This window comes from Corapipo altera, unplaced genomic scaffold, assembly GCF_003945725.1.
Source record: "Corapipo altera isolate COAL_440 unplaced genomic scaffold, ASM394572v1 0, whole genome shotgun sequence".
Taxonomy (NCBI): Eukaryota; Metazoa; Chordata; class Aves; order Passeriformes; family Pipridae; genus Corapipo; species Corapipo altera.
In genome coordinates, this window is record NW_020884872.1 from 40,498,175 (window position 1) to 40,642,353 (window position 144,179).

Genomic DNA, 144,179 nt, shown 5'->3' on the forward strand with positions numbered 1-144,179 from the left:
CTGGAGTGAGGGACTGCTCCCTGCAACGGAGCAGCTTTTGGCACCAAAGCTCTGGCCACAGACTGTCCATGAGGACATGTGTGGCAGGGGTACAACCAAAGGTTTCAGAAGGCTTTTCTCTAGAAGTATCTTGCTTCATTTTGGAAACCCTGACATTATCTGAAGGGGGTATGCCCTGCACATGAAGAGGTACAGACTTTGCGGGTTTGGTGTGGCTCCTGAAAGCTCATGGCTCCCATGAGCACTTCTCCACTGCCAAAGAAGTGCCAAAGTTGACAAGAAACAAAACAGCTTTTAGACAAGAAAACTGACATGTCCTGACCCTTCTTGGCAGCTGACAACTGTCCAGGGTGGGGTTTAACACAAGAAAGCATGAATAGACAGGCTTCCCGATCCTGAGTCATTAGGAGTTGAATTTTAATCATTTGCTGCTTCTACTCTACAATGCCCTTGGAGCCTTCTAATGCTCCAGTCCCTCCTTGTCCCTGCAAGTCATCCTGTTTCTCCTCTCCATCCCACACGCTCGTTCTCAGCAGGCTTCTGGCTCAGTACGTCTGTGATACATCCAAACAAACGGGTTGACCTGGTGGTTTTCCACATCACTTGTGACCTTGGACTCCTTTCCAACCAGTCTCATGCTTATGAAATGTAGGTAACTTTATGACACAAACTCTTCTTGATTCTGTTGAATTGTATTTCCTTTCTTTAAAGCATTTAAAAAAATACACAAGAGAAGGCAGTGTAAAGAAACCACAGAGCTGCAAGCCAGAGGTTTTAATCCCTCTGTCAGTAGCTTGCCATGTGATCTCTGCTCTTGGGCACACAATTCCTCTGTGATGCTGCTCTCTCCTGAGGAACTAGCAGGTAACAGGGGATTATTTGTTGGTGTAATACTCTCCAAGATGTAGGAAAGAAGATGCAGAGGACATGGCGCAAAAAAAATCCCCCAGTAGTGGGGGGCAAGTGTGAGCCACACGGGTGAGATAACCACTGCCTGCCTGCACCCCAGCACTAGCCCGTGGGCAGAAAGAGCACAAAACGACTGTCTGAGGCTGAAGCATGGCATCCTTGGCACACCATCTCTGGCAGGATAAGGGTATATGCTTCTTCATGCAGCATCTGCATGTGTCCTCAACCCAGGGACTACACTTAAGGATTTGTTACTTGAACATGCTATTAGGGAAAAACTAAAATACAATAGAATAAAATAAAAAGTATATACTTTTGTAAAAACTCCGCTTTCTTTTGGCTGTTTTTTGTTACCCCAGGCGCCTCTTCCCAGAGCCACACCACAAGAAAGGACTGCCCTGGCTCCGCTCTCATTTTAAAATGCTTCTTTTTATTTCAGTGGTTGTACATTGGGTGAATGAATTTAACGTCACAACAGAAATAAAATGGCTATTTAACAGACCACTAGTAATTATATATGCTGAAAAAGAGCGAATGAAGGGGTTTCTTTTAACTATTATCGAAATATTCATTGTACATGTCATCAATTATGCCGGATGAGAGAGGCAAACAAAAAGGTATTTTGGTGAGGTGTTGTATCCTTTGAAGAAAATAAATACTGAGACATCTCAAGTTACTTGAAACCATGTCTCAGCTACAGTATTCACTGTCTCCGTGTTGGCCCATCTCATGGTTCTTTTAGGGGGTTATATTTGTTGTATTTTTTTTTAATTAAACAAAGCATTTAAAATTTAATAATTTTCATTAGACTTTTTTTTTAAAATATAAACAAAGTTTTGGCAAATAATATTTATACAGAAAAATAGTTTTAGATCTTCCCAAATTTTGAAATAGTCTATAAAATTACTTTATAAATAAATAAAATGCAGAATCTGTTGTACACGTATTTGCACATCTCTGTAATTGCCTCCTTACTGTTAGCATAGGTTTGTACTTGTACAGTTTTCAGGAATATTACAAAGTCATAAAGTCAGAAAGTGGATCTCTTATTAAAAATACATTTTCTCTTTTGTCTGTCAGTTTATCTGGATGAAAGACCTGATGTATTTGAAGCTTCGTCATCCATGGGCAAAAAATATTGGATTAATTGTAAAAAACATAGATTAACAGTTATTTTGAAACATAAAAAGTTCACACAAAATGATGTCTTGAAGAGTTATCTACATAAAATATTTAAACAACATGGATAATTTACCATTTAGTATTATACAATAAGCTACCCAAATGCCTAAATTAACTATTATAAAAAAATAAAAACAACTTTGACAGATATAGGCAAGTTGCAGTGTCAACTACCTAGTTATAAGGACTGAGAAAGTCTACAAATATTAGTGTTTTAATAGTATATAATGGTGATACCTTAACTGCTAAAGTAACAAGTTAAGATACATTATTTTTCCACAAATTAAAACTAACGCAACGTTACAAGCACTATGTTAATTTTACAACCGAATTGTGATTATTTTTTTTCTTTCGGATGATCAAATCTCCAGCTTTATATATAAATAGATAGTAATTAGACATCGGACAAACAAGATTTAGCCTGGAAAATAATTTCCTAGACAAATAATAATATGGTTAGTGCCTTCAGTCTTTCAGAACAGGCAGTGCTGCCAAAGTTTAAAATAGTTTACAATCAATCTGAAGAGGTTAAGTTAAAATACTGCAATCACTAATAATGTCCACATAGAAAACTTATGCTGCAAACAATTATACATAATATCCACTTATAACAGCTGTCTTGTTTTTTAAACAATAATTTAAAAACTATGTCATTTATGTGATACATGTGCAACATATAAAATGTGAAATATGAAATATTTGGTACAATAGTGCTTGAAACAAATCTCAAATCAAACAAATGAAAGTTTAATTATACATATATAATTACCTTGTAAATCAACAAAGTATTTAAAAAAGTAAACAACATTAAAATCTGCTTCATCCATATATAGGTATGTATGTATATATAACATGTATATAATTGTATTAAAGATATCTTCATACTTTTGTGACATAAAATATGTTTTTAAAGAAAAACAATTAGAAGAACTATTTTTCTCCACTCTAATCTGGTTACAATCTTATAATCCAATTAAAAAAATGCAAATACAGTAATGATTTATTAAACTGAATCTCATTCTACATTCTTAGTGTTCAGTTAATAGCCTAGATTAAAGTCACCTATGAAGTTTCAGTGACTCAACTGAATTTTAATTAAATTAGAGTATCATACAATCTCATCTACAGCCTTCTTTTTCACCTTTTCTTTTGTTAGTTTGGTCTTGTTTTGTTTTGCTTGATTTTACACTTCTAGAAGTTACTTCTTAACAGCTTGGATCTTTTTGGTAACCTGACTATGAGTTTCAAAGATTATTCATGTCCAGTGAGATTTGACCGTTGGCATCAGGCTCACTTTCATCAAGTCTGATGTGACAAAATTTAGGCACTTCTGCAAAGTCTCTTTTAAAAACATTATAAATATACTTGTAAAATAATATTCTCAAGACTTTGTTCTTTTGGGGATTGAAAGGGGTATGAAGGTTCATACTGTGCAAAATTTTTTAAATTTTCTTCTGCTATTCTGCTATGATTCAAATGCAACTTCTCCATACAAGTCAAACACCAACCATGTGCATCTAAAGAATTTGTGCTTTCCTTTGGACTTCTTGCTAAAAATATCAGATTGACAGGATGATGTGCAGGACACTGGGCTGCGTTTCACTTCCTCTGTCTTGGAATCAACTCACCAGGGGAGCAAAACCAAGATTTTTTTTTTAACCGAGACGAAAACCCCCAATCAGAGTTTGGGTGAAAATTAAACCTGCAACTGGGATAAGTTTTTAGCCAATAGAACTCAATTATTGCTGAGCTCAAAAGATTCATAAGCATTGAATCTCATGAGACGAACTTATCTGGACCATTTCCGTTAGTTGTAGTTATGGAGAAAAGACAATATTTGCAAGAATTAAACTATGCTTAGAAAACCTTTAAAACTAAATGTTACCCTTTATGTCTTGAAACATCACAGCTGGTATCAGGTAGTTAACTATTTTAGGTTGGAGTATAGTAAGCATACCATATTTAATATTCATATATGACATAGCAGCACTAGCTTTTTTGAGTTTTTGATTTGTCCATAAGAACAAATTCTTGACTTAGCATGCAGTTTGTGGCAACTCTAGAGAGGAGGAGACAGGGTAGTATGTACAGTAGCCGTGCTTGGCCGTCCGCAGGGAGGCTTCGTGACACTCTGTTCCGCTCCTGCTGGCTATTTCAGGATTATCTGTTAAGAGAAAGGAAAGCGTGATCGCGCTTTTAGGGGACACGGGGAGTGCAGTTTGCCCAGATGGCCAGCATTGGACTAACTAAGCTCAGGTGCAGCTCACACAGGACAGCATCCTCTATTCTCATGCTGCCTGGGAGGCGCTTGCATTTCACAAACCTAGTCATCTTCCCCTGCACATTGGTCCGCACGTGCGTAAGAACATGCAGAGGGGGCATTTTATGTGTCAAAATACTGGAGGTAGTGCTGAAGCCACAAAAGAAGGGCCTGGCCATAGGCAAGGTGTGCATCATCAGCGTCCTGGCTATCAGTGGAGGTGGAAGCAGCCCTGTGCCTCCCAAAGAAGCTCAGAAGGGCACCATTGCCTGGGGCAATTCTCCAACTCCTACCATGCTCCTAGAAAGACAGAAAATGACTGGCAAAACAGTGGAGGCAGGGCCCCTCACCACTAACAAGCAAAAAGATCTCAGAATCATAGAATCAACCAGGTTGGAAAAGACCTCTGAGATCATCGAGTCCAACCCTTGATCCAACACCACCCTGTCAACTAGATCATGGCACTAAGTGCCACATCTCTTCTTTAATACTTCCACGGACGGTGGCTCCACCACCTCCCTGGGCAGCCCATTCCAATGTCTAGATGTACTAGGCTGGGTGTTTTCACAAAGCTAAAGTGTCTTTTCAATGCATTTTTAGCAGCTGCTTATTTCCTAAAAAAATTATCTTCAGATCAGAGAACTTGAGAGGTTTTCTCACACTTCCTTATGCCAGGGAATCCAGGGGATGACCATAATGGTACTTCTATGCACCTAACTAGTCACTAACCTTGCTGTGTTACCTCCACAGTGTCACAAACAGAGGGTGGAGCAACCCTTTTACAGGTGTAAATTCTTGTGTTTCCAACACTGTGAAGGTTCAATGCAGGATGGGCCCAGCAACAAACTCCACTTGCTCACAGTATTGGAAAATCATCCAAATTTCCATCACCTGCCTGGAATGTCTGTCAGTGAAAGTGATATCAAAAGCCAGTGGTGTGATATTTTATCACACTGTTGCTAACTTTTGCTCCAGACTTAAGCACAAGTCAAGAAATTAAGAGTGTATTGCCTGTTCTTACTGTTTAATTTGGCACTCGATGCATTTTTAAGCTGTATTTGTAGGTGGTATGCAAAGCAGTCATGACAGTACTTTGACCTACTTGTGCATTACAAAGCTAGATCACTGCTTAATGAAATATTTATATTAAAAGGGGGGAAAATAAAAAGGTGTTTTGAAAGTAACTTCAGCAACATACTACCTCTGACATACAGACCTCCAAAAAGAAACAGGCTTGCCTCTGTGCAAGGCACTTGTTCTAGTCCCCTGCCCAGTCAACCTCCCTACACCTCACAACTCCACTGCCTTGCTCTCTGTACACAACTACTGTCTCCCTGACCCTGCTGAACTTGCCAGCATGCCAAAAAGCCATCTTTGATTACCATCAGCACTGAAAATCTGGTGACACGCGAGGACCCATTGTAATGACGCGGTACAAACACCTGCTGCTCCAAAGGGCTTAACATCTAAATACATCATACACACAACAAGGACATATATTTTTAATGAACTTCCACCCATTGTGAGCTTGTTAGCTTATCGCCTATCTTCTGTTTCCTATTGAAATAACAAAGAAATACCTTTGCTCAAATAATAAAGCCCTGCCTGTGGTAACTCTCGTCCAGCTCCAGCACGGTGGTTTGACAGTACGTACAAAGAACGCAGCCGTGCTGAAAATAAGAAGTGACCAAGATTTTCAGGACTGATATTTTTAGCATGTTACAACCCAACATGTCAATGTAATTAATAAAGCAGCTTTAGCTATACTGGGTTAGCCATAATCACACAAGTGTATTTAAAGGTTCCTAAGGTCTCATTTAATGGGACATAACCTGAAACCTACTCAGTGTAAAAAGCCCCAGAATTTCAGACACTGCAGCTGACTACACTGTCTGCCAACTTTTGAGGGGATAAACTTGCATTTTCCTATAGTTTTTCTTCTCCCTATACAGGGAGACAGATAACTGCCCCTTATGCCGAGACTTCTTTGGTCAAATAGTCCCACAAGACTGATGTTCCCAATTCCCCCAAAATCTGTGACAGAGAATGCAGAGGGCCTAATCTCAGGCTGTGTCATGGGAAAATGGCAGGACTATTCCTGGCACTGTGATTAACCCAAGTGCCACTCACCCTGCTGTATGCAAGGCAGGACAGAGGGGTCCTGGGCAGTGTGAAAGAGCAGGGATCCCTCCTCTTCCCTGCCCTGGTGAGTGGCAGTGGCAAAGCCCGGGATAAGGACTTCACTGCTGTGTCCCTATTCCTGCTGTTTCTCTTCTCCTGTCAAAACTCAGGAAACAGCAAAGATGATGTAAACACTTTCCTTTTGTGTGCGAGCATGTCCTGTTTACAGGTTGTGGGTGCCAGAGAAGCAGCTGGAGCCCTCACTGCCATGCTTCTCCCACTGCCAGTGGCTACAGATCTGGCTTGTTCCCACCACATAGTCCTCGACAGGGGATGTAACTAGGGCATGTTGCACCCGACTATTTCTAGTACACGTAGGAGTCCTCCTAGGAAAAAAGCCTCAAGCCTCTCCTTCAGAACAAGCTTCTCCAGTGCAGTCACAGAACTGAGGAGCTACATTACTTTTTTAACCTTAGCCACAAAGTGTAAAACATCTCCCATAGTCTTTAATTATATGTTCACACCCTACTTCTTAAAAGATATCACAACTCTGCCATAGCTACATACACAGGCATCAGCTTCTGCAACTGTTTTTTTTTTTCACTGTGTCTGACAGAGAAACATAAAATGCTAAACTGCTTTACATGGAAAACACGTTGTGAACCTCTTCTGTTTAATTTACAAACAAAGTAATAAATGTGATGGAAGACAGAGGCTATCTAAGTCTGCATTGCTGCTAATTGCTCCATCACTTGCATGCTGAAAAAGAAGAAGCTGTAAAGAATTATACCGGTGAAGGAACGTGCCTGCAAACACTTACTCCAGAGTCTGCATTCCCTCGTTACTTGTAAGTAGGTTCAACCATCTTCATGTTCACTATGCTTTGAAGAATTACATCTCAAATGTATGTATATATGACTCGTCATATTTGCCATACTATTTTATCATTATACTCCACAGCAACGGGATATAATGTATTGACACTTTTACCATAGTATATATAAGCATAAAACCCTAAGAAACAAGACTATAAAATGAGTGTGCATTGTTCCATGTACAAAGGTCTACAGGTCAAGCATGGGAAAGCATTTTCTCATGCTCTGTAAGATCCACAGGTGTGGATACAGACGTGCCAGAAAACATACCTTCTGCTGCTGCACTGAGAGATCTAATAAGAACTCTATTTCCAGCATAAGCAGAATGGCCTGGCTCTTACAGTCTGCAGCAGTAATGCACAGAAGATTTAATAACAGGAAATGGTATTTTTCAGAGGTAATCACAGATATAGGGTACCTTCTCCGTTGCCTTCTTGCTTGGTACCTGTTTAAAGTGGCAGAAAGCTGGCTACCCTTTAGACTAAAATTACTAAAATTGTGCCAATGATAGTTACCAGACCTCACTGAAACTAGCAACACACAGAGTGAACCTAAATTTCTGCAAGCTGCTTTCTAGCCACCAAGAAGCATTTGCTCTTCCAAATTTTCCATCTCTTTAGAGGTGGCATTTTCAGCTCCTAAATGCCAAGACTTTCTTTCTTTCTTTCTTGTCTACCGGAGCACGGCTCTTTTAAACCTTTACCTTCAGGATGTCTGAGGGATCACACTGGTCATTAAGTCCCCTGTGCAACACAGAAAATCCCTAAATCCAGACAGGATTGCTCCTAAGGATGGTAACAATTCTGCAGTGTCATCCAGGGGAATGACAAGATGTTACTGCCAATGGTTTCAGCTTCTCACTGACTACCAGCACATGGTAGTCAGCAGACAAATCTGTGTCAGCTTGGGATTTCCTCAGATGCACCAAAGGTGGCCGTGATCAGTCACTGACTCAAGACTTAAAAAGTAAAATTGAGAGTCTGTTAAATTAAGGTGGAAATTCCACCTTTGTGAACTCTTTTTGATGTCCAGGTTACTGCTTTATTTGATAACAGTTCATTGAATTAACCAAATTACTGAGAATCATGACTAGGTACTAGGAATTTCAAGAACACTGTTTGGCTTGAGATTTTCTGCTTTGAAGCTACAATTCACAAAGCTTTATTCTCTCTGAGTTAAATTCATTTTCCAGTTCCAGATTTATTATACAACGATGAATACAGAAAATTTACCATTCTGCATGAATCATTGTGCATGAACTCTTGTTCAACTAAAGATCTGTCACAGTGGATCAGCCAGAAAACATGACTTTGCATCTACCTCTGACACATTTCTCTTTCAGAAGTTTTGAAATTATTACTCTAAATCCCACTGTGCTCTATAGGCCTTAATATATTTTAAGGGGCATTAAGATTGTATTTGACCTCTGCATTGCAAAGCACTTATCCCTCCAAAAATACATAGTAAACATTTTGGACTGCTCAGCCTTCCATTTTAAAAGCAGTGTAGTAGTAATAGGAATTTCTTGTAGACAAGATTCATCTCAGATGATTTCAGACATGAATGCCTCAGCTGGTCACCCATTTTACATCTTCCTAGCCTACCTCAGCCAATTGATTTTAGCACGAGACAGATTATCAGCTCATGATGCCATTTTGCCCTGCGCCAAATGTAAGAGTTTGTGGTGAACAGTTCACACTGAGTTATTTAACTTTTGGACACCTGCACTGGGACAGATGAATCCTTCCACAGTGATATTTTCTGTTCTCATGTTTTTTCACACAAGTAGCAGACTGGTCAGATATATCTGGGGTATACATTAAAAACAACAGATATTTTCAGACAGCCGGCTCATATCAGGCTGCCTCATAACTTCTCCTGCTTTCTAAAAATAAATCTAACACCAAGTATTTCTTCCCTGTGACATGGAACCGAAGACTATTTATATTTCCCCATGCCTTTGGGAAATGCTTCCAGCTCTTTATTTTTCATTTACTCCTAGATGTTCTTTTGTGGTATGTGCCCTGTTTCTTCAAAATAAATCAGGGTGGTTTGGTTTTTTGTTTTGTTTTGTTTTTTAAATTAGAAGTGAAAAAAGATGAGTAAATGTACAGAGACTTACTGAGAGTAATCTCTATACTTAGCTTTACAGATGGCCTTTATCAGCCCTTTTTCTCATAGCTTCCACAGCAGCATCTCCATGGAGCACCATCCCAAATGTTCCAATCCCTCACCTCAGGACTCCCACTGACACTCTCCCAAAGGATAGGTTTTGTCCCTGTCCTCGACTGGCTAACAGCTGAGCTGGCTCCAACTCTCACTCGCATTAAATGCAGTCTGGCTTCTTTCCTTTGCTCTTGATGGCCATAAACTTCATTTTTATTTCCAGCATATTATCATTTAATGTATATATGCTTTGTTTCTCTCACTAACCATGGTCCTCTACCCATCCAGGGGTGAAGGAGGTTTTATCTTATTGTTTCTCAGTTAAACCAATGCAACCCCAATATATTGGTCTACTTTGCTCATCAATAAGGTGACCTCTGATTTGTATATAAAGGGCAAGATGCCTCGACCACAGATGACCTCTTTGGTTGCCTGCCCATACAGTGCCTAACATGGGGGGCATCAGGTGTTTCTTGAGGGTTGAAGGTCCTATGTGTTTGGCTTTCTCATAGCCCATACCCTCACATGGTAATTCTGGTGTCCTGCTCCATCCTCTTTTTTTCTTCCCTAAATCTGAGAATGCCCAGTTCTGCCTGTCTCATATGCTGATAATAAGCCACTGGAAAAGGCTGAGGGTCAGATGTCCACGCTGAAGTGGACACATCTGCTAGCACATTTTCATTCCATCAGGTACAAGCTGTTTGCCATCAGGGTGTCATAAAACTGACAAAGACCTTGTCTGAATCCCAACTCTTCATGATGATCTAAAAAAAAGATCAAGGCAATTATGGGGATTCCAAAGAGCTCAAGGGTTCAGCAGCATCATTCTCATTTATTATTCACGAAGTCCTGAAAGAGAGTCTAAAGCCACTTGTGCTGCCAATCCCTTAGCTCACTTATGAGCTTCAGTAGGTATTTACTCAAGTAATAATGTATAATATTTAAGTTCAACTTAATACGTATTTACTCACTCTGGAGAAACAGGATTAGTTGTTTCAAAAATGAAAGCAATCTGGCTTTATTTATTCTTCTTTAAAGTAATAAATAATGCAGTGCTAAAAATTGATCATAACATACTCTAATATATTCTATCAAAATCTATTTTTAAATAATTGCACAGGCAGCAGATAGACTACATAGAAATGAGAAAATCACTGCTACATTATTTTGGGAGCATCCATACAGTGACTGTTTTGAACAGCTACTCAATTTTACCTTTCAGCAGGTCCAAGCTACTGCAATCATCTGTGTTTTGCACTTCCTACTTTTAGGTCATTTTCCTTCTCTTCTTGAATTTTAGAAACTTCCAGAAAAGGCTTATGCAGAGGAACTGAGAGCACAAATGAGTGAAAGACCAAGCACAAGTTGTGCATTATCTGTGAAAGTGCCCATATTCCTCTTGGAGGGGTGTTGCTTCTCTGACCCTGCATTTTCCTAGGCATCCTCACCTAGCTTTTTTTTCCTTTTAACGAAACCTGCTTTGCATTTTCCTCTTATACACCGTGCATGCCCAAATCATGCAAGATGAGGCTTCCACTACAGCATCCCTTTTAGGCAAATGTACCACTGCACACAGAGCGTGGGTAGCACTTCTGCAGGTTCCATTGCAGTTACCACCATCCTGAAAGTCCTCCTCTCCCAAAACCTGGAATACCAGTTCAGACTTCCTTCCAAGCAAGAGACAGGCCACTGCAACATCTTAACCCAAACACAGAAAAGTACCGAATTCATATTCATCAAGGTTACTCATCAGACACCCTGCTTATAACACTTGTGTTTGTTTTATAAAACTCACTATATTTATAACTTCTCCAAGGAAATCTCAACCTTCATGACTTTTGACTACTTATCACTTCCTTAATTTTCTTCTATCTGAATGCTCTCACATAAACAGATATACATGTTAGTGTGTGCCATGGAAGATAATACTGCATAAAAAATGAAGTCAGGTAAGTTAACAAATTTCTGCCTTCAGCTGAAAGTCACAACAGATACAACCAACCAACCAACAAATAAATAAATATATAGATGTTTCTACTGTGGTTACATGGGCAGCCTCCTGCACACTCAAAGCCAAAGACTGGCATTTCTGGTAGGAAATAAATCTTACACTGAGATAAAAATATGATCTTTGTTTGATTCAAGGGAAAATAACTGGAGAAACTAGAGATGTGCAGATGCAATTATTTCAGAGAACAGAATCCCAAACAAGTACATCTAGAGCTTTGCACTGCTCTGTGTTGTTAAAATTTTATGATGGAAAAACACAGACTCACATGAGCTGTGTGTATGCACCATGAAACAAACTCAAATGCCTACAAAACATAGAAAAATTTTTCTATGTTTAAATAATAAATATATGCCTCAAAAGACTTCTACTCCACTTGTCAAATTATCATTTATTGAATAATTGAAAGCAAGAAAACAAAAGGAAGTTATCATATCAATCATCAACACTTTTTTTTTTTTTAATTTCAATGATATGAAAACTAAAAGTCTATAACAGGAAAGGGAAATCTGTTTTGAATTTTTTTTATATGAAACGAAGAAGTGTTTGCTTTTGCTTACTGCTGATGTTGTGTGACACTGCCATCTAGCAGGCTATCAGAAGAAGTCAGGTCTTAATCCTACACTAGGGAGAGGGGTATGATGGGAGAATTTCTAAAAACAAATCAGATATTTTTCCATTTCTTCCAACTGGCTTCTTGCATATAAGCACGTGATCTAAAATTCTGTATGCAAGCCTCCAGAAGTCTGCAACATCTACAGAGAAACAATATACTATCAGAGACCAAAAACTATTATTAAAAGTAAAACAAAGACTTGGTTAAAGTTTGCATGAGACTAAAATACAGCTCCTTTGCATTTTCCAGGGTAATCTTTTGGCTTTGCTTCCTTTCTACCTTACAGTTTAAGAAAATAAAATTTTCTTGTGGGCTTTAAGATTGGAAACTCTCTCTTGAGTCTGCAAACTGTTAATTCTGCAAGTTATAGCTACTTACCCATAACTTGGTGTCAGACAAGATAACTTGATGGAATTGAGGCTTGTGATTCCTGGTTGTCTAGCATGAAAGAGGCAGCAAGCAGTTTAAGTTTGGTTTCTCCATCCTGGTACAGGTACAAGGTAAGATGTCCAGTACTGCATTCCACATGCCAAGGCACCATAGATGGGCTTCCTAGGCCCAATTCTGCCACAGGCTGGCTCCCTGCAAGCATTCCCTCAGAAAATGTGTCTCAGAAAGGACTTTTTGGACTTTTTAACGTCAGATTCAAATCACCCTTTCTGTTGTTTGAACAAAACTTTCTAAAGAAGTTCAAACCATGACAGAAGTATTTATCTTGAGATTTTATGGAATTTTTAGACCAAAACTTTCAGTCATGAAAAGACAAAAATTCTTTAGATTCTTTAGTATTCCCAGCAGAAGCGCTTTCCTACCTGTTGCCCCATTCTCTCAGAAATTGCAATTAAAGATTTTCAAACCACTAATAAGAATTTTGTATAGGCTCTTATTTGTAAAGGTCTTACATTTGTTTTCCTTTCCCACCTTCCTTTTCAAAAGCTTGCTTTTAAATGACAAAAAAAAGTCCATTTGCTACTATTTACCAGATTTTTCAATTCGTTTTCTCAGTATATTGCTACTCTTCTCTCCATTTACAAGTACAGCAGGTTTCCATGAGAAACAAAGAGAACAGTGAGTAAAAGCCTGTCAGCAGTACTATGGACAACCCTCTGCCCCGCCAAAAGGCCTCGCAGGGCTAGAGAGGTAGACTGGAGAGGAAGCCCTTTTGGGGAACACCAGGCAATATTTGCAAGAGGGAGCAACCGGCACTTCTGCTTTATGCAGAAGGAGAGATCCACTTGAGTAGGGGCCAACATTTCAGCCTAAGAAGAATCTGCCTCCCTTGGGAGTGGTGCTGCCTTTGCAGGCACCTTGGCAAGGAGAGATGTTCTGTTGCTGCACGTGCTGGCTCTGCTCCCTCCCAATGGAGTCACCCAAATACGGTACCTCAAATTGCAAAAATTTGGGATGTTTGTATTTTACAATATGTTAACTAGTTTTTGCTGGGGCAAATATTTTAATTTTCCTTTTCTCAAACATAACTATTTTTATTTTTGCTTCATTGTGTTCTAACAGATTTTGACAAAACTGAAGGCTACTGAATAATTTCATAATTAATATCTGCATAATTGCCACCTAATTCAGTGAGAATGCTGATGCATAATTTAAAACAGCTGTGCCAGATAATCACAAGCCTTAGCATGAGACAGCCTGTTGATCTTATATTTCTTTTCAAACACAGCTTATGAATGTTTCACTCTTCTATTGGATCTCTCCTTTAATTTTTCCTTCCTGGTAAAAGGTCATAATACCTGTTGTCACTAAATAACATCTAAGGAGCATAATCTGTAAAGCTATTTTAATGCTGTCAGTCTCTGGTCCATTTTCATTGCTACAGAATATAAAGCCATGTACTGTTCTGAACTGATGTAATGTTAGCGAGACTCACATCATTTGGAATCATTTGGAATTTTGTAATTATCATCTAATAACCAGGAACTAAGCAAGCACCAACTGAGCTTGAGGACACAGACTAGGACACAGAAACACTGCTGTCTTAACCCCCCGTGACACTCAGTGAGGTTATAAAACCTAGTCAGTAAGCCAACAAAGCCTGCAGATCCCTTCATGTGATCACCCAATGCACGCTCAGGTCATCTGCTCACCAGGGCCATTTTGGCTAAAGTCTCCTGCCTGTCATCCAGTTGCCATTTCAGAAGTAAGTGTGCATATTTGCCTGCAGGTCCTGTATTTAATCTGCCAAGCTTGTGAAAATGTCTTGGATAACCTAGACATCCAAGGTTATCTTAGGATAATCTTAAACGTCACTAGACACATGTTTAGGCAACTGAACCAAGCCCTGTGAGACTTCTGAAGGACAAGCCAGACTACTTTCTAGACTTCATCTGACTGGGCCAATAAACTTCACAGTCTACAATGGGTACTTAAACTTGTATCTTGCATGTAGACACCGACAGTCAGACACCAACACTTAAGTGTCTTAATTCTGGGCTAAGTCCTAACATTTTAATTCTTGTGGGACTCACCAAGGCATACATATAAATGAAACAGTAGTAAGGCTTTCTATGTAGAAATTTAAAGCCCTCCCAAGCAGGTGTTGCCATTATTTAAAATTGAACTTCAACCCCAAAATTCAGAATAACACCTCTCTCAAATAATGTTAGGATAAATCATCCTCTGTTAAACCATCTTTGGTGTGCAGGGTAGAGAAGTCACATCTTTCTGCATTTGCATTAACATGAACATCCCCTCCAAGTGGGCTATACTTAATCTTTCCCTAAGTTTCTAATCCTGTACTTGCTTACAAAGCAAATAGTAAAACAAGAAGAGAAACAAACTTCCAAATAATTTTCCTTAAGATCTATGTCTTTTCTATCATCCTGAAATTACAGCACTGTACATTCTTAGCCTAAAATCATCAATAAACACTACTTTTTCCCTCTACAACTACCTGAATGGAGGTTACAGTAAGGTGGTGGTTGGTCTCTTCTCCCAAGTAACAAGTGATAGGATGAGAGAAAATGGCCTCAAGTTGCACCAGGGAAGGCTTAGATTGGATATTAGACAGTTTCTTCATGGAAAGGGTTGTCAAAATACTGGAACAGGCTGTCCAAAGCAATGGTGGATTCACCATCCCTGGAGGTATTTAAAAATGTGCTGCACTTTGAGTCATGGTTTAGTGGTGGACTTGGCAGTCCTGGGTTAACAGTGGAATCTACGACCTTAGAGGTCTTTTCCAACATAAATGATTCTGTGACTCTACCTGTGAGAGAAGCTGAGCAGGTAACAGTATCCTTGCTTGCTGGAGTATTGCTAGTCCACTAGCTACAGAAGTAACAATTAAAAGCTTTGGTAAAGTTCTTTGAAGTATATATTTACACATAAAGACCATATTAATATTTAAATAAGACTTTCACATAACTCTGTCCACATGCATGCACTAGAGGGAGCTAGGACCAAACCCTCCATATACATGCCCTAACACTGCTTCTCATGATCATTTCACACTACTTGGAACTTTGCTCCCAGAAAATGCTGTCAGCATCCCAAAACACCTGAACATAAGGTCATTAAGGATCTACCTCTGAAGCGCATTTAAGCAGCTGAGGCTTCAAGCCCCATTCTGAAGGGAATGGCTGGAGCAACTGTGAAGGGGGGAAGAAGGAAAAGGGGAAGGACCTCTCACCTCTGACTAGACATGCTCCTGGACTCCTCACGTACCTTTGGAAGCCCACCTGCCTTTCACTGAAGAGCTGAAGTCCACCCCCTCCATATCCTCTCACCGCAGCCTGGCAGATAAGAGTAAGCGGGGACACTCCCTCAAGGGATGTCCTCACACAGTGAACAGCATGACCACCAGCGCCTATATTAACATAGTCAGTTTTTAATCAGGCTTCGTAAAACAGGGTTTGCAGCATTTTTGCTGCATCCTGTTTCCATTGCACTGAGCCAAAGCGATGCTCTTCCCCTCTGAAGTACACTGGAAGAAAATTATTTTGGTTTTAAAACCTACCCTCTGTAAGTCAGGAAAAGCAAGGGATTCTTCCCAGTTTTCCATGTATTCTTAACTGATGTCACCCTGTACAGATGTAGTACAGTATAGCCTTTAATCCTACACAGTCTCCTCACATGCCTTGTGCCATACATTGAACACACAATGCCCAGAGTTGCTGGCCAAGCACGACTGACTGTGCGTGTGTCGATGCAGATACATTTTGAGCTGCTACTTGTGTTATTTTCTGAAAGAAAGGATGTACAGAAGACATGAGACAGAGTTCTTTTTTTTTTCAAAATACAAGCTGACAGCACATACTAAATAATTTACTGGACCCAACAGGGTTTTTAGGCTTTTCCAGCCATTAGCTGACTCTAACTTTTGGGATGTCGACTTTTCCTTTCCACTGGTGCTTCAAGGACACCAGGGTCATCACACTCAATCCAAGGAAGACCAGACATTTTTTCCCATGTCAAAATACTAAGCCAAATTATACTAAGCTAAATGATTAAGCCCTGCTACAACCTTCTTTTCATGCCTAGCATTGTGAGTAGAAGTTGTGAGAGCTGAAATGGGACAGGCTGAAGTCTTCAGGTTGTAAAATGAAATACTTGGGAGTACCATACCAGAAGACACAAAGAACGTTATGATCACGAACAAAGTCATCTTAATTACCAAGTTAATAACCTGCTCCTGTTGTGTTTCTTGGGCTAAAAATATACTGAGAGTTAGGACCACAGAGTTACTGTGGGACCTTTCCTAGTGTTGTAGGTTTGTCTCCAATCTTAGGAGGTTGTAAATAAACAGAAAACTTGGGAGTTTTGTCTCTTATAAAGAAGAAATAACTACTAACTACTTACCCTAGTTTGAAATACATCATTTTTCTACAGTAGCTTTTAAATACTCGCAATGACTAACACAAAAACAAGAGTGAGAAAAAAAGACAGCGATGGCACGTGCTACAGATGCCAATGAGAACAGCTGCCAGAGTGGGACTCATCTCCTCCACAAGCAGCAGTGCAGAGCTTTGGTAACATACCCACACTCCTTCCACAGGCAAGAGAAAGAGGCAGGACCCTCCAGGGCAATTTTACCCTGCCCTCATACGGACTTCTAGAAAAGCAGATGAACTGAATGCTAAACTTCCAAATGGCTGAAGTTAAACAAGTGAAAACCCATCCTCCTGCGAAACCATCCATTAATTTCAGCATGGAGTTGTATGTATACACACACACAAATATATAGCACTAAATAAATAAAATCAGACAGTTTCTATAACTGCTGTTAAATTTAAAATGTTCTAATCCTCCAATGTAAACAAAATCTGCACTGGGAAAGGAGGGGCTCTGCCTGCCATCCTGCTAGATGAGAAATTGCATTAAGGCACACCTATGTCTTTGTGGTACTAGTTACTTGTGTGAAAGTGTTCCTATTAACTAAAAAAAAGACTGCTTACTGGTCCTTTTGTAGGCATACACACATTCTACCTTCAGCCACAGTTGGCCCCTCTGGCACTGGAGTACAGGTGGTGGACCTGCCCCAGCTGCATTTCTGTGCTGGAGAGGGTCCTAGCTGAAACCCTCCCCAAACCACCTCATTTACTCATAGTCCGTTGGCATCTTCAAGCCCCTTTGTCACCACTTTGGGACCACAAAACTACACTGGATACCACCGAAAACTGTTCTGCTGCAGACACTGTTCTGGAAAGGACCATGAAATACACCATTTGCCTGCTGCACTTTCAAGCATTTTCTACAAGCTAGCTCTCAGAAAAGTACGCACAAAACAACAACACTTTTGGTGAAAATGCTAGAAGCACAAATGCCACAATGTTGGCAAATGAACTTTAAAAAAAAAAAAAAAGAGAAAACGGACTGGTTTGTGTTTCTTCAAGGAAGTAGGGTGTATTTCAGAGGTAGTATATTTTTCATAAATTATTATAAATAAACTCTTGCAACAGCTTCTATTTTTCCATGGGATACTCAAATAGTTTTGGGAATGACAGTAAAAAAAAAATAAACCTGCTGGTATAACATTATTAAGCAAAACATTTTCACTGATTTCTTTCTAAGCCCTTGGCAAGTGGAGGGGAATGAATCAACAGGTGAGAATATTCACTGGGTCTGCAACAGCTTATTGCTCTGTCCAGGAGCAACACAAGGAAAGGTGATGGGGACACAGCCCTTTGTTTTCTCTTGGTGAGCAAATGTGCTTGCTTCCTCTTCAGTCTGACCTCTCAGAACCTGAGGGAAAACACCTCTCAGGTGGAAGTGCTGGAGTATGGTTCCAAAGCAACAGAAAAGCCAGAGTAACCCAACAGCTGTGCAAATCCTTCCCCTGAGAGATGGCAGGTCCATTAGGGTGGAAATCTCTACAGCCCCAACAGAGGAGTCAAAGCTACGCACTATGGGCTCCAATAGATATGTCTTTCGTGGGAATCAGGTCATACAGGAGGAGGGGGAAACCTTACCAAAATGAAAACTGTTATTAACATAAACTGCAGAAGAAGAGGAGAAAGTATCATCTTTCCTAGCCTGCCTCAGCCAATAACCCTCAGGGTTCTTTCTAATAACATCCTTCCTTGGGGAAATATAATTACCAGGTTAAAGATACACTTTCAAACAGAAAGAAGCATAGTCATAAATATCTTGAGTGCTGTTTAGATCACTAGCATTTATAGAAAACATTTGATTTTTCTCTTTTACTTTTTTTCCAGCTGCCTTGTCCTGTTTGTCATTTTTGACAGCGTCCATGCTTACAAATTAGTCACTTCCACACACCTCATGGAGAAGGCTACATGAACACACCTGAATGTTTGAAATCTGTGATGATCTTCCTTTTGAACTTAGGTGTTAATAATAAACTTTTGTAAGTAGTCCAGTACTACGGTGATTCTAACTCCAGCTGGGTTAATTACACAATAATTAGGTACAAACATCGCAACACAAAACACAGCTACATCATTATTTGCAACAAATGTTAACTCTAAATAAGTGCAACCTGTCCCACAAACACTTGCTATAAACGACTTAAAAATAAACGAAAATTTGATGGGGTAAACACAGAAATAAAAAAAAATTCTCCGGGAGAATTTTTTTTGTTAAAAAAAAAAATTAAAATAAAAATCTCAGCACTCATTTAGAGTTCAGGATCTTGTGAAAGAAAGCTTTAAAAGGAGCAAACCTGATTTGCTGTGGCTGTTGCGGCGAAGGGAACACTTGTTGCAGGAGTTGTTGCTGCAGAGACAGTGGCGGCCGTAGCGTTGTGCATCATGGGTACTTTCAGGAGGGGAACCATGGAAGCAATGAACAGGAGGGTGCAGCATTATGGTAAGAGAAGTGGTATTTTTGGCATGGTGAATATCAAGAGCGGCAAGCCATCATCATGGGTTAAACCGGCAGATGGCATGCAATCACAGTGCAAAGCGAGAAAGCGTGGCGGAGAAATAAAAAAAAGGGGAAAATAGCTTATTACAAGTACAATTAAAGGAAGGTTGTCAACACAATCAGCGATTCCCAGAAAAAAAGAGTAAAATGTGACTGTTGTCTCTAAGAAGAAGATTACTTGCACAAACAAGGTCTTTACCAAAATAGCCTGTTACCTGTGTATTGTTACATGGGTTATTTGTTTTCCCCCAGTACAGATATAAATCACTTAAAAATAAAATTCTACTAAAAAAAGGCACAGTGGTTTGAACTGGGACGAAAACTGATCAATGTTTATCTTAATTTTTAAACACAATTAAAAATTAATTATTTTCATGTAACTTCATTTTGAAGTAAGCCAGATACTCGCTGTCTTCCTTTATAATCCAATTTACGCATTTTTTCCTACTAGCACTGCGTAACTGTTTGACTTTATCAGAGTTAAATTACCATCTGCTTTGAGGCAAAAATCAGGAGAGGGATGATGATAATTTTCCTGATATAAATACTACTTTGTTTGCTCTAAAAAAGCAAGATTGATTTTGTGAAAGTCACTGCTTTTGCTCATTTTAAGAATGAATTTTAATCAGCATCTTTATGGGGGAATTATTAACTTGATGTTTTAAGGCTTGATATTTTAACCATTTTATCTGAGTAGGCCCAAAAAAACCCAAAAGTAAAATCACTGGGATAGGGCTATAGCCTCTTAGAGACTGTTGCATTGGACTTCACCCTTGCATGCCCAAAATGTTAATTTCAAGCTGCAAATATATTTAGAGGAGTAGTGAGATTCAGATCACGAGTTTCAACAGAACCTCTCTGGATCAAAGTAGGCATTTCTGGGAAACGCTGATAAAACTTTCTAACACACAGCAAAGGAGAAATAGGCACACCACTATGAAACTTTAAAACACTGATGAAAATTTGCTGGCTTTTTCCAGTATTTTATGATTTTATAGTACTAGCCAATATAAAATATAAAGAGAAATAAAACTTTGAAAACTGAAAAGCAGACTGGAATTCATGGTATTATGCTTTTGCAGTGTAGTTGTTATAGCAGGTGATATCGCGTCTAAACTGCAGCTTTCATCTACAAATCTAAACACTCTGCAAAGTCAACCAGAAGGACAAGCGAACCTTTAATTCTAGTCAGTGTCTAAATCTTGCCTAGGATTTTTGAAACAAGTGAATATACATCATATACAGCATAAAAAAAGAGATCAATAAAGAAATTTGGAACCTACCAATACTGGTAGCGGGTGTCATGCACAAAACTGACCCTGCGTGTCATGCAATGATAGGTGAAAAAAGTGGATAAAGGGAAGAAACAGGTTAGCCGTTTAGAGTTAACATTCAAACTGAGATTCAAGCATAACCACAGAGAAGTAAGTTAGTTAAATGAAACTGTAAGGTCATTCATAGGTTTGCTTTAACACAAAAAGGTGATTGTGTTCTTACTAAAATCCTAAATATACTGTGTGATTTTTGGCATATTTCTGTGCATATTCAGGATACTTCATAAACTTTTTTACTTATTAATTTTATCATTTCACATAGTATTTTCGTAGCAACAAGTTTTTGTTTATAGAAACAGCTTTGATTAAAGGTCACGGTATTTGGGAATTTTAGAACTCATTGCATAATTCAGACAGCTCAATATTGCGCAGATCAACATTCACCAACTTTCTGACATGCATCAGAGAAAGAAGTTAAAATGAAATTAAGACAATATTATTCTGCAGGGGCTTTGCCAAATTTGCGTTTGATGTTAATGTACCCATTCTTAACACAACTGGAGGTGGAGCGGTGCTTCTGAAGAAAATAAACACTACTTTGACAATTCCCCAAGCTAAAAGCCTCAAAGTATGTAACATTGCAGCAGAAGGCTCCCAGTGCACCTCAGAGCGTGGAAGCACTGCTTGCCTGGAATGCTTAACCTTTCTAGAAAAGACCAAATGGAAAAAAACATCAGCATATTTTCAGTACAGTACATACAGCAAGCTGGTGAAGGCACGCAGGGAAGGAGACTGGTCCCAGATACATGCATATTTGACACAAAGCCGAATATGCTTCCTGTATTCCTGCTTAATTACTACCACAGCACCTTAGAGGACTCTGCAGTACTGGTGTAACTATGAATGACCTTACCCAAGAACAGTTCCCAGAGAACACACAAAGTTCCTCCTCTAGAGGCTATAGAAACACTAACAAACAGCAATGGAAAGAGAGAAAAGATCTCTTGTTTTTAAGATCGTTCACCAAACAATAAAGAGAAAGTGACAAAGCAATCAAACTGATGTAAAACAAACAAAGTGCAGAATTTTGGAGGTAAGCCATGCTAAGTCAAGCCCCACACTTTTTGTTAAAGGAGCCAGTGGTTAAGAAAGCAGAGGAGTTATATAAAACAATTAAGTTTTATATATATTCCAGCAGCAAAACTTGTTTTAAAATTTAATACACATACACACACACACACACACACACACACACGCACACAAGGAATATGTTTGAAAATTATACCAGTTTAGAAAATACCACATAATCATTTAAAACGCAACAGATAATGTCATGCATTGCTCCTTAGACCTGGGTGGCATGACAGTCCTTACACCCGCCAAATCCAACCTTCCCAGGAAACGTGGGAATATCAATACAGCATCTTTAATGGAAAACTCATGACACCCACTCATATAGAGGGGGTTTCCCTTTCCTAACCTTGTCCCATACCCCACTTCTCCCTCTAATATCCTTTCTAGGTGCTGTTGGTGTTTGAGAAGACCAGGAGGTTCATCACTGAAAGGTTTTCTACTCTGGGGCTTGGGCTCCATCTGCCACATTACACTTCTCTTTCTTTTTTTTTTTCATGCACTTGTTTTGGGGCTTGCCAACAACCTGGCCTGTAAGGTTTACTTACAAGATCCACCCTTCTTACCATCAGAAATTTGTCAGACAAAACTATAATTACAACCATTAGCTGGAAAGAGGGACACACAATAAAAGTACAAAAAGTGAGCTACTTAAGGAGGCATGAACACTCCAAAAGTCTGGAAAATATCCAAATGCTCTTTCACTGAGAAAGGTTTAAACTACTGTATTTTCCATAGTTAATTTGAAGTCCTTGGCAATTGCAAATAATAGCAATAAGCCCCAAAAGGGAGTGCTTAAGAAGGAAAAACACCTATTGTGCTGCAAATTCTCAGGGTTTCAATGTAAAATAAATTTGTGGAAATTTCTGCATGTTTGTAAGCACAGGGCAGTCTTCCATTCATGTCCAAATAGGTAGTCTCATGTGTTTTTTTTTTTTTCCCCCAAACACTCCCATAAATGTCAATGTGTTTTCTGCCACAGATATTCTAGTGCACCAATGTGCTAAAAATACAGCATGCTATAACTGACTATTACAAATATGGGGGCAGGCTCCAAGGTTGTTACTGAGGCCTTATAGAAAAATTCCATGAAGTCAAAGCCATCTGTGTTTGCTTTTTATCTTTAAAAACATATGGGAATGCTGATAGATTGGGAAATCATCATGTGTTGTGTTTCATTCCTTGTTTTACCGACATTCTTTCTATAAACTAAAATAACATTGCTGAAATGTCAAACGCATTTGTAAACACGTAGTTTTAAATTAGTCTGGAAGTTCACACTGGATAACATTCTGATACTAAAATACATTATTAGTCAATTATGAATGAAATCGCAGAATTCCTTAGGCAGGATATTTACCTTCGGGAAGTTTGGAGTGGGGGTGACTGACATAATTTAAATGGTTATGTTGTTACTGTTTACACAAGCACCTAGCACATTCCTTTTCTCACAATGTTAAAGAGAAGCCCTGCCACCAACCACGGTGCTCTGATTTTTACAGAGTTATGAGCACTGAAATGTAAATTGCATTCACTCATCTTCAGATCATGCTTATGAGGAAGTGTAATCCCCGCTATGAGCTGCAAATGCTAGGAAAAGTTCTGGTGGTGTTCCAAAATGAGAACCACAAAAATGCATCTGATGCCTCAAAGCCCTTTAGTGCAGCTACAGGAAGCAATGTGTTTTGCCAGTATTGACTGGAAGGTTATGGCTGGTGTTCCCCTTCTCAGGGTGCTCGTGTGCAGCTGGGACAATCCCCACGGCTGCACAACAGCAGCCAAGGGAGCAGAAGGATGCTGTGGTATCTCTGGAGAGTGATGCTTTTCTCAGCGTTTTTGTTAGCGGAACTTTGCCCTCTTGTCATCTAGGTGAGTGCTGGCAGATACAAGTCAAAATCCAGCCAATTTAAGGTAGGCAAAAAAGGGGCAAACTCTGGACAATGATGAGCAAGGCTGTGAATGTACAAAAATGCAGCTTAATGGCATGCTGAAGTTTCTCCTTGAATTGTCATCCTGTGCAAGAGGAATTAAAATAACATGTAATCATCTGTGCAGACTTCACCTCAAGTGGGGCAGGGAGCAGTTAAGTGCAACTGCCTGACTTGGAGCTACCTAAGGAACACAATATTGGTTCAATGTGGGTACAACATACCTGTTGGGATAAACGCTGCATGTTGCTGCAACTGAGCATTGGCAAGAGCCTGTTGATAGTGCAAGACACTGGGATTGAAAACGGCACTGGCACCATTGCTTTTTTCAAGTGCTTGTCTCTTTGGTAAAGGGTGAAGAACACCAGGAGGAAAGGCCTGTAAATAAGAAAGTTAGTTAAAATGACGCCATTTTTAAGACGTTGTCTGTAACATATATACAAATATGAAAACTTAGTATTTTTTAAAGCGGCTAAAGATGCCTTGCCATGCATATTAACTCAAAGCACAGCAATGTAAAATGAGTGAAATTTTGTTATTGATAGCAAAAGCATGGTACTATTAACCTAAAACTGTAGCAGCACAACTACTGAAAAGAAACGTTTGCTTTAAAGCAACGAAAATGGCATTGCCTTTAAGTAGGTTTTCAAATATTACAGGGAGAAAAAACCACTTGTGTTTCATTGCCAAGTATTTTCTTTTTTTTTTTTTAATTTAAATATCATTTCCTATTATTATACAGATTAATGGATTACGTTACACGTTTTTAATTACAAAAGCAGTTTTATCTCAATTCAACTTTTCATGAGAGATTTAAAAAAGATGAAACTGTGTTAGGAACCAAACTAAATAGTCTGCGGTTTATTACGTATGAGAATGAGATGGATAAATAGAGCTTCCGGTAAATTAACGAGTATGTGAAATCATTTCCGGTTGATGTTTGAAAAGTAAAGCGATACAAATTTCATTAGTTGCTTCTCTGAAGGAAAAAAAAAACCAAACCCAAAAACAAAAACAAAAAGCTACATGCAAAGCAAAAGGTGAAAGGTCAAAGTACCAGGTCTACAGTTGCTTCGAGAGGTCGCTTCATTGCTTTGGCAGTCGACTGAGTCTTTTAATAACAGGCAGCGAGCACATGATGGCAGTGGGCCAATGGGAGTCAAGCGAATTAACATACAGGTAAACAGCAAGCAGAGGTGCATCATGGGAACGGCATTGCATTTGTGGATAGGTGAGAAGGAAAAAAATATTCTGAATGCAATATACAACATACAAAACACTAGGCATGCACAACAACAAAAATGTCTTCTAAAGAAATGAATATTACATTTTGAATTAGTACCGAAGCAAAAATGCATCTACTATACCTTAGTTAAAAGCATATAAGAGAGTAAAATATAGATGTTTGAAATTCAGGAAAGTTGAGTAAAACAGCAGCTTGCAGACACTATTAAGCATCATATAAACACTTCACAGAGATGCAAAAAGTTTTAAGGATACGCCTATAAGAATTCCTGATAAGTTAGTTAAGTCACATTTCAAAGTGGCAAAATCAATTTGGGAGGCTACATTTTTAAATGTAAAGCACTAGTGAAAGTTGTAATGCATTATGAATGCTATTAACATCAGTGCTTACAAGGCAAAGGTATTTTAATTTAGAGAAGTGAATCATTGAATGGATTTGGGATTCAAAATGAGAGAGACTCTCCTTTGCCAACGTCTAGTTACACTAACTTATCATTAATTCCTTTTTTTTCCTCCTACAGCTGGGTCATTTTTGTAGATTTTTTTTTCCTTGTAACTTACCACATTACATTGAAAGGGAAAAAAGGCTTTCAGAACTGAAAACATACTTGAAAACACACTTTCTAAATTTTGCTATAATCTTCAGTACTAGCTTCAGGTCAGGAGCAGTGAGTAAAAATAATGCTCCAACACTAACCTCAGAGTTACGATATTAGTTCAGCATTATTAATTTTTTAAAAGAAAGTATCTAGGTATAGTACATAGGCATATACATTTATGTATATTTTCATAATAAGATCAAACTTATGGCTGATATGATGGCATTCTGTAAAAATCTTTTTCATATAAAATATTACTTTCAAATTTTATAACGTAAACAATTCTTAAAAACATTTAGAAAGGAAAGAAAAATTTATTTAGAAATCAAAATTTTTGCTTTTGTTTTTTAAACACAGGCTGGTATTTAGCCCTTTTTAGAATATACGGATTATGTCAATCTTGAAATCAGTATGTGGAAATAGGGAACAAAAGTGGGGGGAAAAAAAAGGACAAGGCACAAAAGGCCTGCATAGAGCTTGTGGTCACAAGGTTAGCTAGTGTCAGCAGGGTATTTTGCAGAATAGTCCTCATTTTGCTTATTCCTTGTTCCTGTCTCTGTTGCATGAGTCTTCTCAACACCATCTGCATCACTCCTTTGGTACTTTTCTGGATTACATACCCTGATCTGTAGGATCTGCTCATCTGTCTGTGTCCAAGACCCAGACATAACAAGAAACACATGGTGCAAAATGAGGATCTGGACAGACTTCTGTCTAAGCAGGGCACCGTGCAGCCACGGTGTGATACCTGCCACAGGTACCACTGAGAGGGCACCACTCTGCCTGTATGGGGCACAGCCTCAGATCCACTCTGCCTTCAGCACAGACCCAAGTCTACACAAAGGTGAAGCAGTACAACTGAATTCAGCATTACGCAATGATGAAGTCCACAAGTTCAAATCAACATCACTAAGAGTAAAGCATTTTAGTTAATTACATTTATTATCCAAATGAATATTTTATCTAATCTCACTTGTGAACTTATTATCTGTTTATTATTGCCTTTCTCCAATTCTTCTCCATGTTCTTCTTAGCCTCATCTCCCTACTTTGAAGCTTTTTGCTGGCTCTCCCCTCAACTTCCACAGCAAGTTCAGTCTCAGTTTTCTCAACCCAAAGGCTTTAACTAGATCTGTTTCTAAGCCTACTCGTCAACCTCGTTTCCACATAGTCTCCCACTCTTTTCAGGCTTTCAAACTGCTCATTTTCCTCTCCTACAGTCATATTTTATTTTATTTTATCCTGATAGTAAAATTTCCTTTGCCTCTTTCTGTTCCATCAGGTTATCTCCTTCTTAACATTTGATCTCCTACATAACTAACAACCAAAAAAATCAATAGCTACAGGCTAGAGAGAAAAAGGCTACGGAAAGGAAATAAAGATAATAATAAAAATTATCAAAGATCCAAGGCATAGTATTTGTCTGCCATATGTCACGTTGGCAAATTATAATGTCTCCTGGAATACAAGTAAGATCCACACAGCAGTGGCCTCCATGGATATGCAAGGAGCTCCTGACTAAATTCAAACACAAGAAAGCAAGCACACAAGAGGTAGGAGCAGGGACAGATGGCTCAGGAGGAACTGGGACACAGCCTGAACGTGCAGGGATATGTCAGGAGAGTCAAAGATCACCTGGAGTTGAATCTGGCAAGAGATGTGAAAGCCAACAAGAAGGGCTTCTCCAAGTGCATCAGCAACAAAAGGAAGACTAGAGAAAATGTGTTTCCACTGCTGAATGGGGCAGGCAACCTGGTGACACAGGACACCTGGTGAGAAGGCTGAGGTTCTGACAATCCTTTCCACCTCAATCTTTACTGGCAAGACTCGCCTTCAGGACAGTGGGAGACCAGTAGGAAAGTCTAAAGTGATGATTTATCCTTGGAGGAGGATGATCAGGGTAGAGCACATATAAACAAGCCGGATGTACACAAATCCATAGGAACTAACAGAATGCACTAAAAGATGGGTGCTGAGGGAGTTGGCCAATGTCACTGCAAAGTTACTCCTAATTATCTTTGAAAGATCCCACCGACTGGGGGAAGTTCCCAAAGAGTTCAAGAAAGTAAATGGTACTCCTATCTTCAAAAAGAGCAGGAAGGAAGGTGTGAGGACTCACAGGTTGGTCAACCTCACCTCAGTCTCTGGGAAAGCAATCAAGCAAATCCTCCTGAAAACCATCTGCAAACATATGAAAGCCAAGATGGTGATGGGAAGTAGTCAGTATATATTTGTGAAAGGGAAATTGTGCTTAAAAGCCTTCTGTGATGAGACTGGCTTGGTGGGTGAAGTGAGATCAATGGATGTTCTTTCTCTTGACTTCGAAAAGGTTTTCAATACCACTTCATCCTCATAGACAGCCATATTTAGTATGGGCTAAATGGGAAACAGGTGGACTCCCAGTGCTCTAAAACTCGGAGGAGTGGTTGATACAGAAGATAGATGTGCTGCCACACAGAGGGACCTAGAAAGTCTGGAGAAATGGGCACAGAGGAACTTCACTAAGTTCAACAAAGAAAAGTACCAAGTCTCATACCTGGGGAGGAACAGCCCCAAGCACCAATACACACTGTTGGCCACCAAGGTTTGGTAGAAAAGACCCTCAAGACCTTGGTGGACACCAAGACAGCAATGTGCCCTCACAGCAAAGGCAGCTGACAGCATGCTGGGCTGCATTAGGAAAAGCATCACCAACAGGTGCAGAGAGGTGATCCTTCCCCTCTACTCAGCACTAGTGAGGCCACATATGGAGTGCTATGTCCAAGTCTGGGCACCCCAGCACAAGAAAGGTATGGACACACTAGAAAACAGTCCCATAAAGGGCCCAAAAAATGATGAAGGGACCTGGAGCACCTCTTACCTGGGGAAAGGCTGACAGAACAAAGACTTTTTAGCCTGGAGAAGAGAAGATACGGGGGGAAACCTCATCAATGTATACAAATACCTGACAGCAGGGTAAAGATGGGGCAGGGAACAAATGTCAATACAAGAAATTCCATTTAAATGTAAGATTTTATATAAAGGAAGTATTTCTTTTTACTGGTAGTATGGAGTGGGTTGTCAAGAGAAGTTGTGGAGTCTCCATCCTTGGAGGTTTTATTAAGCCAAACAGACACGTACTGGGCAATCTACTCTAGCTCACCCTGCTTGAGCAGGGGAAATGAGCTAGGTGATCTCCAGAGGTCCCTTCCAATACCAACAATGAATTCACATTTTCATTTAGGCTGTACAGTCTTCAGTGATGTGTTATGCTCTCTGAAGCACCATATGAATATTTGGAGTTCCACAAGCGCAGTGACAGGTAACACTCTCTTCTAACGCATTTTCACTTCTAACCTATATGTGTACCTCTTTTACGGTGGCTTCCTCCTTTCTTTTTACATGATTAGGTGACCTAGTATATCGGAGTACAAATTTCTAACCCTCAGTGTACAGAAACACAGATAGTGCACGTTCTGAAAAGTGGCAGAATGCAGAACTCATTGACCTCCAACAGTCTTACCAGCTCTGCCTACAGTGCTCCAGGCCTATGCACAATTCCCACCTATATAAGTACCTTGGGCTCCCCTGGGAAGGAAAACCTCTTGGACACAATTTCAACCTGTGAGCAACCTGCAAGTGAACCCTATAGGCAAGTATATATATTTTTCCCTTTTGCTCTCTAGATCCAACTGAGTATTCTTAGTCATTCTTGGGTGGCCTTGCAGTCATGTAAGGCCATGTCTACCACTTTTTTGTTGTTACTGGCATTCTGGTGATTTTTCATTCACTCTATCTGATTATTTCAAGTCTATATTAACCAAAAAATAGTTGAATTGCAAAGAATCTTGTCTGCTAGCCTAAATGTGCCATTAGAATATTTTGTACAAATTTTTCTGCAAAAAGTTACTCTGTTCTGCTGCCTTCTCCAGTGACATTAGACTGCTAATATTTCAATTCTGTGTTTCCAGTGATGCTTCATCTTGCTTTGAGGCTAATGCAACTCCAGTTAAGGCTTATTTAAAATCACAGAATATATATACAACCATTACTGAAGTGCAAAAAAACCCACATAATCCACTCATCTCTCTCCTTTCTTCTTTAGTACAGTGCCTAGAAATATTACACTCTCTAAATGAACAATAAATATTGCACAACAGAAGCTAATCAGAATACAAACCCAACCTTCTTTGCTTTAATTTCCAGATGGTATTCAATTTCTGCAAGCACAGGAAACTTTAACTAAAAATCATCCAATTTGAAACAGAGACTGTTAAGAGTATTAGAGAAAAAATATTAAAACTTAAGAAATATTATTTTGTTTGGTGGTTTATGTTCTTGCATAACTTACCCTTTGTCCCTCAAAAAAGTCTGGTCTTTGCTATTGGCTAAATACAATAGCTTGGGGTAGTTATATACTGTACTGTATTGTGTTTCTGGTAGGCTTTTTACCCAGAGAATAACTGTATTGTCTATAACTATTGTATGCACTGCCCACAAGTCCACAAACCACATCTGCTTAATTATTCGTCCACTGCCAGCAACAAGGACAATGATTCTTCGATTTGCTGCCAGCAGTTTTGTCTCCCAATTCAGATCTTGCATGCTTGATTTATTTAACTTTATCAATACCACTCTAAATTTATCAACTTTCCTGGTAGCAACTATAAGAGGGATCCAATACTGGTAAATGGATGGGTTGACTTGTCTGAACAGTTTTAAGTAAGAGGTTAAAATATCGGAAAATAAAAGCCCTCAATCTCTTTTCTTCTGACTGTAGCTACAATGTTTTTTCTTAATGATTTCCCTTTTAGTTTACTACTTTTAAACCCCATGATTCAAGTAACAGGCCCATGACAGTGGGAGAGGCAAGAAGTCTCCAGCCATGAGATTCATCTAACCAAAGTTCAAAAAGATACAGGCAACACTTTTTCATCTTTTGGAATAGTTTTGTATCTACAGAGGGCAGTTCTTTCTCATCCTCAGACAGGCACTAATGGTAGAACAGAGCAGTGTGCTGGTTTTTCTCCACTCCCAAACAGTGAGACCAGGGTGGCCAGCTATTTAATTGTCTGACTGCTGAGGTGGAGTGTGTTGAATCTCAGTGGAGGTTTCTGTTCTACTACTGATCTTCAAGGTAAATGCTCTCTCTTTCCTTTTCTTCCTTTTCTTCCAAATTTCCACATGTATATCTGTCATCAAAGAGCTAAAACAGCACATGTGTCCCTGTTCTCCTGGGAACACTGAACCTTATCATTTTTGTTTCTGTTTGGAGATACTAGGGGCAAATTTTATATATAATCAAGGCAGAGAACAGAAGTGGTATAGAGTGTCATTTGCTTCACTGTCTTGAATAGAAATACAGCATTAAATTAAGGGCATAAAGAAAAAAGGTGCTTCCTCCCATCAGGCAACAGTAATAGTTTTAAAAACTCGTATCTTTTACTAAAATAAAAAAAAAAAAAGAAAAATTTTACAAAAAGAGGCAAAAGAGAAAAGAAAGTATAAGCAAATAGCATCAAATTCAAGCAAAATAGGCATCAAAAAAAGGCAGCCATATATGCCAGCACTTACCATCACAGTCGCAGCTGCCGCAGCTGCCTGGGCTGCCACTGCAGCCTGGTTGGCTTGGTGTTGCGCCGCTTTGATTTTGGCCTGCAAATGTGCAGGAGGGTGAAAATACTTGCATTTCTCCCTCATGCAACGACCTTTTATGTAATCCATACACACGGTTACGGTGTTGTCGTTTGTGTCAATCATTGTGCTGTCTGCTGGATGCGCAAAGCGGCAATCAGTCTCTCCACGTGCACAGTTCCCCCGCTGGAACTCCCTGCACACCTACGTGCAAAACAACACATGTTGCAGGGGTAGAGCTCCGTGCAAGATGAAAGGGCAAGCAGAGCCCCCCAAAAGACAGATTTGCCGCTTCCCCCAGTTAGCTCAAGTTTTACAGAAAATTCAATTTATTAAACCCTTCATTTTTTGGTGGGAGAGGGAAATGCATCTATTTTACCCTTACGTTCTTGGCTCCTCGGGTAGCTCTGCAGTACAGCGGCTAAATGAACTTGACATGCAACAGAAGAATTCACAAGTGCCTTTCCTTTTTCCGGTTTAGAAAACAGCTGGAAAGGATACTTACTGAAGTAACTACCCTTGCAAAAGTAGCTGGGAATGGCAAAATATTTTGTCCCTTTCTAACTACACTTTATATTCTTGCAGGCTGACTGGTAGGGAAGGAGTTCCTCTTGCTGAAACTCAGGGAAGATACATGTCAGATGCACTGTGTTTTTTATGGAGTCCGCAAACAGAACTGAGAGCCTTCTTAAAAATAATTTTCAAATATGAGGAGAATGAACTTCTTTTCCTAGGAAGAAATGTGCTGTAGAGACTAGTGCTTAGGCTGCTGGGAAAGGACATTCATTTCTGCAAGTCATTTGGCCTTCTTATGCACTTGGATCTCACAGATTCCACTGAGTCCAGCCATGCAGAGATCCATCAACACCCCGGACGCTCTGCACATAACTGGGGTCTTGTCCCTTCCACCTGCTGCAAGGTTGGTAACATTCAACATGTCTATTTGCAGCTGAAGCATGAAGGGCTATACCACTCCTCTAATATTGATCCATAAGGCTACAAAATTCCCTTACTAGCAGTGCAGAAAAACCAAGACAGAATTAATACTGAAATAAAAAATATGCTTGTTAGATATTTCATCAAGGCATGTATACCTGAGGTATTTTGGAGGCAATGAACTTTAAAAAAGACGAAAATTCATGTTGATGTCTATTAAATTTAAGCAAATGTACTACCTTAAAAATAACAGTGTTTAATTACCACTGGCTGCAAGTGCAGAAATCGTGCCTGGTTACAAATTTTTTTACCTGTAGCAACTAAATTTAAGCCTAGATTTAAACCAACAGCTTTTCCCTCCAGGATCTTTCACACAGCCTAACAGAGGATGTATTTCTAGTCACAGTGGTGTCTACAGTACCTCCAGTTTATCAGTCCTGAGGAGCTTCTGGGTAGCAGTTGAACTGGGGACTGAAACCGGTGGACTTCCAGGAACAATGACAGGCGGTGTGGGTAGGATCTCAGTTGGGACTAAGCCAACTCCTGGTGTTACTGGCGTTAGGTAAGGAGCAAAGCTAATAGCCGTGTTCGTTCCTATTGTGGGACCCACTGGAAATGTGGGCTGCAAAAGGAAAACACAGACCAATATGAAAAAAAAGGCCCTTAATCAATAGCTTACTAGTTGTCTTTTGCTTGTTCTTTCTGGCACTGATTCATTTTCTTAATGAAGAAATTTCAAACAGCTGGCAAAACACACAGCATACTCTCTTCTTTTAATCATGTAACACACTGGAGCAGCACACGAAGAACTGCCTTTTTAACACTATTATTGGAAAAGAGTCTCCTGATGCAAAGGAAGCCATACTTTTAACCTGAATCTCCGTGGAGGTCCAGCTTACATTGCAGGCTTATTTACACATCTAAATGTAGGAATAACATAGACTTTATTGCTTTTTCTCAATACCTGTTTTCCTTGGGAAAACAGGCTATTTTTCAAAGTACCAGATTTCATAGGCGAAGTGTTATTAACTATATTAAAGTCATATTTCTAATAAGAGTATACACAATGAGGTCTTTGGCATGTAACTTCCATCTGTTTGCATACTGTATTTTGCCACCTCCTGCAATATGTTACTGTGGCTCATACATTTAAAAAACTCACCTTTGCAAATGTTTGTGTGTTCAGCTGTCACCAGTGGCAGGCAGAATAAATACTATAATCTCAGCTGGACACAATATTTAGAAAGGGATTATTCAGGCTTTGCTAGAGTTCATCATATGAAAAACTTTGATTGGAGGAAATTATATGGGTCTAAAAATCTTGTTTCATGCCTTCCTACAGTGAGTCAGTGAAGTCATGACTAGAAGAAAGAACACTTGTGTGATGCTAAAACGCAGCCCTGATGAGGCAGAATAGTGGGTTTGTTACCACCAGCTCCACAGGGGGTGGAGGCAGAACATCACCATGATTAGATCACACTCAGACCTGCAAAGTGCTTTAGTTCTGCAGAGCTAATGTTTACCCCAGAGAATGAAGGTATAATTATAAATGAGAAAAAACCATGCAGAAAAATAGGACACATCTCAGATTAGCTTTGTCAGAAATTAAGTTTCCAAATAAACCAGCAGCTAGAAACATAACAGCAGAATACTAAGACTTCAAAACAGTTTTTAACAAGGGAGGAATGCCTTCTCATTTAGGTGGCCTGCACGATATACAATATGTAAAAATATGCAAGAGATAGCAAAGGAGCTGGAAGGGTGGGGGTTTTTTCTGTTTTGTTTTGGGTTTCAGTTTGTTTGGGGTTTTTTTTTTCCTTTGGAACCAATTACTAAATTGTAAGTGAAGGTAACTTAGTACAAAGATGTTTTGAACATGCAGATTAGCCAGGATAAACAACTGTATGGAAATGGCATCTACCAGCCCTAGAAAGTTAAAAATGTATGACGCTCTGGTTTTATCAATGATCAAAACTGCTTGATATCAAGCAACCCAGTTTATATGTCAAATGTGAGCTAAATTCTTAAGAGCGTAATAATGAACATTTATATGAAATAATGGCTCAACTATGTTGAGGACAATATGTGTTATGTGAAATACAAATAACAGCTTTGTATCAGATATAATTTTAAGAATAAACCCACATGTCAAATGACTTCTATAGAATTTTCTTTCACTTTTTATCCATTTGGTCAAGGCTGAGTCATCTTAATCTGGCAATTTATGCAAGACAGAGAAATAAAACCTGGCATTTTTACCACAGCAGTCAGTACAGAAGACATTACGTCAATGAAATTGTAAAGTTCAAATGACGAAACGGGTAAGAAGAAAAAAGTATAATTTTCCACTTCAATTTTTCTCATAATACTAAGCAGTGGAATCTATTGCTTCACCAAAACTTTTTCGGATGAAAACTCAAGCAGTAAAAACCCACAAAATATCAAAACACATTAGGCAAATATAACCAAGATACAATTTGATGAACATGTGAAATTCAAGGAGTCCTGACACCCAATTCCCAATCGCACCTGACAGCAGATGTTTCAAGTACAAAAACACATTTGAAAAAGGCATCTGGGGTGAGCTTCCTGTGACCAAATACAGACATCTGTTTCTGAAATGCTTACACTTGACTTCTGCAGTAGCCCATGGAAAGACAAAGGCACTTAGAAAACCAAATGCAGATGTCTGAAAAAAGCCAAGCGAATGGTAATTAGGAGTGCCTATGTCTTTTGATAAAGTATAAATGGACCTTGCAAGTCCAATACAGAAGTTGATGCCAACACTCCAGATGCCTCAAGTTGGAAAAGAAATCCCACTCCAGTGGGATGCCTTACACCAGGCATTTAGATTGAAAAAACATCATCCGCAGCCATGTGTGCAAAGTTTAATTCAGATTATGTGCCAAACCATGCTTTAGAAGTCTGCTACAGTGAGAAGCCCAACTGCAAGGGCAGCCCAGAGCAACTGATGCTGCTCATGTATGCAAGACTCTAGTTCCATGCCACCTTCTGGATTAGAAGTGTCCCAAGCACCACAAGCATCATCTTGAGACAAAATCACTGAGTTTGTGATGTGCACACACCACCAATTCTCTATTTATCCTGGGACACTTCAGACTCCAACAGAGTAAGAAAATGCTATCCAGAATGACATTAACTTTGGTTCCTGGTATTGACACTAAATAATATTTAAAGCCATTCAAACCCATAGACTCCTGAGAAACCTGGCATTTCTACTCAAATGACTTACTAGCAAATTATTGTTGTTATTCAAATTTTCACCTCCAGAAAGATTATAGGGAAAAGCCTTGCAAACCTGTCACGAACTGAATGAAGGCGGAAAAGAGGAAAATATTGCAAATTGTTTTGGGATAAAAGAAATATAAATCAAATCTACAGCAACACTCCATTTTATCTTCAAATGCAAATATAAATGAACATATCTCTAGCATCTCGGCAATTCTTTAAGTCAACAGACAGGGACTATTTTTATTGCTACTAGTTTAGAGAACTTTCGCAGGTCAATATAGTCTTCACCTTTACTTACCATTAACACCATCAAAGAAATACACTTACCACTGGCTGTAGCGGTGTCCCTGGAAACATGAACTGCATTTGCTGGGCAAGCATTGCTGCTGCAGTTTTTTGCTGGATTAGGTTGTTCCTGCCATTGATTTCCAGTTGAGTTTTTAAATGTGTTGGTGGATGAAGGTACTTGCAGTTCTCCCTTGTACAACGACCCTGGAAAAAGAAGTCACATTAATCGGCCTGCTGCTTTTGATGATAGTTTAATGCCTGCGAGCAAAATATGATACTATAAACTAAGCAAGAACTAATGAAACACAGGGTGTGTCCCGTGAACTGTCCTGTAGCAGACTGGGAGGAGCGGATGGCCTTGAGCTCTGCCTCAGCCCACCACCTCTGATCGATCATTTAGGCTATTAGCCACAGGAAAAAAACCCAAACAAAACAGGAAGGCTTTGAATCAGCATTTTCATTGTTAAGTACAGATCACTGCCATACAATTAATACTCTGAGAATTATCCAGACTACCTGAACTGCCTTTCATAGCATCTTTGTTAGAGTACCTGGTGTTTTTGTGACATAAAAGTTTTTTTATAAATTACATTACATTATGAATAACAAATTGAAACCTTCTTTAAGAGTAATGCAGCTTTTAAGTACATCATATTAAAATAATTGTGTGTGTTCATGGCAGTAAGGATCTAAAGTGGCCACTCTGCTTGTCTTCTCTCATACGTTCACCCTTATTCCAGTTCACTGCCTTCTAGCCTCCTGTTTTTATTACATCAGCACAACTTTGAACTATTTCCATTCAAGTATAAAAGAGGTAAAGCTGGTACTTCTATAGACTAAATTTAGAAGCAGTGCATGGAGCTAAATCTGAAGGTACACAGTAAAAGGAAAGCTCCCAATCAACATGAAAGCAGGAATTTTTAGACAGTAATGAGGTAATAAGAGACAACAAAAATATAGGTGGGCTGCCATCTCTGAGGTGGCTTGTGTTGGAGGAGATGGACAGTTCTACAAGCTGCGTATGCTTGACCACAAATGCAGGTAGAGTGGCATAAGACGCACTGATACATTTTTCCCTCAGAAAAGTAAATTGTAGGGTGCATCAGGAGGTTTTGCAGCTGCAGGGCAGGACCTGCTGAGATCAGAAGCTCCTTGATGACAAGGCTCACAAACAATCAGAGAATTTTAAGAGCTGTAACCAGAGGACCTAGAGCGTTAGTCAAACTGCATTTGATACGCTCAACTTGTATAAGGTAAGTTTCCAAATTGAGATGTTTTTAAGAAATGCTTTTTAGACTTTCAATTCATTGGTATTAGGGCTTTACTATCCATAGCAAAGCAGGAATATCCTCCTATAGCCAAAAAAGCATCAAGATCCCTATACAAGAATATCACACAGTACAGACATACACTGGCTCTGTGTATGCATGCCCACACACATACAGCTACAGACCTTTCAGTAGGCTTTGAATGTCCCCAAACAAGTGTCACACTTTTTACTTAGACACCAAAACACTGCTGATTCTGCCTCTAATCTGCTATAAGGATGTAATAACTAGCTGTACAGGAATGAGTTAAACATGATCAGGAAGGTTCTCCTGCATTGAGGCTAACAGGAATGCAAACAGCTATTTCCACGCTATTTAACTATTGAGAACTGCCCTTTCCTGAACTGCCCTGGCCACTGCTTGGGAGTATACCAAACAGCAGAGGCCAGAAAACAACGAGAAAGCTAAAAATTTAAGAAAAAACAATGGTCTCAATGCTCAGGAACAATGGTATCAGTGCTGTTTTAACCTGCTAGTATAGATGCAGCCACTTTCAGGACATCACGCCTTTCCTTCTGTTGAGTAAATCACTAATGCTACCTGGTTTAATGAAGTCCACAAAAGGAATGTTATTTTTTCAGCTGGCATGAGCAGAACCAGAAATAGTCATGATTTGACGGACACAAAAGAAGGCTGGCTCTTTCATTTGGCAGGGACAAGGCCTTTGTCTTCATAATGTTAAACTGGGGAAGGCTCAGCCAAGGCAATGACCATATGCTTTTGTGTTGGCTGATGAGGCTAACTGATTTAGATATTTTTAACTGAGATCTATTCTACCTTAATCTATTTTGCATATGAATGGTTCATACAGCAAATCTAAAAATTAAAACAGCAAAATCACATCAAACCACCGTACCTGATGGAAATATCTACCTGTCAAAACTAAAATGCTCCTTAAATGAGGATTGAGAACAACTCTCCACCACAGTGGCTTCTGAAGTACCTCAAACCTGAAGAGTGCCTCTGAAAGGACACAACTACTGTATACCACCATTTCAAGATCTGCAAAGCAACTCACAGTGCACAAAAGATTGGTTATTTCTGAAAACTTTCTAAATAATCCAACCATACAAAAATGTAGTGTCCTCTCCAACCTAATTCAAGTCTGTGCCTCGTTTACTAGCTTTTTGAGCTCCCAGTTAGCAATGAACGTATGTACCATAAAAGAGCTGTGTGGTCCTGCTATGCTGCTATAGAAAGCCCTCTAAACAGATCAAGCCTTGTTGAAATTAAATGACCCAAAATAAACTGCAGTGGAATGAGCACTGAAAATAGTGAGGAGATTAATCCAGCCCTCACTATCAAAATTAAATAAATTCTGAGATCAGCTTTTACTTTTTGGACCTACAATGGTAGCAGGAAAACACCTATAAGCGTTTTCATTCCTTTTTTCCCAAATGCTTCATGTCCCAACTCCTAATCACTGCACAAGCAAAAATTCAAACTTGTAGTATCATTTCAATCAAATGGGATCCTGATTTTTTTTGTTTATTAAAAAGTCAAATATGAAGTCCAATGGACATGTCAGCACATATCAACCAAACAGCAGAACTGTACACAACACACAGGTATATTCAACACATTGGTTGGGTCAACATCAATAAGAGTCCACTTCGGATTATTGCAAAAAACTACTATGCTAGCAGGCCACATGATCACAGATACAGAGACAAAGCTGAGTACTTTAACTTTAGGGTGCATCAGTATCAAGTCTCTGGAGAGAGGTTCATCCCAGCTCTTAAAACTACTGCAGTTTAAGAGCTGCTCTGCAGACATTGAGTCCCTCTGGCGCACGATGGCACAAACTCAGCAGGACAGGGCAGGTGGCAGGGAAAAATAATTGCTTCTTACAACTTTTCACCTGCTCCCAGATCAAGTTAGAGTCCTGAAACTAAGGGTTTGAAACTGGGTCCCTAGAAACTCCTGTCATCCATGAAGTGAAGGTTATCAACAAGCACATCATAAGTGGTTGTGCACTTCCCATGGGAGTTCATGCGAAAAATTCACTTTCAGTGAGCTGCCTTCTTACCTGCAATGGATAGTAACAATGAACAGACATCAGATTAAATTCTGAGCAGTCTGTTACTCCCCTCATCCTGGAAGGATGGAACCTAACTCTGACCTTTCATTTCTCTGCCTTTGTTCTCTACAGCTAGCCTAATGCACAGCACCACATTTCATTTGGGTAATGGAAAGTTTTAGCAAAAAAATTACTTTTCTACTGCTAATTATCCAGACTGGGAACATGCCATGGCTCGTGTTGGGCTGTGCCACAGGCTTCATTCCAGTGAAGCAGTGGGAAAGGGAAAGGGTGCATCAAGGATCTGGGGACCCAAAGGACTTCAGTGCCCATTACTCGGGCATGGCAAGGAGAAGCTCTGCTTCTGGCAGGGCAATGGTCTTGGGAGCTCCTACCTGACTGGTTTAATTTCAAAAACACATCCCTTCACAAGCCATGTCACACCACTAACTTTTTTTTTTTTAAATCAATAAGTTTTTCTATTAAGAACAATAGGTAGTTTGTCTAAGATCAATCGCACAAGATAGCCCATAGACTAGAGTATATTAAAAAGCCAGGTATGCACTTTGAATTTTAAGATAAGCAAAATGAGGTAAGTTCAGAAGTAACACCCCATAACTTTGCAAATTAACATACTACGAACCCATTTCCTGTCTACAAGTTTTACAGCCACGTCTCTGTCTTGAATATTTTATAAATACACAGCTTTCTTCAGTATTTTACTATTGCTCTAATAGTAACAACAATAATAATAATTCATCCAGGCTTGGGAATTCCTTATGCCTAATAATGAGGTAGCTTTTACTTACCAAAATTACCTTTATCTTTCATAAAAATGTTTGAATAGAAAAAAAAAGGCAAAACAATGTTTCTTTTATTTCTTAAGCCAAGAATCAATTAAAGCATTCATAATGATTTCACTCAGGTACTGATTTCAGGCAATATATTGATGCTATTAGCGGGCAATAATACAGCATGCCTCCCCTACCTCACAGCATGACCTAACATCTGACACAGGACACCCCATCACCTTTAAAAGACAGGTTATCTGATGAGAAGCAGAAACAGGAAGGCCTGCTGCCTTGCAGACATTTGTCTCTTGTTCTGAACCTCGCTCCCCAGGGTGCTTCCAGCTCCCTCTACCCACCTCTGTTCTCCAAAAACTCCCAGCTTCCTACCGTACCCCACCTCCATCCTTCCTTCTCCCCCAGAACACCCTCCCACCCTTCCTAACTATAGACCAGGAAACAACTCATACGATAAATATAACTCGCTTGAGACTTGCATGTCCTGAAGAGCCAGCCAAGATGTGAATGTGGCTGGCAGACCACACTTGGGTGTGGCTTAGTGCCCACTCCAGCCTTTTCCTTAATAGGGTAGTACTTTGGATCTCTCTCTTGTACCCAGACACTGATTTCTGCATAACCAGTAAGAACTTTAAGATATGTCTTTGAGATGTCTGCTTACAGCAACTTTGCTTGAAATTGGTTAGGATGTTCAAAAGTTATTAGGGTGAGAGGATGATGCTGGCAAAAATATGGATAGTGCAACTATGCAAAACCTGTTTCCCTAAGAAAACAAGCTAAAATTAACAAATGTAGATGAAATTGTATGATCTCTCAGGCTTAAATATGCAGTCTAATGGGGGGGGGGGGGGGGGGAAGTATATGACTTCCAAGACATGAATGGTTTTAGAAGGCATCTGAGTAACCGGTTATACAAAGGAAAAAGGGTTTTCTGGTTTCCAGCTAGACACTCTAAGATCCAAAAATTTGCTGGAATTAGAAAAGACACACACATACACACACACAAATTTTTAAAAAGTAAAAATCACCTGATGCCACAACTACCTCTCCTACTGGAAAAAAATATTGCAATTTTCTGCATTATGCCACGTCAGTGAACTTGCACATGCCTGTAAAGATCAGAACACATTTTAATAAACTTGCAACTGTGGGCATGCTGCTTAGCTAGACATCACCTGCTTGGTGTTGATATTAGATACCTGAACATATTACATACTGTTCAAACCTCGGCAGAGCAAGAGCCAGCAAAGGCTGCTGTCCGGGGTGATGGCGGTATATGGCAAGAATAGCCACAGAGACAGCAATGTCAGCAGCTGTGGAGGTACCTAAGCTGTAAATACTTCTCTGGAAGAGTTTCTGACAAGAGCAAAAACTGTTTCTTTTCCTTTGGGATTCATCCGGAGCAGTCCCTCAGCAAACGCTGGTGGGCAACATGTGTGTAGCCTCACCCAATCGATTTAACAATTTCACCATTGCATAAATCAGGAACTTCTCAATTCCAATAATCCTGTGCTCCCTGAGGCTCAAAACAGACCCAGTCAATGGGATGGCAGGTATTTTGAGATACTTAAGCTTCTGTTCCTGTGCATTGACAGCCACACTAACCCTACCACCCCAAAACATCCCGTTCAAAAGTTATTTTTCAAATGCAGAAATACCAAAAAGGGGAAAAAAAAACCACTAAGGAAAACACTGACTGTGTATTTATATGCAGAGAGGGATGATTCCTCTTGTTCTACAGGACATGCATGTATACATTACCCTACATATTTTAGTACATGAGAGCTCAATCATTAACAGCACTTTCATGATTCACGGAAAACCCTAAGACTTCAGTTTGGACTGAGTTAAAAAGTATTTTCCATCTAACATCACAGTCCATGAATTCAGTTTTCCTATGCAGGTCAATCTGCTTCCTAACTTCTCTCAGAAAGCAAAAAACCAGGCATCACAGCTCCATTAAAGTATTCCCTTTGTACTTTCTGTGAATATGCACCATCTCACACAATCTGTAGGACTACACATGCTTCTAGAGTTATGCATACGTGCAAAGACTTAGGGGATTTAGTTAAGCCTTAAGAATGACTAGTCATAGATTTAAAAAAATGTAACTTAGCATTTTATTTCTTCCTTAAGGCATAACAAAAACTTTCAAATTTTTTTTAAATTGTGCATAATTTCACATCTAGAGTATGTTGACTTGCAAATAGGCATGCTTATGAAAACATAATTCCTCTAGACTAAGCAGAATTGTATCTAATTTTATAGAAAGAAACACAGATCAGAGTAAGACCTCTTATCCTGAAAATGAGACATGTTTGAACTATTTGTGAAATGTAAAAATAATTTCAAAAGGACCAAACTTTACTAGTAATAGAAACATCGAGCTTTTGATGGAGAGTTCGAATACCTCAGACTTCACTATTTGCCATACATCTTATAAACACAAAGACCTGAAGGAAAAAATGTACTTCATAAAAACACAAGCATCTCTTATATTACATTTGAAATAGTTCAGCTCTTGGATCTGTTTTCCTGGAAAAAGAAAAGACACAAACAAAAGTCACCAACAAAAACAACTTAAAAACTTTGCTGAGAACTTAGTTCTGCATTTCCAAGGCCACCTTGCAAGTCCACCCACTGAAGTTAGTGAGCTTGCATACATATTTATAGGCACCTACACACTTCCGTTTCAAGAAAAGTAGAAGGCAAATTCACTTGCTAAAGCAGAAATGAAAAAGAAGGCAAAAAACTCTCAGGTGACTTCAGTCCGATTCTGTTTCCAATAAGCTAAGAAAACCTATTAGCTACTCTTTTAATGACTTCAATTTTTTTTGCAAGAAACTAAAAGCTGGTAAAATAAAAATGAATCATTTTATTCATAAAGTTAGAGAACAAGAACTGCCTGTAACTGACAGAAAAAAATAGAAAAATATTGAACAAAAATGGAAGTCTTACAAAAAGATGGAATGTCTAAATGATATAAGAGTCTTACCACTAAAGACTTAATAGAAGATATTTATTTAAATGGAAAAAGACAAAATGTTCTACTGAAGAGCACATTTGCAATGCACAAAGAGCTGAGTCTCTCAAGATGCTCTTTCAAACAAATGTTGAGCATAGCTATAGAGAATGGTTTAATAATTTGCCTTGGAATATCAAGGGGAGTGTACTCAATATTAAATTGCTCAGAAGAGAAAGAACTCAAGCAGATATTGCAGATGCCAAAAAAAAAGACATTTATGAAATTGTAAGTCATTTGACGAACATCCTTGAGATTACCCTAACAAATAAGAAAATTCGGACAGAGAAACAACAGTTTAAACTAATATCAATTTATTTTATTTCTGTGTTTACTGCCTTGAAAATAATTTGAGAATAATAGGGCAATAAAGATTATTTCTTCCTCAATTATGTAGCTCCTTTTATTTTTCTTTTCCCATTTCCCCCACATACTGGCACTCAAAATCAACCAGTTATTTTTATCTTAGCTTCAAGTTTGTCTACCAGCATTGATCAGTAGTACATCACAAGCAACTATGGACAACCCTTGAAATAAATCTTTACTCTAATGCACACAGATAATTTTCATGGAACAAGAGGCAGCCGACACGTAGTATAGGGGAAAACCCCTATGGAATGAACGTAAATAAAGCAGAGGGAAACATGACTTTGTGTAGATAAAATTCCTGAAATGTCTGATTTCTATTACATGGCTGGTGAGACTCGTCGCAGGGTGTAGGGCTCCAGAAACACACAGCTCCTCCTGTGGGAGGACTAGATGCAGCCAACCATGGGACTCAAGATGGGTTTCAATAGCAGAACAGTGATCTAAGCCCTCCAACTCTGCCCAGTCAGAGAAGTCAACACATTCACGGATTCCCGCATTATAGAAAAAATGTCTAAAACCTTTACAGAGTCTCACAATACAGCATTATACACAGTTAACTGATGGCTGGGCAGCTTTAATGCATCTGCTCATCTCAAGGATTGAGTGTTTTTGTGGAAGACAGATGACAGCTGTGTAAAATTGCAGGTGGGACCACACTGTAAGTCAAGGTGACACAGATTTCTGCTGGTAAACAATGTACTCCACCATTAAATTTAACTGAACTATAAAAGAAGATAAGACCTTGGGAAGAGGCAATTTTCTTCAAATTTTCTCAATATCTCCAGAGCAGACAAAAATAACCATTCCAGAAGTAATGCCAGTAAAGTTGTTTGACTGCAGGTCAGCTGACAAGAGAAAAGGCAACAGCAGTGTAGCATAATGGCAAAAGACTGAACAAGAAAATGGGCATGGTGCGGCATCACTTCCTGACCTATCTCTTTCCTCATCTCCTTTACAATTCCCATAAAAAGCCATCAAGTATTCTGACTTTAATGCAAGCTTGCCCATATGAATAGGACTGAGATTAAACTCCCTTGGTTTGGAAACATCACTTTGCAGTGAAAAAGTAAGCAAAGATAACTTTAGAACTGACAGTCAAGCCCTGAGACACCTTATTTCTCTCTTAGTGGCCTGTAAAGGAAAATCACTGTGGTTCAGCACATAGAATATATGCTCTAATGTCCATACCACATGTTCTCTACCATGACCAGGTTAGAAAAGAAAGAGTGAATAATGAGAAGTCTTTGCTGCAGGAATGTCCATGAGCCCAAAGGGTGAACAGCCCAGCAAGGACCAGGCAACAGGCTGGTATGCTGGCAACGGTCCCCTCAATGACACACCAGAATGCTTCAGGAAAAGACATAACATCAGCTGTATGTCATCAAAAAAAGCAGGAGATATGCCTTAGCAGTGAGGAGCCTGGTTGACTGGATCAGAAAGAAAGCGAGAGGAGAGTGCTGTAAAACTGGCTACATAAGCTTCCTACTGAAATTCACCTGGCCAAGGGAGCCTTGAGAAGATGTTTCATTTGAGAGTTGCGGTGAATTAAAGGAGATTTGGAAAAGACCCATTATTTGGAAGAGTCCCACCATATGGAAAAGGTCATCAGCATGATGTAGCAAGTCCATTATGTACCATGGGACCCCACTGGTGTACTACGGATAAGGGCAGACCGAACACACCTTGAACAAGTCACCTTGGACACCAGTGTGTCACAGCCCCCAGGTCTTGAGCTGGATGTCCAGCAACTATGAACTGCAATGGGGGTGACCTGATGTGCCACTCAGAGTGCCTTTGCCGCTTCTCATGGGGATGCTTTCACCCTGGCCAGGCCACTCTGCACCCGTCTGTGTTCTGGGGCTCCCAGTCCAGCTGGGGCTTCCTGGGCCTCTTCCCTGTTGCAGATTTCACACTTTCTTGGTCAATCATCTTGCCAACAAAAGGAAAAAGGAAGGGCCAAGTTAAACACATAAATCATCGAGGACACCTTACATAACTGCAGAGGTGAAAAGTACACAATCTTGTCCCTCTGCAGAGGAGGAGTGTTTATCCACTCTCAGCAGCAGCGCTGGAACCGCAGCTGCGTTATTAATAAATCATCGGCTTTGCTCCCGGGACTAGCCAGCAAGGGCTGGAGTTTGACACCAGCTCTCAGCTGACTGGAAAGTTGCTGAAAACAAACAGAAACTTCTCGGTGTTTTAGAAACGCCATGTATTTGGAATTGCACTAAAAAGCAGGAATTACAGAAAAAACTCCTAAAAATTAATAGATATGCATTTTCAAGGAAGAATCACACAAAGAATCCCCCTTACTTTATATAACTCCTGAGAAGCAGCAAACAAATTACTGAGATGAAAAGACGCCGTATCACTATGGGGCTGCTTACAGAGAACAACCAACTGTGCCTGACCTGAAAAGCAAAGGGTAAACAGGCCACCTTTCCCCACCTTTTCTGTATCCAGAGCATGCTCCTCCTCTTCTGGGAATTGGTTTCTTAACATCAGTGAAAAATTTTAGTTTTTATCTTTTCTTGCAGAGTAACACACCTTGAATTTTCCTCTTCAGGGAACAGGGAAACCAGCACTATCAGTAAGAGGGGCAGTGAGACCCCTGCCCTAAAGCAGCAGGACATAAGAGTTACCAGTGACAAAAGAGTTACCAGTCACAAAATCAACAAACTAAGTCAGGTTAAAAAAAAAGGGAGGGAGAAGAGTGGAAAAGGTCCAGAAATTCAAGGAAGAGGAATGACTGAAGCCCTGGCATCCCAGTAAGCCAAAAAAACCCTTTTCTTTTTGCTGAAGGGTTATCTATCCCCTTCCACCTGGTATTAGGAAGCTTCCAGAAGATCTAGCAAAAATACAAGAAATATAATGCAGTTACATTTATCTCAAATGGTAGCTTACGGAATTAGGCAACTAAATCAGTTTATGAGAAAAGATAAGACACATTAGGACGTCTTATTACCTTCCCTAAATGATATATTCATTCCAAAACTAGAATATGGGATTGTGGTCTTGAGAGTGCTTATACTTTCTCAATACTGTGTTGAAGGAGCAGAAAATTATTAGCTTCCTTAAGACAGATTCTGTGCTGACTAAATAAAATTCTGGGTTAATTTTAAATTAAAATATTTCCTCTAGGTTTTCCAAGCCATATATCCACTTTTGGGGGAACTCACACACTAGACTCCCTACCATTTATTATACTGCAATGACATTGTCAGTGTATTCCAGTCCACGGTACCTGTCTTCATCACTGTCATGAGTAGATGCAGTGATACCAACCTCAATGATATGACCACTATCTACTATTTTTCTACTAATCTATTATTTTACACAGCCTTCTTTCCCAGACAGCAAATAGGCAGTCACATGCTATTTCTTTTAACCCTGACAGTCAGTTGGTAATAATACTCTAACACATGTTCATCTATCTCCTGGCCTGAATGCAAGCTACTCGCTCCCTTCTGGGCCTATGCATAGGGCTGGTTCTACAGGATCACATTACGAATGGCTCCGTTAAAATTATTAGTGGATTTATTAATGGATTTATTCTTGTGATACTAGACAGCATTATTCCCACTCTGCACAGAATAAAAGGAGAGCAAGTGTGGTTAAAGGAACCAGTTTTGTGACTTGTTCTTCCTTCCCCCTAAAGTTTCTACAGGAGACCGGCAGGCTCCCCTGCAACAGTGACAAACAGATAGCTTTGAGTGTCCGTCTCTTGGAAGTTTTTACAGGTTTGGCACCACACTCATCTGTTTCTCAGGAGAAACTAACTCAGGTCTGACATACTGTTCTCCAAACAGGAACCAAAGTACCACATAATTTATGACTTTCCTTTGTGGGTAAAGTGTTTTCACTGCCTGCACCTTATCTGAGCAGCAGTTACAAGACAGAGATTCCCATCAAACATCTTTTTGTCAAATGCTTCCTTTTGTTTGGGTGCCAAGGGGGAAGAAGCAGGATGCGGTCAGAAGCCAAACACACAGCCGAGGCTTCCATCGCTGCTTTTTATGCCAAATGGCAACAATGAGGCAGTGAGAAACTCTAGGAGAAAATTATACAACCTTCTCCTTTTCTGCTCCAGAGGACAAACGGAGAGTCCAGAAGTGCTGAGAACTTTCCTCTCTGGAGCAGGAAGGAGAAGAAGATCACAAAAAACAAGGCCTCTAAACTGCAGGCAGACTTGCAGAAAGTACCCAGCAAATCACTTGGCCTGGCAGCATGGCTGAACCATGCCTTTATCATTCCCAGGAGAACCATTCATCACAGCTACATTGCAGGACTTTGGTTTAAATATTCTTCATAAATGTCACAAGGTTGAAGAACATATTAAACTAAAACTCTACAAACCAAAACAAAGTTTTATGGAAGAAAAAAATGCATAATGATCTCATGCTTTTCACAAGAGTGATGCCAGGTATCAATTGCCGTGGCATGTCAAATTCAACTTAAAGGATATACAGGTTAAAATGCAGTATGCTCAGAAATGCTAATTGTAATTGAAACCATCTTGATTCAGATTTTTCAAAAAGCCTGGACAGTCTGGAAAAGAAGTATTTAAATGGTCAATTCAGTGTTTTTTTCCTCATCCTGCTGCATTTCAGTGAAGAAAATTTGTGATGCATGAGTACCATTCATCAAGAGAAACAGTCAAAATATGAGATCACTAACCAGAAACTAGACAAGGTTTAGTCAACTCCCTTGTTTAATCACTGGGGATTCAGAGTCTGGATGGAGAGAGGGCAGGAGGAAGTTCAGACAATTCTATGAATTTAACACTAACATATGAAAAACATTTTAAAACATGATAACCATTTTAATCAGCCTGTAGTAGCTAGCATAATTCATCATGGGTTTCAAGCACAGAATAAAGAGGGACTCTCAAATAAAAGTGACTGCATGAAGGCTGGCATATGTAGCACTAAAAGCTATATTGCCATTTCAGCAAGACAAAGACCAGAACTAGGTTTTCTTTGTTAAATTTAATCTAAAATCATGCCCAAGAGATACAGTTTCTGATTCTGTAGTATCATGTAAGTTATCATTAACCTCCTACTACCCATTCACAAGGCAACCTACAAAAGTATCACTCTTCAGGCTATTAAATCCCTATGCTATACTACTTATTAAATAAACAAAGCAATGAAAGCCAAAAAAAGATCTATTTTCAAAGATATTTTCATGTCTTCAGGCCAGTCTTGGGGCACATGAGCTGCTCTGTAGGGTAAGTATCAGCATACCAAAAAACACAGTATGGTAACATAAAACTCATTAGGGATCCTCTAGAAGGCCTGTGAGCCAGAGGGAGCATTTTCATACAAGGGCAAAGCTCTGACCCAAGGCACTGCTGAATAGAGTGCAAGTACACAGGCAAACGACACAGGAATCTGGAAGGGCTGTGCTTATTTCCCCTCATTGGTAGGCAAGCCACAACTACAGGATATACAGATTATATATACAGGCAGACCAACCACATAGAAACAGTTATATTTTTATAAAAGTACCTTTATACCTCTAAAAATAGGGCCTCTGACACAGAGATTGCTTTGGAAAGGAGTTAAACATGAATGCAACCCAAGCACATCATTATTAGCCTTACAATTATTGAGTTCCATTTGTTTTTGTAGATTTCTAGATACTTTAAAAGCAGACTGGTTAGAAGTATCCTGCCCTTCCACTGAAGATTTTGTGGAATACAGTAAATAATCTCAATCTTCTTTGACAAGTAACTTCTGTAGAAAGGAATAAACTGCCAATGGGGAAAATGTCTTTTAATTAATTTTAAACTGGCATTAAGATTACAGAAGCACTGTTAACATTTTTAAAGAAAATTTCTCCTCCAGTAGGTGTCACCAGGCTTTCTATTTATTTTACTTTACCATCCCACATTGAAAGCCCAATGTTTCATCAGCAAGTGTTTATCCAAACTCTTCTCAGCAATGGTAGTTCCAATCTTAAAGTTTCAGTGAATAGAAAATTACAAATTAGTTTTAAATGCCAACTCTGCTTTAAGAAGAAAAACCAGTGAATTTTAAAGGTATGAAGGCCTCAATAAAGGGTTCATCATATGTACAGGCATCCACCATACTGCAGATCATACTTTATTAGTTTTCCCATGCTCTAATCCTGAGAACAATGAAATAGAGAAACAGCTAAGAACGGGGACACATGACTGAAGGACTCCCTTGGTTGGCTGTATTTAACAAATAAAATGTTCAGTTTAAACTAGCAAAAGAACATTTGATTAGCATATCATAGAAACTAAAGAAAAGGTAAGAGCTATGAAAAACCTTTTCAAACATCAAAGAGAAATGAAACAAGCTTATAAATAGAGTTGCCTGCAAGCAAACAATTTCTGGAATGTACTGGGGAAAGCAAGGGAGAATCCCACAACAAAGGAGATTGCAAAAGCCAACCCAGTTTAACAAGTGGAATTACCAGTTAGGAGACTACAGCAAAACAATGCAAAAACATCAGCAAGTCTGATACAAAGAACTTTTCTCAGCATTTAATAAAAATGCCAACATAAAGGCCAATCACTAGGTAATTAAATATGGCTCTTTGGAAATGCAAAGCCTTACACAAACTTGTTAACTTCTCATGGAATACTAGAATTAATGAGGAACAGAAGCTTTCCTGGAGTAAAGCTGAACAATTTCAGACACATCTGATCACGCTGGAAAATGTTAAGCTATTTGAGTACTAGACAACAATTTATATATCATCAAACAGCTGTCTGCCAATTTATCATGTACTTCTTGCAGACACACAAAGACTTGATAACCTATAAAGATCTCAAAAACATGAGTCTAATGCTTAAATCTACCTTTTATGCATGTTATTAAAAACAAACTCACACATACACACTAGACCCTACATGTACAAGTGAAGTATTTTTCAGATTTCTGACTGCAGCTAAGCGGACAATGACAACACTACTATGGTAGAAACATGTTAGTTACCACTGCTCTCCAACACCCTTAGAAACCCCACAAACCCCCTAAGGTTGTAGAAGAGTACAGGTAATTGAGCATTTGACAGTCTGGGAATGAGATTTAGTGAAATTTCTCCATGGCCCAAGCAGGCTTGATCCAAGCAGCAAGTTGGTAGAATCCCTCAGCTGTTTGACACCACACAGATATTCAATGCCCCTAGCTCCCACTCCCTCTTCCCACAAGACAGAGGGATTATCCGGGATGGCTCTGAGTAGCTGTACCTGGAGGTGTGGGCTAGCTGGTGCTGTCTGCAAACTAATGCCTATCTCTGAGGAACCAGCAAAAAAGCTAGCAAAGAACCCTATCCAACCTAACCCAACCTCCCTCACCTTAGCACTGGCAGATCCCACAAGACACAGGGTGAGCCAGCCTGAACTTGTGTGTGCAGATAATTAGCTACATGTAAGCACCTATTTAACGGTCTTCAGATAAACATCATCTTCTGTTTAGAAAGGTAATTTACATACAAAACAAACTGCATCCGGTCTTGTCTTCTTATCATGTTCACGAACAGATCAAGGGCTAACACTGATATTCCTATGTCTCCTTATCTGCCCTATAGTTCAGAAAAAATAAATTCATAATCCAGAAGTTTAATTTTTTCTTTGTTTAAACCTAAAATAAAAATACATGTAGGCGTTCCTTAAAATGAAAGTGCTTCAAGGACAGTAGAGTCAGATAAAAATATATTGCCTGTTGGCTAGTTCACCATCACCGGAGAAGTGAAAACTGCTATTCCAAGTACCACAGCCAGGAAGTATTTAGGACAGACATTCAGCCAACTTCAACTAACTCCTGAGCAACAAGTCAACAAAGCCCAGTATCTGTAAATGCTCTGACAATTTATAACATTAAAAAAGGGTGAAGGTTTACAAAACTTCTAGCTCCTTTCAAAAAAATATAAAAGAACTTAGAGGTAGAAGGTGAATGCATCAAACAATAAAACTTCAGTAAGTGAAAAACTAACCTTGTGGGAAATAATTAAATCAGATGATAATGTACTCCAATACAAAATCAATTATGATGATAAAATGGGTAAAACTACAGTGAAAATAAAGTAAACATCTAACTTTGATGTCCAAATGTAGAAATTGGTTGAAAATCTATGAACACAAATCCTCATACCAAGAAAACTTTCATATTTACATATGGCCACGTAAATAGGTAAAATTAATAGCTAGGAATCGTAAAAGATTCCTAAGTTTCTCAAGCTATCATTATAAGACCATTCTCATCAGTTCAGTGTCACTAATAACAGTATTTCTATGATTCTCTGCCACATTTGGGCTCTCTGCAGCATACCACAACCTGTTATTGAGTTCAGTGGTATATGAATTTGGAATACCAAAAGAATGAACACTACAAGGCAACAAAGCTCACATTTCTCTGTCTACTTCTTAAGAACCAAACAACAATAAAAACACCCACTAATTTTTTATTATATTTCAGGATCGAAATTAATATTAAAACAGAAGTTTCAAAAAGAAGATGTGAAAGGTTCTAGCCGCGGGACCTTAATTTTTTGTTAAACTATTTAATAAAACATTTACCACCTACAATTTTGATATGGTATTATGGAATCTGGACACCTCCCCACGCTCAGTTCTCTTGTATTCCCCTTCCTGAGCAGTGGCAACAACAGCTATCAAGGCTGTGCAGATTTTGTTCCCCTCTGGGACCCTTTATTTCCCTCCAGAATGCAATCTGGGGTAGCTCCTCTCTTTCCCTGCTGTTGTGGTCTCCAGCTCTTCTCAAACATCCATACTTTCTGCAAGTTGCACACTTCATTGCAACACATGCTCATTGCTTCTGTACTCAACAGAAGGTTACAATTAGGAACACTTCAGTAATTACTTAGATGAGCTGTTGTACACCTCTGAATTTGTCTTCATATTCTCAAGAGCAAACCACAGACTCTGCTTCTCAAGAGCCACTGCAGCTGCATACAAGTAAATAAATAAAAGTCACTTTTTTTGATGAATGATTCAGCGTTTAAGAAAATAAAACAGTTGTACTGTGTTAGAGCAAGGTCCATCTAGCCCAGTATCCTGTTTCCAAAAGCAGTCAGCAGTAGATGCCTAGGGAGTAGTATAAGAACAAGAAAACTATTTAATGGTATATATTGAAAATATTTTTCACATATCCTTGACGGAAAACAGAGATGGAATTTTGACAGAAGAGAGGAAAAAAGCAAAAGAAAACAGAGTCCAACACACACACACATTACAAAAGCATGAAACATTCCTTTCAAAATAAAAAGAGAAACGAGAGGAAGATAAATCATATGGATTTCCATTTTTCTTTCTTTTTTTCTAAAGAAGCCCTCAGGAGTAAGAAAAAACCCAGAAACTCACTTGCTGTTCACTGAAACAGTGTAAGTGCATACTGATGCACACCACTGGTCAGATAATTTTGAAGAACACTTGACTATGAGTGTCAATGGCTTTTCTCCTGTGAAAGGGTCCTTAAAGAAATGTACAGGTAGGAATTCATGTTGTGATATCATAGCTGAGAGCTCATAAAGTAGTTAAATTAATGGATTTATAAATACAGCTTCAAAAAGTATATACCTCAGTCAGAGGGAAAGCCTGTTGCACTTTAATTTCCCAGGTAGGGGAAATACCATTGAGGCACTGTACTGGAAACAGGCAAAACAGACTGCACTTAGAAAAGTACAGAAAGTGTGGGAACAGTGAAGTGCTCCATGAAATCAGCTGAAGGTTTACGATTAGTTGGATATGGGATCAGATGCAGGAAAAGTCATCCATTGGGACATCAGCTCAGATGTCACAGGTGCAGAAACAACTGCTTTGATTACACTGTTAAGCTTCATATCTCTGGGACACCAAATCCGTGTTTTTTAGATCTGTGTTTTTCAGAAGCTCCAGATGAGCTAATGAAAAGTGGTGATGACTCTTGCTTACTTGGGAATGGGAAGAGAGAAGCATTGGGGTATGACAGCAGATCATGAACTGGAAATTGGAGAATGAAAACTATCGTGAAAGAACAGAATATTTCTAGCCAGTGACATGAACCCCATACATCAGTGCAGATACAGATCAGAAGGTGTTCGGCTATAACCTGGAGATGGAACTGGCCACGTCAGAAGAGAACATCATGGATGCTTTATCAACTACTGACTGACAGTGGAGATACAGGTGTGACAAAACCATGGAAAAGGCAATTACAGCCTTAAGTATGTATCAAATAAGGATTGCCTACTAAAGGCAAGGTGCCGTGGTAAGGCCTCTTCCTCTCCTGTGGTAACTCGCTACTTGCAATGCTACACGTGTTTCTGGTCACCAGTGTCCAAATAAGTTGGATCTGACCAGAAGCAGGCATGGGCGAGGGCTGCCAAGGTGACACAAGGAGAGGAAAGCTTGTCTAACAAAAAGAGAAACTGAGCATGGAGGGCTTTTTTGACTGAGTAAAACAAAGGCTAAGGAGGAGTATGTGAATGTCCCAGAAGAAGCTGTCATTGCAGGAGCGGGTGATGGGAAGCAGGAACGTGGTTGTTTCAGCTGCAGAATAACAGTCACATTCAGCTGAATGGAGGTGAACTGGCAGTGAACAAGTCCACACTGGAAATGAGAAGAATGCACATGAGAAGAGACACTACAGTAAAGTCTTCTGATGGAAGTAAAAAAATCCTCACAAAAACCCCCACATGTTTAGTATGGAGATTAGTAAATAACTTTAGCAAGGAGGTTACATGATTGCCTATGATAAAAATTGGTACGGAAATCCCTCAAACCTATCTTCTATTTCATAAATAAAATAGGCATAGATAAAACAGAATCACACAATGATAGAACTGTGTTTGAAGGGAATTGGGTTTGGGTTGGAAGGGAACTCAAAGATCACCTAGTTCCAACACCCCTGTCATGGGCAGGGACACCTTCCACTAGACTAGGTTGCTCTAAGCCCCATCCAACCCAGCCTTGAACTCTTCCAGGAACGGGGTATCAACAGCTTCTTTGGGCCACCTGTTCCAGTGTCTCACTACCCTCAGAGTAAAGAATTTCTTCCTAATATCTGATCTAAATCTGCCCTCTTTCAGTTTGAAGCCATTACCCCTTGTCCTATCACTACAGGTCCTTGTAAATAGTCTCTCTTCCAGCTTTCTTTTAGGCTCCCTTTAGGCCACTCTAAGGTCTCCTTTGAGCCTTTTCTTTTCCAGGCTGAACAATCCCAACTCTCTCAGCCTGTCTTAGGAGAGGCTCTTTGTGGCTCTCCTCTGGACTCACTCCAACAGGTTCATGTCTTTTTTATCTTGGGAAACCCAGAGTTGGAACCAGTACTCCAGGTAGGGTTTCATGGTTGGCTTTCTGGGCTGCAAGCAAGTATTGCTGGGTCATGTTGAGCTTCTCATCAACCAACACCCTCAAGTCCTTCTCCTCAGGGCTGCTCTCAATCCATTTGCTGCCCAGCTTGTATCTGTGTGTGGCATTGCCCCAACTCAGGGGTAGGACCTTGCACTTGGCCTTGTTGAACTTCATGAGGTTCACACAGACCCACCTCTCAAGCCTGTCAAGGTCCCTCTGGATGGCATCTCTTCCCTCCAGTGTGTTCTGCACACACAGCTTGGTGTCACCTGCAAACTTGCTGAAGGGTGCACTCGATCCCACTGTCCATGTCACCAACAAAGATGTTAAACAGCACCGATCACAATACCAACCCCTGAGGAATTCTATTTGTCCCCACTTGGACACTGAGCCATTGACTGCAAATCTTTTAGTGCAACCATCTAGCCAATTTCTTATTTACTAAGTAGTCCATCCATCAAATTCATGTCTCTCCAGTTTAGAGACAAGGATGCCATGCAGAACAGTGTCAAATGCTTTGCACGAGTCCAGGTAGATGACATCAACTGCTCTTCCCTTATCCACCAATGCTGTAACTCCATGGCAGAAGGTCACAAGATTCGTCAGTCATGATTTGCCTTTAGCGAAGCCAGACTGGCTTTCACCAATCACCTCCTTATTTTCCACTCATAGTTTCCAGGAGGTTCTGCTCCATGACCCTGCTGGACACAGAAGTGAGACTGACTGGACTGTATTTCCCTGGGTCTTCTCTTCCTTTTTTCCCTTTTTAAAAATGGGGGTTATGGTTCCCATTTTCCAGTCAGTGGTATCTTCACCAGACTGCCACTACTTCTCAAAAATGATGGACAGTGGCTTACAAACTTGCCTGCCAGCTCCCTCAGGACCCACAGATGCATCTCATCAGGTTCACGGACTTATACATCTCATCAGGTTCCTTATATAGTCTTGAACCTGAGCTTCCGCATCAGTGAGCAGTTCTTTATTCTCCCAGTCCCTGCCTTTGCCTTCTGAGACTCTGGTGGTGTGGCTGGAGCACTCACCGGTGAAGACTGAGGCAAAAAAGTAACTGAAAGTCTTGCTCAATAGAGCACTAATAAGCAAAGCATTCAAGTGGGCTCAGGTACCTCCAGTCTCAGTAAAGTGTAAAACAATGCAGAGCAATGCTTAAAGGAAAACCTTTGCTGAGCAACACATATATATATAAATAGATATGATATATATATCATATATATGTCATAATTACTTAAAAAAATAAAAAAAAATCAACCTCACTGGATTTTTGAGTCTCCAAGCTCACACTGAAGAGCTGCATTACAGGTAAAAATTAAAAAAGGTGAGGAAAAAGTGTATTCACATGTTGCCTTATATCTTTCAAGAGTCAGTTTTGATGACTAGAGAAAACCTCAACAGAAGAGCACACTTTCCCAGTCAGAAGTTAACAGAGAAGATTAGATAAAGTATCGGTAGATATTCTACTGTGAAAACAAAACCACTGTGTGCTTGATAGATTTTGAGAATCTCTGGCACGCCTTATTTTTTAAAAAGCTGGAAGTGAAGTCTCACTCCCTGTGGGAGGTAGACGTTAGTCTCTTCCAGTGCAAACTGGCACTTGTAACCTGCTCTCTGTAAAGCCTTCAGGGTAGCACCGTGCTGTGGGTGCGCTGCGAGGTGGCTCAGTCCCTTGCTCAAAGGGCTCTCATGCAATCTGCCTCCACTTTGGGGAGCCCAAATTAAACAACTGGGACAAAAGTTCAGAAGGGAGACCTGACTTTAGGTGCTACATTCAGGGGACCTAAATTAATGACTTGTTTTTCCCCTGAGCACTGGATTCCACTTCAACCACCAAGCTGCTCGACGAAGACAAAAGTCCCTTCGTAATTTTGGGGATGGATCTCTTCTCTGAGCTGCAGAAGCAATCTACAGTGCACTCAATTCCTCTTAATTCTACTGCTTCACCTTACTCTGCCAGTTTTTTGGGTGTCAAGAACCCATGGGCAAATTGCCACTGCCCTGCAGGAGTGACTCCACATCCAAAGCATTCTGGGCCCACCCCTCTAGTTCATAACATGTGCTAAATATTTCATGTGTGTATCTATATATATATGTATGTGATCTATGCATTCATGGACTCCTAGGTGCATAAGCTGTGTCAGGGATGCAGTCTCTTCCAGATATTTTAAAATACTCTTTTTTTTTTTTTATGAGTATTGACAGGCACACTTCGTATTTCCAAGGCACTCTATATATATATCTAAAAATATGACCCAAAGAAGGGTTTGTGAGTACAAAAGTTGGTTTGTTTTTTCCCCAGCTATGATAGCAGGTCTAATAGAAAGTATTGTCTCTCCCTGCTAACCTTGAACGGCTTAGTAATTTCCCCTCCTTCTGAAAGAAAAAGAGAGTATAAGTTAAAAAAAAACCACCACACAAAAAACCAGTTACATCCCTTTCACAAAGGGGAAAACAAAGGAATAGCAATGGTTGTTAAGCAATTTGCTTCAAATAACACAGCACATCATGTCAAAAGCCACCATTTAAAAAAACATCTTCCAATACCCAAGGTTATCTATGACGCAAGTGGTTACTATGACTTGTAGACTGAAGAATTACTATTACAGCTCAAAACAGGTAGATTCAGGTATTTTGCAAGAGAGGTGTGCTTAAATATTATATCGATATTTTCTATTTACCATTCACAAATTTTAAGACTGGTTTGAGAGAAAGCCATAGTCATCACAGATTATAACTAATATTTACAAATACTGTAAATTTTACATAAATTTTTAAGGGGTTGGTACTACATCGTCAGACAAATGCAGCCTTATAGAAAAAATAGAGAAGAATATCACCTTCAGGAAATTGAAATTAAATAAAATTTAAGGACATCTCCTCCATGTTCTTCGTGGAAGGGAAAGCATGCTAAAGTTGCTGTATTTATATTGCTAAATTATGGTTATCTATTTAAACTGGGGTTTTAATTGGACACAGTGTCCACATAAGAAATGCAGAGTCAAAAAAAAATCAAACTAAATTTTAATAACGATCCTGCAGATACTATATCAAAAAGCTTCAGCCTCCGTTCAAAATCACTTGAGGGCTTTTTTAATTTTTCTTTGTCTATAGTTGCACGGTAAATTTTTTTCCATATGATAATGCTGTTCTCCAAGTCAGTCTAAATTAAACAGCCAAACCAGAGAACATGCAATACTATCTAACCACGCTCATAACAACACTGGTATTCCCATGCTCTCCGTACCTGCTGGGTTTTTTATCATACCAGAAAACAATGAATTTAGAGAGAAGCTTCCTTCATGTTACATGCAACACCAGCACATTTGTCTGCAGCTTTCCTCTTTCTATGTGTCTGCTTTATTCTAGGAAATGTCTGAAAACCCAGTACACTTTTCCAAACTGTGTTGTACTCTCTGTGGTTTCCTCCCAGTATCTGCAGAGATGCAGGGCACCAGTGTTTACTACCTCACCAGTGTCATGCTCTCTTCTTTTGGGCTGCACTACTCGCATATCATTTCAAGTGACAAAGCCATCTAAGATCACAAGGATGCTGGGATCAACAAAACCTGTTAGGTATATCAGTTAATTAAATTCTGTTGAACAGAAACAAAATCAATTTGCCACCATTTCTTTATGGTCTCTAAAGATGCTGCACAACTTACTGCACCACTTTTTCATTTGATATTTCCACATCTATAGCAATAGGTTAACCAACTAAATAGAATTTGGCCATGTATACAGATAAGTTATGAATTAATTAACTTTCACTTGCTACTTAATTAGCCCGTGATAACATTTCTCATTTCATATTAAAAACTTCCTTGCTGCTTTGACATCCATGATTCTCTCAAGCTTGGCTGAGATGCACAGCTGCTTTATAGCAAATCAAAGCACACCAAGATACAGCTGACACAGATCACAGTGGATCTTTTTGCAACATCCAGGATGAAAGGCAAATAACTAATTAGAAAGAACAGCCGTATTCAATTACCTAATAATAAACTCCCTTGCTCATTAAACACATTATATATATTGTAACAGCTGGCAGACTGAAATATCTGATAAAGGAAAACCTGCTTATAGCACTGTTGGTGCTTTAGGGAAAGCTGGCTAAATGTTTTTTTTTTATAGTAGTACCTGTTTAAAATACCTACACGCAGAACAGTGGAGAACCTAATTATGCTGCAACAATGTCAAGTTTGGGTGAAGAAAGTAAGAGTGAATATCTCTTAGGCCAACCTTGAGTAATTCGAAAGACCACCTTACTCCTGCACTAGGACACAGAAAGAGCCTTGTGGGCTGCTGCCCCGAAAACAAAATGAGATGCCATGAGCTCAGGATAAAATGGCATATGGTTCTTACATAAAACGTAGTCACCTTTATTTCCAGGGCAATTTTCTTTTTTTTTCTTCAAGTGGCTGCCTAAAGAAAAAAATGCCTCAAGAAACCTAGCAGCAGAAACGGCAACTGCAAACCCCCTCCTTCCAGATGAGCTTTCACCGCAGACTCTAGAGTGTTACACCTTCTCTTGCTCTATCTTACTGCCTGTGTGATTTCTGTGGTGCTTTCAAGGCAACAGCCAGCTTCAGTGAGGGGTGTCACCTTCTCCACCTATCATCCATCACCCTTTCACTGCCTTGCACACCCATCAAAAATAAGACCTAAATCTGCATTTGTAATGGAAATTTCCTTCTCCCTGAAGAAAAAGAAGTCATGGTAAGTACCAACGACTCAGTAAGATCAATCTGCTATTTGAAAAGATTGAATATGGAAAATATAATGAAAACTATGCTCAACAAGCAAGCAGAGGGTAAAGGTAATAGAGAATGGCTGTAGGCCACTCTGTGCCACAGCTCTGCCCAACACATTAAATGTGTTGGGCATATCATTAAATATCATTAAATGGGTAGTGCTGCAAGCACTGACACAAATGAAGGCAGGGGCTTTACATGTTGGATTGCAAATCCCAAACCTCAGATTCCTTGTTGTTAACTGTATTTCAAGGATCACTTCTTGCCTGCATCCTCTAAGATCCTCTTCCATTTGGATGGGCTTACAGGACTCTCTCTCTTTCTCCACTCTATTATTAGGCTACCTGTTTTTACAAAACTTGTAGGAACTTAATTATCCTTGAGACGATCTCTTTGTCAAATATGGTTGAAACTGGCCAGTGGGTTCAGAAGTTAGCACAGAAGGAAGGACAGGGAAGCTGACTGACTGTGTAAGCCTCATTTCCTTAAGAACCCAGGCTAAAAACAATTATAGCCAGAAGGTTCAATTAAAGAAGGAGACTCGTAGATGTTTCCTGCACTTCAAACACAAACTGTTTCATGCATACTAATCAGTTAACACAGCTCTCACTGAAGGAATGAGAGTTTTGCAGCAAATTAATATTTATATTGATTTATACCGAGAACTGTGGCAGGCTAGAACTTCAACAGCATCAACATGTTCATCAAGAAGCACACAGTCACTTTCATACTAACACTGCAATTTACAGACGCTTACAGTATCTCCATAGCTATATCTACACACCTTCTACTGTGCACATGCAAATCCCACGCCTCCATTTTTAGTAACAATAACATATATGGTATCACCAGTGCTTTGAAGCACACAGGTAAGGCAAAATGCATTTGAGGAATAGCCTGCATTTTCATGACATTCATTATTATCCACTACTTTAGGAAAATCACCATTGAGATTCTGTTTGAAAAGCAAATATTTTCCCCCCTTTTGAATCAGAAATCAACTACATGCGTATTTGATGGCACTTGACATATGTTCATATGTTCACATCTGCAAATAAAGCAATGGAGAATTATACGTCAGGGGAATGGGATTTCTTGTAACTTCCACGTTTTTTCAAACGCATATTCTGGTTAATTTCTAGCTTTAAAATCTTCATGAACCAGTAGCAGTGGTGGCTGTTTAATTTAAATTTGCAAAAGGTTGCCCATCTTTTTATTTTTAAATAGGCTGAGTTCACTATCATAACATTCCTGTGCCCAGAAAGATTTTCTTTTTTATCACAGATAGCAAAAAAAGAGGCCAATTACATGGGTCACAACTATTTCAAATCAATGAATTTGCATTAGCTGTTCATGTTACTAATGGTGAACTGTAAATTACATGCTGAAAATGTTCATCCCCTTCTTGATCTCCACAAGGGCATTCTTCTGCTACAGAAAATAGGGTTTTTTTCCTGGGAAACCTATACTCCAGCTTTCCTCTTAGCTAGGTCATCACTGTGGCAAATGCACTGTCCACCTTTTTATTCAAAGCAGTTGATGTCAGGGTTTCCAGTCAGTAAAAGATCTAACACCACCTCTCAAGAAGGGCTTCACTGTTGCCACAGAGAAGTCAGCAGGACCATTTGGAGCACTCTGGGATATCCTGGACTGCTGCATGGTGCCAGCAGACGTGACACACTCCACTGACGTGTCACTGAAAAGCCATCAAGTGTAGTCTAGGGAATCTTAAATAGAATCAGATGCTTCTGATTGGGTAACTGAATGAAGCCCAAAGACTCATGTCCTATCCACAACAAATAAGTACATATTAATTTTAAAGTGATGGCCTAATCAAGCAAGTGATCTTAGGGAAAAAAAAACAAAAAAGCATTATACGTCTCTTGATCTTCACACGTAATATCTAGCTTAAAAAGTTGGCTTTTATTCAGTGTTTTATTTGGCTGTGGCTGAAGGCTAGAGGCCTGTTTGATAACAGCTAGTGGGGCTTGGTCTAGTGTCTGACATGCTCGATTTTACTTTTTGGCTCACGAGAAATCAACAGAGAAGGTCCCAGCAGCTCAGTTAGCTTTTGAATGAGCGCTGGACAGTTCTTACAGCCACTGTGTATCTTTACAGGTGCCACCAGACTACATTCGGTAAGCTCCTCTCCTGACAACATGTCAGATGGTAAACGAACCCATTCAGTCAGACGCATAGCTTCACTGTGGAGTGCTCAGGGCCCAAACTGAATTTCAAGCAACAGTAAATAAATAGGGTTTTTAGAAAGTTTAAAAGTTGCCTGGCCTATGGGACATGCAGGTGAGGTGGCAGCAGCACATCTGAGGGGCTGCTAGCCCAGGCCATCCATGCAGCTACCATGACACTGCACACAATAGAACCTCTCACATTCAAGCCAAGAAGTCCTGTCAGCAAGCAAGGGCTGAGAACCTAAATTGCCTCCTGAAAAAGGGTACATCACCACTGCAGCAACTGCACTAGGTCACCTGTCAATCAGAAGCATGGCATCGCACAGTACCATGTTGTGGAGCAATGCATGAGCTCCCAGGGTGACAGCTGCCCACAAGGAGCAGGATGGCTCCCTTGGCCCCTTGAACCACCAAGTGCACACAAGGGTGCTGCACCACAGCTGCTATGTTCCTCATCTGTATTCATGCAGTTTTCCACTTATTCTCTACTTGTTTGTTTATACCGCTCAATGATTTGATCTTTTCAAGCACTGGGGTTATCTGACTTTTGAGGCACTGCTCACAACACCTTGCCATACAACTCATTAACAAAGCAGACAAGAAGACAGTTTCTTTTCACCATTCTTAACTTCTTTATTGCGATCAAGACCTTGCAGAAATCTAATCCTCAGTGGCAGAGCATGCTCACAGTCACAAGGCAAACATTAATGTGGAAGAAACGAGATGCTTATAATTTCCTCCTGCATTTCAGTTGTGGAGCTTGTACCTCACAGCAAGCTTTCAAAGATGTGTTCTAACATCTCTAAAACCAGCTTTCCTTTTACTGCAATAGCTTTCCAATAAAGTCTCTCTCCTCAAAAATAAGGTGCCAGTCTTCATATGAGACAGAAGTTGGGAGAGGGGTACATAGAATCATAGAATCATAGAATAGATTGGGTTGGAAAAGACCTCCAAGATCATCGAGTCCAACCCCTGATCCAACTCCAATTACTATATCATGGCACTAAGGGCCACGTCCAATCTCTTTTTAAAAACCTCCAGGGATGGTGAATCCACCACCTCTCTGGGTAGGCCGTTCCAATGCCTGATAACCCTCTCTGTAAAGAATTTCTTCCTAACATCTAACCTAAACCTCCCCTGGCAGAGCTTGAGCTCTGTTTTACAGTTGTAAAACAGACTTGCAAATAAACTCCCCGGTCCTTGTTGTGTTGATTTTTAGATTTAAAATATCTTTCCAATGCTGGGGGTGACCTGGACTAATAGGAAGACAGGTCTTGTCTCTTCCAGGCTTTTCCATCAGGAAGCTCTCTGCATCTCAGAACAATCCTGTCTTTTGTATTTAATGATGCAGTCAAACTATAACAGCTTGGGAAGAACAGCTGACGCCTGAGCTGAGAGAAAGCTACGTACACAGGGCCAAGGGAAAAAAAGCGCCTGGAATAAAAGAGGAACCACCTGCCAGAAAAATAAAGGAGTAGGTGGGGAGACCTGGAGAGAGCAAGCCTGTGGGAACAGTGAGTGACCTGAGTTAATAGGGAGCGTGGAGGAGGAGTGGGCAGTGAGCAATTGCTCTTGTGTTCAAAATCCTAGTGATGGGATGAGTCAGAGACTCTGATTGAATTTTGCCTTCACTACACCCACAAACTGGTTATTATAAGGCTTAGGGGAGCATGGATTGGTGCAGCAACAAAAACTACACGGTGAATTGATGGGTATATGAAGCACTCCCAAGCACCCAAAAATCTGAAGAACATCTGCCAAACACCATGCCCTTTCATACAAGGTTTCCCGTGGCTCTAACTAGTCTGCCTTGCTGCTCTTCTTCATGTAATTAAACTTAGACTGATAACCAAGTAGCAGCTGCATCTGACCTGAAGGGGTAGGCAGACTACACTGGAATGCTCTTTACAAGTCTCTTCTGGAAGCAGTAAGCTCCAAGAGTTAACTCAGCCCAGCAAGACAACTGCCCAGGAACTACTAAATATTCCCTTAGTCTTTCAGGATAACATCATTCAGTGAACAAGAAGACAGATTTGTATTACCTCCTTCCGTGACTGTTCTTTAACTGCTTTTGCTTTCAACCATTTCTGCTCCTGGTGCTCATCCTCCTCCCCAGGTCAGGGGCCAGGTGACCTGCTCAGCAGGAAGTGCTGGTAATGCCCACTCGCTCACACTGGGCAGCCCTAACAGGCCAGAGGAGGCACAGGCTGCTGTGACACATCTGCTCGTGAAAACTGTCTGCTCTGACCATCAGGAGGCTTTGCCACTGAACTGCACCATGGGGAACTGGGGCTTCACATGACTTCAGAGGGTCTGAGTAACTCAGTGATCAGGTATCCAGCCAGATTCTCCTTTGAGAATGGAACTTAAGTTAGAGCAAGGTGTATAGTTTTGATATCTGGCAGGTTAAGTGGTGACAGGTGATACTAGTGACAGCCAGGAGAGCTTCATGTTCTTGGTGTTGCTGCTGAGAGACAAATGAGGAAACAAAACAGGGCCTTGAAGGAGACACCCAGCTTTTCTAACAGCTTTGTAATGAACTTCAGCTGGTTCAACTTCTCTGCTTTTTGTAGCTCCAGTTTGAGGGCAGAGACATGGGCAGCAGGTTAGGACTTGCTCCTCTGAGCTGACTTGATGACTACTGCCCCTCTACCACAGAAGCCAGCCCTTGGCTGAGCCCTGGCAGTCCACAGGGGCTCTTGAAGCTTAAGTGTCACAGGCAGCTGGGATGAGCTGTGCCTTTGCTCTGAGACAGTTGAGAAATGGCCCTTTCAGAAGAGAGACAAACCCTAGCGAGAAGCATAGTCCCCTCTGCAACAAGCAAACATCCACAGCCTTTTAAAAAAAATTTATTAAAAAAAAAGCATTAAAAAAAAAAGCTAAACACCACGTAACACAATAGTTAAAGGGTTACTGCAGTTCCTCTCCTAACCTGCCAATCTAAGACAAGCTTATGGATTTTGAAGTGTGTCAGCCCAGCAGTTCAGCTACTTGGTTTTTAATCTTACCTCCCTTTTAACCCTTCCAAGCCAGAAGAGCTGGCATGGAGACAGCTATGTGAATAGACAGAAGGGAAACAAAGGGGAAAGAGGAAGTGTTGTGCTTCTGGGAGGACTACAGGGGAACACTCGAAAATAAAAATAAAGAGTTTTTTCAGAAAACAAACAAGAACAGGTGACTGAACACACAGAGAATACTAAAGAGTCCCTAAACTCAGAAATAAGGGAGGGGTCTTCAAAAAGAGATTGCCCCTTCTTAAACTTCCTTTATCTCAATTTATGCAAGATGGTGCTGCCTAAATTTGAAGTCTGTAGTTTCATCTTACATTTAATGCAGTTTTTCCCTTGCCTTTGAGTCAATTCAAACAAGTTGCATGTCTGCACAATTGCCTGAACAGAGATAAAAACAGGGAGCTAGCTGTGATAGGACACGAGCCTGGATGTAACCCTCTCTTTTAAGCAGCTGCTCACAGCTGCACAAGTTGGGTTGAATAGGAGAAACAGAGTCTCAGGAAATAGGATGGCATAATTTCATGTAGCATCTGACACCTTGCACTTTATTCTGCGTCCAAAAATTGCCATAGCCTGAAAAAGCAGGGCCTTTGGGAATCATACCTGTCCTGGGAACAGTCTTTTCACAAAGCAGATTTAAAACAATAAGCCTTCTCTCACGAGGCTTCCTTTGATCCCACTGTCTCCTCCAGAGAGGTGCCAGTTGGAAAAACCAACCTAGATTCATCCTTAGGACAACGCACAGGAGATTCTCTTCTGCTTTTCCAGTGCAAGAACCGGGGGCATCCATGAGACAAGGAAGTTTGGAAAGAACAACAGAAGTTGGTTTCCACATGGTACATAACAAAGTTGCAGAAGTCCTTGCTGTGACATGCTGTGGGTGCTGGAGGTGTACATGGTTCACAAAAAAAAGCAGGACAAATCCAGTGGAAAGATGGTCACTATTAGGTACAATGCCTATAGTACCTATTAGGTATAATATCATGCCTGGACAGCACACCACGAGGAGCCACTAGAACACTCCAGGAAGCTGTTGCATGTTTACAGACCACATCCAAGAACTCCGCTACTGGCCATTACTGGTCACTGGTCTAAATGGGGCTCAGGACTGCCACAGGGTGGCCACTGATATTCTGAATACAGATGGAGCCTACAGAGTTAACTCTCAGTCATCTAAAACTGTCCTTGGTTAACACTTTCTCTTCATACCCACACCTTGCAGCAACTCAGACACATGAAAACTTCTGCCAGGTAGTGTTCTCAGACACTGGAATTTATTGGACTTTTTACAAGAAAAAACAGAGGTGGGTGAAAACGAAAGTTTTTGCTCTGCAAGAAGAGTGAGATCTGGATTCTGCATCCTCCACTGGAAGGTTTCACTCCACAACTTCCACATTCCCAGAGCCCACAGCTACTGAAAAGGGCAGCCTATATTCTGCTGAAACTGGGTCACCATGCAGCAAAGTAGGCAGAATTCATGGGCCCAGAAGGTGTAAGCCGCTCTGTTGCCCAAGAGAAATCACTTTGCCCATTTCAGTCATTCTTTCCCACCAGCTGTAGGCACAGTACTTGAACTCACCTTGCCTTTGAACAGTGTCACACCACATAACCAGGTGATGGGCACAAATTCAGCCAGCTAGGACACTATAAATACACATTTAAATACTTTCTAGTATAGACAAAACTAGCCAATCCCCTTTCCATGCTCATCTATAGTCTGTCCAGAATGCCTTACCTGCCAAATACAAGCAGGTATTATCTACTTTCAAGTGTGAGATGATCCTGAGTCCCTGACATTTGTAAAACATTTAGACCCACAAAAGGAATCACAGAAGGCAAATGAATACCTGCTCTGAGCTCACTCTTGTATAAACAGCCTGCTCACCTTACAAAGACTTTTCTTCCCCTTTTTCTAAATAAAGCTGAGGCCATCTTAAACAGATTATTTTTAGTTCCAGATATTTCAGCAAAGTGGATATTCCTAAAATTTCTTTTTATTTTCCTGTAATCCTTTTAACTTGGTAAGCAGGTCTCTGTGTACAGCTTTCAAATACTTTTTATTTTGCTGGGCCAAATGAGACCAGATAAGCATAGTCTTAAAAGGCTTTCATGAAAATGCAAATGAACAGTTCACAGTAGTCTGCTGGCTCAATAAACAGAAGAGTGTGAAGAGTTTAGACACTAGCAAATAGCTAAGAAAAACACAGAAAAAGTTACCTGTAGCCCTAAAGAAGCTTTCGCTTTCTTGTTACCACCATAAAACTTGCAATAACAGTATCTTCTATTATCTGTATTAGCTTACACAACATATTCTTCTAGTAGACAACCTGGTTATAAATCTGAGTCAAGAAATAACACCAAGACTGAAAATCCAGACTTGCCTACGAACACAAGACTTAACTCCCAGCAAAACGCACATGACCATATGTTCTTATCTGCCAAGCTTTTCCCCTTTCCCCCTCCTAAACATCACCATTAATTTTAATGTTTTTCTTTTTAAAATTCTGATTCAAATACAGCAAAGTGTTGCATGGTCTTGTCCGCACACATTATGTTATATATTAGTATTCCTGTGAAAGGATTTTGTTCTTTACTACTAGCAGGAAAAGAAAGCCTTGAAAACAGGTTTGCTTATAGTGTCCAACTTGGAGGGATCTAAATGTTATACCTTAAGTGTTACATATCCATGTTCTTCACTTTTAAATTAAGCTACTTGAACCCAGGTAGAAGTATAAAAATATAAATGAAGCAGTTCCTGAAATTAAAACTTTCCTGTTAGACAGGTCACTTGACTGACCGTTTCAAAGGCATCAAAAGGGGAGCCTGTAAAGGGCTCCAAAAAGATTTCAGGAGGGTTTAAGGCAGCAGACAAGGCTCTGGCTCTGGCAGTGCTTCCTCAGGACCCGGTATCTTCCTATTCACTATCAGAGCTCTGGGCCTTGCCATTAGAGTTCCCCTTCATTCACCTCAAGCACAGTCAACTGGATTAGCCCAGAGACACTTTCATCCTCACATTAAGCTCTGCAAGGTCACTTGCCTGGTACAGTTTTGGGTGTGCCTGTGTGGCCACAATGGCTGGCCAAGTCACGTGGGGTTTCTGCTGGACAGAGCCCTGTTGCTGGAGGCGATGTTGTGGCCAGCTAACAGGCAGGTATCTGTCTGACTGCTGCATCCATCATCCACTGGGTGCACAGGGATGATTCACCTGCACTCACCCCAAAAATGCCCTGCTCAGAACAGACTAGACGCTGTCTTTCACCAAAGAGGGAGAAACAAACGCTAAGCTGCATCTCAGAAGCCTATGCAGCAGAACCTGGCTTGAAACCAGAAAGTTTCTGGCCTGAATCTGACCCAGGCTCATTAGTCTTTAGCTATTTCTGTCTAGCCTGGAGCACCTTACAGATGAAGGATATTCAGAGCCCAGACAGTCTTCAACGGCATTTTGGATGCTTAAAACTGTAATCAGTCCAACGGGTTGCTGTTGCAACTTTTGCTGTGTTAAAAGTCAAGTATTGCAAGGACAGATATTGGGAGCCAAAAATCCTGTCTCAGTTAAAAACAAATAAGGTCTGTTAAATTCTGTTGACCTTTTACTTGGAACCACTGGACCTACAAATATACTTCTTTAATACAGGAAAACTTGGATTCTGATGCAATTGTGTTACTCCGGAAGCCCAGCCTAGGGCCACAGTACTGTCACCAGCAGAAGTGACTCAGTGCTCTGCTTGTGCCACACAGTCCCTCTCCCTGCTGCAGCAACTACAGCAAAAACTTAGGTTCCCAACTTGGGGTGCTACACAATCACAAAGGCACCAGTGAGAGCACAAAGGAGGACACGGCACAGCACAGAGGCAGGTGTCCCTGGCTGAGATTATATCCTTCAGTCTCGAAGCCAGCTTTTGCTAGCTTAGAAAAATCCTAAGGCTATGGGCAAGTCAGTGTGAAGATGCTTCTGGTCACACAGTCACAGGATAGTTAAAATAGTTCTCTGAATGTCATCTGGTCTATCCCCTTGCTCAAGCAGGTCACCTAGAGAAAACTGTCCAAGGACCACATTCCAGATAGTTTTTGAGTACGGCCAAGGGTGGAGAACCTACAACTTCTCTGGGCAGCCTGTGCCAGTGCTTGGTGCGCAGTGACAAATTGTTCCCTGATGGTTGGAGGGAGCCTCCTGTGTTTCAGTTTGTGCCCATCGCCTCTTGTCCTGTCACTGGGCACCACTGGACAGAACCTGGCTCTGGCCTCTTTGCACTCTCCCTGCAGGTATTTATATACCTTGATGGGAGCCCCCTGAGCTTTCCCCAGGCTGAACAGTCCCAGTTCTATCAGCCTTTCCCCATGGGAGGGATGCTTCAGCCTCTTCACCATCTTTGTGACTCTTCACTGGACTCTCCTGTAGCTTCACACTGGTGCTCTGGCAGCCTAATCCAGCTGGCAGATAATGATACCATGCTCCCTTGTCTGCTCTGGAAATCTGGAAAGAAGATGGCATGCAGGGGAGCATATGTCCCTACCCAAAACAGGAGTTCTTTTGATCAATCAGCATGTCAAGAAGAGTCTGTCTCAGAGAGCTGTATCTTGTGTTTGACTGCTTCTTAGGGAGCAGCTGTTAACTATCAGGCACCACCTAAATGTAAAATAACGCCATCAGAGACTAAAAAAATTTTCTGTCTTCCCTGGGTAGATGTTTATTCAAAAAGACTCAACATACTCACTATAATTTATTTTTACAGCAGGGACACCAAATCAAGACAGTTAAAAGGCTAAGTCTCCAATGCTCTAGATGCTATGTAAATAAATGCTAAATAATTGTGGTTCAATGTTCAGCAAGAAAAACAGCTCTTGTTTTTTTTAAAATTAAATTCTGATTTTATCTAAAATTCTAGACGATTCTGATTGTTTATTTATGTGAAAAGGTATCCCGCTTGTTAAGTGCCAAAGCCTTTCTCTGAAACTGTATGATTAACACCAGTATTTCCAAAAGCTACGCATCAAATAGGTTTATTTGACTAATGACCTAAGTCCCTCAACCAGCAACACACAAACTGAGCTAACCAGGCACATTCTTGCTGTACATACAAACACCTCTTCCAAATAACTGAGATAATGGCTGTGAGAGCACCAGTCAGTACAGCCCAGAGCCATGCACTCGCAGTGATCCCTGACAGCTTCCTGTGCACTGCAGGGTCAGGTAACACACCAAAACGAACAGCTCCCACTCATGCTTAGAAGCAAGGAGCTGCAGGTGAAGGCTCTGTCATCCCATTATTGGATCTCCCTCTGTGGGCAGCACAGTTTATGGGAAGAAATCTGTACCTCCGTCTCTGCTGCTTCAAACCACAATTTGGCTTCTTGGTACAATCTCATCTTTACCAGCAATTTAACCCACTAAACCCAACTGGAAGACACAAGACAGAAAGCTCAGGTCCATGCTCCCTTCTGCTGGCTGGGAAGAGGGTGATGATGGGCAGCAGGACAGAGTAGCACCACTTCAGCCACCTGAGCTGGGCTGGAGTGGGCTGGCCCCTCAGGGCAGATGTCCTCCCACACTAGGACAAAACATGGCTGCTTGCTTTAACTACATTTTTTACATGGTTTTGGACTTCTCTGCACTGAGAAATGATGCTGGTTGTCAGTAAGTTATCCACTGTGATCCCTCAGGATTTCTCTTCATGGTATTATTAGCTTAAGTCTGTGACTCCAGTTTTTATTTGCAGGCAATAACCCTCCCTGAACAAAAGTCTCCAGCTTAATAGCTGGCACTTCCACTGTGAGTGTCAGTGCTACCAGGGACAGCAATGCTGTCCTTGGGCATCAAGGACAGGTGCATCACTGCTTCAACCAGGATGATGCAGTGGCAGCAGATCCACCTTCCTGCCAGTCCAGGGATAATCGAGCCCTGCTACCTGTGTCCAGCCTCCCAACCCATCACTCAGTCTTTATAATAGATAAAAATAGTACACAAAAAAACCTTCTACTGACCTGCTTATTTTTTGTAAAAGTGGAGTATTGCCCACTTGCTGCAGACACTAGTCTGCCTGTTTAAAAAAAAAAATTATCCCACTGGCAGACAACTAATATATGAGAACATCTACAAAGAAGCTGCTACAGTTTATCGGCAGTAATCCACGGATTAAGGTCATTAATAGCACTCGATGACATACTACCATGACTGCAAAGGTGCTCTTCTGGCTTACAGGACATACAGAACATAGCCCCCTCACAAACATTTCCCCTGAGATACTTTCTTCTAAATCTTCAAAAGAAGAGAAGAAATGAGAAAAAGCAGAAGGAAGATATCTAGCACAGTATCTTGCACTGCGTTAAAAAAATAGTTATAATGAAAATAAACAACCCTGAATTTTCTTCTCTTTCACAATGATGTTTTCACAGTAAGAGAGTTCTTATTAACTGAAATTTTGATCCTCAGAGCTAAATTTAAAAAGCAAGCCAAGACATTCTCCCATGCCCAGAAGATAAAGCCACAAATAAAACTTTCAAAATAAAATCTGTAATGCTCAATTCTGCCCTTTAATTATTTATATGAAATAAGCTTTCTCTTTCTGTTGACACAAGAACACAAATGTATCATCATCAAAAACACTGTGTACTCCTCAAATCCCATGGGGTCATTAATCTTCTTTTATGCAGTACATGAAGTATTTTCACAGAATCTTTAAAACAGTTTTCCAAAATGTGCCTCATGTTATTAGGAAATCAGAAGAAGCTGATGACCTAACAACATAATTGCTAAATATCCTCCAAAGTAGAGAATCCCTTCACTCTGTTCTAAACTTATGCTCCTATCTGCACTACCCATACATGTAATCACCAATGCTATTAATTTATCTGGGTCTCCAAAACCAAGGGTAAACAATCAGTTGTGTCAAAATTGAAGTAATAGACTTTTCTTATTTCTGTTGATCTAAATGAAAGAATCTGCACTCTTTAAATATTATTTGTTTCATTAGGACTCTGGGAATGGCCTAGTACTGTGCCACTGTGTATTTTCATTTGCTGTGAAACAATTATAATCCATAAAACGTACTCAGGAGAATACAATAGTCCTACCAGCTGGAAGCAATCCTGTATTCCACAGTCATATGCAATTTCTGTAAACAACACAGTGACACTTGAAAAAAGAAATCCTTAGAAAGAAATCTTAAAAACTTAAATAAACAAACATTATGACAAACAACATTTGTTTTAATATATATCTTACCAAGAACAAACCACTTTCTGATTAACCTGGTTTAGTTGTAACTCATCATTTCACATTTTACATTCAGTACGATGTAGCAGCATTTTTACTACACATGCAGTTTCTTTTCCTTACCTTTAAGGAATCAAAGCAGGCAATAACTCTTCCATTTTCAACCTGGCAACTTTTAGGGGGGTGTGCAAATTTGCATTCTTCATCAGAGCGTGAACAAGTTCCCCTCTGAAACTGCCTGCACACTTCTAATGTCAGCCATTTTGTATCTCTTACTGGAGTAACATTCAAAGCCATGATGGAAAGTTGATTTTGAACTTGAAAGTTGCTGTCAAGTGAATTATGCCGAAGAAATTTCCAAAACAAATGAAGGAGAGAGGGGGGAAAAAAAAAAATCAGAAAAAAAACCCACTTCAATTCCAGTTGAAAAGAAAGTTTAAAAAATGCAAAACAAAACAGTGGGGAACGATTAATGATGTCCAACACACACAAAGCAGAATAAGCAGAGAAAGTTTATCAGCAAGCAGTCACTCATCAATCATTAAGTCCCACTTGTAGACTTTTGGCTGGGCAAATGCATGCTCAGTTGCATTTCTATCTGTAAAACACGTGGGTTTGTTGATTGTAATCACGGATGTACCAGTTTTAAGCCAAGGTCCATCAATGCAACGGCAACTCCTTGATAGAATAGCAGTTCTCTGACGGTTGCTTGCCAGTATTGATTGCACGAGAAGAGCAATGCAGTCATTTGTTCATGTCCCAGGAATAATAATAATTCTTCTTTTTCTGCTTTCAGTTTCCCATCAACTAATTGGCAAATGGAGACAGCTGAGGTATCTTCCACCACGTGTAAGGTGAAGGCAATGTCTGGCTGGCAAAGACAGGATTTTGAGAACACGGGCGTAGCAGTCCTCGCTCATAAAAGTGACTTGGCAAAGGCACTTTTTAAGTCACTGACCTGACAAAACAAATACAGCATCAGTTCACGTGCAACTCATTCAAATGAACATTACGAAACCTATCGTCCCTTTTTATCAGATTATAAACATACAGCCAATGCTCACTTGTATTTCTTTGGGAAAAAAAAAATCATCCTCCTTCATGAAGTTACACGAGACTAGAGAATAACCAGTTGAAACATGTACTGCAGTAGTATTCTAGGCAGGAATCCAAAAGTTAGGAATGATTTAAATAGATGAATGTGGCAGATACAATAATTAGGCACGCTGGTTGTGAAACAATTCAATCTAAAGTGTTTAGTCTCCAAAACAATATACAAGAACCTGTTTCCATGAATTTATCACTTGGCCCTTTAGATTGTGTTACTACATTATAAGTTGTTACTCATTATTCGTTCTTCCTTAGAAATGAGGATACTAGCATTCTGTTCAGATTTTTTTGTCTCTCCCTCTATTCCTCAAGGGAAAAAAACAAAACAAAAACCTGTCATTCAAAAATCACAGGGAAAAAAAACTTCCATATTCAGACAATAGAGTTAGCTTCCCCGTTAACCTAGAGGCTGTTTCATAAAGGCTTGATGAAAAGGCTCAACACTAAGTCATCATCCTCTAATGAGACCTTTCTAACATGAAGCAGTCTTTATCTAAATATTCCTTTAATTTACTTTCGTGTAGCTTTACAGATACATCATTCAGCATCAAAACTCAAGACTTAAATATGGCACTTAAGCTATTTGGGTATTTCATAGATAAAGAGATCTGAAAATCAAAGAGTTAGATATTATAAATATTTTTAATCACTAACTATTTTATACGCAGACAGTGAAGCCATGGACATGGTGTTTCCTTCTATTCAGCTTCAAAGAAACACAACTTCTACTTTGCAGATACCAGCCAGAAACAGTTGATAGATTATTTTTGAGCAAGAAAAAAGAAAGGGGGACAGACTGGAATAAGAGAGATTTTAAAATGAATCAATAAAAATAGCTCTAAAAACACTGTCAGCTTTTCCGTGCCAGAACAATTCATCTGTCTTAATTGAAGTCAGTATTGCTAGTAGTGTGAGTAAGAATTACTCACATACAGTTTCAGGATCAGATCCCAGTTCTGACTTTTAGGTCTTAACATAAAAAGGTTTTTCTATTATTTACCAATGCTACCAGAAAGGGTTTTACTATGTAACCAATACTTACACCAAAACTTGCTACTGCTAGCATGAATAAAGGAAATGCAATGCTAATTGCTCAAAAATTCAGTTTCAAGTCCAATGTGCAATAAGATGGATCTGGATGACACTCAGCTAGCTTCACCCAATCATAAAGAATAACGAGGTGTAAGAGAATTAGTACAATTTTAAATAATTCTATGCAATTATCATACAGTACATGAATTAAAAATTCCTCAAATTAAATATTCCATCAGTGTTGTGCAACAGCATCAATGAAGAGTGAGATTAAGCTGAAAGCATAGAAAGAGGTGAGAAAATACTTCTAACTGATGAAAAGGAAAGAGAGGAGGAAAACCAAAGAGAGCCTCTCCACAAGAGCTTGTTGAGCTGATAGCTTGATGGGCTGATGATTTAGCTGGCTAAATGTAAAAGAGAAAATACTCTCCCTGGAGCCACACATTCCAATTCAGAAATGTCAGTAATGGTTTTCAGTAACAGATGCAGGAGATAGACTGAAAGTTTGGAAGAAGGGTAAATGTTATACAGCACACTGCTGAAAGTCACAAGTAGTAATACACTGCAGGGCTGCATACCACTAAAATTGACAAAGTTGTTTCTCAAGTAGTAGGTGTTAAGACTGAAAAAAACCAGACATTGCACACGGTAGCAAAGCAAATAGCACACAATATAGAAATTGCAGTAGGCATGGTTAAAAAAATGTGCACAGCAGGATCACATAGGAGATTCATGAGACTGCAGCAAGAATTCATACCAAAAAGCATTTGAGGGTGGAAGGTAGAAAAGTGAAATACAGCGTCATCCTATTTCTTATCTTCTTGCTATATTAAGATCTTCTAAAGAAAAGGAAGTACAAAAAGGTCGTCTCAAAAATCCACTTCTTGTCAAACATAACAGCACTATCTGATTTCTCAAGAGTCATCAAGTCCTTCAGGAGTTTCTACTGGTGCCAGAACTGAGGCCCTTCTGAAGAAAGCCATGCCTTCAGCAGGAGGCAAGTGCAAAAACGATCAGATTAGAATAATTTGGAGTGCTTCATCCCTATCATTCACATGACCTACGGGTTCTTGACCACATCCTAAGCAGCTGTCATACCTCCTCTGCCCATCACCTGCACCAGGAGGGCGAAGGAAGATATGACACCTTGAAAGCTTGAACATGAGGGAAGCAAAACAAGGAGAAGGGAGAAAAAAGACGTTTGGGGAATAAAATTATGGAAGGAGCCAAGGAAAGTAAAATTCAACATATGAGGAAAGCACTCAAGAAAAGGAAAAAAATGGGAGAGGAAGGTAGGAAAAGGAAATAGCTGGAAGAGAAAGAAAGGGAGAGATTTCATAGGAAATGAGTAAAAAAGAAAATGGGTATAGAAGAAAGATGGAGGAAAGATGTGAACACTGGGGGAGAGCAGAGCAAGAAGGAATTTCAAAAGGAAAGCAGAAGAGATTGTGGCTACAGGAAAAATCCAGTAGTTTGGGTAAACAGGGAAGTAAACGAGGGGAACTAAAATGAGATGTACATAAGAAAATACAATAATAATAATCCTCAATAAAATGGTCACAGGCCATTACTAAGATCAAAGCTCATCCTGTTGCAAAACCCACCCACCCTGGTGAACACCAGGGTCTCCAGCAAATGCAAACTCTGCTCTTACTTCCACTGTTTCTATTTATGTCCCGACATATCAGCCAAAGTTAGCAGGCCTGCCAAAACCAATGGAACTTCACCAGCCTAGAGCCCTCGGTACCAACACCGCTCCCTATCCAGGCAGATGGTTTGCTCTCTTGTTTGTTTGGGGGGTTTGTTTAGTTGTTCTGTTGCTACTATCATTAACATCCCAACTCAAGCCCTGGAGCTAAACAAACTAGCAAAACTGACACACTGACAACTGAGATACAAAACGTTCTTACTGAAGCTGAAGAAAGTACTCAACATAAGTATAAAAGAAGAAATATTGTTTGGGTTTTTTTACAACTATTACTGTTTCTTTTCAGTCTCTCACACATCTGGATTAATGGAACTGCTCCAGAATACACACTTATGAATGCAGTTTTTTGTATGCTAAATTAAATAAATTCATGGACATGTATTTGTAAAAACTATTTAGCTTTAGATCCCTCTTTTCAGATAAGCATTACTTCCCTTTTGCGGAAAGCTAGCAAGGCATAGAAAGTTATAAAAAGGCGTAGACAGTTTAAAAAAAATCCTTTAAATTATTAAACTAGACAAAGCACACAGACACAAGGAGCCCCTAGAAAAAGTTCTCGTTCTGAGGAACATGAGGCAGCCGGCATCTTTAAGAATTGCAAATGAGCACAAAGCCCTGCTCTATTACAAACCAGCTGAATCTCTCAGCTGGAAAATAGGAGCTCTTGCTATCTACAACATATGGGGTGCTCCGGTACAGCAGTTTTACTTATCAGATAGGGTACGTGGCAATGGATTATGTAGTATCTGCCTAATGGAGAAGCTGAGACTTCCTGGACATGTTTTATTCATGCTTCAGTAGATAACATGTAGTAATGAGTAAAGATCTCATCTTCAAAAAGTCAGCTCTGCAGGTGATGACTTCCAGTCAAAGAGCAGAGTCCTCTACGTGGTCCTACCACAGATATCTAGCGGAACCACTAAGTTAACTCAAAAGGTGTTAAGTTTCACACTTTTTGAGATTTAAGCACTCTGTATTATTATTCATCACATTAAAATCTTCGTAAGAGGTGCCAACACTGGGGCTCAATTTGTTGCTCCTACTGTCAAATTTTGTCAACATGATCCATGTATTTCTTTTATAAATACACCAGAAACTCAAGAATTAGAAAGTTAGAAAATCCTCAGTTATACCTAAGACGGACTATACAGTTTGAAGTATATAAACTCTTCTTTCCAAGCAAGCCAGAAGAGGTGTGCTAAATAGACTTAGCTTTACAAGTTTGATCATTTACAATGCTCTGTTTTAAAAATAAGGAAATAAAGAGGAAAAAACAAACAAACAAACAAACAAAACCAACCAAAACCCACAAAAACTCACTATGTTGTGGAAGCAAAGTGTTCCATGTTCTTTGTGTCACTAGCAAGGCAGAAACCTGACAGATTGCTGCCCAAATCACCCTTCAGCAGACACCATGCACCAGGATTCCATGTCAAAATTTTAAGGTCTGGCTGGAAGCTGCAAGCAGCAGAAAACAGGCTCTCTACCCTCAGATAGGGTTAGCCATAAGCATTACTACTTTCATGCTGCACAATGTAAGTTCATGAACCAGCAACATCTTAACCATATAGTACCTTAACTCAGATTCTCATGATGTCCCTTTTTGTTCAGGATATAAACCGATCCATAAGAAACAACACCTTCAATTTAGCCACTCCCTTCAGCTTGGACTTACTAGTTTTGAATCAGTGATTTTTTTCCTGCATCAGGTGATGTGGGCCAAAACACAACCACCTCCAGATGCCCTAGGACATCCAAAACCAAGGATTAACCAATGTGCCTCTTCCTCCAGGCGCATCTTCAGACTACTGACAAGCATTGTGTTCCTTCAAAAAGCTGTTGTTTCTTCAGTGATTGACCATACTTGCCAAGGAAACTTGCTTTGCATTTCACTATGCTTATAGACAAAACACAATGGAAAGATTCTTTGCATAAGTTTAACGTGTAGGAGTCCTTCTATAACCAGATCAAGTTAAGATACAGATATTTGAAGACTGACATTTACTAACCCCCCACTCTCAAGGCAAGGAAAAGGCATTCAAATCCCACTAAGTCATACCTTGCGTTTGCAGCTGCACAGTGGATTCCACTTTCAAAGCACTCAGGACACAGCCATATATTTAGGAGACACTGGCACGTGCTTTAATCTAAAAGATGCTGGGACTTTGCTTCAGTTTTTCAACTAAACCTCATTTTTACACTCCTAAATGTCTTTTTCTCCCCGTTGTTTGTGCTTTAAATAGCATTCAAAACTTTAGATTCCAATTTAAAGCTATTTAAATAGCCTTCAAACAGAAGAGAAGCTGCACACCAAAGGACAGCCACAACCCCATGAGCACACTCCACTGTTGCTTTAAATTCCAACTACCTGCCATCTCCTTGACTTTACTATGCAGTTTTCTCTTGCCCTCCCTCAGACTCCCTGCAGAGAAAAGCAAGTTTAATCCCAGGCTAAAGCTGGATCCATTATGATCTGCCTCATCAGGTGCAGAATAAAGCCAATACAGCAGCATAAAGCACCCTGCATCACATGTGATAGCCAGCTCAACAGAGACATGGCCACTTGCTCATGCCCCACACCTGAAGGAGTAAAGAGCAGAGAAGGCATGACAGGACACCCTCCCTGTGGTTGGTCTGACTCTGCTTTGCAAGCTCCTTTAATTAGAATGCTGTATTCCATGGGACATGTTCCCTGTAACTGGAAAGCAGGGCTGGCTCTCAGGCATCATATGCTAATTTAAGCCTCACTATGCCCCACTAGCCAATACAGAGAGGATCTTGCATCAAAATATGCTAACATAAATAAAATAAGAAAGAAAGTAATTTTACAGATAAATGTGACAGCTGGCATGCTTGTTAATCATTAAATAAATTACAACTTAAAGAAAGAACATGCAAGAGATTTTTGTGTGGTGGATAGCCTTTTCTCATTCCATCAGCTTTCCAGAATAGGAAACAGGACCAGAAGTGATGCAATAGCACAGAGGTACCATTTATCAGTGAGTACAATTATTACATCAGCTTTGTGTTCTTCTCTTTAAACCAATTTCTAATATTCATATTTTTATATGTACCCTAATAACAGCTATCTAGTAAGACTGGACAATGTACAGTAGAGTATAGTAGTGTCTTTGCATAGTTCTGTAAAAAGACAGCACTAAAATCAGAATCAGGCTTCTGGGTCTTCTCCGAACTGTTGTGAAGTCACAAAAAATAATATTTCCTAAATTCAAGAAACAAGAGAGATTTCCATGAAGCATCATCCATTCTTTTAAGGCAAATATGAATGGAAAAACTTTCTGTCACCATAACATTTGTAAGAAAAAACATTCAACTATAGTAGAGCATGATGAATGTACTTTCTTCTATAAATTTCAAATGAAACTTATGAACGTTTCTTTAATCACTTTCAGAGGTTTTTCCACTTTAAGATGTTAAGCAGCTTCCATCTGGCATCAAGCAAACTAGCATTACTCAAACAAGGAAGAAGCTAGAACTGCCCTATCAGAGAAAAGCAGCCCACTGGTTTGATCAGATGGCTAGGAGCCAAAAATACTAAAATTCTAATCCTGGTTCATGTATTAATTCAACCTGAACCCAGCTGAAGTCAAAAGTGTCCTGACTTACAAAAGAACCATTATTTATTTTATTTGCTTGACCTGGAGATTAACTATTGCAACATCTCTCTTTGCCTGTTATACAACCAGAGATGAATGCTTGCGAGCTGTGATTCAAATATATACGTTACTCACAGACGATCCTAACTACCTTAGTTAAGCTGACAGAAGTCCAGGGACAGACTAGAAAACACCAGTCTGTTTTATTTAAACTGAGCATGACCTTCAAATCAGTTTTGCTAAATGAGCCATATTTTCCTTGTCGAGATCACTAATGTACCATGTTCAGGCTTTTTAGTATGTCCCACGCTATTTACAGTATGGCAATGAGCTTCTTGTTAAAACCTGTCGGTTCACTTTGAAGCTGGATTTACAATATAATAACACTAATGTCCTTTGTCCCTGGGGAAGCAGGTGAAGAGGAAGGTGACTGTGAAACAACAGACACAGCCCGGGACCTTTTCAGCAACCCACTATACTACTTTGCTAATGGACCATGAAATATTTCTGCTGAACTTTAGGTCTGTAGATGACTGGAGCCCACAAGAGTATTTTCTAACATCAAAGTGCTTCAAAGTCATGATGAAAAAACTAATGCTTATTATGCTTCTGTTAAAATGCAATTGCAGAAAACAGTTTTTCTTCTTCTAGCAAACTTCTTTTTTTTTTCTTTTTACAATGATCTTCATCCTATTCCACTTTACCTTCTCCTCCTCTCTTGGTTTGTACCTTCTTTTACAATCTGTAACTTAAGAACTTTCTGTTTTTAAGTTCAAATTACCCTGATTTTATCCTCTAGGTGTATGAATTTCATAAACAGAATTCTGTTCCCACCTTGACAAAAGGGCAAAAGCAATTTCTGTTTCTGTGCCTCGGCAAGCAGAGTTAATCATCCCCGGCAGCAATGACGTTATCACTTGGCCTCTTGTGGACACAAATGTTTTGCTTTTGGCAGAGTGCAGCACATAATAGCTATTAATCAAACCCAATTCCCCAGGAAAGGGTACCCCAGTCCATTAAGAGCTTCTACCCACACCCAGCTGCAGACATGCATTGTATTTACTTTTTTTAGGACTATAAAATATTTATAGAAAAGTGTGCTTATGTACTGTGAAATTTTTATAGACCGACATAGAGGGAACACATGATCAAATGACTGTTCTCACCTGCCAAAGGACCGATAACATGATGTTACACAGGAGCACAATTTAAAAGAACTCAGACTGTTGTCAATTTTCTATTTTCTCTACTCCAGTTTTGCACTAAGCCAAGAAGGCAGAACTCTTGCTGAAGTATTTGTTTATGTGACAAGCAGCATCTCTTTTGCACTGAAAGATAAGGATAAGTTTGAATAAACCAAGGACTCCATGTAAATTAAGACATATTGAAATCACAAGCTGCATGTGTTTTAAGACTGCCAACAGTATTATTAATAATATACTCCAATAAATTACTCAGCTCTAGGAAGTTGCATGGCACATCCAAACCAAGCTCCTGAGGCGAGGGCAGCAAGAGCACTACCTAATGCTATTAACTCCGACTGCCTCAAGTGCTAAATCCATTCTGCTGAACAGATTCCCTGCATGGAATCTAAGCAGCATCACTGTTCTGAGATAAAATACCTGCATTTCTGTGTCCTTTTCTCCATTTGCATTTTACCTAAGAACAGGATAACAAAATGCGCAAGGATGACCTGAGCAGGTCAGCCAAAAAGTCCATCTTGCCCAAAACTCAGTCTGCAACTATGGTCGACACCAGATATTCACAGAGTACAGAACTAAGGCAGGTAAAGTGTGATAATTTCCATGAATTTTCTCCCAGGAACCTGTAACTGATGTCTTTGTATTTAATAGGTCTCACTGGATTTTTCTTCCATGGATTTGCCCAATCCCTTTTTTAAATGCTGCTCTGTAAGAAATGTCCTTTATCATGTGCATGGCAAGTAGGATACCAAGAGGGAGGCTGACTGGTTCTCATAATTGTTGACAAAAGCCTAGACTCTCAGGAGAGGAGTGCAGATATGGAGGGAAACATTTCAGGACTTCTTTGGAGATTCACAAAAATTTGAAAACCATAAATGGAGCTGGGGAATAAGGTTTCTGATTACAAAACCCCTTAAGAAAACCTGTGTTGTAACTGCTTTTTCATTACCTCTGAGTGCATTAACTAGAAGAGAGAATGTTCCTTTTCCTTCCAGCAAAGGTGGAGCTTGGAGAAAAGCACTTTTGAAATCTACCACAAGAGGAAGAAAGACCAAGACCCCTTCTTCTGCACCCCAAGCTGCATCACCTAGGAACACTCCCAGAAACAATGCTTCCTTAGTGATATAAGGGAGAAGCAAGAAAACCTCAGACTATGCCCAAAGGAGCCCAGAATGCACTCTTACATTCTGCCAAACCCAAAGCATTTAACAACTATCTCAAACACATTTCGGAAGGACCAACACATCACAACAGCAAAGTGCTTTCAGAAGGGCAAAGAAAAAAGCTCAATAGTGTCTTTAGCACTCAGAGTTGCCCAAGCAAGCCTTCATCAGAGTCCATTTTATCGAAAGGATTCAATTCCCCTTTCACTCCATTAGTAGCATGCACACAACACACAACATCAGTTTTATTTACTTCCAAAACTAAAGATATCCTTGTGAAGCAGAACATATGCAAGTGTTTTACTTCTTACATATCTCATGGGACATACTGCAAAGCCTGATTAAGCGCCTATGCCAGAATACTTTATATCTTACAGCAGTTAAAAAGAAAGAACAGCAACCTAACTTAAAAGTCACCTATAGAATAGCAGATAATTATCAAGTACCTTCAAAGCCAATTTAATTTTATATTTTTTTCAATAATGTTTTTAGGCTAACATTCAATGTGCAAATATTTTCTACAACAGCAACTGAAATCTCCCACTAAAAGGCATTTCTTCAAAGACTCTTTTCAGTCAAGAAGAAACCAGTAATGGGGTTTTTGGCATGGCCCTGAAGAAAAAAAGGTAGTACTTAACTGATCATTGCTCTCTTCTGAAGGTAGGTTGCCTTTTCGTGTTGTAAACAGACACGGCTTCCTGGTTGATTATCTTTGGTCCACCAAGGCAAATACATAAAATATTTAATCAAGTTAAGATGACAGTGAAGATGACAGTAAGAGACCTTTTTTCCAAAATTCATACTATTTATTTGTATGCAAACTCCTCCCAAAAACACAAAACACCACCACCACCAATGACAACAAAAACCACAGAATCCAAACAAACCCAACATTTAAAACTTCAGAGGCTACTTGTGTTATATTTGACAATACGTGATGCAAATTCATCCCCTCTGGAATAAAATAAATTTGCATTTAGTGAACCACTATTTTGTTGTCAAATAGCTATCACAAATTCAGAAAGCAAATGCATTTCCTCTAAAATTCTTTTTTCAACTGCTGGCAGAGAAGCGAAGAAGAGCTTTTTTCCAACTACTTGTAACTTCTGGTGAACTTCTGTTTTCCCGGAAGTCTTGAATACTTGTATTTAATCCTGAGGCAAATAATGGAGTTACAACTGGAAGGAGCGCACAGTAACTGTGTGCAGATGCTTCTACCAGAGCAAACATTTTTTTTCTGATCTCTAGGATGATGAATTTTGGGTTTGGTGTGCTGTACTGCTACTGACCTTCCTTTTTGCTTGAGCACCAATTAAGAAGCACTGACCCAATAAAAATGGGTCATATCGATCTGTTGTTCTGATTTTTGTAACATGTCTCCCTCAGTTCAAGAAGCTCACCAGCCACTGCCATTTGAAGAAAGTTACTTTTTAACTCAGTTTCATTTTAGAAAATAGCCCTTTTTTTTAATTTTTAAGTAAAAGGAGACAAAGTGCTTAAACACAAAAAGGCTACAAAGACACAAACTCGGAAAGTTTATTAGCCTACAGTAAGGACATTGGATGAGTTCATAATCATTTTTCTGACATGTGCATAGTTCAGTTGTCTGCAACACTAAAGGGGGACATGAACTACATTCATATTTCTGAAAGGGAAAAAAAACCCAAACCAAACCACAATAAAAACCCTGCCAATATCTTTGAAAAGCAACTTCAGTATACAGACTATTCCTTTTAATTTCTCTTAGCTTATAATCTGAAAAGGGAATGGATTCAGGCAGCCATACTAACTGGTTAGGCAGAGTTAGTCCAGTACTTCTATGTCGCAGACCCAGCCATGTCCCTGCCTTAAATAAAAAATTTTCTCAATATTTAAATTACAGTCTCTATTTTAATTGAGGTATTTAATGTGAAAATAGAGCAGTAAGGAAAAAAATCTTTCCTACTCTCAACCAGGTGTTGTTGAAAACTTTTCCTGAAGGAAATTTCAGCATCTCAAGGCCTTCTCTGACTGAAAGGTGAAAATACTGGAGGGGGAAAGTAGAAGTATTTTAGCAACATTGAAAGAATTCCACCTCAACACTTTATTTTTATATGGTTGAATCATTTTATTGTAACTTAAGTGTTATCATGGATAAGCACACAGTTATTCAGGAATATACCATAAATTGTGTTTCAACAGGAAAGTTGAAAAATCGAGTTCTTTCATCCCTTGACACAATGAATTGCAATGTTTTTGCAGTGAACACTGAACACATTTCCCATAAATGTTTTGACAGAGCACTTTTTCAGACCTTTTTCTACTCTCTCTGCTTACCTCTAACTGCAGAGATTTCTTTCTGCTGGGGACAGCAGCACTGCTAAGCACAGCCTGGCATTCACCAGCGCTTCCAAAGCAATGGAGACTCGTCTGACACCAAGCACAAGCAACTGGCTTTTGGCAAGAGACAGCTTTCTGCTCACACTGCAGTGGAAAATTTGGACTGATTAAAATAAGTCTTGACATTTTTGTCCTTTTCAAAGGCTTAATTCATTTGTTGTAGTTCAAGCTTAGTCACAAAAGGATATTTAAAGCCACACTTTATTTTGCATTTTACAATGTGTATTGTCTTGCATAATTTCTGTGTTAAATCATAATTCAGGAGCTTCCTTTAACAACGTACAGATATCACCTTAATATACAACACTATATTTAAAGACAATGTCAAATTTGCTGTGTTACAAAGTAATAAATAGCAAAAAAGGAAAAAAAAAATTGGATTTGGTCAAATAAGTAACATTAACAACACTACTCAGAGACAAAAAACTGTCCATGTATAAACGTAAGAAGTGGACTGCTGCTGTTATGCTTACACATATTTTTATTCCAAAAACAACTTTTCAAAAATTACTTAAATGTGTGAGTTGAATGTGCCTCATTTTAATGCAATATTTGTTTAGCTTGTAAATAAGAGATTTAGCATCTTCTAACCTTCAGCCTATGTACACACTGTGGCCCCTGACACTTGATAGGACTTTTTTCCATTTCATACAATATTTCCAGGACAAAGCAGGTGAGACATAAAATCAACAGACCAGAAAATAAAAACCAAACCAAAATAAATAAATAAATTTTAACCCCTCCCCCCCCCAAAAAAAAAAAGTATGCCCTCCAGTAATCCTCTGCAACTTTACGGGCTGCAAAGTTTACATTACCAGTATTTGGCTTTCACAGAAATACACACTTTATTACAACGCATAGAGTCTAGAAATCCTGAAAACCTACTTGAGAGGCCCTTCTCCACATTTATCCCTCTGCCCATCACCTGAAACAGTAGTAACCATGGTACCACTTTATAGCAACTGAACAGAACTGCTTGTCTGCTACCAAAAAAAAAAAAAAAAAAAAAAAGGCACTGTTATTCCCTGAAAATAAAGAAAAGGGAGAGACAACAAAGATGCAGTGGTATTCTAGCTCTATGCTTTTAGGATTTCTTATAGAAAAAGTTCACTCAATTTACATAATGAAGAGTGAGTTTGTTTTTTTAAAATTTAATTATTATGGTTCTATAAAGCTGAATGGAAATCCACAATTAAGGTCCCAGGTTTCTTCACCAAACAAATAAGGTCCATCAGGAAAACAATCACAGAACAATCCTGTTGATGCACAAGGCACAATGTAACCTAAATTTCTTAACTGCAGCACTGGAGTCAATACAGCCACACAAACAAAAAATTTTAATCTTTTTAAATCAGAAATCTTAGTATTTTTAAATCAGAAAAGTAGAAACTTGCTCATCAGTCCTATTACAGGGCAATCATTCTACCTTCGAGTGAAGCAATTCAAAGATGAAAATCATCACATTTATCTTTCTGTAAAGTGAAAAGTATTGTTTCAGCGATTGGAGACACAAGGGATGAGATATCAAAGCAGAATATTACTACTAAGTCTGTTTTAATTTCATTTCTATTTAAGAAAAAAGAAACAAACAAACCAAAATAACAACAACAAAAAAAAACCAAACCCAAACCAAAACAAAAACCAAGAAAAAAACCCCAAACCACTAACCACCTTATATATGACAAGAATCCTCAAGTTTAAGGACCCACTACAGAACCCTACTGCAGCACAGCTACCTCTTATCCATTTCACTGGAACCCTGAAAACATCAAGTGCATTTCGTAAAACCTTATCACCTACAAATGTGTTTACTAGCAACTGTCAATTTTTATTAAGGAGTACAGTTCCTCTGACAATGGTAAGGAAAAGCTAGGAAACACAAATTCTAAAAGCTCAAAATTAAGCAAAATAAAAACAAATGAATCATCTCCTCTTTGTAACCTGATGATTTTTGTGGAACTCAGCTAGTGTAATGACTTAGGTCTTATGGATGTTAAAAGAAATTTATTTTAAAAGGATAGCTAAAAGGGCTAAACATTTGCAGACAGTATGAAGACTGAAGTCAGAGCAAACGTTCAGAGTAAAAAAATTCTACAAAAGCCCCCAAATCCAGCAAACTCACAAGATTAAATATGTTTTTACTTCTAATAATCTACTGTAATTTCATAATTAAGTTTGCCAACAGCTTACCTTCTCTGCTTTGCAACATAACCATAAACAATAAGACAGTTTGCAGTTAACATAAAATTTTTGCTAAGTCATACCAGAAGCCGACTGGGAAGAGTTACAAAAGGATCTCATAATAATGAGCACACTGGATGGTAAAATGACATCAGTGTAATATAATGATAGGCAAAAATAATGCAGATGAGGGGAAAAACAGACGAGCAACGAATAGTATATACACAACACTAGGTTCAAACAAGACACTGCTACAGAGGAAAGATCATATGGACATTACAGGCAATTTGATGAAGACTTCTGCAAAATACTCAGCAGTTGATGGAATATAAAGCAAGCAAAACATTTGGCACTATCAAAGGAAAACAGAAAAGAATTACACTACTGTGTATAGTCATGGAGTATGTAGCTCTGGAATGATAAAAGAGTAAGAGAACAGCAATAGCACCATCAGCACTACGGAAAGGCTTACATATACAAAGAGGCAACAGTGATGCTTTTGACAACAGAAAGAATATGAAATTCATACAGACTGATGACAAGGACCACTAGATTTTGACTAGGACGCGGGGGCCACTCAGTGTTTTACCAGTGGGGAAGCCACACAAAAGACAGCTATCTTTGCATACAGCAAACTGCACGAGGGTGAAGTTAAATGGCAGGTGACGTGCTGAAGGTCAAAAACGTGAACAAGTTAAAAAATAACTTTTCAGCTTAAAAATCAGATTATTTAAATAGTCATCAGAATCAACACTGGCTACTATGGTCGAGAAGGAAAGCCCTCCTCAGTAAGCCTCTCACCCCTGGTGACTTGAGCCATGTGCCAGTCAAGGCACACACTGCTGTCCTCAGCTTACCCTTCTGCCTTCTCCACCTCAGGATGGCAGCTCCTTAAAAGCAGTGTAGTTCTGCAACCAAAGATGGCTACAGGTCCATAGGGACACGCTGATCATCAAGCCCTCCTGTGAGAAACTCAACACCTTCATCTCCTGTTTCAAACAAACAGATTTCACAGGTGGCACACTCATCCTATCTAGCTTCGAGCAGTTAAATGCATCACTGGTGACCAAAAAGCATGATCTCCTTCACCGTCCTCATGCCATTAGGGAGACAGGCACCTCCAGATGATGATATTCAGAACATGAAGGCACTGCTTTATCTCCTGGGGCCACCACGAAGCCATCTAGTCTGACCTAACTGGATGGACATATGCCACACTGCCACCCAAGGACTGGCAGGTAACACCAGCGACTGTGCCACCTGCTCTGCATTCCAGAGGAATGATTTACCAACTTGGGAAGGCAAACAAACCCTTGCAGAAACACATTTATTCTCAGACTTTATTCTCTCACCTTTTGGTTGTGTCCTCCTCTTCAAGACACTGGGGAAAGAAGCTGGGACAGAACAAGAGTGGAAAACCAGAGAGATGAAAGGGACTGCACCCCTAATGCCCCATGGAAGTGTCCAAAGACTTCCAGCTCCACAGGCAAGGTCCGGGTGATGGATTCAGTTCCAAGTATTGCTCTCCAGCTTCTCCCCTAGAGATGGATATTGTGGCTTCTTACCACTTAGGACCTTTTACAGCAAAGATTAAGCTGATGGTTTGTTCCCTGCTGGCGTCTCTACTTCAAAGAGCTGCTACTGTGGATACTAAAGCCTTTGAAAGTGGCCTCACTGCACAAAGTCCTGAGCATTAAATGAGGTCTTTAAAAAAAAAAAGAGGGGGGGGGGGGGGGGGGGGGAGAAGAGAAAGTGCACTGGCTTTATAAACACATCAGTGGGTCAACTTTCAAAGCTTTTCATGTCTTCTCTAATGTGGCAACGAAAATCTTGGGGGTTTTTAGCCACGCTCCACCCCCACTCCCCCAACAACCTCCGTAAAATTAGGGCTATAAAACAACCTTGTCCCAGCGTTAGCAGAGGGGAACTAAAATACGCAACGGAATTGTAAAAAAATACACATGAAGCAAAAAAGTTTTTAAACACAAGCACTAGAACTCCAGGACAGCGGCGTGCCGTGCTGTCAGAGCATGTTCAGCATGCCAATAAGGACTGCAGCACTGCAATCCCCAGCACCACCAGCCCACGCACCGGCATCCTTCTCTGCAAAAGACTCTTGCCAGTGGGAGGAGGTGCCCCAGGCCCCACTGAGTTTTGGCTATCAGGGTGAGGTGATGAAGGTGGGAAAGCTGGTATTAGTCTCCTCATGGCAGACACAGGCTGTAGCTGGGGATGTTGTACCACAGGTGAACACAACCATCAGGGAAATCCCATATATGTTATCGCAGCCTTTTAAGTAAATAAGAGTGAGACAGTGCTGAAGTCCTGAATCATTAACTGGGTGCAGAGGTACACTCCTGCCAGTGCTGAGCCCCCCTGCCCCACCAGAGGCACAGCCAGAGGTGTCTGCTGACAAACCAGTACAGCTTTAAGCTTGAAAAATGCATATAACTGCTGATAACAGCACTGCAGACAGCCTGAAAAGTGGAAAGAAATACCAAAAAAAGATAAAAATGGACTAAAACTGGGCTTTGCTGTCCAACAAGGCAGCTACTTCCCCCATTTCGATTTCAGGAGGAGTGTACCACAAAGAGCTGCCGAAAGAGAGTGTCAAGGCACAAACCCGACATGCTGAAATCTTGCATTGAAAAATCATCCTTCTGAGTGCTTGAAAGTAATAGAAATCTTGCCACTTGGCAATCTTAGGTTAGTTTTAGGTTAGGTTCAAAACACTGCCCATAATACCTATAAAGTGCAAAAATCATGACAGATTCAGGAAATTAGAGGGTGGGGGGCTGCACCATTCCGTATATCTGAAGAATATATAACAGAGCATTTTGGTAAAAAAGCACCAACAACATTAAACTCCTCAGAAACTCAAGGAAAAATGTATTCAGTCTGGATAGGAAAGAATGCTAGAGGGTTAAAAAAAATTAAATTATTTGTTAGGCCTAGGTCTTAAAAGTGATGAAACACAAAAAACATACTGAAAAGCTGTCTTCAGAATTCCCACAAAAAACCCAAAACAAAACAACAACAACAACAAAATCTCTAACCACGTCCTAGCTTCCTCCTTCCATAAAACTACCAAGGGAAAACACTTCTGCATTTTTCCTTACTCGTACTCTCTAATTCTGCCTATAGTCAAAGGCACTGTCCTCCCTGTAGGAGAGAAGATTTTACAGCACATGAACTTCCAGACTGACCTGGTCTCTATGAGTTCAGCAATATGCGACACCCAAATCTTCCCAAAATGCTGTTTATCATCCACTCAGAAACTGATAAAAATAAATCATTGATCGAAATAGAAAAAAATTAATAGACTCTGATATGAACCATCTGTTCCTATTTCTGGATCCATTTCTTTATGCAGCGATTGTACCACTAAATCCCTCCCACTGTCTTTATTAGCTATTGTTTCTGTCTTACAAAAATCACAAAGATGAAAAAAAAACATTTTTATGACTGTATATGTATTATGTATGTGCGTATGCATCTGTCAACATATATCTAGGTAGAAAAAGGGGGGGGAGAAAAAAGAAATAAAAAAAAAGAAAAATAATAATAATTTTAAAAGAAGAGTGTGAACCTCTGTGTTTATCAATTTGTTTACAGCAGAGCTCTTCTAACTGGCAAAGTTTCAGGTATCACAAGCCCCCCAGGTCTTTTCCAGACTTAAGACTCCAGGAATCCTGCAAGTCTTCTGTGGAAGCAGCAAGCTGCACACTGGCAGTTCTCAACAGCTTTAGTAATCATCAGTAGCACAGAGTCCTCTATAAATTAGTATTTCTTTGTGTCAGTTATAAGGATGTTGCATTGAATCCCCTGTTAGGTATGCTCTTCAATTTTCACATCCCTGAAGTTTTCCTTTTTTAGCATGCTTGAAATATTGAACTAAGAACTTGACATTATTGGAGGGAGAGCTTGGTGTTTCAACGGCCTTATTACAAAAGAATAATAAAAAAATGCGGAAATTAAAAAGTTGGCAGATTCTAGAAAGGGGCTGCATAACTTCTTTCTCCTCACGTACTCTCTATTCCAAATAGAGCAAAAAAGTTTTCTTCTACAAGAAGACTTTTCAAAAAGAAGACTTCGTATATCAATAACCAACAACTGTCACTGCATTTGCTAATAATGTATAAGAAGATTAGTTTAATTAGTCAAGCAGTTAATACTGCTATTATTTGAACTAGTTTTCAGCACTGACACTCTCTTGAAATTAGTTTTATATTCCTCAGGCTATAGTTTCAGCCTGTTTACAGACCAGTTACATAGCACTGGTTCACATTAGTTAACCATAACACATTGTATTAAACATATCAAATTAGCTTCCCAATCAAAGCTTTTAAAAAGAAAATACATACTAGTAAGTTTTAAAGCAAGTGATTTCATTCTCTTTTGCTATAATTTTGTAACAGCCATATGCATAAAAAAAGTGAAAAGTAATTTGGCTTAAAAAAAGGTGTTTCTTGCCTGGAAGAGGGAAAAAAAAATCCTCAAAGTCAGAAATTTCTAGTAACATTAGGAGTCAAGGTATCACTAATAGCTATCACATGAAATTTAAATCTTAGGAATGTGTCTAATGATTTAGAAAATTAAAACTGTATGCAAAATCATTAGTAAGGAATTCTAATTGAACACTAAGTCTTTTTCTCATCTCTCAATGCTGTAAAAACTGAATATTTTACAGAGCTTTTACAAATAAACACAGTGCAGACTATTCCTAACATACTTGTGAGCAACATAGAAGATAAATTCACAGCAGAGGTGAGACCTGAGTGCCTGAAATCCCACGTAACATTAAGAGCCATTTTTCTTGCTTAGAAAAAAAAATAAATTGTAGCACACAATTATCTTACATTTCTGTAAAATATACACTTACAAATTAAGAACTTGATTTGACTTTATAAACACTCTATAGTCAAGCACTATACTTCAGGACCTGTAACTCATTAGAAAATTCTACCTTAGAAAAATGAAGAGACTAATTCTAAACAAAGTAATTATTCCTTGAAAACAGACTGCACACAGTAAGACGTTATCACACTAATAGCTCTGACGAAATCCACAGAGCAATTAAGCTAAATGAAAAGAGGTATCAGAATGTGGTCCAAAACACTTTTGACATCAACTATTTACATAATAAATGTAAATACAGAATGTTTACTACTACCTCTACCCTCCAAGATGAAGGTTCACTCACCTATCCATGTAAAGTACTACTGTATATACGCCTTAATCAGGAAGTATTTTTTAAAATCCTTTTGTCACTTGATTGTCTGTCAGTAGTTTGACTCAAACTATTTGTCTGAGTGATGAATGCAAATTTGCACTTTGGTAGTCAGGCATAAAAAGAATAACTCTATATATTTTGATCTCCAAGGTATGAAAAACAGCCACTTAAACCATCTGAAAGTAAGAGACTGCCTCAAAACAGGAGACTGAAAAGTTTTCTCTGAAAGCTTTGTGTGAAAATTGTTTTATTTTCAAAAATTGTTTGTTTGGCTCACATTTTATAGCTTGAAAAAGACTATTTGACTTGCTTCTAATTATTAGTCTTTGCTTCACAAGCTTAACAGAGTGCACACAAACAACACATTTAAGCATCAATAGTGATAGACAGCTAAATATACTTATCCATATCCTATGGATTTATAATAATAACACTCTGCATCTTGACATGTGTTCTCCTCGTTAGCAAAGCCTGAAATTCTCAGAAGAAATGAGGCTGATTTTATTTAGAAGATGTAGCATTCAAAAATGACCAGCTCATGAACTGAATACATGTCAACAACCTTGCTGCAGGCCTTCAGCAAGTACCTGGCCAGGGAGCAGGGAAGTTGTATCAACCTCCTCTGAGCAAAGTCAGTTGTGAGGAGTCAGGAGGTGACATCGGCAGTTCTGGCACTTGTCCTGTACTTCTCCTTGAAAAACTGGAGAGGTGATGGACAGTTGGTCTAGAAGGGCCTACTTAATGCAATACTTTTAAAAATAGTGTAACTCATTCGTAGGATAAAAGAAGTCTTGAAACTTTCCCCAAAATTACATCAATGAAAGGTTTTCCAGGCAGTAAAACATTCTTTTACCTAATTTCTCTTTAAGACATTGATCTTTAGTCTTCCTCGGTTCATACACTTTTCTTTTTCCTACCAATGTCCTATTTGAATAAATACACCTACATGCAAGGTTCATGGCTATTACAGGAGAAATAAGATGACAACATTTTCTCGCTGTCTCACCAACTGTTACCCTTAGGAAAAAGAAAAACCTAAAAACTCTATTACATACTGTACATATAAACGATGCTTCTATAATCCAGTTGAAGTCAGCATGTTAATTCAGGTCGCTAACTGGGTGAAATCCTGAAAGGTATTGAGCACTATCAATGCATATGGCAGTCTGAGAAAGTTGAAGAGGCTTCATCACATCCCAGGATGAGAAAATGTTCTCAGATCCCTCCTGCAACATGATGGTAAAGTTTGCTTTCCATCTAACAAATAATAATAGCTAATAACTACACTATTCTTCCAGAATTTCACAGACTTCTCCCTAAACATCTCTTCCTTCTCTCCAGAGCATTTAACATAAATCTTAACCATTCCTCCTCGAGGCTCCTCCCCTGCAAGAAAGTTGGTATGCCTTAGCACAGTGAAATCATTGCTCTAAAAGCCAGCCTGCTCATTAAATTATTCTGCTAGCTGTGTGTTCTCTCATTAAAAATGTATAAAGATCAGATAATTGCAGCACATATTATTAACCTTGTTTTCCTTCCTTTCATGTACAGGTTCTGTTTTGCTGCTAAGACAAAGACTTGGAAAGGACAGGGGAAACACTCAGCTAAACTACAATATGAAAAACTCTTCCAGTTTTCCTTCAAGACTACAAGGAATCAAAGTGCAGTCAAAAATGCCAATACTTTTACAACAGGGTAAAATACTGTAATATCGTTGTATGGCTCCTTAAAGTCTAAAACAGGCAGTCTTGGCTTTAGTTAAAGCCTCCAATAGGGAATTATTTAGATCAGCCAGTCTAATTCAGCTAAATCTTCAAACATAGCTGCTATAAACTTCACAGATTTCCAGGCTGACTCCTTCTCCTTCTTAAAGCTAGGCAGCATTTCCAGACAACAACCCAGCTAAAAATCCAATTAGGGTAGCAGCATTTCTGAAACATACTGACCTATTTCTTTTTTTACTTGTGTTAATATGCATATACTCATGTTCTATTTCTGAAGAGAGCTATTTACACTGGAAATTAATACCCTTCGAAAACAAGTTACCATAAAGTCCACCTATTGCACCCAAACAGAATCTATTCACCAGAGTAGCACTGTTTCCCCGACTCCCCCAAGCAACACATACAGTATGCAGCATACTGCAGCAAACTCTTTAAACATTCGATAAAAGACAAGGATCCTCCTACCTTGTTTAGCCCTGTCTATTCGACACATTCCCAACGTCAACAGGAACATCTGATATAAACAAACAGCCATATCTTTCCCATCGCATCATGGTAACTAATTCTCACGTGAACGATGAGCAGCCTGTATTTTTTTTTTTTTCCTAGGAAAGCCTTGTGCCTTATCTGGGGATTTTTCCTCAGATGATGAAGCAAAGACACAGCCTAAACTCTGTTGCTGAAAGACTGCAGCCCTTCCTTCTCACAGAGCCCTCCCAGCATATGGTAGCCAATCACACCCAGCTTCGTCAGCCCTACTGCTCTTAAACTGATCCTAACGGGATGATTGACACGGCAACACAGCACTTCTAATGTGTAAAAACAATGCATCCATACCAATGAACCAGGAATTTCCCTCGCGCAGTGAAGGAGTTTTACTGGTGAGGTAAAGCGATACCTCCATGAAATAACATACTCTGCAAAAACAAACAACTCCCTTCCCCTCCACTGCAACAGCAGCTATACCATTTCTTGCACAAGGATTTTCAAGGCCTTTGCTAATTGTAAATCCGTGCACAAACAATGTTTCTGAAACTGCAAAACTGCAATGATGCTGTTTTGGCTGTAAAGGTGAGCTGCGCACCATAATATATCAAACAATAATGTGCAGCCAAAACACACTCCAATTCACGCAGTAATATTCTCATTTTAATACTGCATAATCTTATGTGCAGCACCTGCAATTAACTGCAATACAAGCGTAACATCTTTCTGAATATTTCAGACTGGTTGTTGGGGACTGCAGGTATGGGATGCTTCTCAATGAAAACATCATCCAAATGATGGTGCTTTAATTCATATCAGCAGCAGACAATTCACATCAGCAGCATCTAAACTGCAGTTCGTGCAACTAGCTTGCAACTAATGTTCATTTGTATCAAGGTTCTGGCATAAGGACTATGATACCAGTTGCCATTTTCAAGTCAAGCTGTGGGCAACTAGACACACTTGTTACGCAAGGTCTGCTGTCAATCAGTTCTCCCACAAATTTTACTAAAGTTTTAAAACATGAGAACAAAGCAGCCAAGGATTATTGAATAAGAGCTGCAATTAAGAAAAATACAGAAAGGAACTTAAAGCTGAAAGTCAGTCTTTATCCAGAAGGGGATAAAGATTGCAGTGCAACACTACTTTAGACAGCAATTTAGGCAATTCAAGCCATTACACAAAAAAATATGTAAAACGTGTTTAAAATGCCACTAAAAGTTTAGAAATATGAATAGACAAGAGGAAAACAAAGCTCTCATTCACTGGCAGCTCTGTCCCAAGGCCCCATTGTTTCCTATGGACTATTTTGCATATTATAAACACAGCTTCCCAAAAATCCATTATTCCTCTATCCTGTAAGCAACAACTCTCCTTTGGGCTCCACCATCTCCCACCCAATTTGTGAAAACCCTCCCCTTCCAGGCACGGATGAAACATGCTCCTGCTGAGAAGACTCCTGCCAGCCAGCCCTTGTTTTCTATTCAATCACCCCCTCCATTCTGCCCTATATAAAAAATCCCAAACAACGCCCCTGCCTCTGCCCCCCCCCCCCCCCCCCCCCAAACACACAAATAGTTGATTCTAGTGGGTTCAAGAGACCCTGGGGACAAGGGTGGTAACTCCATCCATTATTAAGATGGCTTGGTGCATCTTGTCAGGATTTTCCACATTCTTTTGACTTTGCCAAACTCGAGCTGCCCTTGTTAAAATTTTCCATGCTGGACATCTGCTGCAGGATTTTTTTACTTTTCTGCCAAAACACAGTTTGCCTATTTCTGAGTTAGCCTAGACAAAACCATGTTCCTCTGCTATCCTTGTAACTTACTCACTGGGGAACTGGTTCCTCTGCCCATGTTGGGGCAGTCTCAAAATTTGGCAAAGAGCTGATCCCTTGCTTTTTTTGGGTTTGGGGTTTGATTTTTTTTTTTTTTTGTTAAAATCAAGGCTGCTTTTTTGCTATGCATATGAAAATATTTTCCTATTTGACAAAGCTTTAAAACCTGCAAGCATTCAGCTGACTCACAGCATCTTTTTGGTTTTTGTTTCTGACCTCTACAGTGCAAATCTCAGAAAATGTTCTGCAGTGAGTGTCCGTCTCCTTCAGCCATCCGTCCGCATGCGGCTGGAAAGGCACCAGCCCCACAGTGCGACTGAGCATGTAATGGGCTCAAGTTACAGGAGATTAGCAGGATTTCCCCTGTAACTGCTGCTCCCATCTGCCAGAGACCAGACATTGGAGCTGACAGCAGGAAGACAATCTCGCCTGTTGCTCTCATGACCCTTCGGCTGGTGCCCCAGGGACATGCATGAGACCAGCCCTTGAGAGCACACGGCAGAGGGGGTGTCAGAAAAGGCCGGTGGACCAAAGCATGGCATGAAGCTGGGCAGAAGAGGGAGAGACAGCAATGAGAGGGAAAGGGAGGAGGACAGCCAAGAGACAAGAGTCTGGAAATCCTGGATCTGGTCAAGCAGAAGGTTACAACACAGAGGAAGATGGTGCCCAAACCAGAGAAGGGAGAGTAAGCAGCACAGGCACCACCAGCCACCAGGAGCCATCCACCCTCTCCACAGACCACATGCACATACCCCAACACGTGGCAAGATCTTCCGTGGTCTGTTAGTTTGCCTCTAAAGAGGGAGGAAACTTGCAAGTTACCTCAACCCCTAACCCCCCAAACCCAAGATAAGTCACTAACACAACCCCTCAAAAGGTGAGGGTTCAGCACCACCTCCACAATCCTATTTTAAATGCCACTGCTTCACAGCGCATACACTGATCTTCAACCACTGTAGAGCTTTAACTGCAGTCAAACAGGGTTGAGGTGCTCCCAGATACCATCCCTAGGACTCCTGAATCAAAACCACAAAACTAGCAGCCACACAGATCCTCGTTATCATGGGTTATTATGTTTTAGATCCTCTTACTCCAAAGGATCAGAAGCCCTTCAAACTCAATAGGGAATGCCGAAAAAATATCACATCCCATTTGTGGACCTTTTAGCTAGGACCTATCAAAAAGCTCAAGAGAAAATGTATGCTCTTTCTCAAAAATGGCACTTGAGTAGTGCCATAACAAGGCACGAATTCATGCACTAAAGAAAAAGGTATTTTTAAAAATAATTGCTCTGTACATTGAGGAGTTAATTGTTCTAAAATGACTGATTCCAAATGGAGATATGCCCATGCGCCCATTCATTTTCCACATCGGTTACAAAGAAAACGGCCAGAATTTCAATTTTCAAGCCGATTTATACAACCATATTATATATTTAACTGCAAAACAACATCATCTTAGAGAAGCTGAGAAATTCAGATGTCAAACTCAACAAAGAATAACAAACAAAGGTAAATTCCCAACTCAGAAAATGCCATCTGCTCTGCTTCACATGCTCCTGTAATTAATGAATCAAGGGGAAAATGCTGCTAAAGGTGACTATTACACACAATTTTCTGAATGATGTTGATATAACTTTTGGAGAAAAGGACAATTTTGGAAGTAATAAAGAGGAGGAGAACTGAAAAATGCAGAACCCACACAGTTGTTTTTCCTTCTTTACTCTTGAATCATAATTCCAGAAACAACAAAACTTGTCAATTTAAGGAGAGTTTTGCAAGAAGTGTGGAGCATATGTAACACTAACACTGTAGTCACCAAGCAATTTAAGTGACATTCAGTGTAACAGATAGATGATTTTGAGCCTTGCACAGATGACCTATGGCAACAGTGACATTTTGGTAAGTTCAGCAATGATAAAAAGAACTGCAAAACTATTTCCTGTGTCAGTAATAGACACTTCCTTTAGTAACTTCCCACAACTGTTACTATGAGCAAAATTCAGCCTTGGTAGCTATGGTCTGAATGACAGCATAAAGAAAAGTCAAAGCAGCTGCCAAGATTTTAAAACTAGGCACTCATGCATAATACCACTGATGCCAGCATTTGCAAAATACCTCAATCTCTGTATCAGAGCTGAAGTGATGGTAGAAATCACTGTAGATTAAAAAAATTAAGACAAATGTCAAAATTCCAAGTTACTAACAGGAAACAAGTATGTTGTTCTGAAAGGACTGGTCTGATTTTGGTTTTAAAAATAGGCTTATCAGAAGAACTTTAACTCCAGCTTTTCAACTGTTTTAACTTCTTAAAACCCAGACATCCCAACATCTCCCTAATCTAGGAAAACTGGAGATTGTGCTCAGAAATGAAACCAGACAATTCTATTTTCATCATATATTCTGAAATATAAAATGAAAACACACCACAGAAGCAAGCAAATATTCAAGTTACATGTTAGGAATCAATCTTACCAAAATTAAGGTGGCTCCTGAAGGACTTCCAAATGCTCTCTCTCCTTCCGCCGCTTCCACAAGGAATTTAAGCCATGTCTAAATTGTGTGATCCAAATACACGGGTTCAGACACACATCCAGTCTGCATCCTGACTTTATTATAGTGGGACACCGATTCCCCATCAGGATGAAAAAAAAGTACACGTGCACCATTCCTTCACAGGGTGGTTCTAGTTGGGAAGGGTGATGAAGGCATCAGCCAGAGGAGAACTGCAGTACACTCCAACCAAACTTTTGTTGCTGAGTGTTTGAGACACATATACTGGGTGCCATGGAAAGCTGAGCTGCCTCTGGATTTTAGCCTTATGCATTTAGCTTGAAATATATTTGACCAAATATACACAACTACATTTTACTGAGTCACTTTACTCCCCCTCTCTCCTTATAGTCACTGAAGAGAAATAGGCATTTGTGGGCTGTGATTCATCCTATCCCAAAGCAGCTATTCTAAGAGATTCCATCATATCCTAAAAGCATCTATGTTTCTTTACTGGTTACCTGAGATGGTCACACTTAGGCTTCTTCTATCGTGTCCTTCATTAAACATGTAAGAGATAAAATCTTACTACAGAAGAACCTTTATTAGGAATATAAATATTTAGACACTTCAGTTACATGCAGTCAATAGCCCTTTTGATTTTCAAATTAATTTCAAATAACTGAAGACATTATCCTATAGCTAAAGGACACCTCTATTTTGACAATGTACAGTTACAGCTTTGGTGTAAATCCTCAGCTTGCCATAAGCATGTTCCAGCTATGTTGCTATATAAGCTACATAAGCTTGTTCTCTAAGCTATGCTGAACATGTTCCAGGGCTTTTTTTTCCCCTGACTGAACATCAGTCCTTGCACTCACTCACACCTTCCTCCTCTGAATAACTCATTGACACCAAATTAACATAAGAGGAGTTGAACTGGGATTCTCCTCCTGATTTTCTTTTTCATTTTGGACGTGGACCTTTCTGGGGAGAGGGAAGGTCGGTAAAATAACCCATAAGCTAGGTACTATAAACTGGCAAAATAACAAGCTAGGTAAAATAAATTGGCATTTAAATTGTCTTACTCTTAGAACACAGAATTGTGCAAGTTTTTTCAGGAAAGTGATTATATTATTTCTCCTGACAGATGTAAAAAAGGTGTTTGCAGTTTGCTCATCTGAAATACCAAAGTGTTAAAACATTAAAATTTAAATTTCAGTCATCCAAACACAGATATCTAGTACCTCCTAGATACCCCAGAGAATTCCTGTTGGCCTCCAGTGGCCACTGTTGGAAGGACTGGGTTACTGGTATGTCTTATATCTGCCAGCCCTATGCAGATGTCCCAGATATAAAATTGTCTAGTGCCATTTCAGATGCCATATACTTAGGTACTTTTACCCATCCAAAAATGTAACTATTTCCTCAGAAATATTCTTTTCAGAATAGATCTTCCCAAATCATCTAGCAGAATGTAAAACAAAAAAAAGAGAAATCCTTTACCTTCAGCTGCTGAACCCTACTCAGAATATGTTTTATAAATCACAAGGAATCATAGGGTAAAAGCACGAGCATCATTTAGCCAGCAACACGTATCATAAATTCAAGATAAATCCTTCTCTTTTCTAACTGAATTCATGGCCCCCTAGTCTGTACAATATCTACTGCAACCAGGGAATTATCTGATGGAAGCCTCCAAAACCTTTGGCTTTGGCTGAAATAAACACCAAATGCTTAAGCCTTTATAAAAATGTATTTTGAAACCAAGTGGTTATGAAGAATATTTTCCAAATGTGTCAAATTAAGAAGAAAACACATGTTGTACCTTTAAGCCTTAAAAACTCAATTGGAAACAATATAAAGGTGTAAATCGTCACTACTCAGATGCATAAGTCATCTTTAGTAAGACTCTCATGTGTTGAGAAGTTCTTCTGTTGCTGATAAAAACATGCTCCTTCCTCCACAGATCCTTCCATGACTAATTTCCTCCACAGCCATTGTTCTGGCCTCAGATTTGGAGTAGTTCCTATTCAAACCCACAACAGGAGGAAACCATTTGATAAATCACCTTTTCATAAAACCTATTAACCTCAGCCACAAAGTTACGTGAGCATAGTAAAACCCTCTTGTGTTTCAAGGAGTATAGGTGGAGGATACATATATTAGACTTCTGCCCCTTATCTTGTGGATTTCCAACCTACTGGGAAGACACAGGAGCAAGATTTGTCTTTCAAAAAGTTCCTAAATGACCAAAATTAATACTTCCCATAACTACATGAGAGATGTATTCCAATTAAGTTTCCTGCAGGTAAAAAAGTATTTTTAAAATCTATGAAGCTTCAGTTATCAACCTCAATTGTATTCGAAATCCTGCATGTAATTCCAGCAATGCCTCCAAATAATACATCTTCCAACCAGTGATGTAATGAGAATCTCTAATTATCCTTTAAATCCAGAAGCTCTATTTTATTACTCCATTATAAACCCGAAGGGAAAAAGATGCCACTGAAACTAAGCTACATTTTGAATTTTCCCATCTTCAATTAGCAAAAAAATAATTCAACTCACTCTTTCTAATTCATTAAAATTACCCTATTGTTTTTGCATACTACTGCAATACAGGTGTAAAACAACTCAACGCTATTTAACAGGTGATGCTACCTCCCATTTCCCTACAAGCTGCCACTTAACAGCCTGAGTCTGTAGGGTATACGCTCAGGGACAAGCAGGAAAATCAGCAAGCAATCTCCACTGTAAGTAGAGAAAATAGGCTCCAGGAAACTTTACAGCAAACAAGAGCCAACTGGATAATTTTTGTTTTTTAAAATCAGTAAGAGTAGGATTCAATCCCTCACCCCTTTACAGCAATTAATAACATGCACATGTAAGAGCAGAGGACTCCATATAATCAACAAAGCATTACTTTGGCAAGAAGAGAAGGCCTGGACTATAAAAGTACAGGGTTCTATTTCTTTCTGTGAAGTATGGATGACAGGTAGGAGAAAGCTATGCCAAGTGAACTGTTGGCAAGCAAGTAGTCTTTTGGTTAGCAGGCAGCTCTGTTTTGTGAAGTCTGTGTGTGTGTTCATACAAGCCAGCTTTTCTTTAAACATCAGACTTACATGCATTCAGTCATGAGTTTTGCACCAAATTTCCATTTGTACCTCAAAACAGGTTGCTTTGTTTCAGCTTGCTCTCTTCACTGCTGTGAAGTGTCAGAAATACTTTGGTGTATAATGCTTTTAAACATTACACGTGGATCTTTACCTAATTACTCTGCCACATAATACTACATACATGGACATGAATCTTCAGTTTCCCTAATGTCATGTAACAGAAACCAAGAAATAAGTAGCTGTACATACAAAGAGAAACAAGAATTGTTTTCACTCTGAAAAAAAATAAGTAAACAAGTATGAGTAATGCAGAGCAAGAAACAAGGTCCTCTAGCAGAAGCACTGTGTGGGATAAAATGGCATCCAAAAGCATGACCTCTGAAGACAGCATGTTTCAAGTAGTGCACATTAATATTTAATCCCAGAAAAAATTAAGTAAATTACAGAAAGAATGCCTCAAAAATCAAAATGCATACAGGGCTTCATTCACCAGAGATTCAAAGATGGAAGGGAGAGTTTATTTGTAGGGAAATGCCTGTAAGGGGATAGCATCCAGCTTTCTAACACAGTGTACTTCATCTCTTCTGAATTTTTCTTTGACTCTCCTCTTCCTTGCTCTCAAAAAAAAAAAAAAAGTGTTATAAATTGACAAAGCCATTCATTTGGCTATTCCCCCTCATACCAATTCTAATAACGATAAAATATGACCACTAATACATATTAGTGGAGCCAAAACAAGAATAGAAGGTATCCTATCTGCTACCTTTGGTTTACTTAAAGGTAGTACTAAGCAAAGGGGTCTGCAGAGAAAAAGATAAAGATTACACAGCTTTTTTGCTGTGGGGTACATAGTCTTACGAACTTAAGATCATAAGTAAAATTTCACTGCAGACCACCTGCCCCCTTGGCAATTGTAGTGCTACCTCATCCCCTGAAGCTATTTTCAGCTGACCCACGGGTTTGCCTGTTTGGGCAGTATTAACCATCAGAGTTCTGCCCCTTCCCTCTGGGACAGGTGAGACCAAAAGAAACCCGTGGACAAAAACATTCTGCTGGTCCTCAAGTCATGAATACTTTGGTCAACAATACTAATCTCAGTATAGTTCACTGAATCATTATTGTATGAACTACAAAAGCTGTATTGAGGACATGAAATTAAATTTACCACCAGGCATCCCACAGTAGCTGGTCAGCTCAATCCAAACTTGTCTAAAAAATTCTTCACTTGAGCCAGTCTACTTTAAAACTTTGGTTGTAAGAAACCTCAGGGGGTTACCTAGTCCAGCCTCTGACTCAAGAGAAAACTATCATCAAGAGTGGCTTTGCCTTGGTGAGTTCTGAAAAGCTCAGAGGGCAGATACTTGGTTCTCTGGATGATCTGCTGCTGTCCTGCACTACTCTCCTAGTAACAAGATTTTCCTAACATCCAACCTGAATCTCCAAAGAAACAGTTTGTTGTCAAGGTCCCTTGCTGTCATCTGGCACTACTAAGTGCAGTTTGGTCCCATTATCTTCATAATCATCCTCTAGTAGCTGTAAACAGCTACTGGACTGTCCCTTACCCTACTTTCCATCCAACTAAAGAAGCCTAGTTCCCTCAACCTAGACCCCTGTTCATAGAAGTAGCTCCTCACTGGATCTAGACATGGCAACAGGACTTCATCTGACCTAGAACTGCCTTTAACAAAAGCTGTGACCATTTGCTCAATTCATAATGGATGAACTAGAGAGACTTCTAGCTTTCTTTTCCCTTTACTATTGGCAGCATGTATAAGGGACTATCACTCAGACGTTTTGCATTTACTTCTTTTGATTCCTCTTGGTACTGCTGACAGAAGGGATAGGTTAAAAGCTCTGGATCCTGTACAGAAATGTCCACAGAATTTTAGATCTTTCTATTTCAGTACTCTCAGATATTTTGCATAGTGAATGCACCTCCATTTTACAAAGACATGCCAAGCCACCTAACAATAAAAAATGAAGTTACCTGTGCTTATCTATAAGAGTTCTTTATAGGTCCTTCAAAGAACCCAAAATTTCATGCAGATGCTTCTAATTATAGCCATCTCCTAAGATTTCTTTTTGAGATAAGGTAACTTCCAAAGTACTGGCAGCTCAAAAAAACCCACAAAAACAACAAACAACCCACCAACCAAAAAACCTAACTTTTAAAGATATCCCATTCATTCTGCTTCAGTCTATTATGCAGAAAGCAATATGAAACTAAGAAACCACTGACAAAATCTTGCGGGAGTAAGCAAAGTGGAACTACAGCAGTTTCAAGTTATTCCTCCTGTATAGAAAATTCATCATCTCAATCCTAAAAGCCTTCTGCACAGTTCTGCACTGACTGACATTTTCCCCCATCCCAGTTTGTTTCCAGCAGCAAACTCCATCAGGGACTCAGCAGCAGCAGGGATCAACTCTAGCAGGTTTGGAACTGCTGGTATCACATAAGAAAAAAAAACTTCAGTCATCTTTGAAATTTGTAAAGAAAAATGATGTAAGCCTTTTAGAAAGCAAGAACAGTGCTGTAATAATCCTCCTGTCAGCCCCAAGGCCATGGACACAATTCAGATGACCAAACTGCTCTGCTGCTTCGTGAGGCAGGAGTACCGAGCTCCACCCATCTCTGGCCTCCAGTTATTGCCATACCATTAGTCAAGAGGCCTCTTTACAGCTCAGGAAGTGGATAGATTTTTCTTCTCCCTTCCTCTAATTCACAACAGCAAGGACGGGTTATTTAAAAAAAAAAAAAAAAAAAAAAAAAAAAGATTGACCGAAGCCACCGACACTACCTCCTTCTGAGAGAATGTGCTTTAATCTTACCATTATGCCTTCATCCTTCCTGTCCACACTCACCACTGCTCCCATAGGAGGCACATCCAGTTCTAACTGTTCCCTGGATTCAACAGCTTACACCTCCAAAAAGAATCACAACCCTCTTCTGTAGCACCCAGCAATGTGAATGACACAGCCCACTTCATCTGCCATGGTACAAAATGGAATGGGCTTTTCAAAGAATTACGAAAAGAACCAGTGAAATCACATACTTTCTAATAGCTGCAGGTAGCAGCAGAAATACACTCCACCACAAACAGGAAGCAAAGAGCATAAAGCATTATGAAATTAAATGAACGAATTGAGTAACATAAGACATACCTCTAAACTGCCAACAGGCAAGACACAATCCCAAGAGTGAAATACCTGATGTACATTGCATCACCCAGAGATGTCTAGATGACATATATATCCCATGTCTTTTTTTCCCCCTTCTCAGAATACAGAGTCCAAAACCCAGGCACAAGCAGACAGAAGTAGTACTTAATTCACCTGTTTTGCAAACATTAAATCTAAGGTACCTATAGTAAGGAACTTTTATTAGATTTCATTAACCTGAAAAGCCAAAGCTAACATTTATTCACTTAAAAATTACAATAAACAAACAGTTTGAAGAAGGCTAGCATTAATATCTTGCAATAGAAGGTAGCAAAATGTCCCAGAATTATCAGTCTTGGGAATTTCAACGGATATATTGACAAGGCTGAACATGCTGAAGTCCCCCAAACTCACATTCTTCTGTTTTTTAATAAAATGCCAGTTTCCTCATAGTCCCCTTGGCACCTTCACAGGTCACATCTGGTCCCACCTGCAGAGCTGATCATATTTTTGACCCAATGCTTGACAGAGGAGTTGAACATTATGGATATCACAACACTATTGCAGTTACAGAAAGAGCAGCGCCTGATTCAAGCAAGTGAAAGCATGACCAGTTTCCTAGGAACCAGAGAAAGCCTCAGCAGAGCAAAGAGTGAGAAACTCCAAAATCTTTTAGCACTTGCAAACAACAGCAGGGCAAGGGCCCACATATTAGTAGTGATCAAAACCACAGTCAACTCCTGACAACCACTACTGCAGTAAGACACCCCAAAATCACCCTGATGTTTTTGGTATCTCACCATACACACACATAGGACAGAAATTCTCAAATAGAAAATGGCAGGTAAATGCTGAAATAACTAATGCATCAAAGCCTATGATAGGGCCTTCCATGATCAGGGCCTATGATGTCCATACAGACATACTGGCCAGCAAGTAAGTACTCTACTTTGTGAAAACCTTGTGCTCACTTGGAAAGCCCCCTCAGGAAACAAAAACACGCCTCGCCCATATCCACCAGCAGCCAGCTTACACTGCTCGAGTACATTTAGACATGGCGGCACCTTAAAACAGGGTGTCTTTTTTTTCTCTCTGAGACCTGTGAATTCAATCCATACTTCTTCCAGTCTTAAATCATTAACAAAACTGAAGTCTTCTTTCTCCTTGAAAATGCGACAGTCCTACCATTGCTGAAGAAACTCACCACGGATATACTGTCCTGAGCAACCACTGGCTAGTGCCAAGTTCCCTGTTCATGAAAAAGATAAGTAACAAAGCCAACTGTTGGCGCACTTAAATAAGCGTAGTGCTATAGACCAGGGACACCAAACTTTAGAGAGGAGAGGGATCTTCCCATACTACAAATTATCTTCTGTCAAAGGAGGTATGGGCTGATATATAGTCAACCTCCCAGACCTCCTTTTTGATACCATCAGGCATGAAATATTTGTCTCACACCAGGGAGGGGGGGGACACCTGAAAAAGAACCACAAAAATATTATGAACAGTTTGGGTCCTTCCTGGATAAACTAAGGGCAATGGGGAAACAGGCAGCAGTGGGAAGCTGCTCCCCCATCACTTGATCCTTCCCCTGTAAAGACCTACAAAGCTCAATTTCTGCATACACTGCGTTCTAATATCAGTGTCAAACCATCAGGTGAATCAGCTAGAAACAGTCTCAAATTTTCCCAATGTGGAGACACAACAGACCTATTTACCCTTCATTACAAACAGCTGTAGCCACCCAAACAAGGAGGAGTAGGGGAAGTCAAACCTAAACCTGGAATTCAGTGGTGAGCAGAGGAGAACAGTCAAGAGTTTGCAGACAGACAGACCCTGGTTTTGTTGCTTTAAGATACATGATCCCAATGGGTCATAGGTCAGAAGTATTTCTGGACTTTACACTGACATTATACTTTCATAGTGAAATGCTACTCAATAACAGCATTGCTGCCTCAGCTCTATCTAGACAAAGAGTGATCTGCGTCCCCAGTGCACTGCAGGCAGCCCATGAAGCCTTCCAATCTCAGAAATCTGATTACTCCAGAATGTGTTACGTCCTTCCCCAGTAACACAGCTGCACACCATTATCCTCCCATCTTCCGGGCTGCATCTTCACGGTGCTCAAACACCTACTCTCAATCTTACAGCTCTCTGTGGCCCCAGCCCTGGGCAGCAACAGGGCTACTTTGGGCTCCGCAGAGGAATGGTCCCTGACAGCCATGATTGCCATTAGTCACCCGATGTGAGCTAAAAACATTGGTGTGTAGCTGCAAGGCAAGAGAAACTGTTGAGTTCTTCAATAGTAAGATTTTTGAAGAGGTCTACTCCTGTAGTTGATTGAGCCATACACTTTTATTCCAAAGTTAGTTGAGTGTTTTGATACTGTGTTTCTCCAAAGCCACAAGCAAATCAATTGTGTCAGACCCAGTTATCACAAATAATCCGACCACAATGATCAAGACAGCAAAACGCACAGGGGAAATAGCAGCAGCAGAAAAGAAAGAAATTGTTTTTGTTTTCAAAGGTTTATTCACCAGAAATGAGTGACTTGAAACTGAAAAGCATTTTGGATTAACACTCTGCCTGACTTTCACTTCAATGACATTTTAATGAACATTTTCTAAGTAGCTCTGCTTGCAAATGAACGTGGGAGAATACTGAAGTAAGGTAATGGGAGGGGGAAAAAAATAATCCATCAGTCATTTTATCTCTTGGATGCCTCTAAGGAAATAAATAATAATTCATCAGGGGAAAAGTGATCCAGCAAAGATTCAATTGCTAAAAGACCTCTGGAAAGGAATAATAAGTAGACTGAAAAGTCTGAATTAAGATAGAGGGACATGAAGAAAGATACAGTGTGATCTGGAAGCCAACTAGGTTACTTTGTAATTCTTCAAAGAGGAAGGGAGCATGTTCACATCTGCCCTGCGTACTTCAGCCACAGAGAGCTAACAATAAACTGTCAGAAAAAAAAATTACAGAAGAGTAATAAATGTGATTGTAGGACTGGCTGGAGCCATGTGAGTGAGATTTCTACCCTGATGACTGACAGCACGAAAATACCTTCTTTGATAACAAGTTTAATATGGTTCATGGTTCTTTATTTCTATTTTTATTGTCAAGTTGGACCAAATTCTGAAACCTTCCAGCAAGACCTGTGAGTGCCTATTAAAAGGGGGGTGAGGAGAGTGAAGGCAATATAAACAAGCAAACTGTTCATTCACCTTGCATGGCATGAGTTTCAGTGTGGATATGCCAAACCTAAAAATAAATTAGGCTCTATAATTTTACTCAGCAGCTTAAGGAGTAAAATAATCATGCAGTGTTACTGAGATTCCAATAACTACCCATAGGATGCAAAAAATCTAACACCATCAGGCAGCAATGGGAATAGCAATTTAATACGCTTTTTTTCCTTCCTAACATAAATTGTTAACAGAACTTTTTCCAGTGTCTTGTAACCAAGCTTTTAACCCAAAGAAAAGTAAGACTAAGAAGGTTCTCCACATGGCAGTCATGTGCCACTGGTGGCAGGATTCATGTACTACTTTTGCTATGGCAGGTATACCACAGTTTAAGAATTCCTAGGTTAGAAGAAAAAGTAGTCTGTTTAGTACTGCACACTACAATTCTAGACATTCTGCAACCAGCAGAGAAACTGCAGAGCATCTGGAGTATAAGAGATGGAAATTTCACCCACCAAGTGTTAGCAGCAAGTAGACTTTATTTTTAATCTTCTTATGACAACTGTTATTCTGTAAAAGCCAAATTTAAGAAAATGATGCTCAAATGAAGATTTCATCATCACAAACCCAAACATACCAATGCCAAAGATTTGAGATTTTGGCAGGTTTTCTGTGGACTAAAACCAGGCCATTTCTTCAGAAGGGGGACCGTAAATAATAAAGGAGATAAGTTGCAGAGGGAAAGTATGTTGAAGTGACACATGTTATGTCATCCACCCACCTATCTGCACAATGCAGAAGTACCACTCCTGTGGTGACAGCAGGGATACCCCAACAAAACAGCCCATCTCTTCAGCTGCAGGAAAACATTACTGTACAGGCACTGTGCTGCAGGTTACCTTGCACAGACAGACAAACACACCCTTACACTAGTGCAAAACACCACTGTGGCCCACTGCTATTCCAAATTTCACTCACATGTAGATCAGCCATAGCATACGCCAGCCAGCAACTATGGCAAGTGCCAAAGACTGATGTGCCCCAACTGGGAGCTCCAGCCTGTGTCAGAAGTTCTGTTGCTATGATATCCAATTGAGCAACACTAGCTGGCACCCCACCACTACTTTTCTCTCACCACAAGGAGAGGAAAAACTGCAGGGGTCTACCCAGGGGTTCATGCACCCTCTAAAAATATGAGATTGATGCCACACAAAAGGGCCTTGTCCATAGCGAGAAAAATTACATGCCTTCCAGCAGCAGTATCAGCTATACTGGATGAATGCAAATAGTATTAATACCAAATACAAGTTATGAATGGACATATTTGATATAATTGATGCTGGACCATCTTTTTTTATTATTATTTATTTATTTTAAACATACTCAAAAACTGTATGAAAGATGTTTTCCTTGAGAGTAACTTTAGAGCATTTCCCAGAAGAGTTTAAATATGTATTTGGCCCTAAAGCCTACCACAGGTACCTTTTTCATTTGTGCAGTATGGTATGTGCACGCACAAAGGGAAAATACAGGACAGATGGTTAAATCTGTGCATATTTACCAAGGTACGAATACCATGTTAAAATCATACGTACTAGGCCAAGTCACATGTTTAAAATTAATTACACTTCCACTACTACCTACAAGTCCACACTGCTTTAAAAATCTACAAGTCTGAACAAGATACGTCAGTGTGACATGATCACTTAAGTATATTAATCCCACATGGATATCCTCTGCAGCTGAATTAAAGGCACACAAGTTGTTCCATGCTACTGTTCAAATACATATTCAGCCACGTTACTGCTGCCTGTTCTCCTTCCAGCAGAAATGCAAATATGCCCAAAAGAAACAGAAAGCAGAACATCTGGAAACAGAAGCCTATATGCAATGTTATCATAGCTCAGAAAATACGTGTGTACGTTCTGTGTATATGTAGACAAATACACGTACGTACAAGGAATAAATATACCGTGTTTCCACGCAAAACTAGTAGTAAGAAAAACATTTCCTTTCTGACACTTTTTTCCCCCTGTCACACTCACCTTCACGGGTGACAATCCCGTGTCGTGCCCCCCCACAGACCCCCAGTTTGCCCAGCCCTATTCCCTGCTGGACTCAGCGAGCCCCCGGCCGCAGAGCTGGAGCGGGCGGGCACGGAGTGGGGAGGGAGGGTTTGGAGGAAGCCGCTGGGGCGGCCACGGCCCCACAGGGCCCTTTCGATTTCCCTTCCAGAAGTAACACAAAGTTATGACTCCCGCTCGCCGCTCTCCCCGCTCGCACCCCGTGCCAAATGCTGAGTTAACAAAACCATAAATCACCGCTGAACCAGACGCGACGGCCCGGCAGCAGCGCCCGCCGCCTCCCGCCCCGTCCCACGCCGCGGCGGCTCCCCTCGGAAAACGAAAGGGAGGCGAGCGGCGGGGGCAGGGGGCACCCGAGCTGCTGGGGGCTCGGGGCGCCTTCCTGCGCCCTCGGCGGCGGGGCGGCGGCGGCAGGAGGGACCGAGGGACCAGGTGTGGCGGGACGGGCAGCGGCGGCAGCTCCCCGCGCAGGGAGGCGGCGCGGGCCGCCGCCGTCAGGCTCCCCCGGGACCGGCGGCATCGCCGCCGCGGCTCCTCCGCGGGGCGCCGGGCACGACAAGGACCCGCCGCCACCGCCGCGCACCCGCCACGTCCCCGCGCGGCCCGGCCCCGCGGCGAGAGGACACGGGCTGTCCCCGCGCCCTGGCCCCGCAGCAGCCCCGGGGCAGGGCTGGGTTGGCGGCGGCGCGGGGGGACCTGGAGGCGGCGCGGGCGGTTGCCTTACCTCGGAGCGGGGCGCGGAGCAGGGGACACCCGGTTCTCCCACCCGGGCGGAGGCGGCTCCGCGCAGCGGCGGCTTGTCACCTCTCCCGCCGCGACCGCGACGGCGGCGGCTCCTCGCGTAGGGGCGGTCCGGCCCCTCCCTGCCGGGGCCGAGCGCCGCTCGCACCGCCCCGGGGCCGGGCCGGTCCCGCCCGCCGCAGCCCGTACCGTCCTGCTGCCTGCCGGGGCCCGAGCAGAAGCGGCGGCACAAGGGCAGCGAAGGAGCTGGGGCTCCGGGCCGACGGGTGTGCGGGCCGGTCCCGCGGTGTTTTGCCTACTGAGCGTCTTCTCCGCAAAACAACGAGGGTAGCGCCGGGCGGTGCTTCAGAGCAGCCAAAATCCTGGTTTTGCATCGTGTTGCTCGGCTTCCTTTTGCCTGCTGGAGCCATGGCGTGTCACCGTTATCGTGGACGGTTTTCTGGAGGAAACAAACGCGTGGCTTGGCTCCCAGGGTTCATTCTTCACGCATTTTGGCCCGAAGTCATGAGCAGTTTCTGTCCCCGTGAAGTGTCGTTCAAAGGCAAAAAGGGTTCTCTTCCCTCACCCACAGCAGCTAGTGCAGGCCCCGGGTACCCCTCTGGCCCTTTTCTCCCAGTCCCTGGAACATGGTTTGACACCTTTCCCTAGAAACCATGGAATATTCCTCAGCCAGAAAGAGGGGCAGCTCCTCTGATTCCCTGTTTTCCTCCAGCCGATCGAACTGTGCTTCTGCTCTTCTGCCAGATCAAGCTAAAGGTGGGGTTCAGAGGAGCTGTTGGAGCACTGACAACTCCGGCCGTGTGTGCCCAGCGACCTCTAGCCCCCCACGATCTCAGCAAACCCCTGCCCTGCGGGCCTGAAGGGCTGAAACCTCATCTGACAAACGCTGCAATCCGTTGCCAGGTCTGGACAGGCTCTCCAGAAAGCCAGGTAACATCCAGGGGTGAGGCTACAGCTACCCCATCCTCAGTAGATCTTAACTGCTACAGCATCCCAATGTAAGGGCAGCGGAGCAGAAAAGAAATCAAAAAGCAGCTGCACTTCAATTTCAACTAAATTCCTTTAGTCTGTCCCTGAGGTCTTCCACAAGAATCAGTAGCTGAACATTCAGATTTCTGCTACTGAAAAATGTGTTACATTTTGAGAAAGAAACTGACCCTTTCAACTTAGTCACATACTTTTGGTGTTAGGAGGCTGAAAAAGAGACAAAAAGAAAATCCTTTTTTTTTTTTTTTTAAAGTAATGAGCAGAGTGATGAATTAATATTTTAAGGCTAATTAGAAACCAGTTCTAACCAGTCTGTTCAAGGAGACCCCATGGTTAAATATGTTTGAATATATCCAATGAGCAAAACTATGGTAATATTGCTCTACCTTGAAAGGGAAAATGGAATAAACACAAAGTCCAGCCAGAACCTAGCTGAGGATGCCACCAGGTACAGTGAGCATCCTCTCCCTGTTGGTAGGAGGAGACAATGGCTTTGAAAGGGGTGGAAAATAAGAAAAAAAAATCTGCTACTGCTGCTCCAGCTTAACCCACTGCTGAAGATGGTAGTCCCTAGGTGACCAAGAGCAGCAACTGCAACATCTCTATCCATTCCTTCCCTCCTTTTGTATGATTTTGATCTTGGTGAATGGCAGTTCTGTGAAGGAAAATAAGTGGAGCAATGTCAAGTGACATGGGAAGAATATTAAGATGCTGCTTGCCACTGTAGGGAGAAAATTCATGCAGCCAAAGCTCAGCTGGAGTTGAAGCTGCCAGAAATGTGAGAGACAATAAATAAAAAGAGTTTTTTCAAATACATTAATGGCAATAGGCAGTATAGAAATATAGTTGGCCCATTACAGGATGAGGATGGTCACCTCACAAACAGGAACAGAGACAAGGCAGAGGTGTTTAACGCTTTCCTTGCTTCTGTCTTCAACAAGGATGATGGACCAAGGGGGTTTCAGTGCCCTCAGCTGGAGGACCGTGGCTGTGAGAATGATCAACTCCCAGTGGACCCTGAAATTTTGCAGGATCTGCTGCTCCGGCTGGATCCCTACAAATCTATAGGGCCTGATGTGATTCATCCCAGAATTTTCAAAGAGGTGCTGATGTCATCACAAAATCTCTTATGATTTTTGAGAGGTCTTGGGAATCCAGATAGATCCCAGCTGACTGGAAACTGGCGAATGTTGTCCTGGTTTTCAAGGAGGGGAAGAAGGAGGACCCTGGAAACTACAGGCCTGTCAGTCTCACTTCAGTGCCTGGTAAACTTATGGAGAAGATTATTCTGGGAAGTATTGAAAAAGACCTGAAACACAATACAGTCATTGGTCACAGCCAGCTTCAGGAGAGGAAAGTCCTGCTTATCCAACCTAATTTCCTTTTATGACAAGGTAACCCACCTAGCTGATCAAAGGAAGCCAGTTGATGTAATCTTTTTGGATTTCAGTAAAGCGTTTGATACTTTCTCTCCCAGGATCCTTCTGGATAAACTGTCCAGCACACAGCTGGATAAACACATCACGTGGTGGATGAGCAGTTAGCTCACGGGTCGAGCACAGAGGGTAATAGTGAATGAGGTAACATCAGACTGGTGACGTGTCACTAGTGGGGTTCCACAGGGCTCCGTCATAGGCTCTGTGCTCTTCAACATCTTCATAAATGACTTGGATGCAGGACTGGAAGATGACACAAAACTGGGAGGAGCTGTTGACTCTCTCAAAGGCAGGGAGGCTCTGCAGAGAGACCTGGACAAATTAGAGGACTGGACAGTCACCAGCCATATGAAGTTCAACAAGGGGAAGTGCAGGATTCTGCACCTGGGATGGGGCAACCCTGGATGTACATACAGGCTGGGGAATGAGGTGCTGGAAAGCAGTGCCATGGAAAGGGACCTGGGGGTCTTGGTTGAAGGCGAGTTGAATATGAGTCAGCAGTGCCCTGGCAGCCAGGAGGGCCAACCGTGTCCTGGGGGGTCATCAGGCAAAGCATCGCCAGCCAGTCAAGGGAGGGGATTGTCCTGCTCTGCACTGGTGCAACCTCACCTTGAATATTGTGTGCAGTTTTGGGCACTGCAATATAAGAAAGATATTAAGCTTTTAAAAAGTGTCCAAAGGAGGGCAATGAAGGTGATGAAGGGCCTTGAGGGGCAGCTGTGTGAGGAGCGGCTGAGGGCACTTGGTCTGTTGAGCCTGGAGAAGAGGAGACTGAGGGGAGAGCTCATTGCAGTTACAACTTCCTTGTGAGGGGAGGAGGAGGAGCAGGCACTGATCTCTTCTCTGTGGTAACCAGTGACAGGATCCAAGGGAGCAGCCTGAAGTTGTGTCAGGGAAGGTTTAGGCTGGACACTGGAAAAGGTTCTTCACCCAGAGGATGGTTGGGCACTGGAACAGGTTCCCCAGAGCGGTGGTCACAACACCAAGGCTGACAGAGTTCAAGAAGTGTTTGGACAATACTCTCAGTCACACAGAGTGTCTCTTGGGGATGGTCCTGTGCAGGACCAGGAGCTGGACTTGATGATCCATGAGGGTCCATTCCAACTTGGCATATTCTGTGATTCTTTGAAGTGAGATTGTAAAACTTTTTTTTCCTGGCACATTGTTTTTTTTAATCTTCATTAGATGAGAGAAAGCAGAACTGAAGAAGTTGTTAAATATGCAAAAAGCCTCGATAGGATGTTCCATCAATACAAGTTTTGTGCACAGCTGAGGTCATAAAACATAGGATCTCCTGAGGCCTCCTATTAGGCATCTACTCATAGTGAAGCAGGATTAAATATATTTCAGGCCAAATCCAACAGGAGCTTTTGTCTTGCTTTTAAAAACCTCAAGTGAAGTGCCTATTCTCTTCAGGCAACTTGGTGTGCCCATTGACAGTTTTTTAGCAAGCCCCTCTTTCTGCAAATCAACCTAAGTAAATTTTTTCTTCGTCTTTTTACTGTGGAGGACAACTGATGCTATCCTATTTGCAACATTCTTTTACATGTATATTTAAAGCTATCATGAGGTTTATATTCCTTCAAACTTCTCTTTTTGATTCAAATTGTCACATTTTCCCAAACTTCTATCATTCTTGTTGCTCTCCTCCAGTCATTTGAATGTAATGTCCACAATAGGATTCTGTGGACCAACCAAGCCTCATCAGTAATGAAGAAAGTAGAATAATTAATGGTGACTTACATATAAATTTTTGCCAATAAATCCCTCAATAAGATTTGTTCTTTTTGCAACGGCAACTTCATGCTGACTCATTGAGTAGTGGGTCACTGCCAACAGCACCCTTTCTTCACTGGCTATTCCCCATGTGAAATTCTTGCCTTCCTGAGTGCTAGCCAGCACTTGCCCTCATCTTGTTCATTTTGCATACAAAATTGAGAGTATTTTTTAGTAGCAATAGTTTATCAATGTACATTCTGAAGTGGCTTATTGATATTAGCGCATGGATCATTAATTTTGCATATTTCTCAAAAAATAATTTCTCAATCAGGTTAATGAGGCTTAGTCCATGCTATGCTACTTTGAAAGGTGCATCCTAGAAGACTGATGAGAAAGCAAGACAAAGTTAAATTCCATTAACTCTTTAATATTTGCATGGCTTTTTTTGTCTTATTTGTATTATTACTTTTTAAAAGAGTATACCACAGGGACTGAAGCTTTCTTACCATTTAAACAAGATGTATGAATAGAACTATTCATATTTTACTGTATTCATAAATTTTGCTGAATTTTGCTGAAACTTGATAGCTTATCTGTCAAATCTTTTAACAGACCATAAGATCCATTTTTCTAGCCTCCGCTCTGCTCTCTGCTTTCCCGCTGCACCATCTGTACTTTCGGGGCTTGCCCTGAGGCCACCCACCAGCCATGTCCCCTGCCTGGAGTCCAGGAGCATCCCACTAGCTAGCCTGCAGAAGGTGCCAGCACACATCCATTTTCCACCCACAGCCATTCCCCCACCAAGTGGTGCCCTCATGTGTCTCCACACATGAATTTTGAACATTGGGATTCCAGAAATTTGAGAAACCTGGTATACACAATCTCTATGCTCTGCAGCACCTTCCTCTGGAGCCTCAAATTGGTTTGGGAATTTCCTACGAGGGAAGATGTATGGAGTAGATTAATTTGAGCCCATACTGGCATAATCTGCAATTTTAATTGGATAATAATGGCCACCAAGAAAATTCAACATCTGTTTCAGATCCTAGCAAACTCCTAAGTTCAGATACAAATTCTCTTTGCCCCATAATTTTCAAGGCTATCAGTATAAAGAAACTTTACAAATGACCTTTTTTAGTATCTATATATTCATGTGCTGCAGCAAGGGAAAGTTGGTATGGTTTTACTGATATTATGCCTGTCTTCACAAGTTAAGATGAATTTGCTATTTCAAAGGCCATCAAGCCAGTTCAAGCCTATCTTATTTTTATAAAGAACAGAAAAATTCAGCTGAGTATCAAGTTTTCTTATATGTGGGCAGCTATATATGTACATACAGAGGCCACTAGGATTCATAGCCAGGACCATAACTCATTTTTCTTTAATTTTTTTTTTTTTGGTAGTAAGAAGAAAACATGAAACTTTGCCTGTGAACTCATGCAAGGTAATTGAAAAAATATTTTATTATTTAATGCTGGATCAAGTTTCCATAAGCAATTCACTCAAAATTTGTGCAATGCCATCATACAAGGAAAAAAGTGCAAGCTGCTGCTTCTGCATAAGTTTTGCAACATCTTTTTTCATGTATGCAACATTTAATTTGTTCATATGACAATTTCAGCATCTGTCCCATCTGTTCAGGATGCTCTTGGGAAATAGTACTTCAAATACATTCACAATACGTTTATTAGGAAGTTTCACGGAATTTCATTATTTCAGCACTCAAGGCCATAGTGAATCAATAGATTACAGACACCATGTGCCATGTGCTATTAAATTTTCTCAGGGCACAACCAGACAGATGGCACAATGGCATTCCCATCTTCAGCAGTCACAGCAGAAGCTATCTTATCCGAAAGCAGGTTTGCGTGCTACACTCAAAGAAAAGGAAGAACTGAGGTTGACCAAGGGCCTGGTAGGGGCTGGCTTCTTCTTTAATCTGTAGTGATGCCAAGGTGATGCCAAGAGAAAACCCATACCCTGTGATCCAAAGGAAGATAGGATCCCTCTGGCATGAAGCAAATTATTTCCCATTTATAAATTTGTTGAAATTTTTGGCACTCTAGTCACTGTGTGAAAAAGATGTACCAGACAAGCATCTGAGAAGGAAGGTTCTCCATGTGCCTTCAGAAAATTAGTGCTTTCTCACCAATGTTTCTGCTTAATTCCAGTGTGTCAGGGTAACCCTCTACCCACAAAATACAATTGGGCTACTGTGCATCAGAGAGGAACCTTTCCATGCTGTGACAGCCAACCAGCTGAAGCCCAGACATACAAGATTTTAATATATTCCTTGTCTTAATGAAGAGCTGTAAATGTAATGAACATTTGAGTGCTCATATCCTCCAGCAGGACTGCAGAGGAACATCTCCATACTACCTACATATGACTCTTCTCTGACCCTGTGGTCAAGTGACACTGTGTGTTATATACACATGCTTAAACGTTCTTCTACGCCCCCATCAAGCCACTTCAGACTTTGATAAACCACACATACTGCATTTCTCAAGCCCCATGTTTTAAAACTTCTGACCCTGAGTCTCCCACTCTATAGATATAGCTTATGTTGCCAGATCCCATATGTAACACATTGTTACATATTTGGCCCTTTTAATTTGATTTTTTTTTTTGATTGTGGCTCTCAATGAGAGGATTCGGACCCACTGACAAAAGCAGTACACACTCCAATATTTACTATCATCTGCAAATGTTGCTATAATATTTTATGTTATCTAGATTATTGATAAGAGTATTAGGAAAAAAAAGTTTCTAGGAAAAAAACCTCCTTACAATAACTTTCTTTGTTTATGTCTTTTCATTAACAATAACACCTGGAGATCAAACAACAAATCAGTTCTTAATCATTGTAATGTTAATTTTATATAATGGAAGTTCTTTTAAATCAAAGGGTTACTGTGGTATTGACTGGAAAGCTTTGAAGGAATCAATGGCTGTTATGTGAACATAGTAATCTCTAGCACTCAGAATTACACAGTTTTCAAAGCAAGACACACAGTTCATTTACAAACACACAGTGTGTTTACAGATGCACATACCCACAGCAAAAGAACTATAATAACTACTTTTTAGGATGCTGTGTTGACTGATCTTAATTGCATTTTAACCTCTAATTTTTGCTAATAAGATACCAAATTAGCAATCTTTTTGCTATGGTTAAGAATTACATCATTATTTATTCAATAAGTCCTTTCAAGCTTTTCAAAAGTGATGCAACTTTGACAATACTCTTCTGGAATTACCCATGACCTAGGCAAATGCCTTATTAGCAGCTGAAGACAGATACTTGTCTAGCGCTGTTAGGACTGAAGTTTAATTTGAGCAGATCCTGGCCTGCTTGCTATCTTGTAGGCAGTATTTTTTTTTTTTTTGCTTCTTTCTCACATGGATATATAATCCCTTTGTTCCAAATACCAGAAAACTCTTGTACTGTTTACCTACCGTACTTCACACATACTTATGTAGGATTCTTCCTTGCTTTTTCTCCTAATGCTTATTAAAAGCACCCTTTACCGAATTTAACTCAGTTGCCTGCCTGTACTCCAGCAAGTAACTTTTTTTCTTGTTACTTTTAATCCCTGTCATTAATTACTTTGTTTCCCCACCTGAGTCTTTACAAATTGATTTTCCATCTTCTCATTTCCTCATTTCGTTTTTTAACCCGGGTGGCTTTCTGCCCAGTAAAAGCTTTACATGCTAATGAAATCGTGTCCAACTGGCTATCTTTGAACGACTGGCAGTGTCTCGTAACACTTTCTACTTCAAAGCCATGTTCTTTGTCCTTTTTGCTGACAATTAGCCTAAGCTGTGGATAATTAGCTCTTTTAGAGTTTCATAGATGAATATTGGTGCTACCATTACGTGTTTAGGCAAATGGAGTGTAATCAGATTCTAATCAGAAATACATAAACAACAGGGTAATTTTTAGAGTGACAATTAACTATTCTTTGTCAAGAGTTGGTCTTACAATGAGTCATTTCCTTTGAGAGTAGGCATGCTGCATTAAGAAGCTTTTAAAAGAAAATAATCCTTCTCCTTGAAGTTCATCACTTTTTTTCCCCATACCAACTATCCAGCAAACATTCCCTAGTTTGAATTCACCAATGGTATCTATTTTTCATCTCAATGTTTTATATGTAGATCATAAGCTTTAGCATAATACATATTGTCATTAGGTAAGAGCCAAATGTTTTGACAACTCATATATAGGAGAACGCATTTCAAGTGCGTTTTACCCTATACCTTTTAAAGCTAATAGAGACAATAGCAATAATCCAACCAAGCCTGCATTATAATAGGACCTACATTCAGGTCACATCTGCTTAAACTCATAGCATCAAGAGGTCAGACATTGCACCAGTTACCCCTACTGCCATGACATTATCTAAAACAGGGCAGAAGTTAATGCTGCAGATTCTCTGCTGGAGAAGTTGTATTTTTTAAGTAACATTCTTTTTTTTTTATATACAAAACTCCATTGTGTATCTGTTTAACCACATACCTCTTTAAAATATCATTTTTGTACCCAAATGTAACCAAACCATACAACTCTGTAAAATGATAGCTCACGTATTTTTAACTATTGTTAGTCCCTTACCAGTAAAGTTTTCTTAGACTCATTAATAAAGTTGCTACAGTTCATACTTTACAGTTTCACCTACATCTATTTAATAATTTACAGGGTGGGAATTGCATCACTGAATTCTGTTTCAACCAAGGACTTAACTTTAAGCATTTGCTTAAGTTTATCCATATTTGTCAGGCCACTTAGGTATGTCTCGGAGTTCCAGTGGAGCCTTGGTATGTTTAAATGGCTTGCTGAATAGAGATGGATTTAAGAACACACATTTGCTTACTGGGGTTTTTGTTTAGTTGGTTTATTGTTTTGTTTGGGGTTTTTTTTCCAGAATAGAGATTTATTCTGCTATTTAGTATACATTTCTCCTATTTAGTATACGTTTCTCCTATTAAATATCTAGAAATGATAGATGTTTGAGAACTTTGATTTTAGAATTATCCAGGAAAAACATGCAAATATTCTTGTAGTTTATAATTTGAAATCCAGAACAAAGCATTGGAATATCCAGTCCCTTATAAACTATAGCAAGTTTTTAAATGTGCAAATGACTCTTGTAGGGATATGCTCGATGAATACTTAACAGATCCCTATAGCTACTGGCACAACTCTTATGAAGTTATGTCAGAACTTTATACCTATGCAGCACTGCTGCAAATGAATAAAGTTTAAATAATTAATTTTCTTCTACATGCAATGCATTGACAAGCATACATGGCCTCATAGCTACCTGAGCCTCAGTTATGGTGTGAAAAAATAGGTGAGAGTTTCTGGAAGCAGAAAGGTACAAAACCAACATAATGATAGAATCATTTAGATTGAAAAAGACCTTTAAGATCCTCGAGTCTAACTGTTATACCCAACACTGTCAAGTCCACCACTAAACCATGTACCCAAGCGCCGCATCTACATGTCTTTTAAATACTTCCACGGACAGTGACTCAACCACTTCCCTGGGCAGCCTGTTCCAGTGCTTGAAAACCCTTTCTACAAAGAAATTTTTCCTAATATTCTACCTATACCTCCTCTGGCATGCCTTTTGGCCATTTCCTCTTGTCCTGTCACTTATTACCTAGGAGGGCAAACCAACCCCTACATCACTACAACCTACTTTCAGGTAGTTGTAGAGAGCAATAAGGTCTTCCCTCAGCCTAAACCCTCAGCCTTTCCCTCAGACTAAACACCCCCAGCTCCTTCAGCCACCCCTCATAACCCTTGTGCTCCAAACCCTTCACCAGCTTCATTTCCCTTCTCTGGACATGCTCCAACACCTCAATGTCTTTCTTGTACTGAGGTCCCAAAAACTCCATTCACCACCACTCCCTAGTCATGGCCACCTATCCAGATCTTAACCCAGTGAACAGTGCACCCATCAAAGCCATGAGCAGCTGGTTTCTTCAGGAGAATGCTATGGGAAGTGGTGTCAAAGGGTTTAGTAAAGTCCAGGCAAACAACATCCACAGCCTTTCCCTTATCCACTCAGCAGGTCACCTTATCATAGAAGGAGATCAAGTTGGTCAAGCAGGACCTGCCTTTCATAAACCTATGCTGGCTGGGCTTGATCCCTTGGCTGCCCCACGTGTGCTGCATGATGGCACTCAGGATGATCTGCTCCATCATCTTCCCCTGCATCTGACTGAAAGGCCTGTAGTATCCCAGTTCCTCCTTCCTATCCTTCTTGCAGATGGGTGTCACGTTTGCTAGCCTGCAGTCAGCTGGGATCTCTACAGTTAGCCAGGACCTATGAATAATGATGGGAAGTGGCTTGGTGAACACTTCCACCAGCTCTCTCAGTACCCTGGGATGCCTCTCATTGTGTCCCATAAACCTGTGTGTGTGTCTAAGTGGTGTAACAAGTCACTGATCATTTTCCCTTGGATTATGGGGGCTTCATTCTGCTGCCCAACACTGAGTCTTCCAGCTCAGGGGGCTGGATACCCCTAGAGCAATAGGTCTTAATATTAAACACTGAGGCAAAGAAGGCATTAAGTACGTCAGCCTTTCCCTTCACGTTCAATAAAGGATGGAGATTCTCCTTAGCCTTCTTTTTGTTTCTAATGTATTTATAGAAACATTTTTTAGTATCTTTTATGACAGTAACCAGATTAAGTTCTAGTTGGGCTTTAAGTCTTCTAATTTTCTGCCCTGCCTAACCTCATGACCTGACTTAATGAAGTAAGTCATGTAAATTCTGACATGAAAAATGAGTGTGGAAAACAAGAGGCAGCTAACTCATTTAAAATTTTTAATGCATTTAAGTAAAATAAAACAAAATAAAGTAAAATAAAATAAAATAAAGCAGAATTTTCCCAACTGCAACAAAGCAGGTTCACAACCAGGTGCTACTGACTGCCCCAGTTCCAACTGCCATCTGAGTTGAGTATTGCAAATCTATCTCTGCAATGAGAGAGGAAAGGTTCATAGAGGCCAGTCAGGAGCTGCAGATGAGACAATCATGTTGAGTGACCCTGGCAGAACATGGAACTGGAACTAAGCAACCAATTAGAGCAATACCAGAAGAGTTTTTATTTCCAAATCAATAGCAATACAAAGTAAAGCAGCAGATGGGAAAATGATACATGCTTTCACATCTACACAATTCACCACTAATGTACAATTCCTATAAATGCTTTTTTGTGGATGAATCCAACACCGCACCATGAAAAAGTAGTGTATCTGTATGTTAACTTATGGAGTATCTGGCAACTGAACAGGGAAATCTTTTCCTTGATTTTGCATCTTGTACTGATGTTATATGTGGAAGAAAGCTCCAATTTGGCAACATAGAACTGTTTCTGTTACTGATCTTTCTGATAAATTTGGAATTATACAGAATTATTAACTCAGTGGAAATCTGAGTTTTGGGCTTCAATTTCTCATTGCCAAAAACAAGAGCTGGGAGACTGATAGTGTCTTTTTTGCCCCCAAGGAAAACTACCACAGTCTTTTTAAATATTCAATAACATCTTCTTGCTTCATGATCAATACTTCACAGCACTTTGCCTCCTCAAAGTGCAAAGCAAGTGCTATGAATTCAATATAATGTTAGACTAATAGGCTAAGGATTAAATTCATTTAAGAGAACGCCATCAAGTCAGAAATTACATTAAAGTAAGCCTTCTTGTTTGTGTTATTGATTAGAACTATCTGTGTTCTCTTCTAAGACTTCTATTCCCACCTACGTGGGTCCTGTCTACTTTAACAAGACTAACACCAATCCTAAACTGCCTGATATCTTTTACACTTTCCCTGCCTGAGCCATTGTAGAGTTTGTACACACTTCATACCAGTACTGCAATATAAACAAAGTACTTGTACCTTCAAAGATGCAAAGGTTCATGCACTGAACTTAATTCTTTGTATATATGAAAAGATTGTCTGTCACAATATCCTTTTTTGTTGTTGTTTTTCTGTTCTCGGTTTCATGCATGTGGCCTGCTATATTTTTCATTCCAACACTCAAGATCAGAATTTTATGTCCCTTTTTACTTACAGCAATCTGTACAAGATCATCAGTACCATTTCATCCCTATATTTAAATACTCATCTGAAAGATTTTCTCTGATAATATTTTTAATAATATTGAAAGCAGCACCATAAAGCTGTGTGTTCCAAGTCTTGCAAATAATGCTGAAGACCCCTACATGTGGTTTGCAACTGTGTAATAGCACTATAACACTTCCAGCAGATCCTTCAACATTTGGTACACCCCCCCCCCCAGTCTGATTCATATTCTCAATCTTTATAATGATGGGGTTTGGATTAACAGAGAAGTGGATATCTACAATCATTTCTGGCTCCCAAAGAGACATGTAAATTAAGCCTGTTGTATAAGTTCTTATTTCTCATCAGATATATCCAGAAAAAAACAACAGAGAAAGGAAGATATATGGACACAGCATTTTATTATGCTTAGACTCCTTACATGAGGAACTGTGGTACCACAGTCTTCTTCAAATTGTCTTCTGAAGCATGTGAAATGGCAATGAACAGTGACTGATATTACGCTTGCATTATTTACAACTCTTTAAAAGGAAGATTTAAATTATTCCTTTAGTTACTATGGTAATCCAGGAGACCTGTGCAGCCTCCAGTTTTCTGAGTAAGGAATGAACTGTTGCTTCAAAGTACTTTCAATATTGCTACAGAAGATTATTTATGATGCTCTTTTTTTTAATCTTTCCCTTTTATATTCCTTTGGTTGGTAACACATTGGATGGTTGTCATCTGGAATGGTGACTTCAACATGATAATTCTGGCATCAGATCTGTAGATAGCAAGGGTTAAAGACTTTTATCCTCATGTGTAAGGATGTAAATTTAGAATTGCCCCATATCAGATCATAAAGGTACTCCCGATTAAAAACATATGAGGCAAAAATTTTTAATTTATTTTGCTATAATATTGCATAGAATTTTTTCCTTTTTGTTTGTGGTTGGTTTGTTTTTGTTTTTGTTTTTTGGTTTTGTTTTTGTTTTTTGTGAATTGGTTTGGTTTTTTGTTGTTGTTTTGTTGTTGGGGGTTTGTTTGTTTGTTTGTTTGTTTAATGTCTTCATTGGAGGATTTATGTTGGAGATAAGATTTAAGTTACCCTTACAGATATGCTTTTTATGTTGAAACTTATGAGAAATGTTTATAACTACAACCTCTGAACTTCACTGGATAGTAATAAACATTGGTAAACTGCTTTAAAATATTACTCTATTTACTCAATTTTCATGCAATCTGTAGGTAAACTTTTTTTTTTTTTTAAGAATGGCATAGCTTTGAAAGATGAGGGATTGGGAGGGCCTTGAGATCTTAACTCACAGAGAAGGTGTGATGCTGAGTAGTTCAATAACTGCAGGTTTGTGTATGTTCTCTCACCTTTCTGCCTAAACCTCAACCGAAAGCAGCAGTGGGCTCAAGAAGGCATTTCTGTCTCTATGCTCCTCCACCTGCTTACTGTCCAGATACCCAAGTTATTTGTTAGGTCTGGTGAAATCTGTATTTTTTCATACTAGGCACAACTCTCAGGGTTGATTAGAAATTATGATTTCAATTAAAACATACTTTTTTAAATTTTCTGCTGTTGCATTTTCCCTAAGTTTGTAAACGTAGAGGCTGTTAAGTATTCGAGAGTCTTGTGTAGGCTTTGCATTCAAATCATTTTCTTTTTCCAACCTGCTCTATACACTACATGGAATAATTCACAAAATACAAGTTTGTGTAAACAGTCGCATTTCCGTGGTAGTCACCATCTCAGGACTCCTGATAGCTTAACTTGTTTCCTTGGTGTTTAAATCCATTACCTATGCAGCATCATAATGTAAGTAAAATTCATGTTGATACAACTCACTCTTCTTTCCAGAGGAAGCCATTGAAATAAAATATTTGGATTTTTCCATCTCATTATAGCCCACTGTTCAATTTCAAGCTTCTCTTATGTGCTTTTTCATGAGAAGGCATGTGGAACATTGTTTTTTGAGTTGTACCTAAATTGCACACATCTTATTAATCTGAAGGAAATGCTGAAAAAGTAAGCAAATATAATTAGAAATTAATTAGGCTGTTTCTACACTGAGATTTTGGCTTGAACCCTTAAAGTAATTTTAAATCATATTCCTCAGTTGGTCACGTGTTACATTAAAGGAATGGGGCTTGTATATACAAACTAGATTTCCTTCAGAGAAACTAAATCTCAAGCCTCACACCAGGTGCTCCCCAAATGTGCTCCATCTCCACATGGGGGTCCAAACCACAACACCCAAGCCTAACATCAGATAGTTTCTAACCACATGTGTACCAGAGACATTTGGTCCAGAGCACCCCATTAGACTCATACTGAGTCAAACCTTCAGACCACATTTATTGAAGATGTAGAAGGCTCAGCATCTAACAGTAGATCTATTGATCCACTCCTAATGCATCATGTTGCTGACTGACATACACATGGAGTAGCCAGAAGGAGGGATATATCTGCATGCCTTTTCCAAGCCATTGTGCAGAACCGTGTGCTGAGACAGTGGCTGTGGTTGACTGAATCACAGCTACTACACCTTGCTACGAGATGTGCCAATCACTGCACTAGCATTGCTACAGGGCTACTATGTGGCTCAGCGTGCAGGCCAGCTCATGCCTGCCCACCAATAACTCTGTGTCCATCCTCAGGGCATTGTTCCATGTGTGCTGGAATGTGGTTCTGCACAGAGCTTCCTTAAGAGCAGGAAGATCACCCAAAGTCGCCACTCCCAGGCTTGGGGCCTGTTCCTTTGCCCCTCAGAGGAATGTTCTAATGATGGTATGCAAAATTATACAACGCTATCAGATTTCAGCCAAATCAGACCATAGGTCACGTACAACATAGAGATGTCTGGAAAACAGATGCTCCTCATGGATTTGGTTATCTAAATGTATGTTGTTGATTGCCTTTTTCATGTTAATGAATAGAAATCATGGGAAGCCTTCAGACAAGAGATTAAAATAAGCATGACTGTAGTGGGTCCAAGAGGTCCAAAGACGTTTTGCAAACACACTTAAAAATGCAACAGCTCTGAAACTACAGTTAATACTTGACACAAAATGTTGTCTCTGTCAATATGCATAATATTCCCCTTATTGTTGTTGATGAGATGTTCAGAATAAAATTCTGAGGCTTATTTTTAAGCCTATTTGCGGATTACTTCCAGCAAGTCGGTTTTACAAAACAATCCTTACACAAAGCACACAGTGTAGCTCTTTATAGCAATATATTTCCTATTCCTCTTTTTTTATAGTTACTTTATAGTCCGCTCATCTTATCACATAAAAGGAAAAACACTTTTATTACTGAGAACTGACTTTCATATGAAATAGCATAACTCAATACTTTTCTGCAAGGTAGGAAAATTAATCCGCCCTTGTTAAAAAAAACCCACATGTTTTCATTTCACTCTTCTCTTTATCAACCAGAGAAAAGATTAGCAAACTTCAAACATATGTTCAGTATTTCAGGTAAAAATCCATCAGTGTATTAGGAAAAATCAAACTTAGAACAGACCAGAAGACAGTTTCTCTCATAACACAAATTCAAAGGACATTTACTAGAACACCCACTTGCTTGGCCAGAATGCAACAAGAAATAGCAGTTCAAGCATACACTTAAGTGCTAAGTACTAATGCTCAACATTAAATGCTCAGCCATCTCTACAGCCACCATGTAAAAGAGCTTTACTTTTTCCTTTTCTGTCTTCCAGTTAGTTCATCTTCTTGGCCAGTACTCATCTTTCCTTTTCTTATCAGACATAGAGACAATGTATAAGACTAATATCTAGAACAGCTTGTTCAAAAAATAGCATTATTCCTACAGGGTACAGAGGACTGGATGGCCAAGCAGTAAAATTTGCTGCTGTGAGATCTTTTCCTACAAAGTAAAGGAGAAAGAAGGAAAGAAATTATTAACATCCTTTAAAAGATAAATCCTGAACACAACCTTGAAATGCTTCCTAGCATTTCACAGAATTCCATTTTCATAAAATTGATCTTACTGCTTCAAACATCAAGGAAATAAAAGGAAGAAAAAGCTTAAGTAACTCCTGAGTGTCCCAGCTTAAGACAAGTAATCTTCAGTATTCTAGAGATAGTCACTGAAGCTACTTGTCACTAGCCAGAGATTCAAAGTTATCATATGGCTCAAGGCATTTTAAGGGGATATACAGAAGCAACAATGTCACAGAGGCATTTTAAGGAGATGTACAGAAGCAGAGGGTAGTTTAGTGCAACTCAATAGTGAAAAAATAGTTAATTGTAGGTAAAAGAAAAAGGGCCTCTCACCCTCAGCAGTCCTTCAAACACACTTGTTGCAAAAATGTAAACACTCTCTTACTGTTTTTGAGAATGAGTCTTAAATCAGCCAAGATAGTCCTATTGGAGTCAAGCAAAAATGAACACCATCTAGTCCTAATGTGACCTCAGCTGCAGTCCTGTGGGCAGCTCTGCCCGCCCATGCTTAAGGGAGAGGGGCTGAAATTCCAACGGTTGCAAATGATATTCAGATAATCCAGGGAATGGAGAGCTTGTTTTACAAGAGGAAACTAAAAGGCTTTGGATTGCTTAGTCTAGCTAAAGGGTGACTGTGGGGGACTATGATTCATATCATGTGCTTGGTCTTGTTCCAAACTGCATGGATTCTGACCAGCAGGCCAGAACACACATGCTCGTTGGTTAACGGGCATGGTTAAAGTCACACTGGAGCCTCTCTAACACTGGCCTGCTGATGTGCTTGCCTACCTAGAAAAGCTTTTAGTTCCTTAAAACTCATGAAAACCTGAACTTTCAATCCCTTTGACAAATTCAGCTGAACTCGAGCCACGGCTTCCAAAGATACTGAGTCTAGAGCGAACTGAAACGGACTGACTGACAGGCAGAGACAAAATCAATAGTGTCTTAGGAAAGCAGCTATGGACACCTCATTAAAAATGTATGATGATAGTAAACATATCTTCAACAAGGAGATAATAGTGAGACAGAGTGGTGAGGGAAAAACAAGAAATATTTGCACGCATTGAATAAGCCAAGAGAGAAAACAACTTTGATCAGCAGGAGCAGTGTATTACCTTTTGTGCTTCTCCATTAAACAAATGTAGACTACAAGTAGGAACAACTACATAAAAGATACAAGAAACAGCATACCACATTATTATTTCAGATTACAGCAATCATAGTTTAAGGAATTGCACTGAGGGAAAAAAAATCAGCAATGTGGTTAGTGAATCTGCAGCACAGTCTGCCTACAATAAGTGCTACATTTTAGCATTTAAACTCGTATTTTATGAGGTCTGGTTCAGCCTGGTACCCAAAACCAGAAAGAGATGGGTATCTCTGAAGACCTCTACCTCTTAACTTAAAGAACCTCAGTCCTTACTTTGGGAATGGTGATTCAACAGGCATCTAAAATTGAGCTGCAAGTCAACTAACCAAGATGCAGGAATTGAACATGATACTTAGAGTGGAAGTATCTTCTCAAATCCTATATTGTTTTAAACCAATACCTTACTGACTGTAAGAAAGAACTTACTTCCATTAGTTTTTGCACATGCACTATGAACAACACGGTTTCCTGTTCCCCAGCATTGTAAAGCGTAGATCCCTCCCACATACATTCAGCATTTCAACCTCCCACTGAAACTTTTCTATCTAGTTAAGGAGACTGATGGAATAATCAAATAGGTTTAACTTTCATCTGCTGTCATTCATGAGTTTATATAAGAAAATGTTGGCGTTTTCTCCCTTACATGTCATGAGGGAATTATTTTTTCAGTCAGATTTATTTACAGGAAGCAAGATAAAATTTAAGACTCCTTAGAGTGCCAGACTGGGAGGACTTGTAGTCAAGAATTAAAATCTATTTGAAACACTGAAACATTGTTGTCTTGTACTCATGGATTATAATCAGCAAGAACCATTGGTGACATGTTCTGCTGGTGTCCAGGGTTTACTTAGCACTAGGTATTGATTGCCACAGGTTGTCAGTAACATAGAGGAAGATTTTCATAGGAGGATAAAGGCAATGAGAAATGCCAAAAGAAGACTTTGCGAGAGTTGGAGGGGGTCCTGTACCACCTGCAACAGGAGGACTGCAAAGAGAAGCAGCTTCTGTTTCATTTCTGTGGAGCATGGCTTCTGAGACATATATGCACAGCAGAGAACTGGGAAAAAAAAAAAGAGCACAGCAGATTCCATGTCACTCTTGGTCAACTACAAGGAAGATTACTGCATCACATCAGTCAGCAGAATGATGTATGCAACACTCCCAGCGGCTAGGAGACACCTTCCTCCAAATTGCTGAAGATGGCAACTTCTCTGCCTTCCCTTTGCAAGGGGCAGTGCACACAAAACAGACTGAAATCCAGATGCGGAAAGCTCTCTAGTGGCCCTTGTCTTCTGAATGTCTACCAGAAAACATGAGCGTACCATGTTCACCTGACAAATATGTCTCTGTGTAGAAACCATATGGAGATACAGAATTGCAGTTTGACAGAGTTTTTACAGAGGTGAGGACTTCTTTTCAACAAAGTCCTAACTCCTTAAAAAAAAAAAATACTAAGAAAAAAAGAAAAACGCCCCAAGAGCCTATTCTATGCTATTTTGCAGTCTAGTTATCCACAGGAAGCCTGTTTAATCTAGCAACTGCCTCACATTGACTCCAGGCCAATATCCAGATTTGACCAAGAAGACCAGGGCATTGCTATAAGGCCTCAATGAACTAGACTACCATTCAAGATCAGGTCTAACTAGCATCATAATTATGGAAAAGTTTTTCAGGTGAACATGATGTATTTCAAGGAATAGAATGTATTTAATACTTACAGTATTCTAGCACTTGCGTGAGATATTAGAGTGTGAGCAGCAAAGAACAATCTGGGCAGATAGACTGGATGATCCAGTATAATGAAACACTTTCATTTCTAACATCTGTAAAAATGTCTCTATTTCAGGATTTTGTGACAATGATCTTTACTTGCTGTATTTTGGATTAGTCGTCCAAGTAATATGCTTTCCAAGTATTAGCAGATGGAATAATAATAGCCCATCGTTGTAGATGGCAGCAGGCGTAAACAGGAGCAGACATTAATTATAACCCTTTTGGTTTATAGCAGCAGAGACCACTATTAAAAGAAAAAAAAAACAGGTAAAAGATAACTCTTCACTATCAAAGCTTCATTTCCTAACAACAGGTGACCTAAAAAAAAAAGAGAAAAAAGTTGAGATTATTCTAAATCTTTTTTGTTGTTTGTTTTTGGGGGGTTTGTTTGTTTGGTTGGTTTTAGTTTGCTTTTTTTGTTGTTGGTGGTTGGTTGGTTTGGGTTTCTTTTTTTAATGAAGTACAGAGACAGTTTGGAGAAATATTTTTGATCTGCCTATTGGCAGATTACATTTGAAATCATGAATTGTAATATAAGGACAACAAAAGGAATGGTGATCTGAGAAGTATCAGTAGAAAGTGACCACATACTAAGAGTAACTGCTTGCCTATCTGTTAGTTGTGTCAGAGTAAAGTTGGACAAAAGGACAGATGGCATAAAGCCTAAAACACTGCTTCATAGTCAGTCATGGCTGGGCTTTGTAAACGAATATTTGGGCAAAATACTGCTTACACTTCTGTTAAAACACCATTTTTTGATATAGCAATGTTATCTTTTGCTTGATGTGACAGTAGAATAATGTCAACTCTTCTTTACCTCAATTGCAGTTTCTTATTTTCGTTATTGCAATAATAAACCTGCTTTTTATGCTACAAATATTTTGAAAATTATTGCAGGGAAGACTTTCAGAAATTTAGTAATTTTTGGTATCAAATCAATTCATAGCAGTTGAAGCAGTGTTATAATCATCATAAGCATAAGGTTCTCTATCTGTGTCATACTTCCCAACTTTATTACTGTTTCTGTGATTAGAAAATTTTTGTCAAGGTTTTAGAAAAGGTAATAAAAAGATCATGTCAGCCCTGAAGTCTCCCTTAGAAGGATAGGGATGGATTAGTGAATTTTCTCTCAAAAGGAGATGTGATTAAACCTGAGGTTATAAGAATATACTAGAAACATTTTTAAATTATTGGGATAGATCTGAACTTAAATCATGTAATGCTGCTTTACTCTGGAGATCTTTCAATGCTGAATCTGCATCTTGAGATAATCCTGCAATAATTCTGTTTTAGCACTTTCACGTATTTTAGATTTTCTATTTGTAATCCTGAAGTTGACCAGAGGTGTTGGATATAAAGGCTGTGTAGAAACCATTTGAGAAAGAGTATGCATTAAAAACAAAATGTTTTGTCCCAAAGAAGATTTGACACTGATCCAATTGACCTATCACAGCATAAACAAATTGCTGCTATACCACATGAGCTTTTGCAAAACTGACCTGTGTGATTTATTGGACTGTGTGTCTGTGGTCTCATCCTCTAGGTCTTCAAGGCTAACAATTCTTCATTGGCCTGTTGTTGGAAGTTTCCAATAACCTTGGCTATGTATCTGATGTTTGATATGTACCAAACCAGTTCAATTTGATTTTTAATGCAGCACCCCAGCTCTGCTTTTCAACGATATCTTGTCCCACCATTTAGATAAAAGTTCTTGAAATCTCTCTTCTGCTGAGATTCTAGGAAGGAGAATTCTGGGGCATGCACGGAGAGGCACGCACAGCAGACCTCCCTGAGGCAGGGGCTTCCTCTGAGGTGTTCAGCCTCGGTATCCTCAGACTGTTTGTTGTTTAGAGATACTTCTGCATAAAGCTTGTTCTAACAAAATCATAAACTGCCATTCTTAAAAAAGGCTGTCAATCAAAAAGTGCTTAGCAGTTTAAGACAGCACTGCCGCTGAAAGGAAGGGTCCCCAATCTGTGGCTCATTCCCACCTCTGTGCTACTGCTACCCTTTTGTGGACACAGCTGCTTCCACAGCTACATGCCCAGTCAGACACGACATTGGCTCAGGCCCTGTGTCAGCTTTCAGCCTGATCTGTTACCCAGCCTAGATCATGGCGTAACTGCGCAAACACGTGTGGCTCCATAAAGCAGGGAGTGAGCAGCTGAGGACTAGTGAAAACTTATTTTGGCTTAAGGAATTCCTCAAATTACAGGCTTGGCTACGAGCCACATGCAGGACTACGAAGGTGGTCAAGTCCTGAAAAGACCACTAGAAACGTCAGAGGGACTTACCCTAGTGAGGTAAACAAATAGCACAATGTCAGACTAAGCTCAGTGTCTCAAGATAACACATGAGTAAAGGGAACTTGGAATTATTTGGAATTTTTATTCAGGAAAGATACCTTTTTACCAGTAGGGACAGCTGAAGTGAAAGCCTTTCTTCAGTATGCAACCATATTCAGAAACAAAACCTATCCTTAGATTGCCTGCATGCTGAGAAAAAACACACAATAAAAATACTACGTACCCATTATATTAAAAGAAAACAGGTTGCAGCAGTGATTGCACCATCTGCCAACAGAACACGGTACAAAACAGAGGTTGTGGGTACTAAGAGGAAGGCAACAGGAATGATCAAGAGTACAGAAAAACACTCGTGAATAGATTGAAATTGTTGGGATAGTTCATTTCACAAAGCAGAAATTTAAAAGAGAGCATGATAATAGTATTTAAAGTAAGAAATGGTGCAGGCAAGATAGATAAAAACCTTTGTTGAGACAGCTCTGTTCCCCTGCTCAACACAAGACTATGGAGACATTCAGCGAAATTGTAAGGTAGCAAATTAAAAACTGATAAAAACTAACACTTTTTAGCACAATATTGTAATTAGAGGATGTGGTGCTGATGCAGACTGTGGGGTCCATGAGGTAATTTGAGGTTTCTTACCCCTCAGTGAAAGAATAAGCTACTTAGAATGCAGAGTAAGGTAAAACCCCAGGAAGTCAGGCAGTTACTATGGAGCAACACTGATTGCCACCAGCTGCCAACCAATGTGAGCTTGGTATCTTTCACAACTTGTAACCATCTGCCTTTTGTCTTGTGGAGGGGTTTGCAATTTGACAAAGGCTCCCATCTTCTGAATTCTGTGAGAGATATCTATTCAAAGGAAGTCAAGTACACTCACTTTATGAGATTCAATGTATGCAGGCATGGAATCACATGGAAGGGGATTTCCTAAGAAAGAATGGTGTATAAAGGGACTTTTGCTGCACATGGAAGAGATGCATTATCACAGAACATGTCTATTCTGCTTCAGAAGAGATACACTGTCATGTCTAACAATTTAGGCGTATTTGATGCAGCCAGCACTGGGTATGGAGCCAAAATGACAGTTCCCATTTTCCCACCGTTGGGCAAACAGTGAAGACCAATACATGAAGTCATCAAAATAAATCATGTTAGAAAAGATCTAAGGTTGTATTTGTCATAATTAAAGAAAAAATCTGCACATAAAACACTTCCTGGGGAGCAGGGGGAAGAGCCACATTTCAGAGCAGACTGCTGACAAGAGACATTATCCTGTGACCTGCTGGAGACAAATTACTTGCTGCACACAGCAAAGCTGGGTGCAGCTGCATTCCACCTGTGGGTTTGGAACACAGACACCACAGTCTCTATCACAATGTGTGTCCATCCATGAACGGGGCTCTACGGACTCTGTTCCGACACCTCCCTCCCACTGTGCAATAGGGCTGGCGGAGGGCACAGCCGAGGCCGTGTGGGCCACAGATCCCCCAGGACACTCTGCCCAGGGATGGTCACAGGGAGGCCAGGAAGGGGAGGTCCATCTGCTGCTAGTCCCCCACTCCCGCCCAGCAGTACCTTCTGCCTTTGAAAGAAAGGAAAATACAAGTTACTACAATTTTAGTCACAAATTTACTGGTATTTTTTTTAAGAGGAAGCAAGACCCAGAGAAGCAGTAAAAACTATGTTGGTTTCTCCTGCTTTAGGGTCCTTTTCTGTCTCATCAGCTCTGCCCACTTGTTCTCTAAAATTCTTCTCCACTTTGATGAGCTGGCTCTAATAGGGCAGCCGTTCTGCTCCCCCTCATTCCCCTCCACTGATATGTCCTGCAGCCATGGAGATTGCTCTCATCTAAAAATGAATTATCACAGAATCACAAAATCAATTAGTTCGGAAAAGACCTTGGAGATCATCAAGTCCAACCTATGACTGAACACTACCACGTAACCAGACCATAGCGCTTAGTGCCACAACCAGTTTTTCCTTAAACACTTCCAGGGACAGTGACTTCACCACCTCCATGGGCAGTCCATTCCAATGTCTAATCACCCTTTCTGTAAAGAAATTTCTGCTAATGTCCAATCTGAACCTCCCCTGGTGCAACTTAAGACTGTATCCTCTCATCCTGTCACTGATTGCTTGGGAGAAGAGACCAACCCCCACCTGGCTACAACCTACTTTCAGGTAGTTGTAGAGAGTGGTAAGGTCACCCCTGAATCTTCTCTTCTGCAGGTTAAACAACCCAGCTCCCTCAGCCACCCCTCATAAGACTTGTGCAACCCGATTTATGCTACCTGACTTACAGCTCCATTGCTTCATTTTGGAATTACCTGCTGCTGTCTCTTTATGCAGCACAGCCTTACATACATGGTTATCTGCTTTCTTCCTTAGCCCAGTTTTTCATCTTTAATAATGTTTGGGTTTGTATTTTTTTCTGTTACATTACTCTGTGTTTGGTGATTGGGCTTACAAAGGAGCAGAATTAGTCCAGTTATGGTCAAATTTTTTCCCTCTTATAATATAATTTTGAATATATATTTTCTGACTTCTCCCTTCCATCCTGTTTACGAGGAAGAGAGCAGCCCTACAGTAATTTTTATATATATGGTATGAAAGGTGGACTCATGCTCTTGGAAATACCTAAGCATTGTTGTTTTTAACAGGGCTTCAGTAGAGCTGAAAACACTTGAGGATCTGGGCTTGGTTATTAGCACAGTTGCAGACAAATTGTTACTTTAGTTCAGTAGCAGGTTGTTTCACTCTGTGAGATCACAGGCGGAAGACAAATGATCATTTTTAGCAAAATTCTTGCAATTTAATATAAAGCACAGCAACTGTCCATAGAAGGTTAGGACCTATTTGTCGAAGAGGTCCCCAAATAATTTTTTGCTAGCAGGGTCAAGAAATAAAATGAACCAGAAAACAATCTAAATTGATGAAGACATTTTTCTACAGAGAGCTGTGGAGCTGTTTGTGCACAACAAGCACATGCCTGGAAGCCTGAAGAAGACTCTGGAAGAGTATATTCTTTGAGTATTATGATGGCAAAACTTTGCCAGACTAGGTATCTGTACTGTCATTATAGTGTTTGGGGAATGGTAAATCCCTCTAAATTATCTTTTCCCTTGACTGTTAAAATTTCATCTCCGACTGATGTTTTGTTAAAAAAATCTTGTGTTCACAGACGACTAAGGGGAACAGTTACACCCAGACTGCCTGTATGTTTGGTACACAATCTGGTAGAAGAACTGTAGAATTGGCACCCTGAAGTTGTCAGACCTCATGCTCGAGGAGACATACCCAGACAGGAGAAGAGACAGCTCTCTTGCTACTAATGGCGCCTGTGCCAAGGACTGTTAAAGTGCCTTGAGTTCATGGAAATGCTGGAAGTAGCACTGAACAGTATCTCTATATTTACTAAGTGAAGAGACAGGAGGGAGAGCATGGCAGTAGGAAATCCAAATGACCTATTTGGAAATGTAGAAGTCATCGCATTCATTTTGTAACAGCTTTTGTTAAGTAATATTAGCTATATAAAAGTGCTCAAAATTGATGTTATTCTAGGCATGTTTGTCTCTGAGGAAAGCTAAAGACCATTTTGGCTCCTAACCTCAATGTATGTCCTGTCATTTTTTTGAAGGAGAGCTACAATAAGCCAGTAAAGTCAAGCAGAAAATACTGGACATAAGTGAGAAAGATAGAAAGAAATCCACTGTTTCTCCATATGGCTAAAATAAACCAACACTGTTTTCTAGTTGAAAAAAAAGCTGCCTATTTTGTCAGCAGAAGCACAATGTTAAGAGTTTACCAAAAGAACCAAAGCAGAGACAGACTGCCTAACTTTGCAATGTCAACACAACTTACATTCAATAATTAAGCATGAGACTGACATAATGAGACAGGCAATAACCATATTTCAGGTTCAGTGGTTCTCAATAACAGCACTGGAAGAATACAACCGAGACTAGAGACAAGAAGGTTATTTTTAGAAGCACTAATACTGGGGCAGTGATTAGAAATAGTGATCATTTTCTCAGGTAATGAGTATTTTAACCAACAAGTGTAACTCCTAATGTTTTGAGACAAAACTGTGTGCCAGAAGTCAGGACCAAAAGCCTATATAGGGGCACATCTCTGCAAAGCAAAAAGCAAATGTTAACTGCTTTCCTACTTGAGGGAAGAGAAAAAGGGATGTTTACTATGAGATTTTCTATATTTTCTACAGTGTAGTTGAGAATCAGCTGTCTGCTCCTTTGGACAGGGAAAAAAAAAAGATGTAGGGAGCCCCTGAGACAGGCTAGAAAACTTCAGGTGGGTTATATGAAGGAAGAGACCATCACTGACAGATAATGGAGGATGAGGAAGGAGACTTCACTAGTACCATATCCAGCCATTGTCTAGAGGATGTAAAAACTTTTTGACCTAGCTCTTTACTCCCAAGCAGGTCTGCAAGAATAGGGCAAAAAGTCCATGCCAACAGCAGTCTAGTAGCTCATCATACAATCCTTAAGCTTACAATTAAGCTTAAGGATACAGCTGTGGCTGGTGGCTGAACAATGTTCCACACACATGACTGAGACTCCAACCTTGAGAGCACTTTTTGTGGAAAGAAAATGCTGGCTGCAGGTTTTATTTGGAGGAAGGTGAACCCAGAAAAATATTGTCACCCCTATGCCTCCAAAAGAAATCCTATGGAAAGAAAGATTGTTTCTATGTGGCATTTCCTTCTAAACTTTAGATGAATACGTAGAGGTTTTTGTCTCACTAAGACAATGAAATCATCAATATTTTTGAAGAGACAGTAAGGCTGTCTTGATGTGGTTTTTTTATTGAACTTAAGATGAGATCCAAACTAATCCATTGATATTTTGTGAACTGCTGTTTACAGCTATTAAACCCTTACATGCATTCATCAGTGGAAACATTACTGGTGACTAATACTGCTAAAAATTGAGTATTGCAATGGGACTACATGTAACAAATAAATTCTGTTGACCCCAATGAATGTAAAATATAGCTGGGTTTTTAGTAGTACCCAGTGGGATGCAGAAAAGCATTTCTACTGGTATGCTAATCTGTTCTGTGATCAATAAAAACTCTATGACAACACAAAACTGGATAAATAAAACTGTCTCTATAATTAATGTATTCTCTTCTCCCAGAGTATTGCACTGCTCTTCTCTACCTCTGAACTTCTCTGCTCTCACTGCACCACACTAGCCATCTCGCATTTTTATCATCTGCTATTTTGTTCTGCTTTTTCCCTTGTCATCGTTTTGTAGTGTGTCACGGAGATAGCAGGAGGGTAATAGTGCTGTGTATTTGTCAAAAGGCTACAACTGGGGGAAAAAGCCCAAACCCACTAGCCAAAACAAATATCCCAGCTCTTATCAGTGACCCTTTGTGAGAATAATAGAAGAGGAAGGAGACCTTGAGCCTATCAACAGTGTAGTAATTCTCCACATCTACTTGTTCCAGCTGTGCAGCTCATCAAGATCCAAAGCACTTTTGATACAAAATCCCAGGTCTGACAAGAACTCATACTGTGCAAAATGACATTTGCCAATCAAAATAATCATCTGTCTTCTCTTGGTTTTCCAGTGACATTCCTTTGCAAGTCATATTTTCTTATGTGTGGGCTAGTAAGAGAGTGAGTGAGTGTGCCCACAACACTCAGCACATCCAGTCCACAAAAAAATGGTATTTTTCTTTGGGACTTTTGAACAACAGAATCCAGTGAAAATTCACAGATTATCAGAGCAGTGTCATCTTCAAAGCAGCTGATTTCCAGTGCCCATTTAACCAGGTGAAATGACCATATTTTAGTGAGGTGAAACGGACAAGTCCAATTAGATCATTGGTACCTGTGGATGCAATAGTCCTGCTCAGCAGTTATCTCAACACTTCAAGTCAATCTTATTGTGTATAAATTAACCTAATGCTCAGTGTAAGTTGTGCTGTGATTCTGATTTCCGTTGTTTTGACCTGCTGTGGAGCAATGGTAGCTGATTACTGTGTACAGCAGGCAATTGCTTTGCGGAAAGGAATATGTTGAAGGAAATTGTCTGCACATAATACAGATAAAGTTGTTTTTGCTTTTATGTGCTCAAGACAACCAGGGTGTATTTTCAGCATCTACTATGCAGAGATAATGCCCCTCTCCAGAAGACAAGACTGGGATGATGGGTGGATGGCCAGACAGGGCCTTGTCAGCCAGGGCTGTCCCAGAACCCCAACCAGGAGCAGGACAGCTGGGGCACCAGGAGCAGACCCAGCTCTGAGCATCTTCCCAGGGATGGGTTGAGGCTGCCACAGGACTTCAGCCTTGGCTCAGTGTGCCCCAAGCAGCATCTGGTGAGGTAGAAATCTTAGCAGCAGGTTGTTGAACCAAAGCTAGAGTGTAGAAGTAGTACCAGGTTTTCCAAACTTCACTAGTGAGAATTCTTATGATTTCAGAAACATCTTATAATAAGTATATTAAACTCCATTCAAGGCACTTACTTTGAAAACTGTCTTACATATAGCTAAATAAGTGTATATCCTGCATTTGACATGAAAGTGTTTACTAACCTCTGAACCAAAAGTCACTAAAGAGCTGCAAATACAATTAATTTGCTGCTGAAAGTAGTTTGTCAATTCCTAATAGAAAGTCTTCAAGGGTAAACAGCTATATTTAAAGTAATTGAAACACATTGGTGATTGATGGGAGTGTTCTGCAAGCCCTGGACTTGTTAAAAACGAAAATGTTGCCTACTTAGTTTTACAGAGTGAAAGACACCAGAATTCAGTTCTTCCTTATCTATGCATTAATTTTTATAATTATGGTATCACAGAAAGAGATTCAGGGGGTGGGGATGGTGGGGGTGGACAGAGCTGCTATTTTGAAAAGATTTATATCTGCAAACTGGGAGCAAGGGTAGGGGAACAGGGAAGTTCCTGTCAGAGAGATTTCAGATTGTTAAAACTCACTGAATGGATGACAAAAAAACATAACTTGAGAAGATAGAAAATATTAAATTATTGTACATTAGACAGTACATTACATAGTTTCTTTATCCAGTGCCCCATAAAAAAACAAACCAAAAACTTTGCATTTTGCTTCTAAACCACTGTGCTCACTGAGCACAAACAGTGATACGCTTTTCCTGCAGGAACAACAGTGGTGGTATTTGTAACTGTGCATACAGTGTGTACTCAAGTGCATAAACAATCCCTATCTTCTCCTCTTCATAGGCATTTTCTCTCCAGATTTTTCTATTCTACTGAATGTGCAGTGTGGTAGTTGTTGTACAAGTTCTAAAGAAAAAAAAGATTTAAACTAGACAGTGTCAGACCAGATATTGATTTGCTTTAGTGTCAAGTAAAAATATGTTTCTCAATCACCTACTGTAGGGAATGAGTGAAGGAAGACTCATTCTTCCCTCTGTTGGAAGATCCAGCTTTGGTTTGCTGAAAGAGAGCAGAAGTTTAAGTTTGTCCTATATCTCCTGCAAATTTAAGTTCAACATCTAAGTCACTTCGTCCATATACCAAAGTCACAGAAATTTAGTGTCTAGTTGAAGGCATCTAAATGAGGTGCCTCCACTGAAAGCTGAGTTCCCAGTAGTCCCTGCAGAGAAAGTGGAGGGAGACAGCCCTCTAGAGGTGTCTGGTTTGCCCTATTGAAATATGAATTCCTTTCCGGAGATACCACCATGGAAAACATTAAGAATCTGCATTGTCATTCAGTTGTCAAGTATTTCAGTTAAGCAGCTCAAGTGAGAGAGCATGAACTTTTCCTAAAGCTCTCAAACAGAGATTCCCTCCCTGAGATTTCTGTTGTCCAAGTCTTTGAACAATTGCTCTTTATAGAATTTATTGCAGATGGAGGACTTACGTGCACCTTTCTTAACATCCCCTCTCACCTGCAACTTAAGGACTCCTGAAGTAAATGCAATGAGGAAGCCTTCATGTCCAGGTCATGCTGATGTGTGAACAAATGTGAACAAAAGCAACCAACGAGGCTCATTGAAAGGTTTTCGAAGGCAAGGGGATGGGAACAGTGCTATTAAAATGAATCTTGTTCTGGTATGCTTTTGTGTATTCCATATTCTCTATCACCAGATCCTCCAAAGCTCCCAGTTGATACTGAAGTATCTGAACTTCTACGAAAACCTAACTTAGAGTTAGGAGCTTGGTTGCCTCAGTACATTGTGGCCTGATGGCACACGAAAAGCTTATTATCTATTTATGAAAGGCCTTGTTTACAGGCTTGTAAATAATGCAGATAAATTTTATTTAATGATGTGAATAAATTTTAGTTCTGCTTCCTGTATTAACAGTAAATGGCTGCTGTTTGCTATTCGTTGTACTAACAGTAGTTCCCACAGAGCAAGACAGATCATAAAATGCCAAATTAAATCAATTTGAGGTTCATCTTGCCCTAATGGAGTGGTACAAGATGGCAATAGTGTGACTTAGGACCACAAAAAGACTGAAAAAAAAGAGAGAAATAATATTACTTGTAAATCAGACCTCAAAACTCAGTAAGTTTTCCCCCTCTGCATCAACATGACTTGAAAGTCCAAATGATTTTTACTGAGAGTTAGGTTGCATGGTGCATATGCCATCTTGAAATGTAGTCTTAAAGCTTTGATAAAGTAATAAAACCTTAAAGAATCATAGAAGTGCAAATCATTGCCAGAGAGTTGCTTAGTCTGGGAAGGAAATAGCACTTCAGGGTATCGTTGTGGCCTGACTATACGTAAATGCTTCAATGCTGAGTACTGTACAAGAGTTCTGGGGTCTGATGCAGCTCCGAGTTAAGTCCAGGGAAAACAATCCACTGTCTTCAGTCAAAACTGGACTAAGGTCTTGATTCCACGATAAGAGGATAGTCTTTCTCACCCATGGTAAAAAGGCAGGCTGAGTTGTAGTCAACTTGACTTTATTTTTCTTTTTTGTGGTTTTTCACTTTGTAGATGCCCTTGTAAGCTTTTACCTATTCTAGGAGTCCCATGAGACAAGACCATTCATGCTGATTTCATGGAATGGACTGAGAAGTTTCAAGAGGCTCTCTGAGAAGTACTTTATGCCTCTGGCTAAAATCTGAAGTACAAATCTACAAGAGAATAGGGAATAGGGCTAAGAAAAACAAACAAACAAAAAAGGGAAAATAATTATACAAGAGAAAAAAACATAGCAACAGCAACAAAAACACATTTATCTCTGAAGCCATGAGCTATTATACTTTATTCTTCATAGAGGGAAGAAAGAATTAGAATTCTACTTATGTATATTCGATTGAAAGGCATGCAAGTAAGGGATTGAAAACAGATACTGGTGGATCTAAATAATTGCTTTTCAAGGTAGGAAATAGAAAGTTATGTAATGATCTCAGAAAACTGCTTATCTAAAATCACCATCATTTTAAGAGGAACCTCATTATGTGTTTGTTACTTGAGAAAGAAATCCCGTATAGACAAAGCTTAAAGGAAACAACAACAAAAAAAGCAAAGGGTAGACACTGTTTTTTATCTAACCACTCATTCCTGAAGCTTTCCATCACAGAAACATTTGAGCATTCATGAATGCCAGCCAGACCTTCAAAATATCCACAGAACATGTCAGAGTTTCCCTTATTTACTCTTAATGAATAATGTGATTTCCTATCACAAATTGTTTCAGACTGGAATTTAACCTCTTCTGCATGTGGGGTTTTTTTCACTTTCCATTGGTATATATGCACTGTATTAGTATTTGGAGAGGACAGTGGCAGGAAAAGTAGTAGGATAAAAATCAATGCTGTTTATTTTTCTTTGATTAGATCGAACAGCAAACAGTGTGAATTTGGGTAGACAAAGAAGTCTGTTGTTCCATTTTTGGTTGAGATTAACTGCTACACAACATGAAAGCTTGCACAATGGTCTAGAAAACTGCTATCAGACTAAAAGGATAACAAAATGTTTTGGACAGAAATACAAACAATGGTGAATAATGAATATCTAGCGATCTATAATTCTGACAAAGGTTTTTCTTTGAGGCTATGTGTTAGAATTACACGTACATACACATGCTCAAAATACTGCAGTACTCAGCATGATTTATGTACTTGACAAAATGCCTCATAGTAGCATAAAAATAGAATTTTACCAGGTGCACAAGAAATAGACATGCTACTTTTAAAAAACTAAAGTAAGCCAACTGTAGTGGGAGCCAATGAGAGCAGATGATCGACATATTTATTTTGAAAGCAGCCAGAATGCCTCAGCTTTCTTCAGTCAAAACTATCTAAACTAAGTCATGGCAGTCCCAGATTCAGCTAATCCCATTTATGGCTCTATTATTAGGTGAGAGTAAGAGTAATTCTTTTACTCAGGCCACCTTTCTAATTTCTCATGACTATTACCATTGTTTGCTTTTACTGTCCATGGTCAGATAAACCTGGGGCTTCCTGAAGTTCCTATAACCTGATAAATAAAATCAATAAATATAAATAAATATATTTAAATATATATAAAATATATAAATAAATATAAATAAAATCACAGAGAAATATACAAATAGTCCCAGGCTCCAGGAATACAAGAAAACAAGCCAGTTACACAAATTAGTGAGTTGATACAAAGTCCAGGGGAAGAGGACATAATTGCTCTGGTGCAGCTGAAAGATGGGAATGGCTCCTCCTGCCAATATAGCGTTGTCTTTGAATGAGGTAGACTGCAACACTGAATTAAAAATAGACATTCCTTCTCACTGATTTTTGCTAAGTAAGGGGAAATATCTTTGAATATTTGTAGTAAAATTTTAGATTTAAATGTAAATGTTTGAAAAGTAGATTACAGTAATTTTTACTTATCAGAGGAAAGTAATTTTCAGAATATTTTATAAGAAATAGACTGGGTACTAAGGAAAATCATATAATCATATAATCATAGAATGTTTTGGGTGGGACCTTAAAGATCCCCCCAGTTTCAATCCCCCCCAACATGGGCAAGGACACCTTGCACTAGACCAGCTTATTCGGAGGGCCGTCCAGCCTGGCCTTGAATATTTCCAGGGATGGGGCATCCACAGCTCCTCTGGGCAACCTGTTGAGATGCCCCACTGCCCATATAGTAAAGAATTTCTTCCAAATATCTAATCTAAACCTACCCTCCTTCATCTGAAGGCCATTATCTATATAATGTCTAAGTATGGTGAATGGTAGAAAATGGGGGAACAGGATAAGCATAAATCTGGTAATAAATAGCAATTTTCTAGAATCTCATTCTAGTATCAGTGTAAATAAGATTCAGCCAAGTAGAAATTCTGCTGATGTGAAGTTATTATTACTAAAAGTTTTAAGGGAGAAAGTAAATGTCCTGTCTGCTAGCTGTAAGGACAATGTACTATTTGGTCAAATTGATATCTTGGCTTTCAGAATTTATGGATGGTGAAAGCAATTCTTGATAAATAACTTAGGTGTGGAGGTACTTTGTAGTGAAGACAAATTAGTACAGGATTGGAGAGGAGAGTCAGATAGGAAGAGAAAATACTGGAACAAAAAAGGTGATCTGGAACTGGCAGAGGAAAAGCAGAAATAAAAGGTTTTATGTGAGCAGAGAAAAAAGTTTGGGAAATGTGACAAGTAGGTGAAATATAGGAATCAGACAGCAGAGGAAGCAGATTCAAGGAAGCCCCTTAACCATGATACAGTGATTTTACCTTGCAAACTGGTACAGGATGTTGGGAGAGAAGGTTAGGAAATGGGAAAGAAATCATAAGGAGAGGACTTGCACAAAAGAAGTACAACAAGGCTGGCAGTATGCAAAGCGAACATCGTCTGTAGACTTTGAAAGAAAGCTGCTGATGCGGATTTCAGTGGATGTGTTGTGTTGGCTCTGAGGAAGGTATCAAAATGGAGACCCATTTAATGATGTAGATCTCTCCTGGAACAGTGGTAGTGTACTTTTGTTGATTAGCATTTTAATGAGTCATAATAAAATATAATATGCAGATGTATTCTGTGCACAAATGCTTGAGGAAATGAAAGACTGACTAACAACCATTGCATAATTTCAACATGGAGAAGTTATTGCCCAATTCAGATGTCAAAACCATGCAAATAGAGATGCCTTGGTCCTACTAGGTTAATGTTCAATTTGTTTTATTACCATTTCAAACATAAACGAACACAGGCAATAATATTTCTGATTTGGATATTTAACCTTTATTCCAGTAATTTCTCTTCTGGATGAAATGAGTCCTAGAGTTAAAGCAGTCTAATTGAGAATAAGGTTTGTCACCTAGTTCAGTGATTAGGCAAGGGTCTTTACATAATAAATCTGACAATATTTTCCCTTAAATCAATATTTCCAGGACAAAAAGGTCTGTTCTGTAGACTTTCAATTCCTAATTTATTGAACACAACTGTTCTCAAGTTCTGAGTTCCTTTAGAACAATAGAAAGCAAAGCTGACAACCACTTTTTTCAGTAATAAAAAGTCAATTTATTGAAATGGAAGTGATGTCTGACCACAGCACAGGGGCCCCCA

At 39.9% G+C, this 144,179-nt stretch overlaps 1 protein-coding gene and 1 long non-coding RNA gene across 10 annotated transcripts; one reads left to right on the forward strand and one right to left on the reverse strand.

Moving 5' to 3' along the window:
- Positions 1–1,319: 1,319 nt before the first annotated feature.
- On the reverse strand, positions 1,320–110,343 carry MBNL2 (muscleblind like splicing regulator 2). Of its 9 annotated transcripts, XM_027645128.1 has the most exons (10): positions 110,226–110,343; positions 71,911–72,745; positions 35,780–35,944; positions 32,622–32,822; positions 31,205–31,468; positions 24,866–24,919; positions 24,033–24,186; positions 20,759–20,794; positions 19,273–19,367; positions 1,320–4,255 (listed from the first exon to the last, which is right to left on the reverse strand). In XM_027645128.1, the coding sequence occupies exons 2-10, from the start codon at positions 72,082–72,084 to the stop codon at positions 4,241–4,243; spliced, it is 1,158 nt and encodes a 385-aa protein (XP_027500929.1). In that variant the 5' UTR covers positions 72,085–72,745; positions 110,226–110,343; the 3' UTR covers positions 1,320–4,240. The 9 variants fall into 9 exon arrangements, with proteins under 9 accessions (XP_027500929.1, XP_027500957.1, XP_027500942.1 ...); XM_027645156.1 differs by lacking the exon at positions 24,866–24,919; XM_027645141.1 differs by lacking the exon at positions 20,759–20,794.
- Positions 89,712–98,574, forward strand: LOC113947994. The gene is made up of 3 exons (XR_003527949.1): positions 89,712–93,107; positions 95,684–97,360; positions 98,363–98,574. It is a non-coding gene; the product is annotated as an uncharacterized LOC113947994 (long non-coding RNA).
- Positions 110,344–144,179: the final 33,836 nt, after the last annotated feature.

Excerpts from the sequence above, each read along its gene's own strand:
- MBNL2 (XM_027645119.1), bottom strand. The coding sequence starts at position 72,084 with ATGGCTTTGAATGTTACTCCAGTAAGAGATACAAAATGGCTGACATTA. Across the intron at positions 35,945-71,910 it reads CCTGCTTTGATTCCTTAAAG|GGTCGTTGTACAAGGGAGAA; the intron begins GTAAGGAAAAGA and ends TTCTTTTTCCAG. Across the intron at positions 24,187-24,865 it reads TCGAAGCAACTGTAGACCTG|GCCTTTCCTCCTGGTGTTCT; the intron begins GTACTTTGACCT and ends TCTTATTTACAG.